Source organism: Pan troglodytes, chromosome 4, assembly GCF_028858775.2.
Source record: "Pan troglodytes isolate AG18354 chromosome 4, NHGRI_mPanTro3-v2.0_pri, whole genome shotgun sequence".
Classification (NCBI taxonomy): domain Eukaryota; kingdom Metazoa; phylum Chordata; class Mammalia; order Primates; family Hominidae; genus Pan; species Pan troglodytes.
This window is the reverse complement of record NC_072402.2, coordinates 78,519,505-78,663,683: the sequence shown is the minus strand read 5'-3', so window position 1 is coordinate 78,663,683 and position 144,179 is coordinate 78,519,505. Positions and strand designations below refer to the sequence as shown.

Genomic DNA, 144,179 nt, shown 5'->3' with positions numbered 1-144,179 from the left:
ACTCTTGGCATTATGCACTGTCCCTCCTATCTAGCAACATTTTTTAAAATTTTATTTTTGTTATTTGAGATGGAGTCTTGCTTTGTCACCTAGGCTGGAGTGCAGAGATGCTATCTCGGCTCACTGCAACCTCCGTCTCCCAGGTTGAAGCGATTCTCCTGCTTTAGCCTCCTGAGTAGCTGGGATTACAGGCGCCTGACACCACGCCCAGCTAATTTTTTGTATTTTTAGTACAGATGAGGTTTCACCATGTTGGCCGGGCTGGTTTGAACTCCTGACTTCAAATGATCTGCCTGCCTTCACCTCCCAAAGTTCTGGGATTACAGGCATGAACCACTGTGCCCGGCCTTTCTAGCAACATTTTTAAAGTTTCACTCCAGGTCTCACGATTGCTTTTTGTACCGTCTATCCTTTCATCCTTTTATTGTAAATACATTTTTATTTCTGATTCTGAAGTACCTCCCTTGTAAAATTATAGCTGGATATTGATTTTATTCATTGAAACTCATAATCTTTGACTTTTAATTATATTGTTTAATCTATTCACATTTAATGTTGTAACTGATATGTGGGAGTGATATCTAATATATCATCCATATTTCTATCTCTTTCTATATCCTTCATGTGTCTTTGCACTTCTGTTTCCTTTTAACTATTTCATATTAAGTGGCTATATTCTAGTATAATCCTTAATTCTTTTAGTGATTTTTAATAATATTGCTTAGATATTTTCTTAGTGATGGTTTCAGGGTGTTAAATATGAATATTAACTTCCATACAATTTAGATTATACTGACTTAGGTCCAGTGTAACACAGCAGTTTTATTTCTGTAGAGCTTAATTCCTCCCCTCCTTTTTGTGTGTTATCATCTCATACATAGTGGGCCCATAGGTGTTACAACCCCAACAAACATTATTAGTTACCATTTCTATTTCTCTTCATTTCTCTCTGGAGATCTGATACAAGGGCCAGGCGTGGTGTCTCACGCCTATAATCCCAGCAATTCAAGAGGCCGAGGTGGGCGGATCACTTGAGGTCAGGAGTTGGAGACCAGCCTGACCATCATGTTGAAACCCTGTCTCTACTAAAAATACAAAAATTAGCTGGGCATGGTGGCAGGCGCCTGTAATCCGAGCTACTCAGGAGGCTAAGGCAGGAGGCTGCAGTGAGCCTAGATCATGCCACTGCACTCCAGACTAGGCGACAGAGTGAGACTCCATCTCAAAATAAAAATAATAATAAAAAAAAAGGATCTGATACAAGTTCTTCACTCCAATGTAGTATGCTTTGTTTCCATCCACATTCTTTGTGCTGTTATTGTCAAATACATTGCATTTTTATGTTGATGGCTCAATAAATACAAATATGTAAATGTTATTTCATACAATTGCTTTTAAAATCAACTATGAAAAAAGAGTAGAAGAAATATCAATTATACTTCATCTTATATTTTTTGTAGTGATCTGTGTAACTATATAATTATATTTTATAGTGATCTGCATAATTATCTTTACCAGTATTCTGCTTTTTATCATGTGATTCTTTTTTTCTTTAGACAGAGTCTCACTCTGTTGCCCAGGCTGGAGTGCAGGGGCATGGTTTTGGCTCACTGCAACCTCTGCCTCCTGAGTTCAAGTGATTCTCTTGCCTCATCCGCTCGAGTAGCTGGAATTACGGGTGCACACCACCACGCCTGTTAATTTTTGTATTTTTGGTAGAGAAAGAGTTTCTGCATGTTGGTCAGGCTACTTTAGAACTCCTGACCTCAAATGATCCACCCGCCTCAGCCTCCCAAAGTGCTGGGATTACAGGTGTGAGCCACCATGTCCGGCCTATCATGTGAATTTGAATTGCTGTCTACCTATCACTAGCTCTCAGCCTGAAAACCTGCTTCCATATTTTGTATTAGCTGGGATTGACAACAACACATTCACTCAGCTTTTGTTTATCTGGGAATGTCTTTCTTTTGTCTTCGGTTTTGAAAATCATTTTGTTGTACATAAGATCTTTGCTGACAGATTTTTTTTTTGGCTGGTTTTAATTTTAACATTTAACATAATATTCCATTGCCTTCTGACATGTATTTTTTTTCTAGTTGGAAATTCACTGTTAACTTGGGCTTTTATTACAAATGATAAATAGTTTTCTTCTTGCTATTTTCAAGATTTTCTCTCTCTCTTTGGCTTTCAACATTTTACTTGATGTGTCTGATTTGGATCTCTTTGTTTTCCTCCTATTGTACTGTGTTGAGCTTCTGGGTTTGTAATTCCTGTTTTTCATCACATTGAAAAGGTTACAATCGCTTTATCATTAAATATTGCTTCTTTTCCTTTCTTAGTCTTCACTATCTCTCTATCTAAACTTATATGTGTGTATACATATATATATATATTTACATATATGTGTATGTGTGTGTGTTGGTGTATACATTACAAACACATATTTGTATGCAGACAATGAACCTCACTGACTCATATGTGTCCAAAATTCAGAGCAACAAAAAACAAAACACAGCAGAAAAAGTGTGTTTTTATTGCTATTATTGTCTCTTATTTTAAAAATTGAAATGCCAGCTCTTAATCTTCTACATTAAATGCCATCGAAATGGTATAACTCAGAATATTCTTTTAAAAAAACAACAATTCAAGCTCTTAGAATCTGATCAATATCTCTGAGTGTTACTATCCTAAGGGAGAAATCTTAATCTACCTCATAGTGCTAAAATGTCATAGCTCTTTGACATTAAAAGCTTCCCGTTTTCTAAAGAGAATTATCCCAATGATAGGGCAAGGTTCTCTTATTTGTCAGATCCTGTACAACTTTAAAGATTAGATGTCAGGGACATAGTGCCATAGAGATTCCTCCATGCCTCTCTGCCACCCCTCACAAGCAACCGTCTCTCTATTATACTCTGCTTAGGGAATCTCCCTTTTATAAACAACGGTATTGTTTTCTATTGCAGCTATAAGCACTTACAACAAACTTTCTGGCATAAAACAACACAAACTTATGACCTTACAGATCTGGAAGCCAAAGGTCCAAAATATGTCTCACTGTGCTAAAATCAAGGTGTCCACAGGGATGCATTCATTTTTGGAAACTCTAGGGAAGAATCTGTTTTCTTGCCTTTTCCAACTTTGAGAGGCTGCCCAGATTCTTTGGGTCATGATCCCATTTTATCCTGAAAACCAGCTACGGACAGTTGAGTCTTTCTCACATTGCATCACTGTGATACTAACTCCCCTAACTCCCTCTTCCATATTTTAGGGATCCTTGTGATACATTATGCCTACCCAGATAATCCAGTATAATCTTCATTTTTAAATGCCAAATTCCATCTGAACCCTTAACTCCCTTAAGCGATGTAACATAATAACATATTCACAGACTCCAGAGATTAAGAGCTGGATATCTTTGGGGGCCTCTTATTTTGCTTACTGCAGTACTTTTCACTTTCTCCCACACATTTTTCTAAACAGAAACATCGGTATTTGATTAAACTTGAGGAATGGATTGTTCCTAATTTTAATACTACCTCAAGTGAAAGTCCTGTTTAAGTCACCTAATGCTTTTACAATAAATAACATTTGGTCTAATGGTCCAGATTTAGAAATTCAGTAGATTTCTAATCAGACCTAGACATTCACTTTGGCATTCATGCATGTTTCAGAACTATGATATTCAGGAACTCAAATATTTCTACTCTTGATTTGTATTCCCTGAATTGACGTTTTTTGTTTTAGATCATATCAGTTTCAGTTTTTTATATTCTTACTTTAAGTATAGCCATCTATAGTCTTGTGAAATTTTCATAAATCACATTTTTTTTTTCAGAGTGGGAAAGCAAACTGTATGTTTGAAAAGAGGATTTGAAAAAAAGGCAAATGGAAATTTGACAGTAAATGCATTTAATGGGAAAAGAACAATATGCCATATTTACTTAATACCTGGTATGATTTGGTTGTGTCTCCACTCAAATCTCATCTTGAACTATAGCTCCCACAGTTCCCACGTGTTGTGGGAGGGAACTCTCAGGAGGTAATTGAATCATAGGGGTGGGTCTTTCCCATGCTGTTCTCATGATAGTGAATAAGTCTCATAAGATCTGATGGTTTTATAAAGAGGTGTTTCCCTGAACAAGTTCTCTTCTTTTGTCTAACGCCATATGAGACATGCCTTTCACCTTCCACCATGATTGTGAGGCCTCCCCAGCCACGTGGAGCCGTGAGTCCATGAAACCTCTTTCTTTTGTAAATTGCCCAGTTTCAGACATGTCTTTATCAGCAGCAGCATGAAAACAGACTAATACGATACCTATCCCCCTTTATTTAGGTTATGTGATATAGTAATAGCAATGAATGAGCATGTGATTCCTCATTTACTTCCTGCATTGAGAAATTTTATTAACCATTAAATCCTTGTCTCCCCTCAATTTTTACTAAAACCAATAATTTTATAAATGTTTAAAAATATCTCAGGCAGAGATCATTAGAACATCTTCTGTATTTTCTTTAATGATTACTTTTATTCAGATAAATGTCACTGCTTTAGGAAGGCTTTGAAAATTCCCATAATGTGTGTAGGTATATTCACATATTTTTTAAAGGAGGCAAATTCATGAGATTAATTAAACATTTCACTTCATTTTATATTTCATTATTAACATGTTTTGTCAAAGGAGCTAAAAGTTGGGCAACTGTTATAATAACAAAGTCCTATTTGTTTTTGTTGTTGTTGTTAACAAATAACTCATCATATTAGTCCATTTTCATGCTGCTTATAAAGACATACCTGAGACTGGGAAGAAAAGGAGGTTTAATTGGAGGTACAGTTCCACATGGCTAGGGAGGCCTCAGAATCATGGCAGGATATGAAAGGCACTTCTTACATGGCGGCGGCAAGAGAAAATGAGGATGGAAAAGCAGAAACTCCTGATAAAACCATCAGATCTCAGAAGACTTATTCACTATCATGAGAACACTATGAAGAAAACCATCCCCATGATTCAAATGATCTCCCACCAGCTCCCTCCCACAACACTTGGGAATTATGGGAGTATAATTCAAGATAAGATTTGGGTGGGAACTCAAGAGCCAAACCATGTCATTTGGCATTTGTAAATATTTGCACAGGGAGAATTAGAAAAATGATATTTTACCTGTTATGGTCTGAACATTTGTACCTTTCCAAAATTCACGTGTTGAAACCCTAATCCCCAAAATGATGGTGTTAGGAGGTGGGGCTTTTGGGAAATGATTAGGTCATCGGAGTAAAGCCCTCATGAATGAAATGAGTGACTTTATAAAATAAGTCTGAGAGAGACCTCCCCCTGAGCTGTTCCGCCATTTGAATTTATAGCAAAAAAACAGATGTTTATGGACCAGCAAGTAGGCTGACCCTCACCAGATACCTAATCTGCTGGTGCCTTGATCTTAAACTTCCCTGCCTCTAAAACTATGAAAAATAAATGTCTGTCATTTATAAGCTACATAGTATGTATCAATTTATTACAGCAATTCAAACAGACTAAGAGAAAATTAGTACTAAAGAGTGGGGGTGCTCTATGCTATAACATATACCTAAACATATGAAAGTGGGGATGTTTTGGGATTGGGTAGTGGGTAGAGGCTAAAAGAGTTTCAAAGTGCATGGTAGAAAAAGCCAACACAGCTCTGAAAGGATCTTTAGAATGTGAGTCTGGTGTGAGTTCTGAAGGAGAGGAGAAAAGCTGTAGAGAAAGCTGGAATTTTCTTAGAGACTAAGTAGTCAAGAATATAATGCTGGCAGAAATAAGCTTGGTAAAGGTCACACTGATGAAGTTTCAGGTTGAAATGAGGAACATGTCATTGGAAAATGGAGAAAAGGTCACTCTCTTAATAAAGGAGTAAAGAATTTGGCTGAATTTTCCTCGTGTTTTCAGGAAACTAGAAATTGTAAGCACTGAAATAGAATATTTGGCTGAGGAAATTTCTGAGCAAAGTATTGGAAGAGTGGCCTGGTTCCTCTTGCCTGCTGATAGTAAAATATGCAAAGAGAAAAATGATTTAAAATTGATTGTAACCAAAGGGAAGCAGAACTTCAAAATCTTGAAGCAGATTCAGCCTATCTACATTGGAAAGCATGAGGAAACCTGTTTGGGAGAGAACAAGTGTGGGCCAACCAACTGTCAGATAAGTAGATTAGTATGGATAGGCCACCTCAATGGAAGGTAGGTGCTATTCATCAAAAACAATGAAAGGGTTATTCTGCCATCTAAACAGAAGCCAGGGCTTATTGTAAAAGGCAATGGAAGAATGACCCTGAAGGCATTTTAGAGATTGTCTATGCTGCCATTCCCATCACGAGCCCAGAATTCCAGGGTCTGGGGGGCAGAAGTTTATCAAAAGAGAGACCACCACTGATTATAACAGCCTCCTCACATTGCAGTCTCCACTCCCCGCACTCTGCAGTTCTTCTCCTTAGTCACCCCACCAGTGAAATCAGCAGCCTTAGCGAAGTGTGTATTTCACCCAGGAAAGCAGAGGAGATGTGACTAGATTTCAAAGGATGCCCTGAGAGAGCTAGAAGGTCCAGGCAGAGAACCCATAGGGATGGGCCCACCTCAGAGAACTGCCATGGGGACAGGCTATCACAGAGAGCACCAACTAAGGTAATGCCAGCAGAGCCATGGGGGCAAGGCTGCCTCCATGAACCCAGATTTCAGCACTGGAGAGCTGCAGCCCTTACAATTTGATATATTTTGCCCTGTTGGTGTTGGACTTGATCTGGGCCTGTGTGTATATGAATGCACATACATACATGCATGCATCCATATCTACATCTACATAAACATATATACATATAAATAATATCAGATTTTCAGCAAACATGAGGTGTGTGTATTTTAGTTCCTTGCATGTCATCTCAGAAATTGAGGTCACAGGAATAGATTAAAACGGGCTCTTTTTTGTCTTCAATATTTTATTCTCAGAAAAATCTTTCTTAACTACTCTACACCCTGATCTATATTCTCTTCATGTTGTCAATGATTATGTTGTACTCCCAATTTCCAGGACAGCAGAACAGATATGCTTTTTTTTTCTTTGTGCTTTAAATGCTACAAATGAAAATTACTGGTTTAAGACACAGTTTAATTTGTAATCACATTTGGCTTTGCCAAATTAATGAGTATATTCTAATTGATAAATGCTGCAATTTTTTTCATACTAAACACTTGTCTCCTTCTATCCACAATTTTATTTCTAAAATGTTATGTTTTAAAGCAAAGCTTCAAAAAATAGGTGTTTGTGTATGAGTGGTATACGTATGCGAGTGTATGTGTTTAATTTTTTTCCAAAGGAAAAATTAAGTGTTCTTAATTTTGTGCTTGAAATACAGAAATACATTTTTTTTTTTTGCACACAGATGTCTACTTCTAAAACTGATAAGCCCATGTGTCTTTTTTTTAACCTAAATCAGCTTATAATATCGTTGATCATACCACATTGCTAAAGGTCAAAGCACTTTTTAACAGATGTATAGGTACTTTAATGTCAAGTCAGAAAGAAACATGATCCCTTATTATAAAATATTTACTAACAGATAAAATATAACACCCACACAGATACTGAAATGTTGTTCTAATGATTAGCCATCCTTTTATTAATTAGTTTATTTTTGAAGCCCTTTGTATAAAGATGGCTAGATCCCTGGAAAGCTGGTAAACTTTTTAGATTTATTTTTATCTATAATCACATCCAAAAACATTGCCAGATGTATTAGGCTGTTGTTGCACTGCTATAAAGAAATACCTGAGACTAGGTAACTTATAAGAAGAGATGTTTAATTGGCTCACGGTTCTGCAGGCTGTGTAGGAAGCATAGTGATACCTGCTTCTGGAGAGGCCTCAGGGAGCTCTTAGTCATGGCAGAAAGTGAGGCAGGACCAGGCCCGTCACGATGAGACCAGGAGCAAGAGAGATGGGCGGAGGCACTACTCACCTGTAAACAATGAGATCTTGTGAGAATTCACTCACTATCACAAGAACAGCACTAAGGGGATGGTATTCATGAGGGATCCACCCCCATGATCCAATCACCTCCCACCACACTCCACCTCCAACATTGGGGATTACAGTTCAACATGAGATTTGGGTGAGGTCACATATCCAAATTATATCACCAGATTAGGATTTTTGTTTTGTCTTAAGCAGTCTTTATATTCAAGGACAAGTGAGGAAGACTTCCTCAAATAGTTTTTGTTTTAAGTAATCTGACCTATTTTGGGGAAAGAAATGAGAAGTTCTTCTACAAAAGTGATTGATTCTCCACTAAATTGTTATAGTTTCATGAATCCTAAAAATGGGTTTATGCTATAGAGATTTGATATCTCCTATACGCCACTCTCAGGTTGGCCCTCTCCATTACAAGGCAAGGAAGGGGAGGAAATGGACTCAAATCTCTCAGCCTCACCTCTATCCTTTCTGACTCCAAGAGGTGATGGAGAGAGGAAAGAAAGGAAAGAGAAGGCAAGCATGACAAAACTTCTCTACCTTTGAGTCATTTTTAAAGCCACAAAAGGTGGAATTCAGCTATCTTCATCAGCAAAATGAGATGGGTGATGAGTGGGTTGGCCAGATGACAAATTGCTAAGCATCTCTCACTAAATGTTGTATACGTAACCTCCACAGCTCCAGCAAGCTCTCAGGAATATAACCCAAGGGTCCATGCATATAAGCTAAGGAAATTTTATGATATTTCTCCATTTACTTCTCATATCTTCAACAATAAGTTATATGAGGTACCTGCCAAAAGCAGAGGTAACTTCTATTTTTTAGTATTTTAAAATAATTAACAAAGTATACATTTTATAAAACTAAGAGATCAAACATTGAATTATTACAATGCTTATCTATTTCCTATTCAAAACATTGCATCATATTATATCTTAACACACTGAGTTTCACACTTTTCTGGGGAAATTTTCTTATGTAGAGCTGTGAGGAGTTTCAGAACCTCACTGTTGGAGGGCAAGTGACCACTGGTTTTGCATGTGACCTACTGTGTTCTGCAAAAGTACAGCACATTGTCTGCACATTTCTAAACATTCATGAATCAAAACGAAGGAACAGTGATTACATCCTTTTATATATTTTTAAAAGGTTTCACTTCTATTAATGACATGAAATATTCAACAGAAAAATTTAAAAATTATTTCACACGAGAGATATATGCATTTCATATTTCTTATATTGTAATAAATAAAATAGGTTTTGTTGAGAATGGTAAACACAATATTTGTTGTGACTTTCTTGACTTTAATAGTCAATACTAAATTTATTTAGCTTTTATTATAGGCTTTTTCCACAAAAAGAGGAAAGAATTATTATGTGACTATTTGAGTGTCAAGGGGCTTGCTTCAGGTGTATAAGAGGGAATTGTCTAAGCTTAATTTCTCTTTAATTTTTCTGAAAATATTTTACACAGGATCAAGAACATCTTGATAAAGAAAAGATAGTGTTCTTTTGCAAATGCAAATAACGACATAAAAATCATCTCCCTTGTCAGCGAGAAATGTTCTACTCAGACAGAAAGTAAATGTTTGCCTATAATATCTCATACTTAGAAATGGATTGGATATACATACATCAAATTTACATTCTATAAATTATCCACATGAAGTCCTAATATTTACCTCCATTATGCATTGCTGGAGTAATAGGAAGTACACACAGCCAAAGTTATGTTTATTGAAACCTCTTTTGTTACTTCTGCAATCTACCTTATCAAGAAGAGTCTTGCATAAGAACCTTGGTGGCAATAGCTCTGAAGTGATCATCTGATCCAAATATATATTTACTGCATTAAATACATTTTATTTAACTCAGAAAATTAAAAATATACAAAATGCAGATTACAAGTATTAGGGAGGATGTGGAGAAAAGGGAAAGCTTGTATTTTGTGTGTGAAACTGTAAAATAGTACAACCACTACAGAAAACTGCATGGAGTTTCCTCAAGAAGCCAAAAATTAAATTACCATATGATCCAGCAATCTGATTTCTGAGTGTATGTCTAAAATACATGAAATCAGCATGATGAAGAGATATCTGCACTTCAGATATTGAAGTATCATTCATAACAGCCAAGTTACGGAATCAACCAAGTGTCCATCAGAGATGAATGAATAAAGAAAAGGTGGTATATATATACAATGGAATATTATTCAGCATTAAGAGAGGGAAATTCTGTCATCTGCAACAAAATGAATAAACCTGGAAGACCAATATGCTTTGGCCCTGTGTCCCCATGCAAATCTCATCTAGAATTGTAATCCCCACATTTCAGGGGTGGAGCCTGATGGGAGGTGATTGAATCATGGGGGCGGACATCCCCCTGGCTGTTAGCATGATAGTGATAGAGTTCTCATGAGATCTGATTATTTGAATGTGTGTGGCACTTCCCGTTTTGTGCTCTCTCCTGTCACTATGTACCTTGCTTTCTCTTTGCCTTCCGCCATGATTGTAACCTTCCTGAGTCCTCTACAGCCATGAACTATGAGTCAATTAAAACTTTTTTTTATAAGTTACCCAGTCTCAGGTAGTTCTTCATAGCAATGTGAAAATGGACTAATACAGAAAACTGGTACCAGGAAAGTGTGGCACTGCTACAAAGATACCTGAAAATGTGGAAGTGACTTTGGAACTGGGTAACGGGCAGAGGTTGGGAGAGTTTGGAGGGCTCAGAAGAAGACGGGAAGATATGGGAAAGTTTGGAACTTCCTAGAGACTTGTTGAATAGTTTTGATCAAAATGTTGATAGTGATATGGACAATAAAGTCCCGGCTGAGGTAGTCTCAGATAGAGATGAGGAACTTATTGTGAACTGTAGTAAAGGTCACTCTTTGTATGCTTTAGCAAAGAGACTGGTGACATTTTGCCCCTCTCCTAGAGATCTGTTAAACTTTGAACTTGAGAGAGAGAAGTTAGGGCATCTGGCAGAAGAAATTTGTAAGCAGAAAGGCATTCAAGATTTGACCTGGTGGTTTCTTTTTCTTTTCCTTTTTTTTTTTTTTTTTTTGAGACGGAGTCTCGCTCTGTCGCCCAAACTGGAGTGCAGTGGTGTGATTTTGGCTCACTGCAACCTCTACCTCCCAGGTTCAAGCGATTCTCCTGCCTCAGCCTCTCAAGTAGCTGGGATTACAGGCATGCACCACCATGCCCTGACCTGGCAGTTTCTAAAAGTGTACAGTCACATGCATTCACAAAGAGATGGTTTGAAATTGGAATTTATGTTTAAAAGGAAAGAAGACATTAAAAGTTTGGAAAATTTGCAACTTGACCATGTGGTTAAAAAAATAAAAACCCATTTTCTGGGGAGAAATTCAGGCTGGCTGCATAAATTTGCATAAATCAAGAGGATCCTGATGTTAATCTCCAAGAAAATGAGGAAAAAGCCCTCAGGGCATTTCAGAGATCTTCACGGCAGCAACTCCCATCACAGTCCTGAAGGCCTAGAAGGGAAAAATTGTTTCTTGGGTTGGGCCCAGGTCCTCGGTCCTCTGTGCAGCCTTGGGACGTGAAGACCTGTGTCCCAGCAGCTCCAGCTCCAGCCATGGCTCATGCCACTGCTTCAGAGGGTGCAAGCCCCAAGCCTTGGCAACTTCCACATACTGCTGGGCCTGCAGGTGCGCAGAAGACAAGAATTGAGGTTTAGGAACCTCCACCTAGATTTCAGATAATATATGGAAGTGCCTGGATATCCAGGCAGAAGTGTGCTGCAGGAATGGAGCTGTCATGGAAACCTCTATGAGGGCAGTGCACAGGAGAAATGTGGGGTTGGAGCCCTCACACAGAGTTCCTACTGGGGCACTGCCTAGTGGAGCTGTGAGAAGAGGGCCACAGTCCTAAAGAACCCAGAATGATAAATTCACCAATAGCTCGCCCTGGCTGCCTGGAAAAGCTGTCGGCACTCAATGCCAATCCATGAAAGCAATCCAAGGGGCTGTATCTTGCAGAGACACAAGAGTAGAATTGCCTAAGGCCTTGAGAGCCCACTTGTTGCATCAGCATTCCCTGGATGTGAGACATGGAGTCAAAGGAGATTATTTCAGAGCTTTGAGACTTAATGACTGTCCTGCTGGGTTTTGGATTTGGATGGGGCCCATAGCCCCTTTGTTTTGACCAATTTCTCCCTTTTGGAACAGGAGTTATCTACCCAATGCCTGTAACCCCATTGTAACTAATCTGTTTTTGATTTTACAGGCTCATAGGTGGAAAGGACTTGTTTGTCTCAGAAAGACTTTGGACTGGACTTTTGGTTTAATGCTGGAATGAGTTAAGACTTTGGGGAACTCTTGGGAAGGCATGATTGGCTTTGAAAAGTGAGAAGAACATGATATTTTAAAGGGGCCAGGGGCAGAACAATATGGTTTGGCTCTGTGTCCCTGCCCAAATCTTATCTCAAATTGTAATTCTAACATGTTGGGGGAGGGGCCTGGTGGGAGGTAGTTGAATCATGGGGGCACACTTCCCCTTTTCTGTTCTTGTGATAGTGAGTGAGTTCTCATAAGATCTGGTGGCACTTCCCCCTTCACACTCTTTCTCTCCTGCCACCATATAAGATGTCTTGCTTCCCCTTTGTCTTTTGCCATGATTGTACATTTCCTGAGGCCTCTCCAGCCTCAGGAACTGTGTGCCAATTAAACCTCTTTTCTTTACAAATTACCCAGTCTCAGGTAGTTCTTTACAGCAGTGTGTAAAAGGACTAATACAAAGACATTATGCTAAGTGAAATAAGCCAGGCACAGAAAGACAAATACCATATGTTCTCACTTTTATGTGGACTCTATAATAGCTGAATTCTAGAAGTAGAGAACAGAATAGTTACCAGAGATTTAGGAGTGAGAGGAATGAAGAGATATTGTTGAAAGAGTGCAATATTTCTGTGAGACAGGAGAAATAAATGGTAATTATTAGAGGCGATGGGTATGAACTTGATTTAGTCATTCCAAATCGGATGCATATATTAAAGCATAACTCTATACCCTATAAATGTAAGTGATTATAATCTGTCAATATTCAATATAATACACACATATATGTAATTATATACAGATACCTATAATATATAGAAAATGCATCTACTGAGACTGAATGAACCTTTATTTAAACTGGAAGCTGTAAAATTGATCAATATAATTATATATAATGATATATAAAGGTTATAGTGGGCCTATTGGGTCTTCTAATAACAACCTCTATATTTCTCCCCACTAAATAATGAGTATTAATCAGAGTGCCTAATGGAATAATTTTAGTCCAATCAATTATTTTCTTCAGCATCTAATTTTCTCATATCCCATGATGTCTTGTTTTCATGCATAACATTTTTTTCCTTCAGGACCATTATACTAAATTTTAGTTATTTTATGTGCACTTGTTCCAAGCACATTTTCTTAAGTATCTGTTCCTTATCTATTGATTTCTATGGAAATTTTTATTTTCCTCCAAAATGGCATCTGGGAGTTCATATGTTTGGACCATTTTTATCCTCATTGCTGTTTGTCTTCATTTGTCTTTTTCTCTGATCACTATTATATATATATACACACACACACATAGATACATACATATATAAATATATATGTGCATATATATTTCCCAGCATTTAATACATTTAATATCCCTTAGTGGATAGGGATGACAACTTACAAATTTAAATACTTTTTTTTATAAAGGAGTCATTTTTTTCTATTGAATTTAAGCTAAAACGTGATCCCTCAGTTCTGTAGGCCATTGCACTTTCAATATAGCATTATTAAATCCAAATCATTACATAGCAATAAGCAAATAACTACACCCATAAGAAGAATGCCCATATAATTGAGCAAAAGAACACTTTGCCCTGGAGCCTGTGCTTTCAAGGGCTCCACTATGGTCCTCTCTCTGGCCACATTCCTCCCCAAAGTACAAGGAGTTTACCAGGTCCAAGGGGATGAGGTTAGTTGGAGGTGATGCTGCTCACCCCCACCTACCACCTTTTAGATCATGCTGTAGAACATAAAGACTTAGAATTCTGTCTTCAAAGGGTTTTGAGACTGCTTCCAGCATCCATGTTCCTCTCCACCAGTTCTGTCTTTCATGGTGAACCACGTATACAGAGTGCACAACTAGAGGCCCTGTGGGCCAATGGGAAGCTTTTTGCTAGAGCTACAGTGGTAGACTGAGTTTCAACATATCAACAGAGGTACCCAAAATGTATACACACGAGGCCTCTCATGGTGTGAGACCAGGTCAGGGCACTGGCTCTCTCTATGTCCTCATATTCTGTGCTGGATGTTGACGGCCCAAGAATTCTAGTTCCAAACCTGAATTTCATTGAGAAGGTATATGTGTCAAAGTGAGAGAACGCAGCATACTTTATTTAACAGTTTGTTAACTTGATTTATAACTTTTAAATATGCAAACATACACTATATAGGTTTTGATTATTATTCTTGCCCTAGGCCTTAAGAATGTTAAGTTTAAGACAATTGAATATTTTATTACATATAAGAATGCAACCACATATACTCAAAAACATTAATGTCAAACTAGTAGTCCCTACTTCTAAAATATAATGAAATATTCCATTTAACATTATATTTAGAGTGGCTCCCTTATGGAATCAGGACATATTTGCTGATTTAGTTACAGTTGAACTAAGTATTTTGCCTGAAATCAACACTTTATTTTTCAAAACTCCCAAGATATAGTGTGTGACAGATATGTCTTCCACTTATTTTTTTAACCTAGGCTTTATTAATAAGACAAATTATTAGTCACAAATAAAACCTTAAAAATACAGTTCAGCCTTATTTACAACTATTTAGTTGTTTACCTAAAATATCCTACATTATACACACACAGGCGCACACACACATATTTCTAATAGAAACTATAAGAAGCAGCCTCGACAAATCAAGAGGACATTATGTTACATAAAATAAGCTAAGAACAGAAAGTTAAACACTGCATGTTCTCACTCATATGTGGAAACTAAAAAAAAGTTGATCTCAGAGGAGGAAAAATAGAATGGAATATACTAGAGACAGGGAAGGGTGGGATGAGAGAAGGATAAAGAGAGATTTGTCAAGGGATACAAAATTACAGCTAGAGACAAATAAGTTCTAGTGTTCTACAGCATTGTGGGATGACCGTAGTTGATAATAATATATAGTTTCAAATTGCTAGAAGGGGTATACTGAATGTTCCCATCACAAAGAAATGATAAATTTTGACATGATGGATATGTGAATTACACGAATCTGTTAACTATTCATTTTATGTATCAAAATATCACTACATACCCCACAAATATGTACAATTATCACATGTCAATTTAAAAAATATAATAATTAAGAAAAAATACAAAACATTAAATAACGGTGATAGTAGATTTGTCCTCTCAAATATTAAAACATTCGATAAATTTACATAGTTAAAATAGAGGGTAAATATAGAAAAATAATAAAAATTGTGATGACTTGTGTGATAACTTGACAGTGCTACTTTGAATATTAAGAATAGTGTAGCTGGCTGGGTGCAGTGGCTCATGCCTGTAATCCCAGCACTTTGGGAGGCTGAGGTGGGTGGATCACCTGAGGTCAGGAGTTGAAGACCAGCCTGACCAACATGGAGAAACCCGTCTCTACTAAAAGTACAAAATTAGCCAGGCATGTTGACAGATGCCTGTAATCCAAGCTACTTGAGAGGCTGAGGCAGGAGAATCACTTGAACCCAGGAGGCGGAGGTTACGGTGAGCTGAGATTGTGCCACTGCACTCCAGCCTGGGCAACAGAGGGAGACTCCATTTCAACAACAACAACAACAACAACAACAACAACAAAAATATATATATATATGTATGTGTATATATATATATATATGGTGTAGCAGAACCAAAATTTAACAGGTGCAAACCTTTAAATAAGTGTATCCTCTCTAAATGATTTGAACTTGCTGATGGATAATCAAGGTCATAATGTTTGGGACATAAATGCCTGTATACTTATACCAAAATATATCAGCAGTTACAGTTAAAATGATCTTACATATTATTTGTCATATCAGGACTATTACTATTACTATAATTACTATTTTCATTATGCTGAAGGTATATGATAAATTTTGAGATGTGATTGAAGGATGCTTAGGTTTGAAGAAGCAAAATTAGAGAAAGAGCTTAAAGGTGTCTCTGATATCTTCCTTTCTCCCTGGATATGGGCTCTGTAACTACTACATTCAAATATAATCTGGAATATCTAAGGTCCTTTCTTCACAATCTTCCACAAGGGGCTGAGAATCATAATGAGACACATTAATGAAGCCTAGTTATCATCTGATAATACTGTCATTAACATTTATTATCACATAATTAGATTGTGCATTAGCCATTTCTCAGAGCCACTTTAAAAGGAAAAAAAAATACGAAGACATATATGAGAACAAACACTGTAAGGAGTGCCTGTATAGTGATAATGTTTCGGAGTGAATGAGACATTTTATCACCTGGCATATTAACAGTGTGAAAGGACAGGGATCATATCAACCTCTCCCCTTCTTCTCTCTATCATTTACATATTAGTTACTTGTTAAATCTTCTACCTTCTCAAACTGGGGCAATAATCTTAGCAATGACAGTTTTAGTGATGGGAGGAAATCATAATAGCTGTGGGTAATTGTTAGAAAGAATCAACACAGCTCTGAACTTTATAGGTCATGATATCTCTGTAGCTTGTGGGTTTAGCTGCATTTTGAAAAAGATAACTGTGTCTCCCTTAGCATCTTCCTTTTTCCTATTTTTTCTTGTAAGTTTACAAAGGTCAGATGCCAGTATGATCTAGAATAAGAGGTTTTGTGGCTGACTTTGAAAGGTTACTTTAGAGAAAAATCTCATGAAGCAGCAGTACCCCAAAGTGCTGCGGGGAATGTGGCTAAAATCTTGTTACATCCTAATGGAGCTTCTAACACATTAGACATATAGAGCATTGGATTCCAGAATGTGTCTGAGAGATTTAGTCTCTAGTTACTAAAAGGAAACGAAGAGGCATCTCAAGGTTAGAGTTACACTGACGAGGTCATGTTCATGGGACATCAAAGCAATGTGGAAATCAATTCTACCATCATAGCAAAGCCTGAAGTGCCTGTTTAATGATTAATTAGAATAATAATTGAAATGCAACATAATTATGATAAAGAAGGAAATGCCAGGGGCTTCTTTTCTCTATGGACTACAATACCATAGTGAATTGGGCCTTTCAAAATCCAGAAACTTTTTATTGGCTGTTCGTTTCACGAAAGCAGAAATACTCCAGGATGTGTTTTCAGTAATTAAGGTAATCTTTATAATATATATTTTTCTTTAGCCCAGCTGACTATCCAAATGAGTGAGTGTTTGGTGACTAATGTAAATATCTGTATGAACCAATTCCAGATATTTTAGCTGTGAATGACTTGATGATAATTATAACAGAAGCAAAATGAGTGTTCCTCATTTTAATGTGACCTAATAACACCATATCATTTAAGACAATATTTGTTTTTTAGTATAATATGAACTGGTCCTAATTCCGAGGTATGCTCATACCTTAGAGTATCAACACTAAAGAGTTATTACAATTAATGACTGGCTTTCTATTGTGTTAGAGCCAATTAAATTTTTTTTTCAAAATTCTCTTCTGCAAGTCATTTCTGAGGTCTCCTTGCAAACCATTTGCACAGTCATAACATCTATACAAGTATTTGCTTATCACCTTGGCCAGAAAAATCTCTTTTCAAGGCTGCTTCACAGGGTTTCTTGAGTATGCATGAGTCAACACACATGTTCATAGAGAAGACTGTGCTGATTTGCTCTACACCAACGTTCTGTTAAAGGTGGACCCAAGTCACTTCTGTCACTGATCAGAACACCGCTTATAACCAAATAAAATAAAAATAAAAAATTTAAAATACTTAGCCTAGACCTGACTGCAATATCTAACAAAACTTTCCTGGAGGCTTAAGTATTAAGCGAAGTACAATACAGAAAGTGACTTCCTTGAAGAGATCCTTCACATCCCTTGTAAGTTGGATTCCTAGGTATTTTACTCTCTTCGTAGCAATTGTGAATGGGAGTTCACTCATGATTTGGCTCTCTGTTTGTCTGTTATTGGTGTATAGGAATGCTTGTGATTTTTGCATATTGATTTTGTATCCTGAGACTTTGCTGAAGTTGCTTATCAACTTAAGGAGATTTTGGGCTGAGACGATGAGGTTTTCTAAATATACAACCATGTCATCTGCAAACAGGGACAATTTGCTTCCTCTTTTCCTAATTGAATACCCTTTATTTCTTTCTCTTGCCTGATTGCCCTGGCCAGAACTTCCAACACTATGTTAAATAGGAGTGGTGAGAGAGGGCATCCTTGTCTTGTGCCAGTTTTCAAAGGGAATGCTTCCAGTTTTTGCCCATTCAGTGTGATATAGGCTGTGGGTTTGTCACAAATAGCTCTTACTATTTTGAGTTACGTTCTATCAATAACCTAGTTTATTGAATGTTTTTAGCATGAAGGGCTATTGAATTTTGTTGAAGGTCTTTTCCACATCTGTTGAGATAATCGTGGTTTTTGTCATTGGTTCTGTTTATGTGATGGATTATGTTTATTGATTTGTGTATGTTGAACCAGCCTTGCATCCCAGGGATGAAGCCAATCTTATTGTGGTGGATAAGCTTTTTGATGTGCTGCTGGATTCAGTTTGCCAGTATTTCATTGAGGATTTTCGCATTGATGTTCATCAGGGACATTGGTCTAAAATTCTCTTTTTTGTTGTTGTGTCTCTGCCAGGCTTTGGTATCAGGATGAGGTTGGCCTCATAAAATGAGCTAGGGAGGATTCCCTCTTTTTCTATTGATTGGAATAGTTTCAGAAGGAATGGTAACAGCTCCTCTTTGTACCTCTGGTAGAATTCAGCTGTGAATCTGTCTGGTCCTGGACTTTTTTTGGTTGGTAAGCTCAAAATACCAATGACTTTCTTCACAGGATTGGAAAAAACTACTTTAAAGTTCATATGAAACCAAAAAGGAGCCTGCATTGCCAAGACAATCCTAAGCAAAAACAAAACAAAACAAACAAACAAAAAACAAAGCTGGAGGCATCATGCTACCCAACTTTAAACTATACTACAAGGCTGCGGTAAACAAAACAGCATGGTACTGGTTCCAAAACAGAGATATAGATCAATGGAACAGAACAGAGCCCTCAGAAATCATACTACACATCTACAACCATCTGATCTTTGACAAATCTGACAAAAACAAGAAATAGGGAAAGGATTCCCTATTTAATAAATGGTGCTGGGAAAACTAGCAACCCATGTGTAGAAAGCTGAAACTGGATCCCTTCGTTACACCTTATACAAAAATTAATTCAAGATGGATTAAAGACTTAAATGTTAGATCTAAAACCATAAAAACTCTAGAAGAAAACCTAGGCAATACCATTCAGGACATAGGCATGGGCAAGGACTTCATGGAAGTCCTTGAAGTGAAAACACCAAAAGCAATGGCAACAAAAGCCAAAATTGACAAATGGGATCTAATTAAACTAAAGAGCTTCTGCATGGCAAAAGAAACTACCATCAGAGTGAACAGGTAACCTACAGAATGGGAGAACATTTTTGCAATCTACCCATCTGACAAAGGGCTAATATACAGAATCTACAATGAACACAAACCAATTTACAAGAAAAAAACAAACAACCCCATCCAAAAGTGGGCAAAGGAAACGAACAGACACTTCCCAAAAGAAGACATTTATGCAGCCAACGGACACATGAAAAAATGCTCATCGTCACTAGTCATCAGAGAAATGCAAATCAAAACCACAATGAGATACCATCTCACGCCAGTAAGAATGGCAATCATTAATAAGTCAGGAAACAACAGATGCTGGAAAGGATGTGGAGAAATAGGAACAATTTTACACTGTTGGTGGGAGGGTAAATTAGTTCAACCATGTGGAAGAGAGTGTGGTGATGCCTCAAGAGTCTAGAACTAGAAATACCATTTGACTCAGCAATCACATTACTGGGTATATACTCAAAAGATTATAAATCATGCTACTATAAAGACACGTGCACACATGTGTTTATTGCAACACTATTCACAATAGCAAAGACTTGGAACCAATCCAGATGTCCATCAATGATAGACTGGATTAAGAAAATGTGGCACATAGACACCATGGAATACTATGCAGCCATAAAAAAGGATGAGTTCATGTCCTTTGCAGGGACATGGATGAAGCTGAAGCCATGATTCTCAGCAAAGTATCACAAGGACAGAAAACCAAACACTGCATGTTCTCTCATAGGTGGGAATTGAACAAGGAGATCACTTGGACACAGGGTGGGGAACATCATACACCAGGTCCTGTTGGGGGGTGGGGGCCTGGGGGAGGGATAGCATTAGGAGAAATACCCAATGTAAATGACGAGTTGATGGGTGCAGCAAACCAACACGGCACAGGTATACCTATTTATCAAACTTCCACGTTGTGCACATGTACCCTAGAACTTAAAGTATAATTAAAAAAAAAAAAAAGTGACTTCCCCTAGTAACAAAGGTGATTACTTTCAGGGCCCAAAGGTCCAAGACAAATATCAGGATCCCTGAAAGTTTTCATATGTTCAAGGTCTACTTAATCACAATCTCTCAAAATTTTCTGGTTTTATTTTAACCTTAATGCCTTAGTTCACCAGATTCTTCATTTCTACGTCCTGATTCCAAAAGCTTCAATAGTCATGAAAATGTCATCTTCCTTCAAATTCAAGGATTGTTACCACTCAAAAGTTAGACACAGCACACATATCCATTTATTTATGTGTGAAGTCCTCTCTCCTATCTGCTGTGGATCATTCAATCTCCAGGTCTCCCAGAGAATATCACAGTATTTTTTCAAAGTCTGAAATAATTCATCACAAAATACAAAACACTATATGTGGGCAACCAGCAGTCTAGTCTAACTCCATTTGAAAACTTAAAATGATTTTCTAAGTCTTTGGAAGACAATCCTCTTAAAAGTACACTAAAATTCATGTGTTCAGATATATAGTGACTTTATGACTTTTGTTTTCACATGCACACACCTATGAGTGCTCTCATACAGGAAGAAGTAAATTAATTTACATTTGTATAAACATAGTACTGTTCTGCTGGTTTTCTATTAAGTAAAGGAAGACTCCTAATAGAATGGATGCTTTCTTTGCTAGAAAAAGAATTCATGTGATATTGGTTGATTTGTGATCCCCCCAATTCATATATTGAATCCCTAAATCTGAGTACCACAGAATGCAACCCATTTGGAGACAAGATATTTAAAGAAGCAATTAAGTAAAAATTAGGTCAATAAGATGAGTTCTAATCCAATATATCTGGTGTCCTTTTAAAAAGAGATTAAGACAGACAGAGACACCAGACAAATGCACACACTAAGAGACAATCATGTGAACATACAGCAAGAAGGCGGCCATCTGCAAGCCAAGGAGAGGCCTCAGCAAAAACCAAACCCACTGACACCTTGATGTCAGATTTCCCAACTCCAGAACTGTGGGAAAATACATTGCTGTTGTTTAAGCCATCCAGTCTCTTGTATTTTGTTGTGGCAGCCCTGGTAAAATAATATGTGGTGCTTAATAGATTTTGAATTAAAATTATCTTAACAAGCATAGTAATACTAACGTGAACACTATTTTTTTTCCACCTGGTACCTATTACCTTATATACAGATAATAATATATACAACATATAAAATAATTACTCCATAAATTACAGAAAAATATCACTATCATTGACTCATGTACTTTAACATACGACTATATTGTAACTTTTTCTTACAGCTTAGATAGAAACTTGAAACCTAGAAAGGTTTGAGTATTTGTTTTTTTTTATAAATTTAAATTTAATTGACTTTCTGAAGTTCAAAGTGATGCTTTATATATGACATAATTAATCTCTCACTTGAATTCTATGATGTTGGCAGGGACAATTTTACTTTTCCTGTCATGAATTTTTTTGGTGTGAATTTAAAATAAATAAAATCACCAAAAGAAAAACTGAGAAATAATTACCCACACAGCTGAATCTTTGAGGTACATTAATCAATTTGATTTTATTTTATAGAGTGCCTTTTGTATTGAATAGTCACATTACATAATTTTTGAAAAAAATACTTTTTTTGAGCACTTCCTGTGTATAAAGTCTTATGCTAGTTACAACACAAGCATCATTGTTTTAAGCATCACAACACACGCATCATACCTGTGTCTTCCTAATTTACAGACAAAAGGTTCAGAAAATTAAATAATTTGCCTAAGATTGCAAAACTAGTAATCAACAAAACCAATGCTAGGGATTATTCAAATTCTAAACCAAGGCTTCTAAGTGTCACACAATATTTTTAAGAAGGGTTAGCCTGAAGGAGGATTCCCAAATGATGAAGCTTAGACATATTGTATGTATCTAAGTATGTTTGTATATACATATTGTACACATTTCTATATATGAAGGTATTCATAATATATAAGCATATGTATACATATATTTGAATGTAAATATGTGTATATATATACACATATGCATACATATATGTGTGCTTATATATACTTACACATACACACACGGACTTATTTTTCTATGTAATCATGATACATTTTGGAGAAGTGTGATAAGTTAAAAGTAAAATATTATAGAATATTAAAAAATAATTAAAAGTAAATTTAAGTATTTTACCCAACTTCTTTAAGCACATTAAAGTATACTTCATAAAAAACATAGCAAAATTTCATCACCCTATCCTCCCTTCTCAAAATTAGTAGAATCCCTAAATTACTCTTGAGATCTTCATAGATAGAGTAGGAAATAATGAACTTAACCACTTTAACCAATTAAAAGGAAAAATACAATCAATTCAACTATCATAGAAAATATCCTTTGATAAAGTTCTATACAGATCTTGGTATAAAATGTTTGGATTACTAGAAACAATATTTTTTTTTTTACTTGACAAACTGCATCAACTAAAACTTAACATCGCTTCAGAAATAAAATGATAGAACTAATCTCATTAAGTTAAAGAGTACGATAAACTGACCTAGAATCACTATTTCTCTCTGCATCATCTAGGAGATCCTAGGCACCCAAAATTAAAAGAAATTAGCAAGATCTGATTATCCAGTGATGTATTGGAGTCTGTTGAAATGGGTTAACATTAATAAATGAAAAGAATATGATTATCTGAAGTACCGTCTTATTTCTGGTCAGAAAATGAGCAAATCACGTAGGTGCTTACACTTGCTAAACTGGACACCACAGACCAAAGCTGGGACATAAATCTAGTAGAACAAAATGTCAATATTCATTATTGGTTATAGCTTAATATAGAAGTACAGACACCTGCTGATTTTACTCTCTGCACCAGCACATCCTCAACAAAGAATTCAGGGCACACTGTCACAATGGAGGCTATAGCCATTGAAGTTGTGAGCAATACCTATGACTCAGCGGAGAGTTGAAGATTTGAGGAGCTTTCTTTTGGGAGAACCAGAGCTATATGAAATGAAAGGAGAAATAAAAATGTCACTGCAGAAGGAAGAATTAGAATCTTTATTCTAGGATTGGCAGACTGTATCAGTAATTCACGAATATTGTTTGGGAGATGCGTGTGCTTCCAGTCTGAGCCAGCTGGGAAATCATCTGGGTTTTTCTAAAGAATACTGTCCCATTGTCCTCAGAGTGAATCATGAGGACTCTGAGTTCTTAGAGAGGAAAGGAGATTAAACAGCATTAGGATGACATAAATTTTGTTTGAGAATATAGAAATATTATTAATTCCAAAGTTATTAACACTGTCCAATACATTAAGAATAAAACTTGTTAAAGATGATAAATTATTGATAAATATTCGTATGAGAAATAAGTCAGACAACTAGAGATGATATATGTAGGTGGTTATGTTTGTTGGTCAAAATTGTGAACACTTGTTAGGATGGATAACTTTATTTGGTGTTCTCAGGACATCCCTATGGGGATTAGAAAGTCTGCATTTTGAAGAGGTGGTAAAATTTAAAAAATTCTTCTTTCATGATAGATTTCTCACCCGCAGGGTATTAGCGAATGTGCTTTAGATTGGAAAGATGATACACACATGCATACACACACATGCTTTCAACTTCATAGACTCAAATGATTTCACAAACTGAAAATTTGTAGCACTCTAATAATGTTTTAGGAAAACTGTATTCTAAAGAAAACAAAACAAATAAATCAATATGTTGCTTGGGTCATAATTACAATGCTTGTCAATTATAAATTCCTGACCTCCATAAATGTCCATTTTTGGTTAATGGACATAGACTCATAAAGGAATTATGTCACTTGTGTGCTGACTTGCTAGGACTGGCATGACAAAGTGAGTGGACTTAATAACAGAAATTTATTGTCTTTTAGTTCTAGAGGATAGAAGTCTAAGATGAATGTGTTGGCAGGGTTGACTCCTTCTTCTTCTTTTTTTTTTAAATTGAGTCCCACTCTGTCGCCCAGGCTGGAGTGCAGTGGCGCAATCTTGGCTCACTGCAACTTCGCCTCCCAGGTTTAAGTGATTCTCCTGCCTCAGCCCCCCGAGTAGCTGGGACTTCAGGCGCCTGCCACCAGGCCTGGCTAATTTTTTGTATTTTTAATAAAGATGGGGTTTCACCGTGTTAGCCAGGATAGTCTCAATCTCCTGACCTCGTGATCTGTCTGCCTCAGCCTCCCAAAGTGCCAGGATTACAGGAGTGAGCCACCGCGCTGGGCCCGGGGTTGGCTCCTTCTAAGGGCTGTGAGGAAGAACCTGTTTCATGCTTTTCCCATTGTTTCTAGTGGTTTTCTGGCAATCTTTGCTGTTTCTCCACATATTTGCCAACACTTGTGCTATCTCTTATCTTTTTTGATAGTAGCCATCATCTCAGGTATGAAGTGTTATCTCATTGTGGTTTTGATTTGCATTACCCTGATGAGGAGTCAGACAAAAAAGACTAATATTGCAGAATCTCATTTATATGTGGAATCTTAAAAAGTTAAACTTACAGAAGTAGACAGCGGAATGGTGGTTACTAGGGGCATGGACATATAACAAAGAGATGGTGTCAGTCAAATGGTATAAATTGCAGTTATAACACCAAAAGCTCAGAGTGTCTGGGTGCTTTCTTGCATTTGAGTACTTTCCTGGTGGCCTGAGAGCATTTCAGATCTCCTAGGGCACCCAGAAGCCAACCCAAGGATCTGGAGAATGGAGCCACAAGCCAGTCTTGTTGTCCCAGGAATTCAGCATGCAGCTTGGGAGTGCCGAGCCAAGATCTGTGGCCATTACTCAAGCAGGGGAGGAGCCTACACTCAGAATAGGTGGGGATTGATGGGGTGGCACAGGAACCGGTTATGTCCCCCTTGACAGGGCCAGTTCAAAAAGTGTGTGGCTTATCCCCATAATACAGCATCTGCCCAAAGGAGCCCCATGGTCCAGAACATCTAATAAAAGAAACAGAGGCAGCTGGGCGCACTGGCTCATGCCTGTAATCCCAGCACTTTGGGAGGCCGAGGTGGGCAGATCACCTGAGGTCAGGAGTTCGATACCAGTCTAGCCAACATGTGAAACCCTGTCTCTACTAAAACCACAAAAAATTAGCTGAGCATAGTGGTGCGTGCCTGTAGTCCCAGCTACTTGGGAGGCTGAGGCAGGAGCATCGCTTGAACCTGGGAGGCAGAGGTTGCAGTGAGCCGAGATTGTGCCACTGCACTCCAGCCTGGGTGACAGAGGGAGACTCCATCTCAAAAAAAAAAAAATAGAAAAGAAAAGACACAGAGGCACAGTGCCAATGATGAGAGGAGCTCCCCCAAGGACCAGAAGTTGACCTGCTGAGGGGGTCACTTCTCTCCCTCTCACACTGCAGAGCATGGCTGCAAATGCAAGAAAAGACAAAGGAGCTGTGTGACTGAGTAAAGAGCCTATCTACTGTCATTACTCTTACGTGTCATTTAGTGGATCACAGCCCAAACTAAAACATCAAATATCTTTTGCTAATATACTTCCCCGTGAAACCAAGAGCAAGAACTCAGCCACAAATAAAGACCTTGTACGGAGGTCTGGCCCTCTGAAAACACCCAAAAAGAAAAGCCAACTGACCATACTCAACTTAGCCACCTTTAAAAGAACACCAGCCCTCTCAGAGGAGAAAGAATCAGCACAAGTACTCTGGCAATTTAAAAAGCCAGAGTGTGTACTTACTTCCAAAGGAGTCCACTAGCTCCCTGGTAATGGTTCTTAACCAGTCTGAAATGACTGAGATGATGGACATAGAATTCAGAATTTGTATAGCAAGAAAGCACATCAAGACTTAGGATAAAATTAAAACCCAATCCAAGGAATGCAAGGAATAGAGTAAAATGATGGAAGGACTGAAAGATTAGTAACTTTTTAAAGAAAGAACCACACTGAACTTCTAGAGCTCAAAAATTCACTACAAGATATATAATCAGAAGTATTAACAGCAAAATGGACCAAGGTGAGGAAAGAATCTCAGAGCTCAGTAACTGGTCCTTTAAACCAGGCTTAATTAGACAAAAAATAAATACAAAATAAGTTTAAAATGAACAAAACCTTAGAGAAATATGGGATTCTATAAGGAGATCAAATATATGACTCATTGCAATTCCTGGGAGAAAAGGAGAAAGAATGAAAGACTTGTAAAATACACTTGAGGACATAGGCCATGAAAATTTTCTTAATCTTGCTAGCGAAATTGACTTGCAAATTCAAGAAATAGAGAGCATTCTGGCCAGATGCTGTAAAAGTCAACCATCCCCAAGGCTCAAAATTAGATTCACCAAGGTCAACACAAAAGGAAAAATCTTAAAGGCTGCCAGAAAGAAGAGTCAGGTCATATATATTATATACAGACAGAACCCCATCAGGCTGGCAATGGACCTCTCAGTAGAAGTCTTACAACCCAAAAGAGATTGGGCTTAGTTTCAGCAACTCAAAAAAAGGAAATTCCAATGAAGACTTTCATATCCCACCAAACTAAACTTCATCAATGAAGAAATAAAATTCTTCTCAGAAAAGCAAATACTGAGGAAATTTGTTTCCATTAGACCAGCCTTACAAGAGGTCCTTAAGGAAATGCTGAACGTGAAATTGAAAAATGACACCTGCTACTCCAAAAACACACTTAAGCACATAGCCCGCAGACGCTGTAAAGCAACTACATGTTCAAGTCTACATCACACTCAGCTAACAACATGATGAAAGGATCAAAATCTCACATATCAATACTAACCTTGAGTTTAAATGGATTAAACACCCCACTTAAAAGACACAGAGTGGCAGGCGGGATAAAAAGACAAGAATTAACTGCCTTCTGTCTTCAAGAGACCTATAATAAAATCCACGAGCTCAAAGCAAAATGATAGAGAATGATCTACCAAGCAAAAGGACGACAAAAAAAAAAGAGCAAGAATCACTATTCTTGTATCAGATAAAACAGACTTAAAACCAATAATAATTAAGAAAGGCATTACGTAATGATAAAGGATACAATCCAACAAGAAGACATAACTAACTGTCTTAAATATATATGCACCCAACATTGGAGCAACCAGATTGAGAAAACAAGTTCCTCTTTAACTACCAAAAGACTTATTTAGCCACATATTAATAGTGGAAGACATCAACACCCCAGTGACAGCATTAGACAGATTATCAAAGCAGAACTCTAACAAAGAAACTTAACTTTGACACTTGACTTAAACTTGACACTAGACCAAATGTATCTAATAGACATCCAAAGAACACTCCACCCAGCAACCACAGAATATACATTCTTCTGACCTTCACACAGAACATTTTCTAATATTAACCACATGGTCAGTCATAAAGCAAGTCTCAATAAATTCAAAGAATCAGACATCATACAAACCACACTTTCAGAACAGAATGCAATAAAAAAAAGAAGTGAATATGAATAAAATCTCTCAAAATTACACAAATACATTAAAATTAAACAATTTACTCCTGAATAACTCTTCAGAGAACATTAAAATTAAGGCAGAAATAAAAAATCATTGGAATTAATGAAAATAAGGACAAATCTTATCAAAATCTCTGGGATGTAGCTAAAGCAGTGGTAAGAGAAAAGCTTATAGGCCTAAACACCTTCATCAAGAAGTTAGAAAGATCTCAAATATCAGTAAAAATAACTAGGCTCATGCCTGTAACCCCAGCACTTTGGGAGGCTGAGGCAGGTGGATCACGAGGTCAGGAGTTTGATACCAGCCTGGCCAACATGGTGTAACCCCGTCTCTACTAAAAACACAAACAATTAGCCAGGCGTGATGGTGCGTGCCTGTAATCCAAGCTACTCGGGAGGCTGAGGCAGGAAAATTGCTTGAACCCGGGAGGCAGAAGTTGCAGTGAGCCAAGATTGTGCCACTGCACTCCAGCCTGGGTGACAGGGTGAGACTCCATCTCAAAAAATAAAATAAAATAAAATAAAAATAAACTAGAGAAGAACTATATGTAATGGAGGTGCAAAAATCCATACAACAGATACATGAAACCAAGAGCTGGTTATTCAAACAAATAAGATTGATAGAGCACTATCTGAATTAACAACAACAGCACAAGAAGAAAATCCCATCAGAAATTAGAAAGAAAATATTACAAATGATTTTTCAGAAATACAAAACATCTCAGACTACTATGAACAACTCTATGCACAAAAATCTGGAGACAATAGATATATTCCTGGAAACAGATAATACCTCAGCATTGAACTAGGAAAAAAATAAAATCCTGAATAGACCAATATCAAGTTCTGAAATTGTATCAGTAACAAAAAACCTACCAACCAAAAAAAGCCCTGGACCAGATGGATTTACAGTCAAATTCTCTCATATGTATAAAAAAGAACTGACATCAATCCTACTGAAACTATTCCAAAAAATTGAGGGAGACTCCTTCCTAACTAATTTTATGAAACCAGCATCAACCTGATACCACAATCTGGCAGAGACACAGCGAAAAAAAAAAAAAATCAAAAACAAAATTTCCCGCCAGTATCCCTGATGAACATAGCCATAAAAGTACTCAACAAAATACTAGCATACTGTATCCAGCAGCACATCAAAAAATTAATTCACCATGATCAAGAAGGTTTTATTCCTGTGATGCAAAGTTGTTTCAACCCGTACAAATCTATAAATATGATTCACCACATAAACAGAATTAGACAGTAAAACCATATGATTATTTCAACAGATATAAAAAAAAGACTTTTGATAAACTCCAACAGCCCTCCATGATAAAAAACTCCCAACAGAGTTGGCATCACAAAACATAGGTCAAAATAATAAAAGCCATCTATGGTAAACTCACAGCCAACATCATACCAAATAGGCCAAAGCTGGAACCATTCCCCTTAAGAACTGCAAGACAAAGGTGCCCACTCTCACCACTCCTATTCAACATATACTAGAAGTCCTAGTCAGAGTAATAAAGTGAAAGAAAGAAATGAAAGGCATCCATATAGAAAAAGAAGATGACACTAATAAATGGAAAAGCATTACATGCTCATGGATAGGAAGAATCAATATCATAAAAATAGCCACAATGCCCAAAGCAATTTAAAGATGCGGCACTATTCCTAGCAAACTACCAATGTCATATGGAACCTAAAAAGATCCTAAATAACCAATGCAATTCTAACTAAATAGAACAAATCCAGGGACATTGTACTACCAAAGTTCAAACTATACTGTAAGGCCACAGTCACAAAAATAGCATGATACTTGTACAAAAACACACATGTAGATCAATGGTACAGAACAAAAAACCCGGAAATAAAGACTCACACTTACAATCACCTGATCTTCAACAAGGTGGACAATAATAAGCAATTGGGATAGGACTACTTATTTAATAAGTAGTGCTGGGAGAGTTGGCTAGTCACATGCAGAAGAATGAATCTGGACCCCTAACTTTCACCGTATACAAAGCTAACTCAAAATCGATTAAAGCTTTTTAAAATAAGTCCTCAAACTAAAATCCTAGAAGAAAACCTAGAAAATACCCTTCTTGATGGTGGCCATGGCCAATAATTTTTGGCTAAGTCCCCAAAAGCAATTTCAACAAAAACAGTAATTGACAGGTGTGATGTAATTAAACTAAATTGCTTCTGCACAGAAAAATAAACTATTTACAAAGTAGACAACCTATAGAGTGGGAGAAAATATTCGCAAATATATACCAATCACCTTGTATCTGACAAAAGTCTGATATCCAGAATCTATAATGAACTTAAACAAATCAAGAAACAAAAAAGAATCTCAATAAATAGGCAATAGACGTTAACAGATACTTCTGAATAGAAGACATACAAGTGGCCAAAAAGTTCAACATCACTAATCATCAAAGAAATGCAAATCTATACCACAATGAGATACTATCTCATGCCACTCACAATGGCTATTACTAAAAAGTAAAAAAAATAATAATAATAACAGATGCCGGCAAGGCTGTGGAGAATAGGGAATGCGCATACACTGTTGCCAGGTATATGAATTAGTTCAGCCACTGTGGAAAGTAGTTTGGAGATTTCTCAAAGAAGTTATCATAGAGCTACAATTTGTCCCAGCAATCCTATCATTGCATATATGCCCAAAGGAAACACAGATCATTCTACCAAATGGGCACATGTACCTAAATGTTCATCATCATGCTGTTCACAACAGCAAAGACATGGAATCAACTAAGGTGCTCATTAGTGGTGGTGGATCGGGTAAAGAAAATGTGGTATAAATACATTATGGAGTACTACAGAGCCATAGAAAAAAGAACGAAATCACGTCCTTTGCAGAAACATGGTTGCAGTTGGTGGTCATAATACTAAGCAAATTAGTGCAGGAACACAAAACCAAATATGGCATGTCCTCACTTATAAGTGGGAAATAAATACTGAGCACACATGGACATAAACATGGGAAAAAAAGACACTGTGGACTACTAGATGGGGTAGAAAAAAAGGGTGGTGTGAATTGAAAAACTACTTATCATGTACTATGCTTACTACCTGGGTGATGTGATGCATACCCCAAACCTCAGCATCACACAACAGACTCGTGTAACAGACTTGTATATGTACCCTCATATCTAAACTAAAAGTTGAAATTAAAAACAAAAACGAAAGCAAAACAAAGCAAACTAGGTGAGATTATAGATGTGTTAACTGACTTGATTGTTGTTATCATTTCACATAATATACACATACCAAATAATTAGATAGTATAGATTAATCACATAATTTTTGAATTATACTTTATTAAACCTGCAAAATAAAAAAAAGAAAATGTCATTTGGTATAAATAATGCAAGGTCTATCTATCTAATACCAATGAGAGTTGTTTCCTATTAAGTATAGAGTTTTTGTGAATTATTATGGAATTTTTCCTGCATTTATTGTGAAGTAGTAGTAATCATCGGAAATTGAAATTTGTTAATATTTTTACTTTTGAACATATTTTGGAAATGGAAAGTATAACGAGTTTTTTTCTTTTTATAATTCATCGCAATGTACTGAATCTGGGATGTACAAAATCAAATGTGTATTTATTTATTCAATCACTCAAATATGTTTGTAAAGCTTTCAAAATAGGCATTAGTCCTTTTTTAATGAGGATCACAATCTAGTGGGTAATACCCATTTATTTCTTGCTGTTAATCAGATTGATTAAATGTTACCCTGTGTCCTTGTCTCAAAATGCAAACTCTGTCTACATCTTTAGTGGAAAATCTGTTGAAATGCTGAGAACTAGTTTTCAGTCAAGTCAGTCAGCCAATGGCTTACATCTTTAGAGGAAAATCTGTTAAAATGCTGAGAACTAGTTTTCAGTCAAATCAATTGAATAAATAAATACACATTTGAAATGACTTTGTGGGCATTAATAATTCACTTAATCTTTCTGCTTGGTGCATTCTCATCTAGATCAGCGTTTCTCAGCCTTAGCTGCAAATTTGTATCATCTGGAAGTAGGACATGATAAAGAGAGAGAGAGCTAGAGATACACTTAGAGAAAGTGAACTATCTCTGGGCATGAACAATCTCTGGGCATCAGGTAGAGACAGATAGAAAATGAGAACCATCTCTGGGCATGAACCTGAGTATCTAAACTATTAACAATCTTGCCAGCTTAGTCTGATGGACAGTTGAGAACCACTGGTGTATGCATGAAGCAATGCTAATCAATTTAAATAAAAATCCCGTAAATATGTGTCTCCTAACACACTGCTATGGTCACATACTTCTTAGTTATCATTTATGGCTGTTAGTGACTATTTTCACCTACCTACCACAGACATCATGAGAATAATTAAAATGGCTTGTGGAAGTACATTTAGGGGATTTCTTTAAAATTACAAAATAGAGCTTGGCTATAATCATCAAGATTATGACTAAAAAGGAGAAAAGAAATGCAAATTATGTTTTGGTCCTATCATTGGCTGTGTAATAACAATGGATTGACTCTGCATGTACACAGCATAAAGGGACAGAAAATGAGAATCTTAAGCCTGTGTTATTTGCCCGAGGCAGTTTCTAACGAATAATGCACTTTATACACAGACATTACTTCTTAAGGATAAATAACCTACAAGTAATCCCGATTCCAAACGATGTTGCCAAGTACCTTCTGACCTTCATATCAGCTCTGAAGTGACTAGCAAATTGGATTACCCCACTGGGCATATTTATAGCAGTATTTAATTTTAACTACACAGAATGTACCTGTTTACTCAGACCTGATTTTAATATCAGAGTATCTGTGGAAGGCTTAATACAAATCCTTTTAAGAACTCTATTGACAGATAGAATTTTCCAGCAGAAAAGTTAGTTTAAAAAAGTCAGCAGAGCAGGAAATACATCAGTTTGCCTTGATTGGAAGAGACAAAGAGATTTTGAATTGTTCTTAGGAAGATTTTTAAAAATCTAAAAATATTTGCTAAATATATGGAAGTGGTAGGTTTTCATTTAATCAACAAATTATTCAAGAAACTACAAATCTTGACTGTTGTTTTACGTGAATATGGTACAGTACGCCAATATATTAAACCATTATTATTAACAAATATGGCTCCTAAGTGACATTGAGATAAAAGAAGGGATGAGCAAACCTGTGTACTAAAATACTTTTAAATATGATAATAAAGTCAAACTAATTTAGCTTACTTTTTGCTTTTTGATATTGCAATAGACTTTTAATTTCTCTGACATTTGAATTCACGCACAAAGTCATCATGTCTCTCCATCTCCATGTTGTGATGTCTCAACTATACCATGAGGAGTTTGATTTCTCCAAATTTTTAAAAATTATTTATTTATTTATTTTGCAACAGAATCTCGCTGTGCCACCTAGGCTGGAGTGCAGTGGCATGATCTCGGCTCACTGTGGCCTCTGCTTCCCAGGTTCAAGAGATTCTCCTGCCTCTGCCTCCCCAGTGGCTGGGATTACAGGCGCCCACCACCAAGCCCAGGTAATTTGTGTATTTTTAGTAGAGATGGGGTTTCGCCATGTTAGCCAGGCTGGTCTCAAGCTCCTGACCTCAGGTGATCCACCCGCCTCGGCCTCCCAAAGTGCTGGGATTACAGGCATGAGCCACTACGCCCGGCTTCCAAATCTTATATAACAGTCTTTCATAAAAAATCTGAAGAATAAATCATAGTATTTATACTGTGATTATTCTTTCTAATTGCTCTGTAATTTCAAATGCAGAAAAACTGGTCAGTTAATGCAATAGCATGTCTAATACTATGTGGTTAACTAATTACTCTCCCAATATGTAATTATATTATGAGAAATAAATCTATTTATGGGAGTGACAGAAACCTAAATGGACATTTCCCTACTTTATTTGCACAGTTAGAATTTGTGAAATTCTAACTACTAATATAGATTTAAGACATATGTCTTCACACATAGATGTTACTAGATATTATATGTTGTGGGGGAAAATTATTGACAATAAACCCAAACAAAAGCAAAACATTTAATAAAACTCATTGTGGAAGAAATTGAAGATGAGAAAAAATATGGAATATATACGTGGTCTTAGTCACTTTTTATATCACTTTTTTCTAATTGTTTGAATGAGATAGTCATGTCTGGCCTAGGAAACTCATTCTGTGAGTAAACTCTGAAATAGAATTGCTAAATTACTTGTTCCTAGTCACAATTTCAGAAAGTGGTAATAGTGAAATTATGTTACAGTTGTTGATTTCCTCTCCAAACTTCTTTTTGCTACAATTGGTTAGCATTATTCAAATCAAAACTTTAGAGTTTAGCTGTATAAATATATAATTTTTATGACTATTGGAGTAATTTTGATTGATAACAGATAATTACTTAATCGCTGGGAATAGGACTTTCGGCAAATTTCATATGAATGTCTTCTGTTTTCAATTACTGAAACATATTTGTAGAATTTACTCAGATTACTCACGGCCAAGACATGCACGCTCCCAATGGCTGCTGCTGAGCTTCCTATTTCACAGTAGCCACAACTGTATAAAATATGGCTACTGTGTTATATACCAAACTTTCCTAATCATGATTAAATAATCAAGTTTTATGACTCTCCTCTTTTAAAAGATGCAGTATGAACAAAATCATTATTGAGAAAGACCCTACTATGAATCTGTAGCTCTATTACTGAAATCACACATTGTAGTAAGCTGAATGATGGCCCCCAAAGATGTTTGCATTGTTGTCCCCAAAATATGTGAATATGCTACCTGCCATGTTGAATGAGATTTTGTAGATGTGATTAAGTACCTTGAGATGAAATTATCCTCGTTATTCTGTTTGGCATATAGTCCATGGGTTCTTAAAAGCAGAGAATCATTCCTGGCTGTGGTCAGAAAGAGAGATGTGACTATAGAAGAATGATCAGAGAGATAAAACTTTGTTGGCTTTGATGCAGGATGGGGACCAAGGGTTAAGGAATGTCGATAGCCTCTAGAAGCTGAAAAAGTCAAGGAAATAAATTATTTCTTCTAGCCTCTAAAGAGGAACACTGCAGCCCTTTCAACATTGGGATTTTAGTTCAGTGAGACCCATATTGGACTCCTAACTTATAGATCTGTAAGATGATGAACTTTTCTCGTTGTAAGCTGCCAAGTTTGTGGTAATTCAATACTTCAGCAATATAAAAATAATACACAGCTCAAAAGCCTCAGCTATTCAAAAATCTACATTTCAATGTATTATTACCTTTCAGGATCCAGATTGTGAATGGACCTTACCACCAATATCCTCTCCATCTACTCATATATTGTTCAGATAAAACAAAGTATGGGAACTAAACAATCTAAGAGCATACTAAATCTGGGCAAAGGCTGCTTTTCTTTCTTTTTTTTTTTTTTTTGAGACAGAGTCTCCCTCTGTCGCACAGGCTGGAGTACAGTGGTGTGATCTCAGCTCACTGCAACCTCCCCCTCCCGGGTTCAAGCAATTCTCCTGCCTCAGCCTCCCGAGTAGCTGGGATTACAGGTGCATGCCACCATGCCCGGCTAATTTTTGTTTTTTTAGTAGAGTCGGGGTTTCACCATGTTGGCTGGGCTGGTCTTCAGCTCCTGACCTCAAGTGATCCACCCGCCTCGGCCTCCCAAAGTGCTGGGATTACAGGTCTGAGCCATTGTGCCAAGCCAAGCCTGCTCTTTTTCAGGTGGCCAAGGCAATTTTCAAACGTGATGTGATTTCTCTTATTTTTTACAAACATACAAACCTTGCCTATATGGAATTAGTGTCTATATTTCAGAAAAATTAAGTTTCTTGTAAAGTGATTTTACTTACCAGGTGGTCATTTATGCATAAATTTACATCTTTTCATATAATAATTATGTAGTTTCCTAGAGCCAATTTAATTTCTCTTAAAATAATTTATTTTGAGATGACCGTTATCTGATTTCATATGTGGAAATTCATAGAATGCAGAAATTCCAAACCTGAATTTCCTAAATATTTTTCATAAGACCTTCTATATAAATAATTCTGACCCATTTAGGGAATAATCTAATTTATTTGAATATTTTTTCTGTTAATCTACTAAAAAACAAAGAAATAATATATGGATTAATTACAATCAGAGATTTTGGTTACAACCATGGATATATTACGAATGTTCACCTCTTGACACTAGATTATAGAAGAAATAAGACTGAAGTGAGGGATTTAGGAGAAATATACTTACAGACACAAACAATTATATATATATATTTATAAACATACGTATGTGTGTAACACATACACAGTGTATAAATAATAATTTTATCAGTCGCATTTTCACATTTGTTCTTAAAAACACCAAATAAGTCAGTGCCTTCTGTATCTCTTTAGAATTTTTGTAGGTTTGATTTTAAATAACTATATATTTCAGTTTAAATTTATCAAATCAATGTCTACTATCTGATCATATTTATTTCAGGAAAAACTCTGTGTATTTGAAATTAATAAACCTATAATGTTGTTTACTATGTATTAATCACGATTTAAAAAACATACAATAATAGCAAACAAACTTGAACAAAGACATGCAACTCATTCCAGAGGAATGAGAGATGTTTTTTCCAAGAAACTAATTTTCATCTCCTCATTATTTATTTTAATGTCTCCTTTTTACCAAATTATACAAATAATATGCAAATAAGTGATTAAAATAACGTGACAAAATCATAATGACCTCTAAAAATTATGACGAGCTGCAAAAAAGAATACTCATTAACAAGGTTGTACAATTAATTCTGTAAAAATGTTCCAAATGCAATTTGGCAAAAGAAAGATGCACAGGTTCCAGAAACAATTTATAGTGTTTATTGAAACATGCATATTTCCCAATTAAAATCCACTGATGAAATTTTTAAAATTTAACTTTTGAATGTCTTTATTCTATTTTATTAGATAGTTCTTTATCTTCAAATATAATACTGATAAATCTGAGGACTTGCCAAGTAATATGCTGTGATAAGTAAGAATATTGGAATTTGTCCCTGTACTATTCCAGGTAAACATTGATGAGAATAAAAGATATATACAAAAGTAAATAATTCAGATACTAAAAATTCAGATAATTAAAGAATTTTTAAAAAAACCAGAAGTATAAACATAGAAACATGCCAAAGTTCTGTGAGAAAGATTCCAAGTAACACATTTGAGAATACATTAAGGAGCAATATTATGAGTACATAAATAATTCTAAACAAAAGATCATTAACGCAAGTGAAAATAAATATTAGGAAGTTTAAGTTCCTATCTTTAGACCAAAGAAGCTAACATAAATTGAGAAAAAATATACAAATGCAGATATAGGGTATAGAGTTCATTAGGTAGCCCCTACCATCAGACTTGTGTTTATTATTCAGTACTGAGGGCATTAGAATCCACAATAGATGAGAGAAAAACATAAACAAAGGACCAGGGCAGTGTAGTCCTAAAGAAAACCTACTATAGATTTGCAAAGTTGCATTAAGTTAGTAGGTAGGCGAAGGACAGAATACCTGTCTAACAGAACTCCTACCATCCCGTTTTTCTTTTGCTTTCTGTTTGAAATCATTAGTTTATTTCCACAATGCCTCACAAGGATATTGCCCCAAATGAACATACCTGGATGAATTTCTTTAAATCATATGGATGTGTAAAGCATATTCATATACATTCTCTCTACATATATAATTATAATTTGCCCAATTCTCTGTGCCTGAATATTTGAAAAGGATGTTTGATCAGCATCTAATTGGACTATGAGGGAGCTGGTGATAGGTCCTACCGTTCACCAACACTGGGCTCCCTAAATTATAAGGGGATGCAGTGCGGCGTAGCAGTTAAGAGTTCCGTTACTCTAGAGTCAGACAGACCAGATTGCAATCTCAACTCCACCACTTACTAAATGTGTGACCTTGGCCAATATTTATATTATCCAATTTACAGCTACTCCAACTGTTGTCAAAACAAAACCAGTTATGATAATGCTCCCTATCTGCTAAAACCACTGTGAAGGTTAAATCAAATAATCCCTGACCGATGACAGACTGATAATAATCCCTGACCGCTGACAGAGAGACTAAGAGAGAGGGAGCGAAAGAGAGAGAGAAAGAATGCTATGTGAAACAAAATCTGCAATACTAGCAAAAGAAAAAAAAACCTTTTATATTGGGGAAAAAAAGAAAGAATCAGAATTTCAGAAAAATACTGCTTATTTTTCTTAATAAGAGTCTCATAGTTTGGATTTTCTAGAAGTAGAGTTTAAGACAGTGATTCATATGCATACATTTTATTGGGCATACTTCTGTCAGACAAGGCCAATTCTCTGGAGTGAGCTGACATCACTTGGCAGCTGGAGATCGCTCACTGACCCAGTAAAGAATATCTAGGTAGGGCACTGTCCAACCCTTGCAAGCCTCAGATGAATATGGCTCTCACATTAAGTTCACCATATCCATGGTTACAAACGCTGCCCATTCATAGCTCAATGTGGGCAACTGTGCAATTGGCATTATGCTTCAGAGCCGAACTTGATGAAACACATTTTATGTAGCCAAACCTTCCACTAGGAGCTTTAAAAAAACATAAAAATAAAAAGGTTTAAGAGGAAATTTTAATACACTAACAGGCCACTTAGAGAATATTTCAGTGTTCAAATGCAAATTCTTAGCATGGTATGGTTTTTCAATTGTTAAAAAAAATTGAATTCAAAAACTGTATATATAAAATGTTACATTTTTCTCTAAATTAAGAGTCTCAAACTCCAGTGAAATTAATTTTAAAATTCTTAATATCAAATATGTATATTAGCAGTTTTTTAAGATTAAACATAGTCTATTTATTTATGAAGCTGTTTGGACATTTTACTATTTTTCAGGTGAACTATCTGGATTCTGCTTACCTAGACAATGTCCATTGGACTTTTGACAGGAATTATTACACTCTTTATCTTTCATAGTGAAATAGTTATTACATTAGACTACTGGTTTAAATTTTAAAAATATTGTAAATGTATGAAAAAACAACATATATGGAGAGTTCTATAAATTATATACAATGACAAAGCTTGGGAGATAATTACTGACAATGTTACTGATGCTATACATTAGTTGAATTGCTAATTAAAAATAAATGTCATGGTCAGTGAGGTTTCCCACTTAAACCATGCATTGTGTCTCCTTTGGGTACAACCATTTAATTTTTTTAACGATTTTTTTTTCTAATCCATGCATCAATTTTCATTAATTTGATTTCTTCCTTTTATCCTTCATTACATAAAGTTAGTTTTACCCTGGACTGATTCTCTCTACACTGGATAGTGAAAGGTAGTCTGAGAGATTAATCTTGTATTCATTTTTTCATATTGCACATTAGGGACTTAGTTCATTTTATACTCATAACAGACTCTCACAGACTTGTTAATTTATAATGAACCATGGTTCATGGTTCTGGAGACTGGAAATTCAAATGCATAGCAATGGCAGGTGAGTGCCTACATTCTCTGTCATCCCATGGCAGAAAGCAGAAGGTCAAGAGTAGGCAAAAGCAAGCTAGCAAGAATGGGCCAAACTTGTTTTTATAACAAACCCATTCTCATAATAACTAACCCACTCCAAGGAAAATGATATTAGTCCATTCATGAGGGCAGAACTCTCATAATCTAATCACCTCTTATTAGGCCCTAACTCCCAACACCATTACATTGAGAATTAGGTTTCCAACACATAAACTTTGGGGGACACATTCAAACCATAGCAGGTATATAATTAAATTAATGGTTTTGTCTAGCTCTGAATTACTAGATATGGCAGAAAATCATTTCTACAGTTGAGATTTTAAATGTATAGCATCTTGAATTCCTCTAGTGTTTTTATATGCAAGTTCTCTTTATGTATCAGTGAAGAGGGGCTAAAATATTACAGAAAATTGTTTTAGATTGATGATTAGTAAATTGCAAAGCTTGTAATGGTTTATCTGAGCAGGGTAAGCTATTCTAAGCTCACTACCTCTTATTAAATAATGTGAAGAGTTCAACAAAACAGAATTTTAATCAAATTATAAATACTTATGGGTAGTTGGCTCTCTTTCTCCCCTTAGTATTCATTTGGATTTTAAAATTGTTTTAATTGAGAAAAATTGACATTGCCCTGACTTGCCTACCCTTTTCTTTGCAGCTGAAATTTCAATGCTACAGAGAAGAGAGAACAAGATAAACATGTTTCTTCATCTTAATGTACCTCTGTATAACTTCTTGCATTCAATTACACATAATCAATGTATAGAATGTTCCTCATACAATGGGCATTCCACCTTGTATGTGCACACACGGATTAAAAATATAACTTCTGTACAAATTACATTGGCAGCTTCTGTGTCTTACCTTTAAAGACATGTACACGCTTGCATTTCCATTTTTGGAGGATGGACATTTAATTACAATTTTAGATTTATGGTCCAACATAAGGGAAATAATATAGCTAAAAATGAAAGAAAAAGATTCTGAGCTTAATTTCTGAGTGATGTTATGTACAACAGCCCCCCCATGACATGTGTTTATCTATATAACAAACCTTCGCATGTACCCGTAAACCTAAAATATAAACTTTTTAAAAAGATTGATTCCGGCCGGGCGCGGTGGCTCATGCCTGTAATCCCAGCACTTCGGGAGGCCGAGGCGGGCGGATCATGAGGTCAGGAGATCGAGACCATCCTGGCTAACACGGTGAAACCCCGTCTCTACTAAAAATACAAAAAATTAGCCGGGCGAGGTGGCGGGCGCCTGTACTCCCAGCTACTCGGGAGGCTGAGGCAGGAGAATGGCCTGAACCCGGGGGGCGGAGCCTGCAGTGAGCCGAGATCGCGCCACTGCACTCCAGCCTGGGCGACAGCGAGACTCTGTCTCAAAAAAACAAACAAAAACAAACAAACAAACAAACAAACAAAAAAAGATTGATTCCAACATTAGGAAGTCAATGTTTCTTTAAATTGCAATCTAGACAAAGATGCTACTATAGTTTTGCCTTATTATATTTGTATTTTAATATTTTACTATAAAATGTATTTTATTATGATTATGATAATTTTATTTTAATTAAAAATCTCAATAACAAAGTCCTCACAATTTCATATATGTCCGTGATATACTAAAGTTTCTGCAAGTATTGAAAAGTGCTTAAAATGAGAAGCAACATATATGTTGTTGATTATCATCCAAAGGCTATGGGTAAAAAGGAGTGCTCTAGAAGGGCAAAAAACCAGACTGGACATAGAAAGACTCTCACCACATTGATAAAAGGTCCCTATTATATTTTCAAATTGAAAATAACAATAATTATTATATGCATTCATTCTTAAATACTACCTAGTAAACACACATTTTCAATCAGTGATTGGATTCCATCATTTTCAACCCTTCTGTAACCTTTAAAAACTTAAGACATGTTTATCTTGCCTATCCAAACAACGAGATGGTATCAATGGAGCATACAGAATACTTTGGTTTGTGTTGATATGTTAAAAACAAGAAAACAAACAAAAAACCAATTGATTTTTATTTTAGGACAGACAGTGGAACAAAGATATAAAATAATATCTACCATAAACCTTTGCACAGCAGTGCTGACGTGATCTTAACATCTGCCTATATTACAAAAGGGAAGTTAAGCTTGAATATGAAATGTGAAAAAAATAGCCTATTCAATTAAAAAGACTGATTTGGGAGGCGAACATTAAACACTAAGCAAATGCCCTTAGTGAGTTGGCAGGTGGTTAAAGAAATTACAGCAAAACGGTGGACTCCAGAGTCCTGAAGGAGTAATCAGCACAGTGCCTGAGATGAAATGGTTAGGAAGCAGACTGTGATGTCTATTGCCAGAAAAATGATCAATGGTACGAGATATTTTGCACTTGAATTAGACAATAATGTGGCTCTTCCTATTAAAGCAGTAGAATAAAACATCATCTTTCACCTCAGCTCCTGGAGAAGATGATAATGTTTTTAGCAGAGTTCAAAAGGAATAGTGACTCAGGTTTTAGAGAGAGCTGCCAGGTGAAGCAAACAAGCAAAACAATTGCATGTTTAAAAAATTAAACAAGTAGCCAACATTTGGAAAATTATATTATGGAAAAGAAAAACCTTTCCAAATTTGCAGGGTAAAGTCTCTGAAAGTGTCGAAAGGGACTTAAAATGAGAAGCTACAAATATGTTCATTATCGAACAATGGCCATGGGTGAAAAAGCAAGGAGTGCTCAAGAAGGGAAGAAAAACAAAATGGAAGAGACAGACTAACACCACATGGATAAAGAGACTTTATTATATTTTAAAATTATATACAGTAATTATTATTATATATATTCATTCATAAATTCTATATAAGTAAACATACATTCTAATCACAGTGTTTCAATTCCATTTTTCTCAAAACACACACACACACACACACACACACACACACACGAAAAGCCTGTAACCACTGAAAGCCTAAAATGTAGGAGTTCCTCCAGGTACTCACTTCATAGTTCAGATGGATCCTACCAGATTATTAGCGACGAGAATTCAGTGCCTATATCACAGTTAAAATTATAGTTAAAATATTTAATAGAGGGACACCCACCCTTAATGCGGGTGGGCACCATCCAATTGGTCAGGGGTATGGATAAAACAAAAATGCATAGGAAAGCTCGCTCTCTCCTGGACCTAAGACACCCTCCTTCTGGTGCTTTTGGACATCCAAACTCCAGGCTGTCTGGCCTTGGGATTCCAGGAGTTGCAAAGTGGCTGTCTGAGTTCTCAGGCCTTTGGCCTCTGCCTGAGAGTTATACCATCAGTTTCCCTAGTTCTGAAGCTTCAGGACTTGGAGAAAGCTACTCTACTCTCTTCCCTGGTTCTCCAGCTTGCAGACAACCTATCCTGGAACTTCTCGGCCCCCATAATCGCATGATCCAATTCCTATAATAAATGTACATCTCTCTCTCTCTCTCTCTATGTGTAGGTATATGCATGTGTGTATATATATATGTATACGTGTAGGTTCTGTCTGAGAGAACCCAGCCTAATATATCATGCAGCATATTATCAGAATAAAATTTGATAATGTATGTACAATGCTGAACACAGCATCTGGTATTTAAAAACATATTCAGCATCGAGTTACTGTAACTGCTGTCATTGATGTCTCTTCTTCTAAAATGAGATGCCATCACTTGTAAAATTATTTTTAAAAGATATATTTTTAAATGAAGAAGTCTTTTTATATGTCAAATAATTTACTTTAGATGTTTAAAATAGTATAGCTCACAAAACATGTTGGCTTATAACAACTTCTACTGAGTATGTAAGAAAATGGTTTTGAAGTTCAATCTTTTTTTAAAAAAAAAAGATGTATGAATGTATTCAAAATTTACATGAACACTCAGCTATGTATACTATAAATATTTTCCAAACTCCATGAGCTGATTAATTAAAACAGATCCTCTAGCCAGGAAGACAAGCATATGAATACAACAGTCTTTCTTTTATCAATTCTCCTGAAATATCTAGTATAGCACATAATAATTTTTATATATGAGTGAAGGTGGTTTCTATGTCCAATTAGCAATAATTGTGCCTCAGGTCATCTTCATTGACTATGATACTGCCACTCTGAAAAGCTGTCTACATCCAAATATTGATTTAATTTGGCAAAAAAACAGGCAGGCTTAGAAAGTGTTTTAGAACAGGACAATTAAATAATATAATATTTTCTATAATATTTCATTTTCTTATTTCTTCTCAAGATCTCACGACAATGGATATAGTTGCCTTTTTATCTTAAGAAGTATAAATTTTACAAACATAAAAGGTATGTCTCCCTTCAATATTTCCTCTTAATGCTGGGTGCAAAATTGGTTCAGAAAGAAAATTGCTGACATTAAGCTAGGATGTGACTTGGCAACTGATTGCAACATATTTCTATAGGATGCTGTGGGATGTACCAAAAAAAGGATGTTTTAGACCCAGAGAGACTGTTGCTCTGTTCCCAGGGAAATGGAAATAAAACCAAAAAACAAAAAACTTAATCTTGAGCTCTAGTTCTTGACTTATATAGAACATGGAATAAAGAAAAAGGTTTCTGTTCATCTCTATACTTCAGTAAGTGGAGCAATATTATTGGCTTTGCATCATTTCATCAATTAAGGAAGGTCTTATAATAGCATACTTCAACTCTTTTAAATATTAGACAATGGGTTTATTCACAAAGTATTTTTTTTATAAACATGTTTTAGGCATAAAGTTTATTCATCCAAAATAAAGATTCCCATATTTCCATCTACTATGATTTTTCAATCATGCTTAGTATTAACCAATAATTTATACTCTACTACTGATACGTGCTAATTGAATTACACTTCTGATGATCATTTTTTTTTTTCAAATGACATAGTGAGAGTTATGATCGGTTACTTGGGTTGTAAGGATTGAAAACATACCTAGATCATATAAATTTGTGAAGGTTTTGCCATCACAAGCATTATAGGGAATAATGAACATCAACTATCCTACAGCTAAACCTAATGAAGACCAAATTGCCTCCAAGGTCAAAACAATAGTTCTTTGTGCTCAAAAGTGGTTCACATAATTGATGCTGCATTGATGCTGTCTATAGAGATTCTAGTTTTCTCCACATTTTCTCTATTTTTCAATTTCCTTTCTTTTCACTGGGGTCTATTGGTCTTTAACAGAAGTAATGGCCTTTTGTAAATATATAATTTTCACGTTGTAAGCATTCTTTCCAAGCTAGCGGCCCATCATCACGTTTTGGCTAGTCCCAGTCTCTGCTCATAGAACGCTTGTCCACACTCTAAATTCTCTCCGTTCTCCATAGCCCCCACTCATCTAATTCCTATAGTCTTTTAACTCAAAGCCTTCAACTTATGTACAGCTTTCTCTGCCTCACGTTTAAAGCTTAATGCATCATCTTAATTCATCTTTCGACATCTATTTCTACTACATGCTGCTCTCTTTCTCTATCTTATATCTCCCAGAATATGTTTTATTTCAACAAATTGCTAATCTGTGCCAGGCATTGTTATTAGCAAAATGATAAGCCCTGCATGTAGCAAAGTTCCTGCCTTCACTGCATATGCATTAACAGCTCTGATTAGTCCACTTAAAAACCATTGTTCCTGTCATGCAGAACTCCATTGCCAAGCCACACAACACCCAGCCAGTAGGTTAGCAGCTCCGTGGAACAAGGTAAACATGTTGATTCAATTGACTTTGGGCAGAAGGGTAAGATTTTGTCTTCAGCTTTTCTCATGAGGAACATATACAACCCAAATGGAAAAACCCTGTATCCTCCTGCCAAAGCAAATAATTCGATAATAAATAATAGCTTCCACTAAAATACAATGAAGTGGTTACTTTGATAGGTAATCAAGTGTGTGTTGTTTTCCTTTAGTTTTCTTTTAAAAATGTATGTTAACCTTGTTTCAGTTTGGTTTTCCAGAGTATCCTGCATAAATGGACACAAACCACATTCACTTTGCTATGTGGATGGGGGAGATGCAAAAGGTGTCTTCAGTGCATGCCCAGATATTCCCACATGTTCAACCTTCCACTTAGCTCCCAATAAAACATGTTTCTTTCTTCACAACTAGGAGAGCTCTCCTTTTCATACCTCTGCAGTGACATGATGGCATACTAAATAGAGAAGTAAAAGGTTCATATGAAACTGTAATGTAAATATTATTCACATATTGAAATTCTGTAAACAGTATTAATATTTTTCCTGTGATGCTTTTAAATTTTAATATTCTGTAAAGTATATTTTAAGCATTCACAATTTGGATTTATTCGTGATAAGAGTATATTTTACCTATAATAGATTGGGAAATATATACATGTGTGTGTGTGCATGCGTGTGTGTGTGTGTGTGTGTATTAATATATTTTCCTTGAGACTAGTAGTGAAGGCAAAGTTCTGAAACTGAATTTGCCAAAATGGGATTAGATGTGTGAGGGATTTATTTGGATAAACACTTTTGCAAGGTGAGGTGGAGGAAGCAGGAATAGACACAGCCTTCAGCCACAATACTTGTAAACCTTATGAAGGAGGAAAGAAAATAAAAAAGGTTAGGCAAAATGAGTTTCAGATAGTAGCACAATACTTAACATATTTTGGCAGGCCAATGGAGAGTTATCAAGCCAAAGTTTTCCTCCATATTGAGCAGGAACAGCACCTCACTATGCTTTGTCATTGGCTGACAACAGCTGTGAGATGGGGATTTTGGACTATAGGTAGTGATGGATACAAAGATGAACCCCAGGAGCTGTCAGTCAACTGTGATAGTCACTAGGGGAGATATACATGAAGCAGTCTCATGACAGTTACAAGCCTTGACCTTTTATTTTATACTAAAGTAAAATATAACTTTATTATGAAGCCCATTGGGCCACCTAGTTACTATATACCAGTTGCTATGGTTTGAATGTGTCCCTCAAAATTCATGTGTTGGAAAATTAATCCCCAATGCAATAGTGGGAGGAGGTGAAAGCCTTTGGGAAATGATTATGTCATGATGGTGGCATCCTCATAAATGAATTAATGTCACTACAAAAAGGCTTGAAAGAGGGAGTTTGGTCCCTATTCCCACCTTCGGTTCCTTCCTTCATGAGAAGATACAGTATTTCTTTCCTCTGGCGGGTGCAGCAACAAAGTGCTCTCTTAGACGCAGACACTGAACTACAGGTGACTTCATCTTGGATTTCCAGCCTGCAGAACTGTGAAAAATCAATTTCTGTTCTTTATAAATGACCAGGTAGTAAATATTTTGTAATAGTAGCACAAACGAATTAACACAATTGTGAGGAAATTATTTCTGTAACATTTTACATAACAAAATTCAGCATTTTATAGGTTAGTCTGTGAAGTAGAGTTATTTCTTTATTTACTTGAAAGTTCTACTAATCTGCATGTCCCTGATAATTAAAGATGTTGAGCATATTTTTTAATGTACCTGTTGGCCATTTGCATATCTTCTTTGAAGAAATGTCTGTTCAAATCCTTTGCCCATTTTTTAATCAGATTATGCATGTTTTGCTATTAAATTGTAGGAATTTCTTATATATTTTGAAAATTAATCCGTTATCAGATATATGGATTGCAAATATTTTCTCTCATTTTATAGATTGCCTTTTCGTTCCGTTGATTGTATCCTTAGCTGTGTAGAAGTTTGCTTGGTTTTTGTTTTTCTTGTTTGTTTTTAGTTTGATATAGTCCAACTTGCCTATTTTTTGTTTCTGTTTCCTGTGCTTTTGATGTCATATTCAAAAAGTCATTGCAAATAGTAATATCAAAATGATATTACCTCACTCTTGTTAGGATGTTGATTTTCAAAAAACCAAAAGATAAATGGTGAGGATGTAGGGAACTTGGAACCCCTGTACACTGTACATTGAGAATGTACAATGATACAGCAACTATGAAAACAGTATGGAGGTTCCTCCAAAAGCTAAAAATAATAGAATTACCATGCGATCCAGCACTCTTATTTCTAGATACATATCCAAAACAATTAAAATCAGGATCTTGTAGAGATATCAGCACTCCCACATTTATAGCATCATTTTTCACAATAGCCAATATATGGAAATGACCCATGTCTATGCCCATTGGCAGATGAATGGATAAAGAAATTGAGGTATATACATACAACAGAATATTTTTCAGTCTTAAGAAGAAAATCCTGCCATTGGTGACAATATTGATGAACCTAAGGGATCTTATGCTAAGTGAAATAAGCCAGTCACAAGAGGACAAATACTGCAGAATTCCACTTATACGAGGTATCTGTAATAGTCAAACTCACAGAGGCAGAGAAGACCACAGTAGTTTCCAAAGGCTCTGTTGTGGGGTAATGGGAAGTTTTTCAAGGAATATGAACTTTGTTGTGCAAGATAAATACATTTTAGAGAGCGGCTGTTCAATATAGTGCCGATAGTTTATACTATATTGTGCATGTCAAAATTTGTTGAGGCTGGGTCTCAAATTCAGTCTTCTCACCACACACATACACACATAAGGGGTTTAAAATAAATTTCGGGGCGTCTTGGATATGTTTATGTGAATCATATCCAAGTGAGTGTGGTGACAGTATCGGGGGTGTTTGCATATGTTTAAACTCATTAAAGTATACAAGTTAAATATGTGCAGTTCTCTGTATATAAATTACCCTTCAAATAGCTGTTAATAAAGTGCTCTTTAATATCACTGAAAGTGCATTAACTGAAAATTCAAACTTCAGAAAATATATTAATGGTATGCAGTCATTAGTTGGTATAATTTCCTACGGTGATAACATCTCTCTCCTTAAATTCAGTACATAAGAATTGATACCAACTGCAGTTAAACAGTGTCCACCTTATTTTGTTATATTTTACACATCAATGTGTTCAAAAACCCAGAATTAAAATTTAAAGAATCTTAGAATATTTTCTCACTTATTGACAGAATTACAGATTCAATTTTTCTGATAGTTTATATTCAGCCATTGCTCCAACTATCCCAGAGATCGAGGGAGGTCTCAATAACTTATGAAGCATCATTATGTATTAGACATATGATGGTTAAAATGCCAGCTCTTCAATTTTTCCTTTATTTAAAATGGGTTCCAGGCACACACTGCTGTGACAGCCCTTCCTTTGTAAAGAATAGAATCTGCCAACCTTATTCTCAAATTTTAAACCTAGAGCTGTATCCAAAAGCTACCTATAAAGTCATTTATTATGGGTTTTGCTTGACTCATTCTGAATACCACAGGGTAGTTTTAGAGTTTAGGGTTTCCACCAAGATATTTTCATTAAGCATATACTAAAATAGAGTTTTCTTACTAAATTTTTTTCAGCAAGTTTATAAATCTCAAGTGCAGAGCTTTCTGTAAGTTATTAATCAAAAATTAACGTTGTGAATATATCTACAGTATAATATATATACATAAATATATTATATACTATAAATTCTGAATTCCTGAAATTAAATACTAGTTTTATTATTAAGTGAATTGTCTAATTTCCCCTGGTAGGGACATTTGTATATTTCTAAACCAAACATTCCATTTTGTTATGTGTATCAGTTAAGATGACCTATACTATACTTCAGTAATAAATAACTTTCACATCTAAAACCAATTCAGTCTCTATAATAAGTTTACAAGGAGACAGTCATTTAGGAAGACAGCTGATAAAAACTCTGTCACAACTCATGCTAATACAGCTCATAAGGGACCATGGGAAGGCCTTGTAAAAATTCCTTCTATTCAAATGACATTGGTCAAAACAAGTAAAGTGGTTTCATTTACCTTCAAGCAGGATAAAATACTGACATCTTATTATTTGTATAGTATGAGAAAAACTAAAGTATTTGTGAGCAGCCTAATAGTTACATGATTGATAACATTTGCATTCACAATAGTGCCAGTAATAGAACCCAGAAGTATATTATTTTTCCTTTCAAACTACCCATAAATGTACCCATTGATTAATCATTGTGGGTATATTTATTCAACCAAGTATATAGCACATAATACTTCCATCTGGTTTCATATTTTCTATGTGTGCATCAGAATTTCATGAGATGTTGTCAAATGTTATAATAAAATTAATAAGCTCAAAGCCCATGCATGACATTTAATCTATTCCAAAAGAATGCCATTATGAAACTTAGTAAATATAGTAATCCCTCTTATCCATAGAGGATACATTCCAAGACCCCCAGTGGTTGCCTGAAACTGTAGGTAGTTCAAATCCTATATATACTGTACTATGTATTTTTTTTCTATACATACATAGCTATGGTAAAGTTTAATTTATAAATTAGGCATAGTAAGAAACTAACAACAATAAAAATGATAAAATAGAACATTTATAATGTACTGTAATAAAAGTAGATGAATGTGGTCTCTTACTCTCTCTCAAAATATCTTGTTGTTACACACTCACCTATTTTTAGACCTTAGTTGAATGCTGGTTAACTGAAACCAGGGAAAACAGCCATGTACCCGGGGTTGGGGGGGGCGCGGGGGGAACTAAACATGCTTTCTTTATTCTGAAGTTCTCAAAATCCTAATAATTGAGTAACTTTATTCTTTCCCTGTGTAACTCCAGGCAATTTATTGAACCTCTATGCACCTAAGATTCAGGGATGCAATGAGAATGATAAAACTGCTCTATCAGCTGATTTATGTGAGAATTAAATCAGCCAAAGCATGTAAATTCCTTAACTTGGTCCCACACAGAAAATTCTTTAATGTGTTAACCAATACTCTGTATGAAGTGAATGATATCATGTATATTATTTTGCAAACTCCTATTTTGCATATAGGTGCAGACATAGCTTCAGGTAAATACATGCAAACTAACTTATCTTTTAATATTTTAAAATTTTTCCATTATAAGGATACAAAAACTATTCTACCAATTACCTGTTGAAGAAACTCATGTTTAATTCCGGTTTATTTTGCCATCATAAACAATGCTGTGAAAGCATTCTTGTATATCGAGGATCACATATATGCCTTTACTTCTGTAGGATAGATTCTTTTTAAAAATATTTTAACTTTTATTTTAGGTTCAAGGGTGGACTTCTAATCTAGATGCTCAGACTAGCACATATGTATACTTTTGCACTATGAAAATATCAAGAATTTTTTTCTCCAAGTGTAGTAACTTACAGTTGCACTAAAGTATATAAGATTTTCCAGGTTCATTGAAATTCCCTAAGAAATACTATACACTCTTATGATAAAAAATATATGTATAAAACTTATATTAGATTTCCGCATGTATGAATTTAGTAAAGCAACTTTATAATTTTGCCAGAAGCCCAGCACAGTGCCTAGAATGTACAATTTCACAGTATATTTTAGTTAAAATATTATAATTATGCCAATTGAGGGATGTATAATATTAGTAATAAACACTGAAATTACAAATATACTACTTCTGATATTATCAGGCCTAACAAAAACAAACTTGGTTGAATGTTATAAAATCAGTTACACATAAAAACATTATTATTAGCTATTACCCACTACATATTTTTCAAAATTCTGTTGTTGATTTAACTCATTTGCTAGATTAATATAATCGTCTCATTCAAGACCATAAAATCAATTTCTCATTTGTTTTATTTTATCTATGACAAACACTTTAAACCAAAATTTGAAGTGAATGTATTATAAAATAACTAGTATAAAATAAAAGCTATTCAAAAGACATATACTTCTATTGTATGGATATGGAAAATGAGTAAGAATGAGTAAAATGAGTAAGAAAAACTTTTTGTGTTAGCCACTGGGATTTTTGGTTTGTGTATTACTTTAGCATATTATCTCATTTTGAATGCTATAGTTTAGGACACTAGTTTAAACTACTGAAGTTAAAATGTTCTCCTTATTTCAGAGGATAGAAGGATCTTACAGTGACAGACATCCATTAGTAAGAATTAATTTCTAGAGATAAAGTGAATTCAGTAACCAAAGTGTCAGTAGAGTCAGCATGGTCAAAATAGTCTACATGGGAAATGCTTGGTGGCTCTTAGTTGATCATGGAGTCTCTAGAACCAAAAGTTATGAATGCCAATTAAGTTTCGATTTGGCTTATATGATCTCAAATCTTCAGGTTTACAAAACATATCTTGAGCCACCACCCAGCTCTGTCACCCAGGCTGAAGTGCAGTGGCACCATCTCAGCTCACTGCAGCCTCCGCCTCCGAGGTTTAAGCGATTCTCATGCCTCAGCCTCCTGAGTAACTGGGACTACAGGTGCTCACCACCACCCAGGGATTTTTTTTCTATTTTTTTGTAGAGACACGGTTTCACCATGTTGGCCAGGCTGCTCTCGAACTCCTGACCTCATAATCCGCCCACCTCGGCCTCCCAAAGTGCTGGGATTACAGGCGTGAGCCACTGCACCCGGCCCATTTTTTCTTTTCACCCACCTCGGCCTCCCGAAGTGCTGGGATTACAGGCGTGAGCCACTGCACTGAGCCTACAGCTCATTTCTTACCACATAAAGCCTTGCACCTCTCCACAAAACTGCCATCAGGGATGTCCCCAGAAACCATTCATCCCAGGTGCCACGCAGAGAAGAGTTTCTTGTTCTCCTTTTCCCTTTACCTCTTCCCTCTCACCTCATCATGTTCATTCATTCATCCCTTTTCCATTCTCATTTTTAAGCTTTAACCTTTCAAAAGCCTATCTTCCCCTATAAGTAATGTATTGTAACTCCCGCCATCACCATATCCTTCTCCAACCAACCAAACTGCCATCCTGAGTTTATGGAAAGTCCATAAACTAAGAAGAAATGGGAAACATTCATTGCTAACTTGGCAGCCCCTCATCCACCCTACGTGAGAGCACAGATCTTATTGTCTTTGAAGACCCTTTTTTTTTTTTTTTTCTGAGAAGCAGTCTCACTGTCGCCTAGGCTGGAGTGCGGTGGCACAATCTCGGCTCACTGCAAGCTCCAACTCCTGGGTTCACGCCATTTTCCTGCCTCAGCCTCCCGAGCAGCAGCTGGGACTACAGGCGCCCACCACCACGCCCAGCTGATTTTTTTTGTATTTTCAGTAGAGACAGGGTTTCACTGTTAGCCAGGATGGTCTCGATCTCCTGACCTCATGATCTGCCTGCCTCGGCCTCCCAAAGTGCTGGGATTACAGGCATGAGCCACCGTGCCCAGCTCCTTTTTTTTTTTTTAAAGACAGGTCTCACTCTGTTGCCCAGGCTCAAGTGCAGTGGTGTAATCACAGCTTACTGCAGCCTCCAACTCCTGTGCTCAGGCTATCCGCCTGCCTCAGCCTCCCAAGCAGCTAGGACTACAGGCACACACCACCACACCTAGCTAATCTCTTTAGTTTTTGTAGAGATGGGGGTCCTGCTATGCTGAACAGGCTGGTCTCGAACTCCTGGCCTCAAGCAATCCTCCCACCTTGGCCTCCCAAAGTGCTGGGATGACAGGCATGAGCCACCATGCCTGGTCTGAAGACTTTTAAATGCTGCCATATTCAAGACGCGTTGAAACTCACCTGTATTCGATGAGCCTGCTTTTCGCAAATGAGTAACATAAAACAGACTGAAATACCTTAAGCTTCTCAGCCTTTTACCCTCCTCTGGAATAATGAGTGTATCCCAAAAGTAAATCCATAATGAGGTCCAGTTTTTCCTTCATCCTTGGCTATGAAATAGACAAGAAAAAGGCAAGCTAGCCATTTCCATCTCACTATAGCAGACTCTCATGTTTGCGTTTTGACCGTATGTGGGAAGCGGGGGCCTGACTCCTTTCCTACTTCCTAAGCACAACTTACTTTTCCTAGGAAATTCTCAACACAACCTACATGGATTAAACCAGCTTCCCCCCTTTGTTTCCAATATTCTTACAGCCAAAATGTCCAGAATGGGCAAGGCAACCTGAAAAAATGAGGACGGGTACATTATCCCATGCGCTAAACTGCCACTTACACTGGTTAGTCATGAAATCAGCAAAATTCCAGATGAGCTCTCCAACCACGTATTTTCTGCGTTTTTCATCCAGACCCAGATGGTACTGCTCTAGCAGACTTTTCTGGTACTCTTCACTGAACATCAGAGGTGGATCCTGGGATCAAGGCAAAGAGAATTAAGAGTAAGAACTGGCAGAATTGTAAATGTTAGATAAAAATAAAGATCCACTTGATGGTGACCAAAATATCTGTCCTCACTGGGGGCTGTAGTGACTGCAGGACTCACTGATGCTAGGGTAAAGACAGTCAGGGAGAAATTGGAAATCATCATTCTCAGTAAACTATCGCAAGAACAAAAAACCAAACACCGCATATTCTCACTCATAGGTGGGAATTGAACAATGAGATCACATGGACACAGGAAGGGGAACATCACACTCTGGGGACTGTTGTGGGGTGGGGGGAGGGGGGAGGGATAGCAATGGGAGATATACCTAATGCTAGATGACGAGTTAGTGGGTGCAGCGCACCAGCATGGCACATGTATACGTATGTAACTAACCTGCACAATGTGCACACGTACCCTAAAACTTAAAGTATAATAATAAAAAAAAAAAATTCCAAAAAAAAAAAAAGACAGCCAGGGAATGATGTAACCCAGAATTAAAAAGGAGGTTTTAAAAAAAAACATCAATTAGTAACTGCTTTATTTATAAATATAATCTGATACTCAATTTTTCTTACTTTTCCGTCTCTATCTGCTGACAGTCTTAAGGCTGAACTACACTAGAAGGAAAAATATGTCTTTAGGTCAGGCGTGCTGGCTCATGTCTGTCATCCAAGCACTTTGGGAGATGGAGGTGGGAGGACTGCTTGAGCCTAGGAGTTCAAGACTAGCCTACAAAAAGTACAAAAGTTAGCCAAGCACGGAGGCACACACCTGTGGTCCCAGCTACTTGGGAGGCTGAGGTGGGAGGACTGCTTCAGTCCCGGAGGTCAAAGCTGTGGTGAGCTGTGTTTGCACCACTACACTCCAGCCTGGGTGACAGAACAAGACCCTATCTCATGAATGAATGAATGAATGAATGAATGAATGAAAAATGAAATTAAACTAAACCAGGCTGGGCATGGTAGCTCAGGTCTGTAATCCCAGCACTTTGGGAGGTCGAGGCAGGAGGATCACTTGAGCTCAGGAATTCAAGATCAGCCTAGGCAACACAGTGAAACCCAGTCTCTATAAAAAGGCTAAATATTCGCTAGGTGTAGTGGCACATGCCTGTGGCTCCAGCTACTTGGGGGGCCGAGGAGGAAGGATCACTTGAGCCCAGGAGGTTGAGCAGTGAGCTGTGATTATGCCACTGCACTCCAGCCTGGGCAACAGAGTGAGGCTGTCTCAAAAAAAAATTTTTTTTAATTAAACCAAATAAATTCAGTTAACCTAGTCATATATCAAGACCTCAATAGCCACATGTAGCTAGTGGCTACCATTTCAGACAGTGCAGACATGGGGCATTTCCATCATTGCAAAGGTTTTTTTTTGAAACAAGGTCTCACTCTGTCACCCAAGTGGGAGTACAGTGGTGCAATTATGGCAGACTGCAGCCTTGACCTAGGGCTCAAACAATCCTCCTACCTCAGCCTCCCAAGTAGCTGGGACTAGAGGCAAGCACGACCATACCCAACTTTTTCTTTCTTTTTTTTTTTTTTTTGAGACGGAGTCTTGCTCTGTCGCCCAGGCTGGAGTGCAGTGGCACAATCTCGGCTCACTGCAACCTCCACCTCCCCAGTTCAAGCGATTCTCCTGCTTTAGCCTCCTGAGTAGCTGGGATTACAGGTACATGCCACCACACCCAGCTAATTTCTGTGTTTTCTTAGTAGAGACGGGGTTTCACCATGTTGGTCAAGCTGGACTTGAACTCTTGGCCTCGTGATCCACCCACCTCAGCCTCCCAAAGTGTTGGGATTACAGGCGTCAGCCACTGCAACCAGCCACAACTCATCTTAAATATTTTGTAGAGATGGGGTCCATGTTGTGCAGACTGGTCTCAAACTCCTGGGCTCAAGAGATCCTCTGACCTCGGTCTCCCAAAGGGCTAGCATTCCAGGTGTGAGCCACCACACCCAGCACTGCAGAGGTTCTATCAATGCTCACCTAGACCCTCTCGAGTTTCTTAAGAATTCAGAACTGGGGCTGGGCATGGTGGCTCATGCCTGTAATTCCAGCACTTTGGGAGGCCAAGGCAGGTGGATCGCTTGAGGTCAAAAGTTCAAGACCAGCCTGACCAACATGGTGAATCCTCATCTCTACTAAAAAAAAAAAAAAAAAAAAAAAATTAGGTGAGCATGGTGGTGCATGCCTCTAATCCAAGCTATTTGGGAGGCTGATGCAGGAGAATTGCTTGAACCTGGGAGGCGGAGGTAGCAGTGAGTCAAGATTGCACCACTACACTCCAGCCCGGGCGACAATTGAAACTCCTCCTCAAAGGAGAAAGAATTCAGAGCTGGTTACCTTTTCAAAGAGAATGAACAAGGGTGCATATCCACAAACCATTTCCCCCTACTTGACTAGTTTGCAGAAGTGTCATTCTGTAAGCACGATAAATTTAAGGGTGCAAACAGAACAGTGCAGTCCACTGTGGGTGGCTGTTCCCTGTGTGTCAACGGGAGTCCCAGGAGCTGTGACAAAAGAGTGTGAGCTGGCTGAGGAGGGGACAAGGGGCTGGATGGGGTTCAGGAATCCACATGAAAAAAAACCCACAAGACAAAGCAACATATCTTTGGTGAGAAGGACAAAAAATGAGATGGATAAACAAATGAGGACAGGCCAGGCATGGTGGCTCAGGCCTGTAATCCCAGGATTTTGGGACGCCGAAGCAGGCAAATCACTTAACGTCAGGAGCTCGAGACCAACCTGGCCAACATGGCAAAACCCTACCTCTACAAAAATACAAAAATTAGCTGGGCATGGTGGCGGGTGCCTGTAATCCCAGCTACTTGGGAGGTTGAGGCAGGACAATCGCTTGAGCCAAGGACGTGGAGGTTGCAGTGAGCTAAGATCACACCATTGCACTTCAGCCTGGGTGACAGAGTGAGACTCCATCTCAAAAACAAAAAAAAAAAGACAAAGTGAGTGATTAAACATGGCTCTAAGATCTCACCCATGCCCTCAATAGGTATTATTTAGCATGTGCTGTGTCAGCTATTGCAGAGTACCTGGGAAACAACGATAAATAGGACTCCTGTCTCCTGAGCCCACAGTCCGATCAAAGAGAAAGCCAAAGAAATAACAACGGTGTCTGGCGAGAATGTTGGGAGAGCCAGGTTCCGGCTGCAACAGGGCAGAGCATGGGGAAGGTTCCCTCCGCCTGGGGCAGGCGGGGTAAACCTCCCCACAGAGGGGACAGCTATGAGGAGACTCAGACGCCAAATAGGAATCTTTTCAGCCACGTGTCGTGACTCATGCCTGTATTCCCAGTACTTTGGGAGTCCAAGACAGGAGATGAAGACCAGCCTCATAGCGAGACTGCATCTCTACAAAATACTTTTAAAACTAGGCTGCACATGGTGGTGCACGCCTGTAGTCCCAGCTACTCAGGAGGCTGAGGCAGGGGAATTGCTTCAGCCCAGGAGTTCGAGGCTGCAGTGAGCTATGATGACACCACCACACTCCAGCCTGGGCAACAGAACAAGACCCTGTCAGGAAAAAAATAAAAAATAAAAAAAAGGCTAGCACAGTGGATCACACCTGTTAATCCCAGCACTTTGGGAGGCCAAGGCAAAAAGATCAATTGAGTCCAGGAGTTTGAGACCAGCCTGGGCAACACAGCAAGACCCTATCTCTAAAAAAATAAAAAGAAAAGGATCTTTTAGTTGGTGATTATGGTGCCAACATGGGCATTCCAGGCAGAAAGAACAGCTCAAGCAAGAGCAGGAGAGCAAATGAGGGCAGTGGAAACAGATCAGTGGCCAGGAGTGAGAAGAGAAGAGGATGAAAACCCAGGAGAGAGCAGAGGACACTGAGTGTACTGACTAGGGGATAGGACTTTGTCCTATGGGCCTGGGGGAGCCAATGATAGGACTCAAAAATTTTGATTTGTGGCCGGGCCCAGTGGCTTACACCTGTAATCCCAGCGCTTTGTGAGCCTGAGGCAGGAGGATCACTTGATCCCAGGAATTCAAGACCAGCCCGGGGAACACAACAAGGCCCCATCTCTACAAAACTAAAAAAATTAGCCAGGCATGTTGGCCTGTGCCTATGGTCCCACCTACTCAGGAGGCTGAGGTGGGAAGATCACTTGGGCCCAGGAGGTTAAGGCTGCAGTGAGCAGTGATCGCACCACCGCACTCCAGCTTGGGTGACATAGAGAGAGGCGGTCTCAAAAAGAAACAAAAATTGGGATTCGTTAGAAAGACCACTTGGGCACGGGTGATAGGAGGCGGTCTGGAAACAAGGCCAGTAAGGAGTCCACCTTTGAGGACCAAGCGAGTGGGGCAGAGGCCTGCCTGCTGGTGAGAAGTGAACATGGACAGGGTAGCGGGAGGTGGGCCCAAAGCTGAAGCGAGGGGAGAACTGCAGTGGGCGCAGGGCAGGGTGGGGGAGGCAAGTGGCATCTCTGCCCAGAGAGAATACACAAGCAGAAAGTTCAACACCGCTTACCTGGTGAAACCCTACAAGCGTTTCCACTCCATACTCGCTCTGAATAATGGGATTGTGATGTCTTACACCAATTCTCAAACTGGGCGGCCAGCTGCAGCTGAATCAACTCCAGGTGCCCATAGTTGTGATACCAAGAGTAGTAGCTGTTCACACGGGTCACATCCACATACAGAGCCTAGGACCAGAGCAGCAGAGCCCGTTCAGCAACCACAAGACCGCATGACTCAGTACTCACATGCTGTGGGGGCTCCTCTGACAGAGAAGGTAAGAAGGGGATGTAATCCCAGCACTCTGGGAGGCTGAGGCAGGAGGGTGGCTTGTGGCCAGGAGTTCGAGACCAGCCTGGGCAACACAGCAAGACCCCAGCTCTACAAAAAATAGTATCAAGAAAATTAGCACGGCACAGTGGCTCATGCCTGTAATCCCAGCACATTGGGAGGCCAAGGTGGGAGGATCACTTGAGCCCAGGAGTTTGAGACCAGCCTGGGCAACATCGTAGGACTCCATTTCTACAAAACAAAAGCCTAGAACGGGAAGAGCTGCCTCTCGGGGCTGAGAACATCCAACTGCACCAATTTAGATCCTGAAATTACCCTGCCCCACAAGCAAAAAACATGGTCACAAAGTGGCCCAAAGGAGGCAGGCCTGTGATTGCACACTGACGCTCACGACGTGTGCAGCTGGGAAGGGCTGTGAGAGGCAGAGCAGCTGCCAACACGCAGTCCTCAGCCAAAACCCAGGGCCCCCGCCACTGGAACTGACTCCTCTCCAGGCAGCACTCCCAGCACTGGGCATCCCCTCACCTTGCCCTGGAGAAGCCCTCCCACCCAAGGGGCCAATGCAGTCATTCTCGCAGATAATCTTTTTCGCTTTGTTTGGAAGACAGAGTCTCGCTCTGTTGCCCAGGCTAGAATGGAGTGGCACAATAGTGCAACCTCTGCCTCCCACGATCAAGCGCAGGCGTGGTGGCATGTGCCTGTTATCCCAGCTACTTGGAAGGCTGAGGCAGGAGAATTGCTTGAACCTGGGAGGCGGAGGTTGCAGTGAGCTGAGACTGTGCCACTGTACTCCAGCCTGGGCAACACAGCAAGACTCTATCTTTAAAAAAAAAAAAAAAAAAAAGAATGCTAGTATCAGCCAGGCACAGTGGCTCATGCCTGTAATCCCAGCACTTTAGGAGGCTAAGGCAGGACGATCACTTGAGCTCAAGAGTTTGAGACTGGCCTGGGCAACATAGTGAGATCCCATCTCTACAAAAACATTTAAAATTAGCCGGGCGCAGTGGTGTACACCCGGAGTCCCAGCTACTTGGAAGGCTGAGGCAAGAGGGTTGCTTAGGCCCAGGAATTCAAGGCTGCAGTGAGCTGTGATCACACCACTGCACTCCAGCCAGAGCAACAGAGTAAGACCTTGCCTTCACAAAAAAAAAAAAAAAAAAAAAAAACTCAGGTTCCAACCCTGGAGTTACTAAATCAGGATCTCAGAATGCAGAGATCTGGCATTTCAATAAAACTTCCCCTGGAGATTCTGATCAGCCAGGTTTGGGCCAGATGAACTCTAAGCTCACTTAAACCTTTGACATTTTATGAGTCTATTAAATCGAGTACAAAAAATGCTGAGTCCAAACTGGGCAAACAAATCCCATCTCCCTATGCCCAGCCTCCTTGGATTCAGAAAGCCACACTGCCTGGAGAGTAAGCAGAGAGAGAATTGTCATTAACCCAAAGACCATCTTTGAAAACAGACTGGCTGCGGCTGAGTGCGGTGGCACACGCCTGTAACCCCAGCCCTTTGGAAGGCCGAGGCGGGAGGATCACTCGAGCCCAGGAGTTCGAGACCAGCCTGGGCAACATGGCAAGACCCTGTCTCTATCTTTCTAAGTAAAACAAAATAAAAAGCTCAGACTGGCAGCACATGGTTCTTTCCAGCTGTTCCCATGAGCAGGCTTCAGGACAAGCCCAGGCAAAGGCAGGGAGAAATGGGGTGGGGACCCCCAGGCTCACCCCCTTGTCTGCTGCGTAGGTGGAGTTGGTCACAAAGGTCACAGGCTGGGAGGGGTCCAAGGCTTTGGTGTGAGCAATCACCATCCTGTCCACAAAAGAGAGAAGACACAGGTTCCGTCAGTCCGGGAAAGGCTCAGACACCCTCCCATCCTCTCTGTCCCATCTTCCCCTGCCAGAACACAACTGGGGGCCAGGCATGATGGCTCACATCTGTAATCCCAGCACTTCAGGAGGCTGATGCAGGCAGATCACTGAGGTCAGGAGTTCAAGAACAGCCTGGCCAACGTGGCAAAACCCCATTTCTACTAAGTATACAAAAATTAGCCAGGCATAGTGGCACGCATCTGTAACTCCAGCTACTCGGGAGGCTGAGGCACAAGAATTGCTTGAACCCGGGAGGTGGAGGTTGCAGTGAGCCGAAATCACGCTACTGCACTCCAGCCTGGGCCACAGAGCAAGACCCTGCCCCAAAACAAACAAACAAACAAACAAAAAAAAAAAAAAAAAGAAAGAAAAGAAAAAAAAACAAAAACAAAGCACAGAGCCGCTGCTTTCTTCCCTAACTTGAGATGTATTTTACATAAGGGCACGTTCCTCTAGTCCTAGACCGAGCTCTCTAACAACACTCTTTCTCCCCCACCCCTGAATCCAATTCCCCCAGAGGCGTAGCCACCCTGCCAGGTACACAGAGCTGAGCTCACTGGACTGAACACTGCCAAAAATGAGGTTCACTTCCTGAAATAGCTCTTGAACACAGGAGTGAATGGACTGTGGATTCAGGTGGAATATTTATTAATGCATCAAGCAAACAGGTAGTGCGAGGTGGGAGGTAGGCATGAGGCTGGGTGCTAGGTGCTCAGTAATGACTCAAATCTAAGTCCACAGGTCCTGGGCAGTGGGAGTGGAGATGCATGCACAGAAAAACGGTGCAAGTGCCAGGCGAGGTGGCTCACGCCTAGAACCCCAGCACTTTGGGAGGCTTACTTGAGACCAGGCGCTTGAGACCAGCCTGGGCAACATAGCAAGACCTTGTTTCTACAACAAATTTAAAAATTAGGGCCGGGCATGGTGGCTCAAGCCTGTGAGCACTTTGGGAGGCCAAGGCAGGTGGATCACGAGCTCAAGAGTTCGAGACCAGCCTGGCCAACATGGTGAAACCCCATCTCAACAAAAAATAAAGAAGAAAACTAGCTGGGCATGGTGGCGTGAGCCTGTAATCCCAGCTACTCGGGAGGGTGAGGCAGGAGAACTGTTTGTACCCAGGAGGTAGAGGATGCAGTGAGCCAAGATCGCAACACTGCTCTCCAGCCTGGGAGACAGAGCAAGACTCTGACTCGTGGGGAAAAAAAATATTAAAATTTAGCCTGGCAAGGCAGCGCACGTCTGTGGTCCCAGCTATTTGGGAGGCTGAGTGGGGAGGATCGCTTAAGCCCAGGAGGTCGAGATGGCAACGAGCTATGATTGCACCACTGCACTCCAGCCTGGGCAAGAGTGAGACCCTGACTCTGAAAAACAAACAATGAAAGAAATGTTGCAAATGGAAATGACAAGTGGTGGCAGGAATTGGGCACTCTATGAGACAACAGACACATCCCCGATTGGAGAGTCAGGGACAGGCTCTTAGAAGAAATGGCCTTTACGCTGAGTCAAGTTAACCAGGAGGGATGAAGGGAAGAGGCTCCCAACAGAGGGACCAGTCCGTGCTCAGAGCTCCCAGCATCTGCCCAAGGCCTCCACAGAACAGACTGTTGTGTTTTTGTTTTGTTTTGTTTTTTTGAGATACAGAGTCTCATTCTGTAGCCCAGGCTGGAATGCAGTGGCATTATCTCAGCTCACTGCAATCTCTGCCTCCTGGTTCACCTGAGGCGATTCTCCTGCCTCAGCCTACCTAGTAGCTGGGATTACAGACGTCCACCACCATGCCCAGCTAATTTTTGTATTTTTAGTAGAGACAGGATTCACTACCTGTTGACCAGGCTGGTCTCGAACTCCTGACCTCGGGTGATCCACCCACCTCAGCCTCGCAAACTGCTGGGATTACAGGCGTGACCCACCGCATCCGGCCTAGACCGTTGTTGAAGCTGGTTTTCTTCTTCTTTCCTCAGTTATTTTCTTTTACATCTTCCCCCCATCATTGCTCTGCCCATCCGAAGGCTGTGGCTGGCACAGGACAGAATAGAACCTCCCAGCCTCAAGTTCCAAACCCACGCTCTCCAATAGCCAGGCTCTCAGATGGGAAGCTTCAAAGCCTTGTGACAGCCTGGCTGAACCTCTCCAGCCTGGGCCCTCCCTCCATTTCCTGCCCCGGAAACAGGCATCTCCTCTGGCCACCTCCCAAAGCCTGTCTGGAAGCCTCAGGCACCCGCTCCTGGAAGCCTGTACGATTCACAACAAAGGGCCTGTCCACCCAGTCGTGCTGAGCACACCCCTATTCCCCCGAGCTCTGAATTGTCCTTTGCCCAGGCTAGGACAACATCTCAGAGCCTTCTGCCTGCTGCAGACTCGGCTCAGCCCAAATCACTCCATGAAATTGGGGTGTGGCATCTGCCTCAAGGAGCATTTCTACAACCTCTGCTGCCTCTACCGCAAATGAAACTGGCTCTCACCCACTGGCTCTCGGTGACGGGCACAGTGCGGAGCCCCACAGGGAGTGTGTAGAAGTCAAAGGCCCCAGTGACTTCTGTGCAGTCAGCTGCACCTATGACAGCCAAAGCGCCAGGTGTGAGCGCCCCGACAGCCTGAGCCCCATCTGGCCTGCCCTACAGCAGGAAGACTCCTCGTGCATGCACCCCAGAAGTCGCCTCTGGGCCTGCAGAGAAGCAGCAACCAGAGGCTCTGCCCTTCACTGGCTGACCCTGGGACCTGCCCTTCAAAATCAGGCCTTCTCCTTGACCAGACGAGGTGGCTCATGCCTGGAATCCCTACACTTTGGGAGGCTAAGGCAGGAGGATCACCTGAGTCCAGGAGTTCAAGACCAGCCTGGGCAACCTAGTAAGACCCCAACTCTATAAAAAGGAGTTTTTTTTTGAGACAGTCTCACTCTGTCACCCAGGATAGAGTGCAGCGGCATGATCTCAATTCACCGCAGCCCCTGCCTCCTGGGTTCAAGCAATTCCCCTGCCTCAGCCTCCCGAGTAGCTGGGATTACAGATGTGCACCATCATGCCCTGCAAATTTTCATATTTTAGTAGAGACGGGGTTTCACCATGTTGGCCAGGCTGGTCTCCAACTCCTGGCCTAAAGTGATCCGCTCGCGTCAGCCTCCCGAAGTGCTGGGATTACAGGCGTGAGCCACCATGCCCGGCATACAAAAAAATGTTTTTTAATTAGCCAGGCATGGTGGCATGTGCCTGTAGTCCCAGCTACTCAGGAGGCCAAGGTAGGAGGATTGCAGCTCAAAGCTGCAGTGAGCTGTGATCAGGCCATGGCATTCCAGCCTGGGTGACAGAGTGAGACCATCACAAAAAAATAAATAAATAAATAAATAAAAAATCTGGGCCTCCCACCAAGGGTGGGAAACATCAGAAAGCTCAGAGGACCACACCTGCCCGTTCACCTGTCCTGGGCTCCTGCTGAAGCCAGGGCTACCAGATGGGGGCAAAAGACCTCCCTTAAGCAAGTCCCAAACCACCATTACCTCCCACGAGTACAGGTAGGCGGGGTGTTCGTGCATCAGGTACGGCCACCAGAGGTTGGCACCCAGCACCTTCAGCTGGCCCTGGGTCCCAGCCTGGTTGTCCACGACTTTGTTTTCTGCATTCAAAAGACACACTTCCAACTTGAACTGGTTGCTGCACTTGACGGAGATCTGGTAATTCACCAGCCCTGCAGGAGGCAAGAGAGACCAGGGCTTAGGGAGGGACATGACCTGGGTCACACAAACGGGAAGGCCCCACAATGACCACTCCCAGGCACTCTCATTTGCTTCTGCTGCTTTTTTTTTTTTTTTGAGATAGAATCTCGCTCTGTCGCCCAGGCTGGAGTGCAGTGGCATGATCTGGACTCACTGAAACCTCTGCCTCCCAGGTTCAAGTGATTCTCCTGCCTCAGCCTCTGGAATAGCTGGGATTACAGGCACCTGCCACCACATCCAGCTAACTTTTGTATTGTTAGTAGAGACGGGGTTTCACCACATTAGCCAGGATGGTCTTGATCTCCTGACCTCGTGATCCGCCTGCCTCGGCCTCCCAAAGTGCTGGGATTACAGGCTTGAGCCACCGTGCCCGGCCCTGAACCAATGCGCCCAGCCCGCTTTTTTTTAATTTAATTTTTTAATTTTTTTTTTTTTGAGATGGAGTCTCACTCTGTCACCCAGGCCGGAGTGTAGTGCTGTGATCCTGACTCACTGCAACCTCCACCTCTGGAGTTCAGGTGATTCTCCTGCCTCAGCCTTCCGAGTACCTGGGAATACAGGAATGCACCACCATGCCCGGCGAATTTTTATATTTTTAGTAAAGACGGAGTTTTGCCATGTTGGCCAGGCTGGTCTCCAACTCCTGAACTCAGGTGATCCACCCGCCTCAGTCTCCCAATAGATTAGATATATTATTAATGAATTGCTTCCTTTAACACCCCATTCATTGAATTTTCCAGTAAACCACAATTACTAATTACTCCTGAAATCACAAAAGAGGTTAAAAAGATTTTATAACAGTATCCTATGAAATCTACTACTTTCAAGTAATAGTGGTTGAATTACCAAAACCCGTCACTCAAGCCAATGACTACAATTAAGATATCAGTAACATGTCCTAGATAAATAAAGTCAATTAATTATATTTGCATCTGGGAAATAGAGAAAGTACATATAAGCCATGATTTTGAAGTCAAAAGAGAGAGAATATTTGGCAAGGAGGGGTGAGTTATAGTATGTAATTATAACATATAGAAGTTTTTTGTATGCTGGTAACTAATTTTAATTTCCTACATTTTTATGTAGATTTCTGCTATTCTTGTCCTATTTTCCTAATCATCTTTCTATATGAATGACTACATAATTCTGAGACTACCAAAAGAGACAGACACAGAACCAATCGGATTCCTTTCTTCTTGAAGCTTCTGCACAGCAAAAGAAACTATCAACAGAGTGAACAGACAACCTACAGAATGGGAGAAAATTTTTGCAACAATGCATGTGACAAAGATCTAATGTCCAACACTGATAAGGAACTTAAAACAAATTTACAAGAAAAAGAAATCTCATTAGAAAGTGGGCAAAGGACATAAACAGACACTTCAAAAGAAGACACACATGCGGCCAACAAGCATATGAAAAAAAGCTCAATATCACTGATCATTAGAGAAATGCAAATCAAAACCACAATGGCATACCATCTCACACCAGTCAGAATGGTTATTATTAAAAAGTCAACGCCGGGAATGGTGGCTCACGCCTATAATCCCAGCACTTCAGGAGGCCAAGGCAGGCAGATCGCATGAGGTCAGGAGTTCCAGACCAGCCTGGACAACCTGGCGAAACCCCGTCTCTACTAAAAATACAAAAATTAGCCCAGCGTGGTGGCGGGTGCCTGTAATCCCAGCTACTCAGGATGCTGAGGCAGGAGAATCGCTTGAACCCGGGAGGCAGAGGTTGTAGTGAGCCGAGATCATGCCACTGCACTCTCCAGCTTAGGTGACAGAGCGAGACTCTGTCTCAAAAAAAAAAAAAATTTTTGAATTTTGTTTAAATCGCTAACACATACTGGGCATTTAATAACAAAAAAAAGGACATGAGATTGTGATCCTTATGAAGGTTTGAGAGGCATTTCACTAGGGTTCAACATAGAGCAGTCTGAAACATACTGTAATAATTTAATCCAATGGCTCATCTACAGCACCTAAAAAGATTACAGCAGATTCTCATTATTCAGTGTAGTTACGGTCTAGAAAGTTCCATGAACAAATAAAAAGTTAGGTTTCAGCAAGCTACTGGTCACACTTTTGTAAGCTTACCAACACCTACTTTTGTTGTATGTGTGCTTATTTAATATATATTGTTGGCCAGGCACAGTGGCTAACGCCTGTAATCCCAGCACTTTGGGAAGCCAAGGCGGGCAGATCATTTGAGGCCGGGAGTTCGAGACCAGCCTGGCCAACGTGGTGAAACCCCGTCTCTACTAAAACTACAAAAAAAAAAAAAAAATTAGCCAGGCATGGTGGCGCATGCCTATAGTCTTAGCTACTTGGGAGGCTAAGGCAGGGGAATCGCTTGAACCCAGGAGGCAGAGGTTGCAGTGAGCCAAGACTGCACCACTGCACTCCAGCCTGAGCAACAGAGTGAGACTCTATCTCAAAAAATAATAATAATAATTAATTAAATGAAGAATAAATAAATAATGTACATTGTTCATTCATTAACATTGAACTCACAGCCAATGGCACTACAGCACTCACGCCTGAATGGAGTTTATTTAATGCATGTATTTTCTCTGTAAGACACATCACAGACTTCTTGGACTTGTGAATGCTAAGCAGCACTTCAGCACTATGCTTGGGGGTTAATTTAAATGGCAAAACAACCAACAAACAGTACAAAAACAGGAAAAGCATGGCATTAAATAGACCACAAAAAGGATACCTGACTATTGTATGACAGCTGAAAAAGAAGGCAGAATATCATCCTGTTCAAACTCAAATTCTTTGACACTCTGCGCAAACACATGACTATGAAAGTGCTGTGAGTACTGATTTGGGGGTTACAAAAAATAGTAGGTGAGTTCACAAATACAAAAGCTGAAAACAAGGAGGATCGACTGTATTTTTGTAGACAATCTAATCTCAGAAGATTTCAATTCAGACAAAAATCATGAGAATTACTGTATTACAAAAGGGCACTAGATAGGGGGAAAAGAGTAAAAATCACAATTAAAACAAAGGTTCAAAATTCTGCAGCAACCATATCCAGTTACATTTTAATATGTTTGTGGCAGACTACATTATTGTTCCCAACTCATCACCCCTCCCTATATCTAAAACCTTTCCCCAAGACAATGCAGTTCCTCCTGCTAGAGATCAGGTATATTTATCTATACTATCAATGTTAGCCATGGACAAGGTATGTGCTTTGGCTGACTGAATGTTAGTGGACATGATAGAAGCAATGGCTTAAAATGTACTTCCAGAACTGGAGTTTCCTTGTGATTCTATCACTGTGACAAAAACACATTCTCAGGTAGTCCACTGATCCAAGGGGGAACAAACACACAGAAAACATACCTAGACTCTATCTGCAGCTTGCAGCCTCACCAAGCCAAGAACAGTCAACTCACAGATATGTTAGCAAAAATAAATGTTTTTCGTACCTTAAGTTTTATATAATTATTGACCTATAGTTAACTGATATACAATATACATTAATCTTAAAATATCATTATCCCATTAAAAATATTTACATTAAAAACTGAGACCACTTTCTTTCCTCCTTTTTTTTTTTTTTTTTTTAAATTAAGAGACAGGGTGTCTCAATGTTGCCCAAGCTGGAGTTCAGTGGCTAGTGGCTATTCACAAGAACGATCATCGCACACTACCTCAAACTCCTGGGATCAAGCAATCCTCCTGCCTCAGCTTTCCAAGTCGCTGGGACTATAAGTGTGTACCACAGCATGTCAGCTCTCTCTCTCCTTCTTGACCTAAAGCCTAGCATAAAATTAGCTAAGTAGAATGTTTTCAAAGATGCCTGCATCAGTTTCTCCCATCCCACATAATTTCTGTTTGATTTTGCCATTCACCCATAAAACGGTGGGATCTACCTCCCCTCCTTGCAAATTTGAGCTGGCCCTCTGATCCTGTCTAAGATCTGAAGCCAGATATTAAGGTACTTCATTAATTTCCATGTTTGTCCTCTATGCAACCTAGCAATCAAGCAAGAAGTCAAAACATACTGACATAGTTTGGATGGGTCCCCACCCAAATCTCACCTTGCATTGTAATAATTCCCACGTGTCAAGGGTGGGGCCAGGTGCAGATAACTGAATCATGGGGATGGTTCCCCCCATACTGTTCTCGTGGTAGTGACTAAGTCTCATGAGATCTGATGGTTTTATAAATGGGAGCTCCCCTGCACATGCTCTCTCCTGCCTGCCACTATGTGAGACACGCTTTTGCACCTCCTTGCCTTCCACCATGATTGTGAGGCTTCCCCAGCCATGCAGAACTGTGAGTCAATTCAACCTCTTTCCTTTATAAATTACCCAGTCTCAGGTATGTCTTTATTTGCAGTGTGAGAACAGACTAATACAATAAGTTGATACCAGTAGAGTGGGGTGCTGCTGTAAAGATACCCGAAAATGTGGAAGCAACTTTGGAAATGGGTAACAGGGAGAGGATGCAACAGTTTGGAAGGCTCAGAAGAGGATAGGAAAATGTGGGAAAGTTTGGAACTTCCTAGAGACTTGTTGAATGGCTTTGACCAAAATGTTAATAGTGATATGGACAATAAGGTCCAGGCGGAGGTGGTCTCAGAGGGAGATGAGGAATTTGTTGGGAAATGGAGTAAAGTCACTCTTACTATGCAAAGACACTGCAGGCATTGTGCACCTGTATTAGAAACGGGCATAAGATAGGCGGGAAAGAGTGAAAATAAGAATTTTTTTCTAGAGTTCCCTAGAGATCTGTGGAACTTTGAACTTGAGAGAGATGATTTAAAGTATCTGACAGAAGAAATTTCTAAGCAGCAAAGCATTCGAGAAGAAGCAGAGCATAAAAGTTCAGAAAATTTGTAGCCTGATGATGCAACAGAAAAGAAAAATCTATTTTCTCAGGAGACTGGGTTGTAGAAATTTGCATAAGTAATGAGGAGCCAAATGTTAACCACCAAGACAATGGGGCAAATGTCTCCAGGGCATGTTAGAGACCCTCACAGCAGACCCTCCCATCACAGGCCAGGAGGCTTAGAAGGAAAAATGGTTTTGTGGGTCCAGAACCCCCTGCTGTGTGCAGCCTAGGAACTTGGTGCCCTGCATCCCAGCTGCTCCTGCCATAGGTAAAAGGGGCCAAGGTACACCTCAGGCCATGGCTTCAGAGGGTGCAAGTTCCAAGCCTTTCAGGTTCTAGGTGGTGTTAAGCCTGCAGATGCACCGAAGTCAAGAATTAACGTTCATGAACCTCCGCCTAGATTTCAGAAGATGTATGAAAATGCCTGGAAATCCAGGCAAAAGTTTGCTGTGGGGGGGAGGGGGGCCCTCATGGATAACCTCTGCTAGGGCAGTGTCAAAGGGAAATATGGGGTTGGAGCCCCCACACACAGTCCCCACTGGGGTACTGCCAAGCAGAGCTGTGAGAAAAGGGCCACCATCCTCCAGACCCCAGAATGGTAGATCCACTGACAGCTTGCACTGTGTGCCTGGAAAAGCTGCAGACACTCAATGCAGCCAGAAGGGGGGCTGTACCCTGCAAAGCCACAGGGGCGGGGCTGCCCAAGACCCTGGGAACCCACTTCTTGCATCACCTAGATGTGACACATGGAGTCAAAGGGGTCATTTTGGAGCTTTAAGATTTGCCTGCTGGGTTTTGGACTTGCATGGGGCCTGTAGCTCTTTCGCTTTGGCCAATTTCTCCCATTTGAAACGAGTGTATTTACCCAATGCCTGTATCCCTGTGTATCTAGAAAATAACTAACTTGCTTTTGATTTTACAGGCTCATAGGTGGAAGGGACTTGCCTTGTCTCAGATGAGACTTTGGACTATGGAATTTTGAGTTAATGCTGAAATAAGAGTTTGGGGGACTTAGGGGAAGGCATGATTGCTTTTGAAATATGAGGACATGAGATTTGGGAGGGGCCGGGGAAGAATTATATGGTTTGGCTCTGTCCCCGCCCAAATCTCATCTTGAATTGTAACAATTCCCATGTGTCAAGGGTGGGGCCAGGTGGAGATAACTGAATCATGGAGGCAGTTTCCCCCATGCTGTTCTCATGGTAGTGAATAAGTCTCATGAGGTCTGATGGTTTTATAAATGGATGTTCCCCTGCACATGCTCTCTCCTGCCCACCATGTCTGACTAAATTTTGTATTTTTACTAGAGACGGGGTTTCACTATGTTGGCCAGGCTGGCCTCCAACTCCTGATCTCGTGATCCATCCACCCCGACCTCCCAAAGTGCTAGGATTATAGGCATAAGCCACCACACCCGGCCTCTTTTTTTTCTTTTTCTTTTTTTTATCTGGAGACATGAGTTTTGCACTCGTTGCCCAGGCTGGAGTGCAATGGTGCGATCTCAGCTCACTGCAGTCTCCACCTCAGCAGGAGAGCAGGAATCTTCAGTGATCCACGGGCAGATCTGCAGCCATTGTGGGCGCCTGTTCCTCCCGCGACCTTTGTGCCCACGTCTCTCCCTCCAGTACCTATTGCACGACCCCCCACGTCCGCCTCCTGCCATTGCCAGCAAGTGCCTTGCGCGGGTACCTGGCTGCGCTTATTAATCCATTATGGTCGCTCTGTCACTGGTGCCATTATGTGCTCACGTGCCCACTCCCTCAGGTTTAGGAGGTGCGTTGCCCGGCAACAGAACAATCTGCTGGCTTAGCCTTTGGCCAAGTTGGCAGCTGGACGAGGACGCTCAGAGCCCAGCTCTTGAGAGTTCAAGTATCCGACAGTTCCCCACTGCTCCCAGGAGCGGTTACCCGGGCACTCTGTGCCCCTCATTCCTGTTTGGGCCAAGGCCGAGGACCTGCGAGTAGGGCTCAGTTGCCTGGAGCCCCTTCAGCCCATCCCCCAGTTCACTTTGCTTGTGGGATCTCCCCGTTGCTCCTGCCCCTGGACTGAGTGGCAGGCCATCCTACAAACACCCGGACACTCGACATCAGTGCTGTCAAGACAACTCTAAGAAGGTTTTCCGTCATCCTGCAAGACCTGTGTTCCATCCTGGTGATTCTGTCTTCAATTTCACTGCACAGGTACCACAGTAAGCCAGTGCTGTGTGCTCAGAGTTCCAGGGCATCCCCCAGCTCAGCCACTACACTGAGCACAAGGACTCTGTGGGGCCCAGGAGCAGGTAGTCACCCCTTTGGGGTCCACAACACCCGGCTGTCCCCAGACTTGTGTTCAGGGAAGATAGTGTTGAGGGCCCTCAAGGAGAGCAGGGCAGGGATGCCTGAGCAGGACAAGGACCCCAGAGTCCAAGAAAATCCTGATGATCAGAGAACGGTCCCCGAGGTCACCGGGGATGCACGGTCTGCATTTTGGCCCCTGCGGGACAATGGAGGCCTCTCTCCCTTTGTGCCCAGGCCCGGGCCTCTGCAGACAGACCTCCATGCCCAGAGCTCAGAAATCAGATATAACCAGACATCTCAGACATCCGGGACGAGCTCGAGCACCAAACGAAATGCCATCTCCAGCTCCTACAGCTCCACGGGAGCCTTGCCGGGGCTAAAGCAGAGGAGGGGGCCAGCCTCATCCCGCTGCCAGCTGACCCTCAGTTACTCAAAGACAGTGAGTGAGAACAGGCCACAGGCTGTCTCTTCGGGTCACGCACGGTGTGAAAAGGCAGCAGATACAGTACCAGGGCAGACAATCGCCCCAAGGGGTGGCTCCCCCAGATCCCAGGCCTCTAGACCCCGTAGACGCAAGATTCCCTTGCTGCCACGCAGGCGAGGGGAGCCTTTGATGCTGACACCTCCCTTAGAGCTGGGGTACCGGGTCACGGCTGAAGACCTGCACCTGGAAAAAGAGGAGGCATTCCAGCGCATCAACCGTGCACTGCACGTTGAGGACAAGGCCATCTCGGACTGCAGACCCTCACGGCCTTCCCACACTTTGTCCTCACTTGCAACAGGGGCTTCGGGTGGGCCTCCCCTTTCTAAAGCACCCACTATGGATGCACAGCAGGACAGACCCAAGTCCCAAGACTGCCTGGGCCTAGTGGCCCCCCTAGCATCTGCTGCAGAGGTCTCCTCTACAGCTCCCGTGTCTGGGAAGAAGCACAGACCACCAGGACCCCTGTTCTCCTCCTCAGATCCCCTTCCTGCCACCTCTTCCCACTCCCGGGACTCAGCCCAGGTCACCTCGATGATTCCTGCCCCCTTCGCAGCTGCAAGCAGGGATGCCGGCATGAGAAAAACAAGGCCTGGCACCTCGACTCCAGCAGCTGCAGCAGCAGCCCCTCCCCCCTCCACATTGAACCCCACGTCGGGGTCACTACTCAATGCAGCGGATGGAGGCCCCTCACATTTCTTGGCCTCAGCCACAGCTGCAGCACGTGCCCAGAGATCAGAAGTGAGATATAACCAGAGATCCCAGACCTCCCGGACCAGATCGTGCCTCCAAGGAAATGCCAGCTCCAGCTCCCACAGCTCTACGGAAGGCCTCCAGGAACTAAAGCGGAAGAGGGGGCCAGCCTCATCCCACTGCCAGCTGGCCCTCAGTTCCTCAAACACAGTGAGTGAGGACGGACCTCAGGCTGTCTCTTCGGGTCACACCCGCTGGGAAAAGGCAGATACAGCACCAGGGCAGACACTCGCCCCCAGGGGTGGCTCCCCCAGATCCCAGGCCTCTAGGCCCCGCATCAACAGTGCACTGCACGTTGAGGACAAGGCCATCTCGGACTGCAGACCCTCACGGCCTTCCCACACTTTGTCCTCACTTGCAACAGGGGCTTCGGGTGGGCCTCCCCTTTCTAAAGCACCCACTATGGATGCACAGCAGGACAGACCCAAGTCCCAAGACTGCCTGGGCCTAGTGGCCCCCCTAGCATCTGCTGCAGAGGTCTCCTCTACAGCTCCCGTGTCTGGGAAGAAGCACAGACCACCAGGACCCCTGTTCTCCTCCTCAGATCCCCTTCCTGCCACCTCTTCCCACTCCCGGGACTCAGCCCAGGTCACCTCGATGATTCCTGCCCCCTTCACAGCTGCAAGCAGGGATGCCGGCATGAGAAGAACAAGGCCTGGCACCTCGGCTCCTGCAGCTGCAGCAGCAGCCCCTCCCACCTCCACATTGAACCCCACGTCGGGGTCACTACTCAATGCAGTGGATGGAGGCCCCTCACATTTCTTGGCCTCAGCCACAGCTGCAGCACGTGCCCAGAGGTCAGAAGTGAGATATAACCAGAGATCCCAGACCTCCTGGACCAGATCGTGCCTCCAAGGAAATGCCAGCTCCAGCTCCCACAGCTCTACGGAAGGCCTCCAGGAACTAAAGCGGAAGAGGGGGCCAGCCTCATCCCACTGCCAGCTGGCCCTCAGTTCCTCAAACACAGTGAGTGAGGACAGACCTCAGGCTGTCTCTTCGGGTCACACCCGCTGGGAAAAGGCAGATACAGCACCAGGGCAGACACTCGCCCCCAGGGGTGGCTCCCCCAGATCCCAGGCCTCTAGGCCCCGCATCAACAGTGCACTGCACGTTGAGGACAAGGCCATCTCGGACTGCAGACCCTCACGGCCTTCCCACACTTTGTCCTCACTTGCAACAGGGGCTTCGGGTGGGCCTCCCCTTTCTAAAGCACCCACTATGGATGCACAGCAGGACAGACCCAAGTCCCAAGACTGCCTGGGCCTAGTGGCCCCCCTAGCATCTGCTGCAGAGGTCTCCTCTACAGCTCCCGTGTCTGGGAAGAAGCACAGACCACCAGGACTCCTGTTCTCCTCCTCAGATCCCCTTCCTGCCACCTCTTCCCACTCCGGGGACTCAGCCCAGGACACCTCGCTGATTCCTGCCCCCTTCACACCTGCAAGCAGGGATGCCGGCATGAGAAGAATGTTTTGTGTTCGAAATTGTTTGAGGGGTTTGGGTTTATTTTTGTTGGTGTTTTCTTTTTTTTTGTTGCTTACATGGGCTTCCTTCAGCTTTTAATAATCTGAAAAATTCTATTTACTCATTGTCAATGTGTATAAATTAATCTGAGTCAATTTTATACAACAAAAGGTGAACTTTTTTATGCATGAAACAATAATTTAACAAAAAATGTACCGGAAGAAGAATGTTCATTACAAATATAGGAAACGTAAATATTACCAAATATTGGCAAGCACTAAAATGTTCAGAAATATAAGTCTATTACAGTTATAGCTCTCTCAAGCAAAAAAATAGCAGAGAAAAACTTAGTTTACCTTAGGGGCTATTTGTTTACTTAGGGATTTGTTAAAAGGTCAAATGGGGTCACACAGAATACTAAGAAGAGCTGTTCACCCAGGCCTCACTAAGAACTCTTCTTCATTCAGTAGCTATATAGTAATATGACAACTGCTCCTACGACCCAAAGAGGAACTACAGCAACTACTCTTTAGCATCTGTTGCTCCCAACTCTGCTTTGCAATTATATGACTCAAGCATTCTGGCTCCGTTAACTATTACTGCTGTTACTCTCAATTAAATTCCCTCTAAAAAATAAAAAATTTTTAAAGCTGTAATTTAAGCTCTCTGCTGCCTCATGACTTCAATTCCATCAGAGTTATGCATTGTTTCCTCTGTACATCTTTGCTCTGCTTCCGTTGCTAATTCCCTAGTAAAGTGTTGTATATTCAAAGTTCCAAAGAAACAGAATATCCAAGACATCACCAATCATCCAAAACACAGTGTAGGAGGCCACAGTTAAGAGAAGCAAGACCATTAGCTCTTTTTATAGGCTCGAGAACAACAGGATGCTTTGGTCCTGTATCAGCAGGACGCTTTTCGGGTAGATCCTACTGCCACCCTACTATCGGGTAGATCCTACTGCCACCCTAGCTATGGGCACATGTCAGAGTCCCATGTAATAAAGGAGACAAAAGGAAACCACCATGAGTATAAACTAAGAAAAGTACTCCAAGGTTTCTAAGAATGGAGCTGTATAACTCACTTTGCCCCTTTGTTACTTCTCCACGGTACTTACCACCACCTATTACATATATTTTGTTTATAGTCAGTCTTCCCTCATTAGAATGAAAGTGCCGTGAGGATAGGACTATACAGTCAGCCCTCAGTATCCATGGGGGACTAGTTTCAGGATCTCCCGAGGATAACAAAGGATACTCAAGTCCCTGATATAAAATGACATAGTATTTGCACATCACCTTTGCACATCCTCCCATATACTTCATATCAACTCTAGATCACTCATAATATGCGATGTAAATGTCATGCAAATAGTTATTGTACTATATTGTGTAAGGAATAAGGACAAGAAAAAAGTCTGTACATGTTCAGTACAGACGGAATTTTTTTTCCCAATATTTCCAATCCTTGGTTGGCTTAACAGATGTAGAACCCAGGAATAAGTTCTGGTGTCCTATTGCATAGTAGGATGAGTATAGTTAACAGTAACATATTATATATTTGAAAATAGCCAGAAGAGTAGATTTTGAATTTTCTCCCTACAGAAAAATCATTATGCAAATTACCCTGATTTGATCATTACACATTGAGTACATGTATTAAAACATCACATTGTACCCCATATATATGTACAATTATTATGTGTCAATAAAAATTTAATGTCAATATGTGAAATAAAATGAAAAAATAAAAATTTTTAAAGCTGTAATTATCTCCATCTGGTAGGAATATATATAATCTGAAATAAAAAATATATTTGTAATTGTTAGGACAAAATAGATTATACATTAAGTCTGCAAATTATAAATTATAAAATTCTCACAGAACCTGAAAAATTATTGATACTGTTAAATATTTAAAAAGCTGTCCTTGGAGAGAAAGAAACCTATCAGATTTACATCAACAAGTGTAATATATCAGCCTATTACCATCTGCTACAGACTGCATGTTTGTGTTCCCTCAAAATTCATATGATAGGCCGGGCGCGGTGGCTCATGCCTGTAATCCCAGCACTTTGGGAGGCCGAGGCGGGTGGATCACGAGGTCAGGAGATCGAGATCATCCTGGCTAACATGGTAAAACCCCGTCTCTACTAAAAATACAAAAAATTAGCCGGGCGCAGTGGCGGGCGCCTTAGTCCCAGCTACTGAGGAGGCTGACGCAGGAGAATGGCGTGAACCCAGGAGGCGGAGCTTGTAGAGAGCCGAGATTGTGCCACTCCAGCCTGGGTGACAGACAGAGCGAGACTCTGTCTCAAAAAAAAAAAAAAAAAAAACATTCATATGATAAAGCCCTAACCCCCAAGGTGAGGATACTGGGAGGCGTGGCCTTTAGGAGAGAATTAGGTTTAGATGAGGTCATGAGAATAGAGCCCCTATGGTGGCATTACTTCCTTTATAAGAAGAGACACTAGAGCTGCTTTTCTCCCTACCATGTGAGGATACTGAGAGAAGATGGCCATTTCCAATCTAGGAAGCAGGCCCTCTTTAAGAAACGTAATTTGCCAACACTTTGATCTTGCACTTCCAGTCTCCAGAAATGTGAGAAATATCCGTTTCTTTGTTTGTTTTTTTTTTTTTTTGTTTGAGACAGAGTCTCATTCTGTCACCCAGGCTGGAGTACAGTGGTGCGATCATGGCTCACTGCAACCTCCGCCTCCCAGGTTCAAGCAATTCTCCCACCTCAGCCTCCCAAGTAGCTCAGACTACAGGCGTGCACCACCATGCCCAGCTAATTTTCATAGAGACAAGGTTTTGCCATGCTGCCCAGGCTAGTCTCAAACTCCTGAGCTCAAGTTATCCACCTGCCTCGGCCTCCCAAAGTGTTAGGAATACAGGCATAAGCCACCACGCCTGGTCAAAATATCTACTGTTTAAGCTACCTAATTTACGGTATTCTGTTTTAGCAGCTGAAGCAGACTAAGATACCATCCTATAAGCTACAGACCAGCACTATCCAATAGAACTTTATATGACGAGGAAATGTTTTATATCTGTGCTATCCCTTATGTTAGCCACTAGCCACATGTATCCATCAAGTATTTGAAATATGGCTAGTGCAACTAAAGAACTTAATTTTTATTTTATTTTTATTTTTTTTTTTTGAGATGGAGTCTCGCTCTGTCCCCCAGGCTGGAGTGCAGTGGCGCCATCTCGGCTCACTGCAAACTCTGCCTCCCAGGTTCACGCCATTCTCCTGCCTCAGCCTCCTGAGTAGCTGGGACTGCAGGCGCCCGCCACCACGCCCGGCTAATTTTTTGCATTTTTAATAGAGATGGGGTTTCACCGTCTTAGTAAGGATGGTCTCGATCTCCTGACCTAATGATCTGCCCGCCTCGGCCTCCCAAAGTGCTGGGATTACAGGCGTGAGCCACCACGCCCGGCCAATTTTTATTTTATCTTATTTAAATAACCACATGTGGCTAGTGGCTAATGCATTGAACACTACAGCTGTAGACAATATGAAATAAATATAAAGCAGTCTCAACTTTGGAAAAACAGAAGACTCTTACTGCCTCATAATATAGATGAAAAATGAAATACTAAGTTAAGTAAAATGTTCTTTAAAGAACAAAAACAAAAGAAAACCTAATGAAAGCTATAAAAGTCCATTGGATAATAATGCTACCAGTACTAAGGAAGTACAGCCCCTAAAAGTGACTTGCAGTCACAAATATAAAAATGACTATTCAAGTGAACTCCTAAGGTAAAAATTTCTTATTCACCATGCTCCAAAATGGTCTGTAATATTCTTCAGAGATGGCATGGTAAAGTACGATACAAGGGTAATATTAACAGTATGCTGTCACAGGTGCCATTCTCTTAAAAAAGAAATCCCAAAATAAATATAAATGGAAAGCAAATAATTAATGGAGTTTTTACAGTCAATCAATGGTAAATATTATTGGCATTAGATTTTTCTATTAATTATAGTTTTACCTATGATCATGTATTTTTTCCATTTAAAAATTACCCTAAAACTTAATGGCTTAAAATAACAAATATGTATGACACAATTTATAGAAGTCAGGGAAATGATGGATTTGGGTAGGTGGTTCTGAGTCGAAGTCTCACATGAGTAAAGGTTGCTGTCATGTTGTTGACCCAGGCAGCATCCCCTGAAGCCTTTAACTTGTGTTGGAAGGTCCATGTCTTAGTTTGTTTGCACTGTCGCTACACAATACCATAGACAGGGTAGCTTATAAACAACAGAAATGTTTCTAATGGTACCGGAGGCTGGATGGTGCAAAATCAAGGTGCTTGCAGATTTGGTGTCTGGTCAGAGCCCATTTTTTAGTTCATAGATTACTGTCCTCTAGTTCACATGGCAGAAGGGGCAAGGACGCTTTTTGGGGTCTCTTTTATAAGGGCACTAATCCCCGGCTGGGCACCGTGGCTCTCATCTGTAATCCCAGTACTTTGGGAGGCTGAGGCAGGCAGATCACGAGGTCAGGAGTTCCAGACCAGCCTGGCCAGTATGGTGAAACCCCGTCTCTACTAAAAATACAAAAATTAGCCAGGTGTGGTGGTGCGTACCTGTAGTCTCAGCTCCTCAGCTACTCAGGAGGCTGAGGCAGAAGAAACACTTGAACCCAGGAGGCAGACGTTGCAGTGAGCTGACATGGCGCCACTGCACTCCAGCCTGGGTAACAGAGCAAAACTCTGTCTCAAAAATAAATAAATAAATAAAAATAAAAATAAAAATAAAAAATAATGATCAAGGCACTAATCCCCTACATGAAGACAGACTATCATCTACCAAAAGCTCCACCTCCTACTATCATTACATTGGGGGTTAGGATTTCACAAATTCAGTGCATCATAGTCTGCTTCTAGAATGTTTAATCATTTGGCTGGATATCAGATAGGATGCCTCGGTTCTTCATGTGAGCTTTCTAGAAAAGATAGTTTGGAATTATTTGCACGGTGGCTGGGCTCGTAAAGAGTTGAAGGAGAGAAAGAGAGAGAAACACCAGTAAGGAGCAAATTAGTTCACTCAAAATTAAAACCCTAGCCTTTGTGACCTTGTCTCAGAAGGTAACATTCCAATCCTGTGGTGTTTTATTTCTTAGATGGGAGTCACTCAGCTTAGCCTGCCTTCAAGGGGAGGAGTATGAAGCTCCACTTCTTAAACTGAGAAGAATCAACAAATATGTAGATATATATTTTTTTAACAGTATTACAGCTCATGAACCCATTTAAACCCATTTTAGAACTTTAAAGAAATATTTTAAAACGGAATTTTCAATTAAGCAGAAGAAATTGCCAGCTGTGGAACAGTGAACTTTATCGCTGAAATCACACACATATATACACACACACAGTGCAAACTCATACATGATCAAATCTATAATCTTATTACACAAAGTTTTGTGAGAGGAAAAATGCTTGACTTTTCAAAAGGGCTCATTTATTAAAAATAAAATTACCATTGTGTTCATTTTAGCTGCAACCTTTAAGCAATCAATGACTATATACTTGCTGTAATCATCCTTTAAAATTAGAATTATTGAAAAGCTTTATCACTGATGAATGAAAGAAAGTAATATTGATTTGTGGCCAAGAGAGATAATCTCAGGCAATAAACAGGTGCAGTCTTTGAAGGAATCATTTTATTTTATTACTTTCTGACATTATTGAAGCCAATTTTAAATAAATTCATCATGTTTTTAAATTTAATCACTTATTATTTTATCATACATTAGGTAAAGTTTCAATCTAAGTAACTCCTGGATAAAAAATGAAGTATATCAATTTACAATTACAAATACCCAAATTGTACAGGCATGCATTTTTCAATGACATTTATAAATTGTGTTTTGTTGTTTGTGCCTTGTGTTTGTTTTATTAATCAAATTAATTTATATAGATATATGTATGGAAATGAGACAGATATAACCAGTTCTCTATAAGTAAGCATTATTTAATGGAGTCTTTCCTTTCACTAATGATCATCAGGACAGCTAGGGAAGTGAGTTGAAATTTTCAGGCCATTAGGTTAATAGTTCTAGTAATTCTAGTAATGTTTCGACAGTCATAATATAAATGATACTATGTGGCTTGAATTAATGCATTTTCTTATGTAACAAATAATAAGACAATTTTTAAAAGTGGTAATTACTATTTTTAAATATCACAATTAAAAATAATGAAAGAAAAGAGGTTGTACATTGAGTAGCCATTACATTATCTTTAAACATATTTATTCTTCATTTCCTCTTTTCCCACCTTTTGGCTAAATCGTATGTCATTTCTCTAACCTCACTTCTGTTTTATTACTCTCTGGGAAAGATTTTTATATAAAACATCTAAGCAATCAAACCTAACACAGGATGAATTTCTACACATTACTATACCCTCTGGTCACTATTTTTTTCTTCTCTTTATTGCCCATTTCCCTGTTCTTGAAACATTCCAATTATTTGCCTTCCATGACATTCTACTCTTACTTTTACTTTTCTGTCTCTGATTACTCATTTCCAGTTCCTTTTGTCATCTCCTTGTCTTCCTACACCTGCCAATTAAATTTGAATTTCCTCTGCATTTCATCTTATGTCTCCTTTTCTTCTGCCAAATTCTCTCCTTAGACAAATACAGTCATTCCCATGGTTTTATATCCCACTTATATTCAGGGGCTCTAGAATGTATAGCGCCAGGCCAAATCTATCTTAAGAACTTACTTTACTTAACCAATTACATCTGCATCTGCTCAGGATCATGTAACCCAGATCAGCATTTGGCTCTTTTGTAGACCCATTTTTTCTTTTCCTGGAAGTCTATTTTGACACCTACTTTCTGTCACTACCCACGTTTTAGCATTTAGCCTTGTCAATTTACTCTCATCCATATGTAACTCTATCCATTTTCTTCTCTCTATTATGAACAGCAGTTTGAGCCATCATGACCAATTTTGCAGTATCCCTTCTTAAATTAGCCTCCTGTTTCGCATTGGACATTTTCACCCCCCAGCAATTCCACGGATTTCATTCTCGGAAAAATATAAATGAAGAGTTACATTTTTCAATAGCCATAATCATTAAATTTCCATGCGTAAGAAAATGTTCAGAACAGTATCAGTGCATTTATAATAAAATTAAAAAACTTGACCCACAAATCTCTACTTGTCCTTCTAGTTTTATTTCATTTGTCTCTCGTCAATCTCTACATTCTGATCACCACAATCTTTTAATTCATCTGAAAGCTAAGCTCTCTCTTAATTTAGATTCTCTATACTTGCAATTTTGTCTACCTAGAAGTGTTTTCTTCCATCTTTGGATTGTTATTGCAAATCCATTGAATAGTTCTCATCTGAATTGTTTCTTCCTTGGGATGACTTATAAACACTTCATCCTACAGCCAAATCAGAAGACCAATATCAAAATCTTTCATCACATCCTAAATTTGCTTATATGTAATTATATGGCAAGAATCTCTTTGTCTTTATAATCATTATTCACTTATCTATGTTTTTTAAAAACTCTTCTATGTGGTGATGCTAAGCTCCATAATGTTGGACTTGTTACCTGTCTCAACTATCTTCCACACCTACCACAGTACCTGCTACATAGATGTATTCAATATATATTTTTAGAATTAGTAAATGATGAGCAAGCGTGTACTTTTGTTCTCTTTCATTACAGTGTTAGAAATGCTATTACAGCATTAGAAAAGATAATCAGAAAGAAAATTTAATAGATCATCAGAAAAAATCCCAAGACTTTGAGGCAAATGAGCCTACAAACACAGGTGGAATGGACTTGCAATTTACCAAGAAATAGGTTTGTCATACTTAGAAACCAACTGTATAAACATGTTTTTATCTATTAATAACTTCATTTTCCAAAACGCTCTACTTTATATGAGACAATTCTTGATGGAAATACCATTTGCTTCTAGGCTCGTTGCTTAAACATAAAGTTAAAAATCTTTGTATAGACACATAAAATTGTGGTGACTGCTTAACTTTGCAACTATAGTGCTCCTGAAATGCTCATTTAACCAGTCTGTGTTCCAGACCTACAAAACTTAGATGGTGCTAAAATTGCGCAAAAATTGTGTATTTCTTCTACAACTAACTTCTGATAAAAAGGGGGCAGAGAAGGTTAACTCTCTCCCCCTTTAGCTTTATTTGCTTAGTGAATTTCTACAAAACATAATTTAAGTGCTATATTTTTCCAAGGTTTTAATAAGGAAATAAAAACCGCAATAGGTATCTTAAGCAGAAAGTGCATTTCATACATATACAATAGGAAGAGCTAAAATAACTAAAGTAGCTGTGGCATGGAGGAAGGTTTTGAGTTCTTGAATTCAAAGGCATGCAATCATTTCTGCAATCCTGGGTCAAAAAGATGCTCCTACTATTAAAACTTTAAGCTTCTTATGCCCATGAAACTGGGGATTAGGCACGAGGATATTGAATCCTACCACTTCCACTACTTCTGAACTATTGTCTCCATGATTTCACTTGCCAGAATCAACAATAGCAAGACAGGCTTTGATCTCTTCCATTTTTCTAAGTCTGATTCTTATGCAAACAATGGGTAAGTGGTCTAAGCTGCATTCATAAAACTGGCTCAAGGGAAGCTGCATTGCTTGTTTTGTTTTGTTTTAATTTTCTAACCTCTTCAAAGAGTGGAACGAAAGTTGACGAAACCTGTCCAACAGTCTACCACACACCTTCCATGAAAGGTTCCCCAACACCTCCAACAGAATAATGTAAACACACGCTGGAACCTGTATTACTCTCGCACCATAACACTTCCCACACTTCCCACAATACTTTTTCTCTTCATGGGAATATCCTTCCAAAACATGCTGATATCTCCTAAGCATTATTCATCTGTCGAATTTTCCCACCTATTGTAAGGTCTTCCAATTGTTAGGTTCTTAATAAATATATTTTAAATTATTAAAATTCTGAACTAATGGGTAATCAACTGTACAACCCGAATTGCTGATTCGCATACAGCTGAAGTCCCTCCTCAAAACTTCTGTAATACATGAAACTTAGGCAACTGGTTGGGTCATTACCATATATTACTTTATATTTTTATTTATCAGTATATGTGATTACAGTTATGCTTATGTTAATTGATATGTATATGTTAACTTTTATACATATGTACATTGTATTATTTTGTTACATAGCACAGCATTTTGTACTCAAAAAGTGACCAATAATAATAAGCTGCATACTTTGGGAAGCATTGCAGGCTAGTCATACAGTTTTTGTTTCTTTTTTTTCCCTGCAGCCTGACAACCTTTTTAGTCATTCACTAAACCTCTCTCAGCTTCAGTTTCTTCATCTGCAACATATAGCAAATAATAAAACTTAACTCAGATGGTTCTAGTGTGAAATAATACAGAGTAAATGTGCCACCAAATACAAACCAATGGCTTGATTGACATAACTCACTGCTCATTTTCTTGAAATGATTCAAAGTATTTTCCAGACAAGCACACACTGAGGGAATTCGTCACCACTAAACGAGTCCTATGAGAAATACTCAAAGGTGTCCCAAACACAAAAATGAAAGGTCAACATTCATCATCATCAAAACACATGAAAGTAGCAAACTCATAGGTCTTGTAAAACAGTCACACAAAGTAGGAAGAGAAATCAAATAGCAACACAACAGATTTCCACCAAACCACAAAGACAAAGAGACAGACAGAAAGAAAAACAAAAAACAACAACAAAATAACCCCAAAGAACTTATAAAACAAGTAGAAAACAAATAGCAATATGGCAGAAAGAAAACCTCATGTATTAATATTAACCTTGAATGTAAATGAATTAAACATTCCACTTAAAATATATAGATTGATAGATATTGGGCCAGGTGCAGTTGCTCACACCTGTAATCCCAGCACTTTGGGAGGCCGAGGTGGGTGGATCACGAGGGTCAGGAGTTCGAGGCCAGGCTGGCCAACATAGTGAAACCCTATCTCCATTAAAAATACAAAAATTAGCCAGGCGTGGTGGCCGGCACCTGTAATCCCATCTACTTGGGAGGCTGAAGCAGGAGAATCGCTTGAACCTGCAAGATGGAGTTTGCAGTGAGCCAAGATTGCGCCACTGCACTCCAATCTGGATGACAGAGTGAAACTCCATCTAAAAGTAAAAAAAAAAAAAGAAAGGTAGATTGATGGAATGAACTAAAAAATGATCCAAAAATATTATGCTTACAAGAAACATATAGACACATACAGACTGAAAAGTAAAGACACATACAGATTTAAAGTAAATGGGTGAAAAAAGATACTCCATGTAATGGAGACTAAAAGCAAGCAGGAATAGCTATACTTATATCAAGTAAAACAGAACTTAAATCTAAAACAGTATAACAATGACAAAGGAAGTCATTACATAATGATAAAGGGATCAATTCAGCAAGAGGATATAACAATTCTAAACACGTATGCATCCAACACTAGACCACCAAGATTCATAAAATAAATATTACTAGACATAAAAAAGGAATAGACAGCAATACGATAATACTGGGGGACTTTACCATCTCACTCACAGCATTAAATGTTATCATCAAGACAGAAAACAAATAAACCTAAGACTTAAATTCAACCTTAGATGAAATAGACCTAACTGACATTTACAGAAAATTCTACCCAGCAACTACAGAATATACATTCTTAATAAAACCGCAATTTCACCCAACAATCCCACTACTGGAGATCTACCCAAAGGAGAACAGATAATTATATGAAAAAGGTATCTGCACCCATATGTTTATCACAGCACTATTCACAATAGCAATGTGTCCCTCAGTGGATGATTAGATTAATAAATCTGGCATATATGCGCTATAGAATACTATTCAGCTATACAAAAGAATAAAATCATGTCTTTTGTAACAACATGGATGTAACTGGTCATTATTTTAAGTGAAACAAATCAGACACAGAAAGACAAATACTGCATGTTCTCACTTATAACTGGAAGCTAAATAATGTATACACATGGACATAGAATGTGGAATGATAGACAACAGAGACTTGGAAATTTCAGGAGGGTGGGAGGAGGGGATGATGAGAAATTATGTAATGAGTACAATGTACATTTTTCAGGTGATGTATATTCTAAAACCCTTACTTCAACACTATGTACTTTATGGAGGTAATAAGATTATATTTGTATCCCATAAATTTACATAAATAAAAAATTGCCTTCTGTACTTACTTTAGCCCAGTTATTGTTAGGTTCAACATTCAGCACTTTACTTAAATTTTCTGTAGCTTTCTGGACCTTTTTTTGATATTTATATATAGTAGTGTGGCACAGAAGTGCTAATATTTACCAAAATAAAAGTTATATTTTTAATTAAAAATTAATTAAAAGGTTGTAGAATCTCAGGATGGAATGCAGACTGTTACAAATTTATTTATCTAGCTCTATTATGAACCATACAAAATAACTTCAGTGAGGGACTTAAGGGAAAGGGTGCTAGTCAAAGTGATATTGAAAGTGAGTGCAGTCTCTTAAGATGAAAGGCAAAAGAAACTTGTACGAAGGCATTTAATTTAGTTGATAAAGATGTTCTTCTACTAAGGGCAGGTTATCAATTCTGGTACAGCTATATACATATACTGGAAGTGAACAATTAACTAAATAGATGTCACAAAATAAGAGTCAGGATTTTTATTGTTGGAGTGGGGGTTTAGAGATACAGGAAGGCATTGATGCTTGCGGGACTAGGTTAGAGGTAGTGACATCAGTAAGAACCCATGTTTAGCTTAATATAGACATAGATGGTGATATGGTTTACATTTTGTCCCCTCTCAAACCTCTTGTCCAATTGTAATCGCCAGTGTTGAAAGAGGGGTCTAGTGGGAGGGGATTGGATTATGGGGGCAGATTTCCTCCTTGCTGTTCTTGTGATAATGAGTTAGTTCTCACACAATCTGGTTGTTTAAAAGTGTGTAGCATCTCCCCCTTAGTTCTCTTCCTCCTCCTCCAGCCATGTAAGATGTGCCTGCTTCCTCTTTGCCTTCTGCTATGACTGTACGTTTTCTGAGGCTTCCCCATCCTTGCTTCCTGTACAGCCTGTGGAACTGTGAGGCAATTAAAGCTCTTTTCTTTATAAATTACCTAGGATCAGGTAGTTCTTTATAACAATGGGATAATGGACTAATATAGATGTTTACATATAGAAATATTTAAACATATGTGTCTACATATGTGTAAGAATATACACATTGTTTCTTTGCTCTCTCATCTTAGAGAGCTATGAAAAAATTGATACTCCCTTAGCTATAGGCACAGCTAGCACTTAAATATTGATTTCATATATAGAAAGCAGGGCGTCTTTGAAAGTGGCTGATTCTAAGAATGGGGAAGAAAATACACAAGATGAGCCTGGGACATCCTCTAGTGCCAGAAATTATGAAAATACTAACAAAAATCTATTTGTGAGATATGTCAAACAAGCACAGGGGCCAAGTGAAAGGTCTTTCAATTTCTAGAATAATTTTAGCAACACAATACATTAATTGGTATTATATTTGGATTATACCCAAAAATGTAATTTTCCTTAGTCCATATTGATATCAATAAATGACTGAATAAACAAATGAATGAGATAAAAGAGGTAAATCTCCTCTGCAAATAATTTACATATGTATTCCAACTAAAGGAAGTCAGCTCTTAAAGACATCTTAAGCAATACTGCAACTGAATTAGCTTTCCAAAGATACTGTCACAATTCATCTATTCCAAGACCTATACATTTCATATTTTAATATCTCCTGAAAATATAATGCATTTATATTTTATTTATAGTTTAAAGTAAATAGTGGTAAGGTGGGAAATGGACAAAGCTATGTAGCTAGAATCAGAAGTCTTTGAAATCAAAACATCAAGATTCAAACTATTTAGGGGCAGTGGGGCTGACGTGGTGACCGTGGGCCTGATCAGATAAAATCTTTACAAAGAAACAGTAGCTCTCAGACTCACCTCCTGAGACAGAGTTGTTCTGAGGGGAAAATGGGTAAGTTTCTACAGTAACATACAGTACTTAAACATACAGTAAGATACAGTACTTAAAGCCCTGACCTGTCCAGTTCCCAACACATCTTTCTTGATGGGGATCTAAATGTCACCTTTTGGTTTTATTTTTGTGTTTTTCTCATCTAAGCTCTGAGAGCAAAGCCTGACAGGGTGAGCCCCCGAAGTGTGTTCATGTCTTAAGAGTGTCCAGAAGCCACATAGGGAGTGTGCAAGTTTTTCATTTTCATGCCAGGGACAATGTCTCTCTTTATTGAGCTAATGGCAAGGTATGCGCCTCAGAATATGTACAGTTTGAACATATTTGCATCTTCCCTTTAATTAACTGTGAAATCTGTGAGGCTAATGAGAAGAAAATTGATGGGTAGTCGGTGGAAGAATTTTTTTTTCATTGTCATATCTTCAACTTTCCTGGGGTATAATAAGAGATGCACAGTCAATTCAGTATACTTGAAATGTGTGATGTGGTCAAATTTGAGATATATATATATATATATGTATATACTTTTAGAAATATCACTACATTCACAACCATCATTATGAAAAGTTTTCTTGTGCACCTCAGTAATCAGTCTCTCCCTCCATGCTGTCTCCAGGCAGCCATTTGATTTTCCATCAGGTAACATGAGTGAGAAGAAAATGTTTGTTGCAAGCTATTGAAATTTTGTGGTTGTTCACTTTTTAGAAACTCTTTGGAATTTTCTTTCTCATATCTTTATTAACATATAAAGTGTCTGTTTGGCATACTTTCAGATAATGTAAATAATATACTCAGCAATTGTTTTGTGCTGGGCTTCCATTTAATCTTTCAAGATCATATGGATTTTTATAGCTTTATATGTTGTGTTTGGCATCTTAAGCTCACTATCTACCTACTGACTCTTAAATCCCAAACTCTAAAGAGGTTCTGAAGATTCCAAACAATGGCTTGATAGCTTAAAGTAAAAAAAGCTCAGGATAACTCAAATTTTGTGACTTAGCATGCTTGAGAAAGTTTTTTTTTTTTTTAAGACAGAGTCTCACTCAGTCACCCAGGCTGGAGTGCAGTGGCGGGATCTCGGCTTACTGCAAACTCCGCCTCCCGGGTTCACGCCATTGTCCTGCCTCAGCCTCCTGAGTAGATGGGACTAAGGCGCCCGCCACCATGCCCGGCTAATTTTTTTTTTGTATTTTTTAGCAGAGACGGGGTTTCACCGTGTTATCCACGATGGTCTCGATCACCTGACCTCGTGATCTGCCCACCTTGGCCTCCCAAAGTGCTGGGATTACAGGCGTGAGCCACCTCGCCCGGCCTTGAGAAAGTGCGTTTAAGCTCCTTCCTAAATGAATGATTATTTAGTCTTGCAGTGTCCATAATTTCTTTAGGTCACTTACGGAAGTCTCAAACTTGTCTGTAACACCTGATAATAACTTCCAGTACTATTCTAAAATGTAGATTTACTTTATCACATTTTCTTCTAACTTCTACTTGCCCCTGTTATAACAATCTTCATTCTTCTTTTGTACTTATATTTTCTCCTTTTAAAACTCAATATCTAGGTCCTCTCTTATAATTGTGCTTAAAATTCATCCTGCAGTAGTGTCAGAGCAGGGTTTCTCAAAGTCATTGTGGGGAACTATCGTGTACACTGTAAGATGATTAGCAACATCCCTAGCCTCGACCACCAGATGCCAGTAGCACACCCTCTCTTTCACAGTTTTTTTTTTTTTAATCAGAAATATCTGCACACATTGACAAATGTCCACCGGATGGGAAGAAGAATGTGGGGTGTAAAATTCCCATTTTTGAGACCCACTTGCTTAGAATGTATTAAAGACCTATAATTGAAAATACCTTGGCAAAATCTCCCAAAATTGTCTCTCAAAATAACAGTATATACAGTGTAACATACACAACATCCTGTTATACTAATGAAAAAATCTAAGAAAAACTCTATATGATGATATTTAGATATTACAGTCACTATATTAACTATTAGGATAATGTGCCACTAATTCCCAATCGTCACTGCTTTCATGTAGTGCTTGCTCCATATTGTCTTAATGTTAATCCTTAACATACACGGCCTAACATATTTATTGATGTGAAAGTTTTTGTTTTATTTTCAACAACACGGTCTCAACCAGGGGTGATTTTCACTACCAGGGACAATTTGTCAATGTTTAGAGACAATTTTAGTTTTTACTGCTGTAGGTAGTGGAGTGTGCTATTCACATCCGGTAAGTTTAGGGCAGGAAAACTGGTAAACCTCCTATAATACGAGGCTAGAGCCCATAACAAAATTATCAGGTCCAAAAATGTCAATAGTATTGAAGGTGAGACAATTTCTAGGGAGATATTACACCTTGATATTCTCATTTAATATGCTGGTAATGTAATCCAGCATTTTTCCAAAAATGAGAATAGCCTGGTGGCCTTAAATGTCATTGCTTTACTCTTACTTACATTGGACTAAAGAATGAGATCAAATGCAGCTGAATAATTTGGATATTTAAAGCAATAACATTTTTCACTAACACGCATAGGCTTAATGCCTGGGTGACAAAATAATCTGTATACCTATTTACCTATAGGTTTACCTATATAACAAACCTGCACATATACCCCTGAACTGAAAATAAAAGTTAATAAATAAAGTAATTACATTTGTTTAGAAATAAAACAAATTTAGAAATGGAAAATATTGTTGAAAATATTCTAAGAATTTTAAATTTATACATTAAAATAAAAATAATCTGAATATTATTACTAATAGAAAATCTTTGTCTTGATCTCAAATTCCAAGTAGAATATCTTTAGACTATCTCTAGCAATAGCTAACAGAATAAGATTTACAAACCTTGACAGATCATTTTTCATGCCTGTGTCATTTTAAAATGAATTGATGGCTGTTAAAACTTAATTTAGTTTGAGTCTCTTCCGGATCATATATATAGTTTTACAGACAGCCATGTTCAATGAAATTATAATATGTAACACAAGAAATATGCCAGATGTAAAGTAAGAATCTCTTTTAAACGCTCTGATATTCAAAAATCTTTATCAGATTTCCTAAACTAACGATTTTAAACAAAACCTTTTAGTTAAGAAAGCATTGGTCTCAATAGTAAATCTGCCAATATGAATTGCTGCATTTTATTTTTGAATTCTCTAAAGGACATCTGCCAGAGTAATTAGATATAAAATCCTGCATGCAGTCTAATATTAGATGAAAAGTTTAAACTACCAATGATACAATATTGATGCACAGAGGAATGAATTGATTTTTTATGTTATTCTCAAATTGAAAGTCAATCTTTTTATAAAATAAATTAAATTTATAAATAAATCCAAATAGTGATATTTTAGCTCACTTTTGACAGTAGGTTTTCAGTTTCTGATGTTAACAATGGCGTAATTATGATTTGTTGAATGACTTTAAAGTGATCGGATAAGGAAATAATTACGGTTTGCAGTAGCTGGAGAAAGAAAAAAAAGAAATATTTTGATATTGCATACTCAATATGGCACATACTACGTCATAGGCTTTAATATCAGTTGACTACTCTCTTTAGAAGGAGTACGGTTTGACCTAGACCAGTTTATTTATTCATTTTTGTAATAATTTTTCCTCATTCTCTTTGACACATTGGTTAACCTAAAATTACTGTGTTGCTTAGGACATTGACTAAAAATCGTAGTCTTTCAGTTTGTGGCTGCTCACAGGATTTTTTTTTTTTGCTTTGGCTTACTAAATAATCTTTCATTGGAGTTAAAACAACAAAGCTAGTAAAGATATATAAATCAATGCCAAAAAAAAGGAGACAGGCCTACTTATATGCCATTATCTTCTGTTATTGCCATTGGATAGAAGACAGACATTATCATTTTTAATCAATTGTATACTTCATAAATATGATACAACAGATATTTTTACTTCCAAGATTATACATAGAGGTTTTATGATTCCTTTGTGAGTGTGAACTATATAGCTGTCCCTAAAACATAATTCAGAACAGAAAGGTTTTATTTTTAATTATATAATTTTCTTGCCCAAGTTATATGGATTCATAGGTTACAGAATGTATAACAATATACATTTTTTGCATTTTTTAATTTACTATATAATTTATTTGTGAAACCAAATTTGATATACAACTATGTAAACCATTAAATATGATTTGGATTAAAATAATCTTAACAGACAAATCCAAAAACACTGCATTTTATTATTTCTATTTCTAATGTTACCTCCAGGTTTAAACTCCCCTAAGTAATTGACTCTACCTATTATGTTTGTGTTTTGAAACATCACTCTATATTGTAACAAAAAGAAAAATGACACAATTAGTTTCATATATGTACACAAAAATTTTCAGTTTTAAATAAGGAAGTATAGTTTTGAAATTTAAAAAAGTAAATGTTATAATATTTTCTCAAATAATTTACTACTCATATTCCCATTGCTTAGTTTCATTAATTTTTACACTCACATTTTACATATCCAAGATATATTTCTAGCTTTATTTTCTGAATGAACTGCTAGGATCTTACATGAGTTTATTATTTTGCACGAGGTGCCACTGCTTGATACCTGATTGTGTGTATACCCCCTTTTTTTTAATACTTTTAAGTTTTAGGGTACATGTGCACAATGTGCAGGTTAGTTACATATGTATACATGTGCCATGCTGGTGTGCTGCACCAATTAACTCCTCATTTAGCATTAGGTATATCTCCTAATGCTATCCCTCCCCCCTCCCCCCACCCCATAACAGTCTCCAGAGTGTGATGTTCCCCTTCCTTTGTCCATGTGTTCTCATTGTTCAATTCCCACCTATGAGTGAGAACATCGGGTGTTTGGTTTTTTGTCCTTGCGATAGTTTACTGAGAATGATGATTTCCAATTTCATCCATGTCCCTACAAAGGACATGCACTCATCATTTTTTATGGCTGCATAGTATTGCATGGCGTATATGTGCCACATTTTCTTAATCCAGTCTATCACTGTTGGACATTTGGATTGGTTCCAAGTCTTTGCTGCCCAAGGTAATTTATAGATCCAATGCCATCCCCATCAAGCTACCAATGACTTTCTTCACAGAATTGGAAATAACTACTTTAAAGTTCGTATGGAACCAAAAAAGAGCCCGCATCGCCAAGTCAATCCTAAGCCAAAAGAACAAAGCTGGAGGCATCATGCTACCTGACTTCAAACTATACTACAAGGCTACAGTAACCAAAACAGCACGGTACTGGTACCAAAACAGAGATATAGATCAATGGAACAGAACAGAGCCCTCAGAAATAACGCTGCATATCTACAACTATCTCATCTTTGACAAACCTGAGAAAAATAAGCAATGGGGAAAGGATTCCCTATTTAATAAATGGTGCTGGGAAAACTGGCTAGCCATATGGAGAAAGCTGAAACTGGATCCCTTCCTTACACCTTACACAAAAATTAATTCAAGATGGATTAAAGACTTAAACATTAGACCTAAAACCATAAAAACCCTAGAAGAAAACCTAGGCATTACCATTCAGGACATAGGCATGGGCAAGGACTTCATGTCTAAAACACCAAAAGCAATGGCAACAAAAGCCAAAATTGACAAATGGGATCTAATTAAACTAAAGAGCTTCTGCACAGCAAAAGAAACTACCATCACAGTGAACAGGCAACCTACAGAATGGGAGAAAATTTTCGCAACCTACTCATCTGACAAAGGGCTAATATCCAGAATCTACAATGAACTCAAACAAATTTACAAGAAAAAAACAAACAACCCCATCAAAAAGTGGGCAAAGGACATGAACAGACACTTCTCAAAAGAAGACATTTATGCAGCCAAAAAACACATGAAAAAATGCTCACAATCACTGGCCATCAGAGAAATGCAAATCAAAACCACAATGAGATACCATCTCACACCAGTTAGAATGGCAATCATTAAAAAGTCAGGAAACAACAGGTGCTGGAGAGGATGTGGAGAAATAGGAACACTTTTATACTGTTGGTGGGACTGTAAACTAGTTCAACCATTGTCGAAGTCAGTGTGGCGATTCCTCAGGGATCTAGAACTAGAAATACTATTTGACCCAGCCATCCCATTACTGGGTATATACCCAAAGGATTATAAATCATGCTGCTATAAAGACACATGCACACGTATGTTTATTGCGGCACTATTCACAATACCCCATTCTTTAGACTTTTAAAATCAATACCCACTCTTCCCCAAGAACAAGAGAAAGTAAAAACAACTAAGAGTGGATTTCTATATCACGATGACTCATTTTCAATAGAACACTACCATAGGTCAAATGGATGAATGCACAAATAATGAATGGATTAATATCTTTTATATAATCATGTGCCACATAACAACGCTTACATCAATAAGAGACAGCATGTAAAACAATGGCTCATTAAGAGTATAATAGGGTTGAAAAATTGCTATCACCATTATAGATTGATCACTCTATGAAGTTTGCACAGTAAGATAATCACCTAGCCACACACTTCTCAGAACATATCCTCATTGCTAAGTGACACAAGGCTATATTTCATTTAATGATTGCATAAATATTTGTTGAGAAAAATCTGCACTCTAAGTACCAGGATAAAAGAGATTAATAATAAATTAATGATTAAATGCACCATGATCAATCTTATCATTGAGGTCTATATGCTACATTTGGATTACATCATAAAGGCAGAGGTTAATCATCGCAACTTACACAACAGGATACAGAGTGGATCAGCAGATAATTACATAATAGAATACAGTTTGTAACCTGCAAGATGCATTAGAATTAATTAGAATCAAACCATATGTGTGACTTTGGTTTAAATGTGCAAAACCTATTAATATAGATATAGCCAGGACATTTCTATTGTGTGTGTGTATATATATATGTGTGTATATATATATGTATATATACATATATATGTGTGTGTATATATATGTATATATACATATATATAGTGTGTGTGTGTATATATATATATATTTTGTGTGTGTGTGTGTGTGTGTGTGTGTGTGTGATGGAGTTTCGCTCTTGCTGCCCAGGCTGGAGTGCAATGGCATGGTTTCAGCTCACTGCAACCTCCGCTTCCAAGGTTCAAGCAATTCTCCTGCCTCAGCCTCCCAAGTGGCTGGAATTACAGGGTGCTTTCACCATGTTGGCCAGGCTGGTCTCGAACTCCTGACCTCAAGTGATCTACCCCCTCGGCCTCCCAAAGTGCTGGGATTACAGGTGTGAGTCAGTGTACCCAGTTTGTCTTTATAAATCTTATAGAAATATTTAACTTTTAAAATCAACCACACACAATTAAGACTTTGATAAAAGTAATTAAGAAGTAAAGCAATGGAAAAAGCAATTTTTAAAAACATATATGAATGATTGAAAGCCAGGAGTAAAATTAAGAATTGTATTAAAATATCAGTATTAAAATTAGCTATATAAATATTTAATTAATGCAGCTAAATTGTTAACAAACAAAATTTACAGAAGAAAAGTATGTTAACATTACTGAATCATCTTAAAATCTTATTAAAATTTAAAGTTCTTCTAAACTGAAATTATATCACAGAAAAAAAATGTCACCTTAAAAAGTTTAGGATTAGAAATACATAATTATTTTTAAATATAGTCTTTATATATTAATTATATTTCATTAATGTCTTATTTCTTGAATAAACATTTTTCATGATACTATTTAAGTGCCACATTCTACAATAATATGGAAAACAATTCTACAAAATGTGGCATACAGTAATTTATAGGTAGTATAGCACACCTTTTATCTCTTTATAGCAAAAACATAATGTGTAAATTAATATAACACTAAGTCCCATATTGTCATTTTTTGTCAAAGAGCTATCTCCTTGAAAACCATCATCCTCAGATGCACCTCTAACTTAAAAAGACCTTAGAAACTGTAACAATTGTAAATGCATTATAACTTAAAGAGATATTATCTTCACATTAGAGGCTAACAGGCTTATACCTACTGATAGCTGACAAGTATTATAGGAATCCTGGCAGGCAAATTGTTGCATAAAAATTATGTAATTTACTAACTGTAAAATAACCTTTAGAGTTTAGAATCAGTCAAATAAGTAGAACAGACAATTGTTATCAAAGCCATATAAATGGCTATTAAAATTATTTTTTGCTACCCTCATTTTATCTCTGAAGAGACATCTTGTTAAAAAATGAATAATAGACACATATAAATACCTAATTACAAGCAGAGTTAAGATTAAAATTCAGCCTCATTAGGGGTGGGATAGAAATCAGTACACTAAAGAATATTTTGGTGCAGGTAGTTTGTTTCAAATGATTCAACCTTCAACATTACTTCACTTAAATTTTAGCAAACTTTCTGCTATAATTTAAGCATACAGACCTATGACACTAGACATATGTCCTGTGTAAGCCTGGGCTAGGGGAGCTCTATTAAATACTTACATAAACCCCAAAGATGTCCTAAGAAATAAAATTTGGAAAAACTTTGATGTGCTACAGCACGGATTTTCTCATACAGCAACAGAGCAGACACTTGAATGTAGTTATACTCCTGCTTTCCACCTCCCTGTCAAAACAATAAAAAAGGCCACAGGCCTGTGGTTCTGGCCTCCAGGGAACTGGTGGCTTCTTTAACCCACACTGCTGCTGCTGAATCCCATTTAGGTTTAGGGTTTATTTTGTATATACCTTTGTACAGGCTAAATGCTGGTCTAGTTGAAAATCAACATAAAACAACCTTAATAGCATCTCATTTTATTGTGACTTTACTTTTTGTGTTGTTTTGTGTTTTACTTTTGGAGACAGAGTCTTACTCTGTCACCAAGGCTGGAGTGCAGTGGCATGATTATGGCTCAACCTCCAGGCTCAAGTGACCCTCCCACTTCAGCCACCTGAGTAGCTGATACCACAGGAACATGCCACCACATAAGGCTAACTTAAAGAACATTTTTTTAGATGGGATCTCACTATGTTGCCCAGGCTGATCTTGAGCTCTTTGCCCCAAGCAATCCTCCCACCTTGGCCTCCCAAAGTGCAGGGATTATAGGTGTGAGCCACTATGCCAGGCCTCTCTCATGACTTTAAACTTGAACATGCTTTTGTGCTGTGGCCGAGTTTAGGATCCCAACCAGCCTGTGATTACTGTGGTCACCACACGGATTCCCTCTTGTTCCATCTTTTATATTCCATCTTCTCACTCTCATAACTGTGTGGATAGTAAAACAATTATCCATACAGGTAGATATTGGCAGAGAAAATCACAAAATGTTTTAATGAGCAAACACTTTGGGGATGGTAATAATCTTTCTACCACCTTCATTGTCTTGTTTAAGTATCTCTACATTCTTCTTTAAAAATTAGGAATATATCTTTCTTGCTCTTTCGTTGTTGTTGAACACTAGAAGGGGATATTCCTTAATTCTCCATAGCTAAGGACAGTACAGCACAATATTCCATTCAGCAGGTGAAGTCAGAATGAATGAATGCATTTCAATCAGCAAATTGCTGGTTGTGTTGCAACTCCTAGCTATGATGTTTTGTGTACTTTGAAGGGCTCCCATTAATTAAGGTATTTCTTATAAGCATTTAGAAAGATTTTTTTTCTTGGCATGCGACTTGAAAATTTGTCCTGATGTTTTCCCTGTGACAATGTTTTGTGAATTGTAACTCAGCCACTTAAGTGGCTCCTCATAATAAAGCCACATGGTACCCATGTACACATATTTAACAAATCAAAGAAGTGGTTCTCAACCTAATCTCTAGAGGAGGTCCTTCTTGTTCATTTTCAATAACTATGTTGAAGAATAGATTCTAAAAAGCTATCACTAAATTTTCGAATAGGTTTTGAAATTTGTGTCCACAAAATCTATAAATCAATAAATGTACAGAATAGAGCATAATAATCCAATTAACGAATTTAAGATGTCATCTAAGCAGGAATGAATGCAATAAATAGGCCTTCTTACTTCAAAATCAACTGCAGAGGTAATGCATTGCCACTAGAATTGTGTGCTGTGTTGGTAATAAATTAACAAAAACTTTGGGGACAAGAAAAATCTGCAAATAAAATGGTGTGTCATTTGTGAAATATAATCACAAAAATGTTCAGATTTTTATAATTAACAGAAAAATTATTGTTTTTATTATCTCCAGTGTTTAACAGACACTATTCATGTATACATACAACATTCTTATAATAACTCTTGTGTCCATGTAAATAGCAGTCTTGCCAAAAAGAATTGATTATCATGTAGTAGTCTGTAAGTGTTTTCATGCATAGGCTGCAACCTTTTAGAGTGCTATTCTAATAAATTATTAATATTAACTTGATGAATACAATTCTAAGACATTTCATTTGAGGATATGTTTATTAACTATTAGGTTGGTACAAAAGGCATTGTGTTTTTTGCCACTACTTTCAATAAAAAATAGAACCAGCATTTAGAAATCTACTTTCAGAAACTTAATAAAATGAGAATTTGTCCTCTTTTACATATAGGAAGCCTGCATAATAAGCATTCTGTTGCTAGTACATAAGCTTCCCATTTTCATCAGGAACCTATACACTTACATTTCTCTTTTACTAACTTCAATGCATGACTTCTATCTTCAAGGTGATTTCATGCTTCTAGCCACCATGTCTGTACTCCAGGACAGCAGCAGAAAGTGTAGAAAAATAAAAAAGACATACCTCCCTAATGAGTCAACTGCACTTAAGGAGCCATCCCAGAAGTTTCACACGGCTTATTTTAATACAGCTATATCCAGATGCAAGGAATGCTGGGAAATGTGGTATTGTGCGCAGCTAAAGTTGGGATTATGTTAATGAAAATGAAAACATGAACACTGGAAGGTTAAAAGCAATCTCTCATGACATATACAATACAGAAATTAAATTAAATCTTTAAGCAATGTGATAAACCTATGGAATGTTAACAGGCAAAAATAGCAACATTAAAAATTGCAGTGAGGGAATAAGGTATGATTCGTTTGTAGATGGTTTGTGTGTCATTAATCTAGGCAAAAAGTGATAAACTCCTCTAACAGTGACCAAATGTATAAAAGAAATAGTAATACACACTATGGCTAACAACATTCCATTTTGGCTTATTTACTGTTGTTAAGTCTCTATGGTTAGCATCAGAAATGTACAGTTTTGATAGCCTATGACCTCAACATGTTCAGTTTGATAGTAGAAAGGACAACATAAAGACAAACCAATCAACAAATAAGAATAAAAACTGTTAAAAAAGGACAATATTATCATAAGAACATAAGGATGTGATAATGTATTTGATATATCATTTATTTATTGTTTTATAGTTTGATAATACATATAAATTTACTGCTCCTTCAATGTTAGAATCAATAGAATCATAGCAGAAGTAATTAAGCAGATAAAGATCAAAATGTCACCTTTATTACTTACTGTTTGAAAAACAGTCTAAGGCTGGTTTTACAGGGTTGCTCCTATCCATCACCTGATGTGAAGTTTCTTAGGAAGCTTCAGGACTACACCAAAGAAGCAGAACCTGCTCTTTCACTCTGTTGCATTGTGTGGAGTGCAGGCCATCATGACTGCTCTCTACAAGAAAAAGAAAGGAAACAATTAAGAAACGCACAAAAGTTTGTGAATTGAGAATCGCAAAATAGGTATGAAACTGGTTAGCTTTCTAAATTCACCAATCTCATAACTAACACCTGTCCCCATGCAGTGAATGAGTAAAGGATGGACAGACTCCATAATGATTATTCTAGGGAAAGCCTTCTGAGTAGAAAGAGGAGAGTTTTGCAAACAGTTTTGTATAGTTTACTCTTGTTTATGCACTGATAATAAATAAGAGTTCCTAAAATTCTCTCTAGAACTCTAGGTAAATGATATTTCACTGCCCATGCTGTGTGACCTTCATGTCCCATCTGCCTAGACTGTAAATATGCTTTCTGAATTTTAAAAGAATTAGTATACTATGCTTACATTAAGCAAAAAAGTACCCTTATTATGCAGGATCAAGTAACACTCTAAAGATTCATGTTTATGAAAAAACACTGATGATTCTATTTTATTATGTGTCTTCTAAAGAGAAAAATACTTGTGCTCTGCAGCATAATTTTACAATGTGCTATTCTAAATACTTTCATTTAAACAAGATCATTATGAAGATGTTTTGCATACAGAAATATATTTTGAATACTTTTTTTAAAAGATCACAAAGTATATGGTCTCTGTACGTGTTCAATTATTTTAATGCTTTCACTATAACAGGAATTCTTAAAGAGGATATGTATTTGCATAATGCTGATAATCCTTTCTCATTTCTGTTTGTGCTTTGGCTGTTGTTACAACCACTGAAAGTAGTAATTACATGAGTGTATTATCCATGATTATCTTTAGATATATGTGCATTTTCTTTAATTAAACTATAAACTCTAAATGAAAAATAAAAAAGAAGTCACCTCTTGTCTCTTTGTACAATATTAAAATTTTTTTCTTGTATCCAGAGTTTCCCAAATTCCTGTTGCAAAATTTTACTTAGGGAGTAGAAAGTGGAGAATCAATATGGTAAAAAAAAAAACTGTGTTACAGGGAAGGAGACACAGGGTAAGCATTTTCCTTATCTTCTCTCCTGTATCTACGTGCTGCACAAGCATAAATGATAGCAGTCACATGAACTACTTTTCAAGAACGTAGAATATTGTGATGGAAAAAAAAAACCACTTTGAAACATCGAATAATATAAAAGCCAGAACTACTACAACTGTTTTTTACATCCAAAGAAGGTAAACTATTTTTAGATATAAAATTCCTTCTAACAGTGGTTCTGATCATTTAACCAATATTTTGATAAAAGAAGGGAAAAATGGACATTCAGTCCAAAGATGGGCATGTATTCCCATGCCCAGTCAGGCAAAACTTGTGGATGTTCTTTAAAATAACAATTCATTCAACAAATAATTTTTAAATGGCTACTGAATACCTGGAAAGGTTCTAGACACAGGGCTATACTAATAAACAAGAAGGAACTAATTGACAAGAATGTGCTCACTGACAATGAAACATCTCCTCACGGAGCTTGAGTTCTATTTGAAAAGACAGAGAACAAACAAATATTATTGCACAGAGTGTTAGTTATGTGTGAATTAAAAGACTGGTCAGTACTTGAAGGAGAAGGAGTGACAACAAATCTCACTTCCAGTTCTATTTACCTGAACAGATTAATTCTATTTTGTTTCAATGCAACAGTAGTCCTACGGTTAACAAGATGCACCACACAAAGCAAACAACTTATAAAATGCATTTTTTCCTTACATTGCAAATCAATTTTAAGTGGATCTACAAATATACAATAAATAATATAAATTAGGGATCGTTTGTTTCTAAGGTAATAAGTAGATTTGTTAATTTCACATAAATAATTTCAGAAGGAGAGCAAATGTAAAAATGTGTTTTAGACAGTGGAGATGCCATTTTATTGTAAGACTATTTATACTCAAAGGTCAAAGTAATGAGCTTTCTATGTCAATGAAAGCTTCTCTATTTCACCCAATTCCAGACAAACCCAAGTCTTCCAAGTCTCTTCATATATCTGATCCAATAAAATCTATAATGAGTTCAGTTAGCATACACACACACACACACACACACACACCACACACGCACAAGCACACACACACACACGACTGCATTGAAATACTTGCTCTAGGGAAGGAACATAGTGTTTATGCAACTTGTGTACTTTCTAAGTATGGGAAGACTAATCCTTTAACAACTGCATTTACTTTCTTTCACTTCTATCGTTGCTATCTACTCCTCAGAAATCTACTTAAACAACCAATAAATATATATGATGTTGTTATGAGAGTTTTGGAAATAATTCCTAAAAATTTGCATGGCTGCCTCTTTATATTTGGCAGCTTCTATCACCCATGGGAACAACCCCTACAGAATGATCAGAATATAAAGCATGTGAGCCCTGGGTTTCTCAGGCACTGGAAGGACCTGTCAGAATCCTCTCAGGTGGGTCAAAATGGCCGGGCTTTATACCTCATCTCCATTCATGTTTGCATGTCCAGTGCTCCAGGATGACCTAACATTGAGTCAGACAATGGTTACAGCTGAGGCAAACTTTGAAGGAGCTGAGAGCTGAAGGCTGCTTTGTAATATCGCTCCTAGCAGCCAAGGGGGAAAGAAATCTTTTCTTGAAGAGCGATCTGTGTCCATAGCAAAATGTTTTTTTCTTAGCTCTTGTAAAATCGAAATTGTTTGCTTTTGAATTTTTTTAAATGATTCCTTTAAGATTCTTAATACCAAGATATCACAAGGTCAAGGAATTTTATAAAGAAGTATTTCTATTTATGTAATTTCCTAAATTTATCTATACATAAATCAGCACTAAAACATGCCTTTGATACTAACAACTTGATTGGTTTGTGAACCACATCTGTCATGCAAATACATATGGCTGTTTTTAGATAAATTCTAAAGGTATTACCAAATCATTTAATTTTATTGTGTATCTCAATATTCTGGTTGATGTATAAGTTTAAATAGAACAAACTATTTGACATTGAAATGTTCTTTATCAAAGGAGAAGGAATACAATTTTAAAGCCACAACGAGTGACACATAGTTCTGAATGATTTATTGGCTGTCTGCCATTCTGAAATGGCTGCCAGTCAATGTTACATGTGACATCTTTCAGATAGTGTGAACTCTTTTATGCAAGTACCTTTCACTATAAAATTACAGCTGAAGATCATGAAGAGAAAACTGTGGTGTTTATCTTAATGGGCTGAAAGACCTATTTCAACAGTTACAATAATTCAGAAAAATAGTCTGAAGTCTAGTATTTCAATAATGTTATTTTCATAGATTTTAATCTCTAAAGACAATGCTTCAGTTTTGTAGAAAATGACTTTTCTAATCATCCTGGATTTCAACATTCTTTCCATTACTTAATATTTAAATCACTGGCAGAACTTGGCATGAGGACTAGAGAGCTGTCACCAAGCAGCCAGTCATTTTTCTTGGCTTCCCATATGCCATGCCCAGCAATAGAGCATTTCTTAGGGGCTGAGGAATAGCAGCAGTGCTAAACACAGAGATGACATTAACAGGAATGAGAGGGTCCAAGCTGTTTTCCTAGACTAATTCTCATTCAGCCTGAATCAAAGCATTTTCCTATCATTATTATAGATATTTCGCTTGTGGTATTATCTATCTTTTGGCAATGTTGATTTTTTTGTGATTATCCAAATAAGTAATGTTAATGGAAAAAATCAGATATTAGGGGAAAAAAAACTCTAGAAATAATTGTTAACCCAAGACAATAACAATTCAATTAATTTATATGATACCTTAGGGATTGTGTCAATTATTTTTTAAATGAAATTCTAAAAATTCAACACCTGTGTTTTCTCCTATGATTACATATTCAACTAGGGCACAATTGTAAATGGTTGTATTTGGTTGAATTTTTAGATTGTTTATAAGTTTTACTCTTGCAGACAATAATAATGGAGTTTCTTTGAAAATAAATTTAGTTGTTCTATAACCAAGGCATAAATATTCAATTCAATAAAATTAGCAAAAATATTAAATGAAAAGTATATTATATATAAAATGCATAAATAAAATAAAATATCCTGCACTGATCATTTTATGTCTATGGTTACCCTATTGATTCTGTGCACATTTGCATATGGGTATATATGCAATTTCATAAAATGAAGTATTCATAGTGTACATAAATTTAGTAATTATTTTACCCCTTAAAAGTATACGCAATGAGTGTCACTTATATATAAATTCTGTTAACGTGGAAGAAGAATGTTAGTCAAAAAAACTACGAATTTAACAATTTTCTGGTTAATTCAAAGGGCTTTCCAAAAATGTCTTTTAAAATTCAATTTCATATATTTTCTCATAGCAGAATATGAGAATGAATCTTTTTTGCTGCAAATTGGCTAGCAATAAATTTTTATTTTTATTATTTTAATTCTGTGAATTTCGGGAATGGAGTCTCATTCAGTATAAATATTATAATACTAATGAGATTGACTCCCTCCTTCTTATTAACAGTGTGCATTTTTACCCTCAGTGATTCAGTGCATGGTGTAGTGCTATAATTAAAAACGAACTTTTTTTTTTAATTTTATTTTATTATTACTATATTTCAAGTTTTAGGGTACATGTGCACAATGTGCAGGTTAGTTACATATGTATACATGTGCCATGCTGGTGTGCTGCACCCATTAACTCGTCATTTAGCATTAGATATATCTCTTAATGCTATCCCTCCCCCCTCCCCCCACCCCACAATAGTCCCCAGCGTGTGGTGTTCCCCTTCCTGTGTCCATGTGTTCTCATTGTTCAATTCCCACCTATGAGTGAGAACATGCGGTCTTAGGTTTTTTGTCCTTGTGATAGTTTACTGAGAATGATGATTTCCAATTTCATCCATGTCCCTACAAAGGACATGAACTCATCATTTTTTATGGCTGCATAGTATTCCATGGTGTATATGTGCCACATTTTCTTAATCCAGTCTATCATTATTGGACATTTGGGTTGGTTCCAAGTCTTTGCTATTGTGAATAGTGCTGCAATAAACATACGTGTGCATGTGTCTTTATAGCAGCATGATTTATAGTCCTTTGCGTATATACCCAGTAATGGGATGGCTGGGTCAAATGGTATTTCTAGTTCTAGATCCCTGAGGAATCGCCACACTGACTTCCACAATGGTTGAACTAATTTACATTCCCACCAACAGTGTAAAAGTGTTCCTATTTCTCCACATCCTCTCCAGCACCTGTTGTTTCCTGACTTTTTAATGATTGCCATTCTAACTGGTGTGAGATGGTATCTCATTGTGGTTTTGATTTGTCCTCTCTCACCACTCCTATTCAACATAGTGTTGGAAGTTCTGGCCAGGGCAATTAGGCAGGAGAAGGAAATAAAGGGTATTCAATTAGGAAAAGAGGAAGTCAAATTGTCCCTCTTTGCAGAAGACATGATTGTATATCTAGAAAACCCCATTGTCTCAGCCCAAAATCTCCTTAAGCTGATAAGCAACTTCAGCAAAGTCTCAGGATACAAAATCAATGTACAAAAATCACAAGCATTCTTATACACCAGCAACAGACAAACAGAGAGCCAAATCATGAGTGAACTCCCATTCACAATTGCTTCAAAGAGAATAAAATACCTAGGAATCCAACTTACAAGGGATGTGAAGGACCTCTTCAAGGAGAACTACAAACCACTGCTCAAGGAAATAAAAGAGGATACAAACAAATGGAAGAACATTCCATGCTCATGGGTAGGAAGAATCAATATCGTGAAAATGGCCATACTGCCCAAATATCAAATGACTTTTATTATTTTCAGAATGTAGTCAAAATCAACATAAAGTTACATTAACACTTGGTTTACTGTATTATAATGCTAGCTTTGTGTCATATCTATCTAGAGAGTACACTGAATAGCTTAAACCAAGTAGAAGGTGATTTCTTGCTTACATATCAGTTTACCATAAGTAATTTTGGCTAAAGACGCATCTTTCCTGCAAAAAATAATTCAAGTTAATGAAGGATCTACTATTACCAAATTGTATCTTCCCAGATTACTTTGTATATATCACCATTCCAGAAGACAAAAGACTACTCATGAAATACAATTTGCACACTTCTTTATATATGAAAAATTCACTTCTCTTCACTCTGTAAACAACTTAAAGTTTTGCCCAGTTACTGCCTACAACCTAGAGTTCAGGATGTTTCATGACGTGCAGATCTCTCCCTTAGGCCACTATATGACTTAACGAGGACTAGTGTCCTATAAAGTCAAAAGACAAATTATCTGTAAAATCTAAGTTACCATGGTGAAGCTCCTATCAGAAGACAAAGAAGTCTGCAGAGCACTGACAAAAATATTTCTGAGCAGTACAAATATTTATTTGATGAAACCATAAACAGGTCCTGTGGAAATAACTTTAAGGTCCATTGTCCCTGTGGCTCATAGATTTACTTTCTGAGGTAATTTACATTTTCTCTTATTCTCCATGCCTCCATCTTAAATTAGAACAATGAGTGTTTTCTCAGCATGACTAATCAATTGCACTGATTAGTGCAATTTGGGATGCTTGAGGATATTTTAAGCCTTAATTTTTTTCTCACAATAGACTTATTATACCTTTGCCAAGTAGTTATGTGGAAACCATTTATTTATTTATTGGATCTAGTTTATAACCAAACATACAGTTCTTTCCTAGGTATAATTCTAAAGTCTGCCTCATTTCCTTGTTTTCTCTCCTCCCCAACACACATATGCTTCTCTGACTGTAAAGATGACCACTTTAAGGTCATTTGAAATCACAGACTTGAAAGAGAAAACAACTTCCCTGATTAGTTCTTTGCTTCAGGGCTGGGTTCCTTGTTTTTTATGAACACAGTAGGATTTAATTTCTGAGCAGCTTTTTCAACCTAATCAGAAAAACCTGAGCTTGTCTGTCACTGTATAATTCCACCATTACTAGACTTTTTGTTTACAAGTGGTTTCCAACAAGGAATGATTCTGTTTCCATAGAACACTTGTCAGTGTCTGGAGACATTTTGAATTATAATGATTAGGTGGTGATGCTACTGGTATGTGGTGATATAGCCTAGAGATACTATTAATATCCTACAATGCAAAGAATAACCTCCCACAGAATGCAGGAATATCAGGCATAAAATGTCAATAATGCTAAGGTTTAGCAACTCAACTCTATCCACTTTCTTTCCACTCTAAAGACAGGATATTTCTTTTTTTTTTTTTTTTTTTTTGCCTGTGTTTATCTATTTCTTGGATTATGGAACAGAACAAACATGAACACATTACCTTTTGCCTTTCCTCATTTCCCACACTCTTTCCTAGAGGTAATATTAAGCTTCCAATTAATTTTAGATGGTAGTTTCAATAATTTTTTTTCACTGGGTATTACAAGTCTTCATTTCAACCCTCTGAGTTTGGTTTACTTGTCCATTTAATACTAATTTAGTGGATATGTTTTAGGTGCTGTTATAGCAGACCCAACTCAAGCTGGTGATTTCTATATTACTTGGAATAGTGCTAGTTGCTTTGACAACTACACTCAACAACATATAATATCTTAAACAGAACAGAAGTTTCATTCATATAAACTGTTTTTTTAAGATAGGAAAAGCATTGCTCCTTTATGTCCGCATTCGAGAACATAGGCTACTAAGGTATTTAATCCGCAGTATGTTGCTTCCAAGACTACTGTAGAATTGGCCATTCCAGTCAAGCATACTGAAAAACATATACAGAAGAGTGCATGTTGGGATTTTGGAGACTAAATTGGATATAAAATATGTTATTTCTACTAATTTTCCACTATTTTGACTTTAATCCCATGCCCTAATATAAAGTATATAAGAATGAGAAATATAGTTTATGTATCTATCAAAATAGAACATAAATGTTTGTGAACATTTGAATCTGTCAGCTTCTCTTGCTCACGTGCCTGTAGTGCCTGTACTCGGGATGCTGAGGCAGGAGAATCGCTTGAACCCAGGAGGTGGAGGTTGCAGTGAGCTGAGGTCACATCACTGCACTCCAGCCTGGGCAACAGAGCGAGACTCCATTTCAAAAAAAAAAGAAGAAGAAAAAGAAGTGACTCAACTGATTGATGTGTAAAACCTCATTGTAAAATAATGTTCTATAAATGAGACATTAATACAGTTAAATTTTTGGATTAAAAAAGTCTGCCACTTTGTGAATATGTTTTATTTAGGCTTGATTTAGTTAATTTTCTTTTTTCTTTTTCTTTTTCCTTTTTTTTTTTTTTTTTTTTTGAGGAGTTTCACTGTTGCTGCCCAGGCTGTAGTGCAGTGGTGGGATCTCGGTTCACTGCATCCTCCACCCCGCCAGGTTCAAGTGATTCTCCTGCCTTAGCCTCCTGAGTAGCTGGGATTACAGGCACCCACCACCATACCCAGCCAATTTTTTGTGTTTTTAGTACACATGGGGTTTCACCATGTTGGCCAGGATGGTCTCGAACTTCAGACCTCAGGTGATCCGCCCACCTTGGCCTCCCAAAGTGCTGGGATTACAGGCATGAGCCACCGCACCCAGTCAGTTAATTTTTCTATTAACTAAGACCTAATTAAGATTGAGGCAGAAGAAATGGGTCCTTGGGATTTGAAAATTAGTATTCAATTTGGAAGTTTAATTTGCAACATAGATTGTTTGTTATTAAATTACTAGATATAGTATCACAAAGGCGGAAAGAAAGGTTGCTTAGTTAAAGATCTAAGTTACTAGTCATGGTGTCAGATATAGAGAATGATTGAAGGTTATTAGAGTCACACACCAGATGAGTAAATTGTTGTTTTCAAGGAAGAGGTTACATAAAGGTAAGCGGAGTAATATTTTAGCATTTTTGTTAATTAAAAATCTGTAAAGTTATTTCCATTTCAAGGAAATTACTCTCAGTAATTTTACGGGTAAAATAACAAATTCCAAGTTTAATTTTCACATGTAACACCCTCCTTGAGCACTTATTTTTATAAAGCTATTAGTCTATTTTGGTCTCAATTTACCTTTCTTTAAAGAGATTTTAAAATTTTCTGAAAGAAGTTGAGATCTGGAAGTGTAGCTGTTCTATTTTTCAATTTTTAATTACATATTTAATTATCCTTTAATTACTTAAGGTTATTCTCAAAAGTGAAGAGATAGCTGGGATCACACTGCATAAGATTTTACTCCTGAATGTAATATTCAAAAATGTTACAAAGTCTATCACAGAGGTTTTCATTCTGGGACAATAGATGGTCAATTTGACATGGTCAGGAAGCACCACCCCCACTGAGAGATACCAAATTATGGAGTAAACCACCGTAATTTAGGCAGATCTTGAGAGAGAAAATGCTGAGTGGATGGAGAGGCAGCAATGAAGCTGAGTTGAAGAGGGAGGAAGCCTGTGCAGGGAACCCAAACACTACAGCTAGTTCCCCAGAATGGCTCCTAGGAAAGGGCCTCTGCCTGAGAGAGACCTGTGGCCTAGAACACCTAACACAAGAAACACAGTGATTGCAGGAGACTCCCCCAGGGCCCAGGAGCAGATCTGGTGATGGAGGCATCTCTCCCACCCCCACTATAGAGCACACCTGCAAACAAAAGGAAGTATAAAACAGCCATGCCACTGGGTATTAGGCTAGCCACTGGCCATCACTCTTAAGCACCATGCATTGGATCACATCCCAAACTACAACATCAAAATTTATCCTGCTACATATATACCTGTGAAACCAAACACAAGAATTACTCATACATAAAAATCCTGGACAGAGAAAGCCCTGACCCTTTGAAAGCATCCAGAAACAAAACCAATTGCCTATACTCAACATACACTACAGTTAAAGGAACACTAACCCTGCCAGAAGAGAAAAAATCAGTGCAAGAACTCTGGCAATTCAAAAAGCTAGAGTGTCCTCTTACCTCAAAATTAGCCCACTAGCTACCAAGCAATGGTTCTTAATCAGTCTAAAATAATTGCAACAGACATAGAATACAGAACCTCGATGGCAGGGAAGCTCATGAACATTAAGGAGAAAGCTGAAACCCAATCCAAGTAATCCAGTAAAGCAATCTAAGTAAGTGCTGAAAGATGAAATTGCCATTTTAAAAAACAGCCACACTGAATTTCTAGAGCACAAAAAATTCAGTATAAGAATTTTATAATACAATAAGAAATATTAACAGAAGGTAGGCCAAGCTAAGGAAAGAATCTCAGAGCTCAAAGACTGGTTCGTTGAATCAACTGAGTCAAAAGAAAATTTTAAAAAAGAATTAAAAAAAGAAAATGAACCAAAGCTTTAAGAAATATGGAATTATATAAAGAGACCAAATCTACGACTCATTGTCATTCCTAGAAGAGAAAGAAAGAGAAAAGGCAACTTGGAAAATAGATTTGAGAATAGAGTCTATGAAAATTTTCCTAACCTCACTAGAGAGAGTGACATGTAAATCCAAAAAATACAGCAAACCCAGCTAGGTACTATAAAAGGTGACTATCCCTAAGGCACATAGTCATCATATTCACCAAAGTAAATACAAAAGAAAAAAAAATCTTAAAGGCAGCTAGAGAGAAAGGTCATGTTTTCATAAAGCAAGAACTCCACTAGGCTAGTAGTAAGTATCTCAGCAAAAACCTTACAAGCCAGAAGAGATTAAGGGCCTATGTCCAACATCATTAATGAAAATAAATTCCAGGCAATAATTTTATATTTCACTAAACTAAACTTCCTAAGTGAAGAAGAAACAAATTTCTTCTCAGATAAGCAAATACTGAGGGAATCAATTTCAACTTGACCAGCCTTATGAAAGGTCCTTAAGGGAGTGCTATACATTGAGTAAAAAGAATGACACCTGCTACCACAAAAACCCACTTAAGTACATAGCTCACAGGCACTATAAAGTATCTACACAATCAAGTCTACCTAAAAACCAGCTACAAACGTGATGATAGGATCAAAATCTCATGTATCAACATTAACCATAAATGTAAATAGGCTAAACACCCCACTTAAATGACATACAATGGCAAACTGGATAAAAATGCAAGGCTCACCATCTGTAGTCTTCAAGAGACTCATCTCATATGTAATGACAGCCACTGGCCCAAAATAAGGGGATGGAGAAAATCTGCCATGCAAATGATAACAAAAAAGCAGGAGTAACTATTCTTATATCAGATAAAACAGACTTTAATCAAAATTAAAAAGAACAATTGAAGAATGAAGAGCATTACGTCATGAGAAAGTATATGATCAAACAAGAATACTTAAGTACCCTAAATATAAATGCACCCAACATGGAGCACCCAGATGCATAAAACAAGTTCTTTTTGGACTACAAAAAGACAGACGACCACCCAATAACTGTAGGAGACTTCAACACCCCCGCTGGCAGCACTGGATCATCAAAGCAGATAACTAAGAAAGAAACTGTGTACTTAAACTTCACACTTGACCATTTGGACCCAATAAGACATCTACAGAACACTCCACTCAATAACCACAGAATATACATTCTTCTCATCTGCACAGGGAACATATTCTAACATTGACCACATGCTTGGTCATAAAGCAAGTCTGGATAAATTTTAAAAAATGAAATCATATCAAGCACACTCTTAGATCTCAATGTAATCAAAATATAAATAAATATCAACATCTCTCAACACTACACAAATAGATGAAAATTAAACAACTTTCTCCTGAATAACTTCTGTGTGAAAATCAAAATTAAGGGAGAAATTTTAAGCAAGTGAAATTAATGAAAATGGGAACACAAATTACCAAAATCTCTGGGATGCAGCTAAATCAGTGTTAAGAGGAACGTTTAAATGCCTTTATCATAAAGTTAGAAATATTTCAAATTAACAATCTAACACTACACCTAAAGGAACTAGGGAAAAAAAAAAAGAACAACCCTACATCAACGCTAGGAATGAAAAGAAACAACTAAAATAGAGAAGATCTGAATGAAATTGAGATGCAAAAATCCATACAAAAGATTAATGAAACCAAGAGTTGATTTAAAAAAAAGAGATTGATAGACCTTTAGCTAGATAAACAAAGAAAAAAAAGAGAAGATCTAAATATATAAATCAGAATGACAAAAACGACATTAAAAATGGTCCCACAGACATACAAAATAATCCTCAGAGAATACTAGGAATAACGCTAGACACAAAAATTAGAAAATCTAGAGGAAATGGATAAATTTCTGAAAACAGGCAATCTTCCAAGATTGAATCAGGAAGATACTGAAATACTGAAGAGACCAATATGAAGCTCTGAAATTGAATAAGTAATAAAAAATCTACCAAGCCAAAAAGCCCTGGACTATATGGATTCACAGCAAAATTCTACCGGAAGTATAAAGAAGAACTAGTACAATTCTACTGAAACTATTCCAGAAAAGTTGAAGAGAACGTACTCCTTCCTAACTCATGCTGTGAAGCCAGAATCAGCTTAATACCAAAACCTGGCAGAGACGCAAAAAAAAAGAACATTCAGGTGACCACTGTTGACGAACATAGACTCAAAAATTCTCAACAAAGTACTAGCAAACTGAATCCATCAGCAGCATATCAAAAAATTAATCTACTATGACAATACAGGCTTTATTCCTGGGATGCATGGCTGGTTCAACATATGCAAATCAATAAATGTGATTCACCAGACAAACAGAATTAAATCAAAAACCATATGATCATCTCAATGGATGCCGGAAAAGCTTTCAATTAAATCCAGTGTCCCTTCATGAAAAAACAAAACAAAAAAAACCCTCAACAGTTGAGGCTTCAAATAAGCATACTTCAAAATAAAAAAGAGCTATCTACAACAAACCCACAGCCAATATAATACTCAATGGGCAAAAGCTGAAAGCATTCTCCTTTAGAAATGAAACAAGCCAAGGACATCCACTCTTACCACTCCTATTCAACATAGTACCAGAAATCCTAGTCAGAGCAATCTCGCAACAGAAAAAGAGAAAAGCACCCAAATAGGAAGTAAAGATTAAGGCAAACTATCTGTCTTCACCCAACAATATCATTCTATACCTAAAAAACCTTAAAGACTTCAACAAAAGTCTACTAGAAATGATAAAGGATTTTAGCAAGGTTTCAGGATACAAAATCAATGTACAACAATTAGTAGCATTTCTATACAACAACAACATCCAGGTTGAGAGTTAAATTAAGAACACAATCATATTTACAACACCTAGGATGAAAATAAAATCCCTGCAAATACAACTAACCTAAGATGTGAACGATCTCCACAAGGAGAATTACAAAACACAGCTGAAATCTGAAGCTGGATGCAGTGGTTCATGCCTTTGGGAGGCCGAGGCAGGTATATCGCTTGGACCCAGGAGTTTGAGACCAACCTGGGCAACATAGTGGAACCTCATCTATACAAATTTTTTTTTTTTTTAAATAGTGAGGCATGGTGGCACATGCCTGTAGTCCTAACTACCCTGACGGCTTGAGGCCAGGAGTTCAAGCCTGCAGTGAGCTATAATAACTCCACTGCATTCCAGCCTGGGTGAAAGGGTGAGACCCTGTCTCAAAAAAGGAAGGAAATAAGAAAAGGAAGGAAGGATGGAAGGAAGGGAGGAAGGGAGGGAGGGAGGGAGGGAAGGAGGGAAGGAAGGAAGGAAGGAAGGAAGGAAGGAAGGAAGGAAATTTTGATAACACAAATAAATGGAATAACATTCCATGTTTACAGATTAAAATAATCAATATTGTTAAAATGGCCATACTGCCCAAAGCAATTTGTAGATTCAAGGCTATCTCCATGAAACTACCAACATCATTCTTCACAGAATTAGAAAAAACTATTCTAAATTTATATGGAACACCCCCAAAAGCCAGAATGGCCAAAGCAATTCTGAGCAAAAATAATAAAGCCAGAGAGGCATCATACTACCCAATTTCCAGCTATACTATAAGTGTACACTAACCATGATACTGTTACAAAAGCAGACACTCAAGCCAATGGAACAGAATAGAACACTCAAAAATAAAGCTGCACACTTACCACCATCTGGATCGTGGACAAGGCCAACAAAAACAAACAATGGGGAAAAGGCACCCTATTCAATAAATGGTGCTGGGATAATTCGCTAGCCATAGGCAGAAGAGTGAAACTGGATGCTTACCTTCCACCATACACACAAATTAATTCAAGATGGATTAAAGGTTAAAATGTAAGACTTCAAATTATGAAAACTCTAAAACAAAACCTAGGAAATATTTTTCTCGACATTGGCCTTGGCAAATAATTTTTGGCTAAGTTTCTAAAAACAATTGCAACAAAAACGAAATTGACAAGTGAAAGTCAATCAAACTAAAAAGCTTCTGCACAGCAATAGAAACTATCCACAGAGTAAACAGACAACTTACAGAATGGGAGAAAATATTTGCAAACTATGCATCTGATAAAGATCTAATATAACAAATCCATAAGGAAGAAAAAACGACAAGCATAAAACAACCCCAGTTAAAAAGGGCAAAGCTAATACAGGAGCAGAAAATCAAACTCCGCATCTTCTCACTTATAAGTGGGAGCTGAACAATGGGAACACATGGACACAGGGAGGGGAACAACACACAGTGGGGAACAACACACAACACACACTATAATTTTCTGTAGGGGGTTGAGGAGAGGGAGAGCATCAGGAAAAATAGCTAATGCATGCTGGGCTTAATACCTAGGTGATGGGTTGATAGGTGCAGCAAACCACCACCACACACGTTTATCTATGTAACAAAACTGCGCTTCCTGCACATGTACCCCAGAACTTAAAATTTAAATCAAGAAAAGGCAAAGGACATGAACAGATATTTTCTCAAAAGAAGACACTCAAGTATATGAAAAAACACTCATCCTTACTAATCATCAAATAAATAAATGCAAGCAAAAACCACAGTAAGATGCCATCTCACATCGGTCACAATAGCTATAATTAAAAAGTAAAAAAATTAGATGTTGGCCAGGCTGCAGAGTAAAGGTAATGCTTATACACTACTGTTGGTGGAAATGTAAACTGGTTCAGGTACTGTGGAAAGTATTTTGGAGATTTCTCTAAGAACTTAAAACAGAGATACCCTTCGACCCAGCATTCCCATTACTGGATATATATTCAAAGGAAAATAAATTATTCTACCAGAAAAATATATATGCACTCGTATGTTCATCACCATGTTATTCACAATAGCACAGACATGGAATGAACCTAGGTGCCCATCAACGGTGGATTGGATAAAGAAAATGTGGTACATATACACTATGGAATACTATGCCTCCATAAAAAAGAATGAAATTATGTCCTTTGCAGCAACATGGATGGAGCTAAGGACATAATCCTAAGCAAATTAGTGCTGGAAAAGAAAACCAGATACCACACACTCTCACTTATAAGTGGAACCTAAACATTGAGCACACAGGAACATTTAACATGGGAACAAGACATGCTGCAGGCTATGGGGGTGGGGGAGAGAGGGGAGCATGGGCTGAATAACTACCTACTGGGTACTATGCTCACTACCAGGGTGCACTGTACAAAAGTAACAAATCTGCATATGCACTATCTGTGTCTGAAAAAAACTGAAATTATAAAAACCAAGAGAATATGTTTCTAATGAATGTAGACTTTATTTGATGGACTGGATTAGAATATAATATTTTTCTAAGGGGAAAGGCATTGGGGGATGCACAATGTCTACAGGTTTCTAAATCTCTCTGGTTTCTCACCTAATTCATAGTCTCTTATGTCATTTTCATAGTTTTCATATTCTGCCTTTCCACCTCTTCTTTTTAACAAGTAAAATTCCTCATAGCATACAAAAAACCAATTTTATAAAAAACCCATATTATAGATCAGGGACCTGTGGATTATATGCTATTAGAACTATACAAAATGTCTCTATATAGTTTTCTGTATCTTTCGAATATCTTTGGGTGAAGCTGCAGACCTTCTTGGTGAGTGTTACAGCTCTGCGCTGAGCCAAACAGTGAGCAGCAGCAAGATTGCAAAGAGCAAAAGAACAAAGCCTCCACACTGTGGAAAGGGACCCTAGCACGTTGCTGTTGCTGGCTCTGGCAGGTGCTTTTATTCCCTTATCTCACCCAACCCACATCCTGATGATTGGTCCATTTCATAGACAGCTGATGGGTTCATTTTACAGAGAGCTGCTTGGTCTGTTTACAATCCTTTAGCTAGACACAAAAGTTCTCCAAGTCCCCACCAGATTAGCTAGACACAGAGCACTGATTAGTGCGTTCACATACCTTGAGCTAGACACAGCATGCTGATTGGTGCATTTACAATCCTCCAGCTAGACGTAGTAAGTTCTCCAAGTACCCACCGGACTCAGGAGCCCAGCTGGCTTTGCCTAGTGCATCCCGGCCGCGGGCGGAGCTGCCCGCCAGTCTCTGGCGCGCTGCCGCACTCCTCAGCCGTTGGGCGGTTGACGGGACCGGATGCCGCGTAGCAGGAGGTGGCGCCCGTCCCCTCGGGGTGGCGCGCGGGAGCCCGCGGTTGGGGGGCGGGGGGCAGGGGACGGGGGCGGGGAGCAGGGTGAGGGCTCCAGCATGGCAGGCTGCAGGTTCCGAGCCCTGCCCCCTTGCCCCGCGGGGAGGTGGCTGAGGCCCAGCGAAAATTCGAGCGCGGCGCCGGCGGGCCATCACTGTTGGAGGACCCAGTGCACCCTCCGCAGCTGCTGGCCCGGGTGCTAAGCCTCTCACTGCCCAGGGCCGGCGGCGCCAGCCGACCGCTCAGAGTGCGGGGCGCGCCGAGCCCGCGCCCACCCGGAAGTCGCGCTGGACCTGCGAGCACCGCAGGCAGCCCAGGTTCCGGCCCGCGCCTCTCCCTCCACACCTCCCCGCCAGCAGAGGGAGCCCGCTCAGGCCTCAGCCAGCACAGAGAGGGGCTCCCACGGTGCAGCTGCGGGCTGAAGGGCTCCTCAAGCGCAGCCAAAGTGGGCTGAGGCCGAGGAGGCGCCGAGAGCCAGCGAGGGATGCCAGCAAGCTGTCACCTCTCAGAAATACAGGAAGAACATCAATAATGTTCGAAGTTATAAAGTAGGTTTCTATCAAGAATAAAACATAAACGATCAAAGAATTCCTTATAAAAACATTTTTTATTTCTAGGAATCAAAACATAAATATAAAATTTGAGAGTCCACCAAAAAAAATTAGATGCCAGATTTCACTATAATTACCAGGGAAGCGCCCAAACGGGTTGTTTACGGCGCCTCGGGGAAACTTTCTGTTTCGTGTTAAGGGTCTTGAACCATGATGTTTAGAAAACCATGGGCTGATGCTTTCAGAACCTCTGTGATTGTTGCCTCTGACACTGCATCCAGTAGACTAGCATGTTGATTAGGGAAAGCTAAATTCAATAAAATACGACTGTAAGTGGGGTCACCACCTTGAGGGGTTATGTTAGAAAAGTAGATGATAAGGTGGTATTGATAGAGTATTGAAGTCTGGGCTCAAATGGTTGCCTGGGGCCTTTCAAGACCAATGCCTGATAAGAATAGGTAATGTTCAGGACATAGAGTTTAGGATTGGGGGACACTGTGAGTTAAGGGCCATGACAGAAGTCTTCATAAGTAAACTGTTATTTACACAAGCTGCTACCTGCCCAGGTGAGCAATCTGTTGGCCCAGAGGAGAGTTGCTTACTGACATAAATTGATTTGCAGAAATTTCCTGAAGCAAACAATAAGTTATTTATTGGTTTGCAGCCTTACTTTCCTGAAAAATACTTTTCTGGAATGAATTGTGAAATCATGTTGACATAGATGGCCTCAGGTTTCAGTTCGGATAATTAAGCTGTGTAAATATAGAAAGTCTAAGGTTTCTGTGTGCTGTTGATTCACAGTATGCAACAATGATCATATTACTTTTATTTACTATGAGCTTCAGCTGAAAGTCCAAAAGAAACTTTAATTTCAGATACTTAATGAAGTCATTATAGCTGTGGTAATTTCCTTTAGCTGGGTGTGAGTGTGTGATGTGAGCGTGTGATGTGTGTGTGTGTGTGTGTGTGTGTACTCTGGCAGCATATTCCAAATAATTTCTGTAAAATTTCAGTTTGAAATTAATAGAAGACATATTAAATTGTTTAAACTCTTTGTTATTTAAATTCTATATTACTTTAGTTGATTACTCTGTATTATTACGGCAAAGCTTTGATATGTTGCCCTGAATTAAAATGAAAAGGCTGTTCGGCATAAAAACAGGAATATTTTATTACCAAAAAGAATTAACTACCATATGTCATTTACAGAAAAGAGTAAATTCTTCAGGGCATAGAAAATACACATTTCCTTCTGTTTGTGTGGAAATAAGCAAAATACCTATTATAATAGATTCCTCACAGAATTTTGTGAAGCTTCAGGTAAACTTGAAAGAGAAAAATTAAAATGCTAGAGTTTCATAATTACAAATTGGGATATAAAAATAGAATAATTATTTGAATTTTGTATTTCTCTCCAGGGGATCAAAAGTAATATATAAACTTTTAATAAATATTGATATAGCTTCACGTTGACTCCATATGTGAGCAATTTGCTTTCTGTTAAATTCACAATTGCATAATTTTTTTCAGGCTGGAATGCACTTGGATGCCAGAGATTTTGATTTCTTAATGTGAAATAAGGTGATAATACATTCCAAAGTATATATGTTTTCAACTTTGAATATATCTGGTGTATTTGGAGTAATATCTGAGTAAATACACTTATATGTAAGAGAATCAAAGGAACAAGATATTATTTTATATCCAAGGAAATTAAAACACTTAGAACATAAATACGTATTGCATTACTTCATATTAAAGAAATGTTTTACAAAAGAAAATAAAGGAGCTTATTTTATAGCCCCATTTCCACAAATAATAGCAAAGGTACATACACATATCTAATGTTTTACACACTCATTATTGTTTCTCTTAAAATTTGTTGCTTATACTATTTTAAAAAGCAAGCCTATAGATTGTTGTGTGTATACACATATACACACAACATATATATATGTGTATATATATATATATATATATATCAGCAAGCAAGAGAATGGGCCTCTTCCTACTGAGGTTTAACATTTGCATGTATATGTATATTTTGATTCACATAGACTTATTGTTCTTTAATTACGTGAACAGTGATTCCTGGTTACATTATTGGAAAATGGAAGCAGTGCTCAAAGAGCATCACCTAAATTTCCATCATATTTTGCTCTCAATATATTTTGTACATCCAAATATATTGTGATTAATCTGCATACATTTTTGCTGTTCTAGGTGACGCTGATATGAGGCTAGGTAATACACGACCTTAGTCTGCATGTTATACTTGTGTAACACACATAATTTTACAGTGCTAACAGGTGCTATAATAACTAACTATAGTTAATGATGAATGAAAGAAGGAAGATGTTAAGATGTTAGGGAAGGACTCAAAAGATGCAGTGCTTGAGTTAGAATTTTAAGGGAGATTATGCAAAAGCAGTCACTTAAGGTGGGTTGGGATAATCTAGAATGTGGGAATGATGTATGCAAAGTCACACAGGAGAGATACAGCATGCATGTTTAGAAAATTGTTGATTACATATGGAAAGTTTGCAGGACTTGCATCCTAGAATGTCAGGATTTTAAGCTAAGTAGGGTTCAAATTAAATTTTTCACATACTTCGCTGCATTATAATAACTAGTTTATGTTTAACTCATCCACTAAACTAAGTTATTTGAAAAGAGATGCCAGTGTTCACTCAATCTAGTTGTCTGTCATTAATAATATAAAAATAATTGAGATTTTAATTTTGGTCTGCTAAGCCTGTTTAATTAAAATTTGACATTAAATAAGATTTTACAGGCCTCTAATTTTTTTTTCAGTCATCACAGTTTGAATATTAAACATTACTACTTTTATCTCCCTCAGTCAGCATAAAACATACTACTTATGGTTTTAATAATCAAATTCAATGAGCACCAACAAAATTTGATGTAACTATTAACTTTGAAATTTTATTGAAATAGAACTATGCCTTGGGTATCATTCAAAGCATTTAATTGTTGCAATAAAAAACTGAGATAAATTGAAATGATGGACAATATGGGTCGAAAGCAACATTGGCTTGAGGGAATAGGCTAATGTTTGAGAACGGAATTGTTAAGGACAAGATTGGATGTTTATATTATTTTAGGAAAGATACACTCTAATGGAGTTTAATTCTAAAATGTTTAATATTATGAAAATATTATATATTATATGATCATTATAGAAAATTAAAAATATAAGAACATCAGAAGCAAAATAGTCAAAGTCTACCTAAACCCAATTAGCAGTGAATACTATTAATCTTGATTTGCATGTTTCTAATCTTATTATTATCAAATTAATAAACAGCTTTCAGATATTCTGCTTCTCCCTGTTACTAGATCAGGATAATGTCATTTATGTACAGGCATCTCCTGCTTACTCAGTTCAGCATTGATCAATAAATATTTTAGACTTCCATTCAAAACACTTCCATTTTTCTTTTGCCCATATTCTTTTTATTCAGTGCTACCTATTTTCAAATACACAACACTTTGTCAAACAAATTCCAACATTAGATTGGATATAGTTGGTATCAAAGTAGTAATACACATTGCCATTCCTAATCCTCAATGCATTGATCCTGAAAATTATTTGTAAGAATAGAAAAATACTGGATATTTCAAAATAAGTCTCATTTTGTTGCTTACACATGAAAGACTGGAATTAACCAACATAACCATTACAAGGTGATTGAGCAAATGAATAGATGGAAAATATTATAGAAACTTTACTGCAGTTCATCAACCATTGTGGTCGTTAGGCCATAGGAAAATACAGTGTGATAGTACCCCTGTCTTCTTTTCCATTTGTTAAGTCTCATATCCAAATAACAGTGGATAGACCTTATGAGAATACAAAGTGAGATAAAAATAATTTTTGGCTTTTCAATGTATCTTATTTGATCTAAGAGGTATTTCCCCGACTTTGATGCAATAATTATTGTCACAAAATTTGACTTCATTAAAGACCATTTTAAGGATCTTTGCAGCTGACAGCAGTGACTTTTTTACCTCCTACAGAGTTTCAACTGACAGTCTTATTGTCTCTGACTTTCCCAAATTAATGACATAATTAGTCACCAGGGCTTTGGCTGCTCAATAGGGATTTAGTAAGCAATGAGTCATATGTTGGGGAACACTTCAACAAACAAAATGTTGGCAGAGAAAGATGTATGAATCAGCTAGGAAGAAACACTATTCTATCATTGAGGATCTTTCTAATATTGGATATCACAGAAAAATTTTCATATAGATTACCATATGAGTGAGCCAAAATCTCTAGGAACAAAAAAGCTTAGTGTAATTATAACTCCTTGCCATGATTTAACTTAAAATTTCTTTACTTATTTAGCAATTCTATAAACAAGAATCATTTCTGTTAAGGATACTAAGGAGAGTGTTCCTATTGAATCAGAACATTTAAAAGAAATAATTGAGGAACTCACACATGTAAAACGTCATTAACCAAACTAAAATAAAATGTGAGGGCATAAACTTAACCAGAAATGTTTAAAACCTATATATAAAAAAACCTAGAAAACACTTCTGAATGGCACAAATTTGGACTTGAGCACAGGGAAAGAAATTCCATGCTCTTGAAAAAGCCTTATAATCATAAATGTGCCAGTTCTTTAAATAAACTTATATCTTCTATGTCATAACAAAACAATATTTTCTAGAATTTCTTTTTCCAGATTTAGAAAAATAGACAAATTTACTTGGAGGAATAAAGAAGCAAGAATAGCTAGAAATATCCTATAAAATCAATGGAATTTGGAGTCAATACAAAATGTTAAGCAATTCTTAAAGCTTCTATGATTAAAATGAGTTATAAATACAGATAGATGAAGATCATATAGAAAATCAAGACATTGACAGATATGGAAAGGTGGTATATAATGAAAACATTTCAGATCAATGAGGGGGAAATGTTAACTGGAAAAGAATATTAAAAAGGCAATGAACTCAATAAGACAACAAGAAGCAAACCACAGAAAAATAACTGGACTGGATTAAAAAGAAAATATTTTAGACACTTCAAAAATAAAATACTCAAATAACCAATGAACTTATTAAAAGGTTTTTATTTATATTGGTTATCTGAAAAAAAAATTCAAACCACAATGAGATGTAAGTACTTGTCATTCAGAATCCTGAATTTGAAAGGAATATTTTAGAATTCTAAGTTGAAGAGAAAATGCAAAGTATTGATGAGAATGTTGACTGATTAGAACACTCAAATTGATGTTATTGGCATAGCTTAGTTCAAATAATTTGGATAAAGATATGTATTAGGCCCCAAAATTCTACTTGTAAAGATGGTTTCTCCAGAAATGCATGCATATATATAGCTAAAAAAAAATGTGTACTCATGAAAACACTTTTCAGAATAACACCAAAATAACCCCAAACTGTGGGCCAAAAGTGGACTAAAATACTTATAAAGAGTACAGTAAACAAATAAGTTGTAATATGATCACCTAATAAAATATTAGAGAAATAAATGTAAATAGTTTCATTTGCAGGTCATATAATCAATTAGTCTCACAAATAAAATATTAAGCAAAAAAATGTGGTTCAAAACACTACACACACTATTTGATTCCTTACTGGTAAAAGTTAGAATAGTGTTATGTTAAGAGGGATGGGTGGAAATCAGGTGTGTGACTATTACATTTTCTTATTCTGGATGATCATAGTATTTTAAAACTCACTAAGCTTTAAACTTATGTGCATTTACCCATGTGTATACAATACTTTAATAGAAGCTTCAAATCAATGAGAAAACATAAAACTGTCTGATGGAAAAATAGCTTGAGGAAATGAACAGGTATAGCAGAAAAGAAGGGCTGCATATAGTTTAAAAACTTGAAGAGATGTTTAATCTCTTTGCAAATAGAAAAACTACGCATTTAAACTGAAATACCATTTTCATGTTCCAAAATTAAAATTATTAGAAATATGATGGTATACAGTGATGGTAATATGGGAGAAAGGAAACGTCCTAGGCAATTTGGCTAAGCTTTTCTGAGAAAGATTTAGGCAATATGCCATTAAGATTTAATGTGAACAAATGGGAAATTTGCCCACATAAATTTCCCATTTGGAAATATTTGGAAAGATATTCTATTTTTCAAAATTTAATCTGAAAATACCTAAGCCCCTGATATTTTTCTAAAAACTGGAATGTCCCTGTGGTCATTGGGTTTTAGAGACATAATTTTCACTGTGATGGTCATAATTTTAAAAGGTTGCATCATCCATTTTTAGTTAACATATATTGTACTAACATCACATATCTATGTAATAGAAAAATAGAGTCAATTCATTTAGGGACAGACATGAAAATGACAAATACATATAGACATAGAAAGGTATCTTGTGCATTATACTGAGAAAGACAATAGAAATAAACAATTTACATGGGTTGATTTATTTTGATTAAGATATATAAGTGGTTAGATAAATGTTAAATAGGTCAGTATGTAATTACAGAAAATGACAAATTGTTATGTATGGTACATTTGCAGGCATAACACAGACATTACATTTTGGAAAATTGTGTTCTATGCAACAGTGCCAAGTCTAATGAAAGTAAGAGGAAGAGGAATTCAGCCAAAGTACCAACCCCTGTTATCCATTCCTTAAGAAAGGAACTTCTTTATACACTCAAAAGAGGGGATTCTTTTTAAATCTGTTTCCAGAGGGGCATCTGCATACACATACACATACACACACAAACACACATTTACATTATATTTAAATGTGTGTGCATGATATATACATGTATTTATTTATTTAATATATATGTGTTATCCGGGTCCTATATAGGAACACACACACACACACATTTTGAATCAAACACTCTTTCGTATAATTTTGGTGACAAATGTATGCAATAAATGAGAATACTTTAACTTTCCAAAAAGCTATTCAAAAGTATAATTTTCAAATAAAATATATGTTTGTATGACAACAAATGATTTTTTATAAATAATATATTCTGCATTATCAATCTGCCACTGGTTTTTATTAAGTAAAAAAACCCGTAAGTTTGTATGCTCTTAAAATACATATAACATTTGTAAGAATAGTTTTTATGTAAAAATAATTATAGTTCACTATAACTATGTTAAAAATAGACATAGCCAGGCAAGTCGCTCATGCCTGTAACCCAGCACTTTGGTAGGCTGAGGCGGGCAGATCACTTGAGGCCAGGAGTTCAAGACCAGTCTGGCCAACATAGCGAAACCCCATCTCTAATAAAAATACAAAAATTAGCCGGGCATGGTGGCCCATACCTTGTAATCCCAGCTACTCAGGAAGCTGTGGCAGGAAGATTGCTGGAACCCGGGAGGCGGAGTCTGCAGTGAGACAAGATCATGCCACTGCACTCCAACCTGGGTAACAGAATGAGACTCTGTCTCAAAAAAAAAAAAAAAAAAAGAAAGAAAGAAAAGAAAAAAATAGACACAGATGAAGGGTGTCTTTGATTATGCAAATAGATTACCCATCTTGTACTCACTGTGTTTATTTCAATAAATGATCCACAGAATATGCTACTTTTGATTTATAGTTTTCTTCTCCTTCACCGCTGTGGACTGGGAAAATATTTCTTATTATTTCTGCTGCAGAGTAGCAAAAAATTATGAGCCAGAAGGAAGACCACTACAACAAGCAAAATCTCTGAGTAATCATAAAATGAAGAACTATTTCCTGTTGGGATTCATTGTGACGAATTTGATTTTAAATTCTTGGTGTTGGCATTTTATTTTTAAAATTTAGCTTTCTTGCCTATTCTGAAATTGTCAAAAATTCAGAAAAACAATCATGATCATTTGCTTGCTGATCAATGGAGACCTAATGATTTTTAGGCTGTGAGACTACAGTAATAAATAAATAAATAAATAAAGTTGATACTTCCTTCTATCGAGGGAAATTGAGCATTTTTCTCATAGTCCTAAATCACCAGATCAAGGGATATATGTAATACTTGAGTGTTGACATTTTATTAATTTTTATATTTAACTAGAGCTGTAAAGTTGAAACAAATGGATCAATGCAATAGCCCATAAAATATTTTTAAAACACATAAAAGAAATATCACTAAAATTTAAACATAAAAAAAATACAAAAAAACCCTGAGCTATAGGAAGGGAAGTATCCTCTAAATGCCCAAGTTGAAGGTAGTCCTCTTAGAAAGGCACAGTAAGAGGCAGTGTTTGATGGGAACGTGATTTTTCAAGTATTTTGAATTTTCAAACTCACCACATTAACTGAGTAAAATGAAAAAAATATATAAACTTCCTCTGAGGCAGAAAAAACATTTGGCATTTTCAAGATAGAATTATAATAAAAATATCTCGCCCCAATAGAATACAAAGAAGCATCCTTAAGCAAATAGAAGGTATCTACGGAAATATCACACTGAAGTTTGAACTAATAAATTATTCATTTAAGATCCAGAAGAAGACAAAGTGTCCTCTTTCACTATTGTTCTCTCTACTGTATGGGAGGAATTAACCAGTGAGACAAATCAAATAAATAAGTAAAACATACACAGTTAAGAAATGAAAAATACAATTCTAAATTTTTAAACAACTCCATTACCTATACATAAACTTCTAGTGACTGTAAAAATCAGCTGCTGGAATAAACTAGTAATTTTAGCCACATCATAGAAAAAATAAGTCAACCCATTAACTTATTTCTATATATTTCCAATGAGCAATTAATGATAAAAATCAAATTCGTGTAAAATACTAATAAAAATAAAATATGTATATATGATTTTAACAAATTACATGCAAGATCTCTCTAAATAGGAAACTAGCAAAAGTGTTGGGAGATGTAGGAAAGTTCTAAATAAATGGAGTCACATACAATAATTGATGGTTTTGATGTGTGTCCCTGCCTAAATTTGATACGATGTAATCTCCAATGTTAGAGGTGAGGCCTGGTGGGAGGTGATTGGATCATGGGGTGGATTTCTCATGAGTGGTTCAGCATCATCCCTCTTGATATTGTTCTCATAATAGTGAGTGAGTGAGTTTTCATGAGATCTGGTCATTTAAAAGTGTGTAGCACCTTCCCCTTTCACTCTCTTGCTGTTCTGGCCATGTGACGTGCCTGTCCCCCTTTGCTTTCTGCCATGATTGTATGTTTCCTGAGTCTTTCCAGAAGCTAAGTAGATGCCAGCATCATCCTTCCTGTATAGCCTGCAGAACAGTGGGGCAATTAAACCTCTTTTCTTCATAAATTGTTGAATCTTCTGTATTTCTCTATAGCAATGCCAGAACAAACTAATACAATAATCATGGCTTGAAAGTTCAGTGAATTTTAGTGTGTAAAAGGTTTTGGTTTTTCCAAATTAATCATTCTAGAAATCCTCACCATAATCACAAAAGATATTTTTATATAAATTGACACACTGATTTAAAAATGTACATCAAGAGAGCAAAAACAAATGATAAAAAGCTGAAAAAAAAGTTGGAATACTCACACTTCCTAACACCATGCAATAACTTAAAGCTATAGTCATCAAGAGAATGTGTTATTAGTATATGGATAAACAATTAGAGTAATGGAATGGAATAGAGTTCACAAATAGATCCATGCTTATATGAATAATATAATATCAAAAATACTGCAGTTATTCAAAGGGGAAAGATAATTTTATTTAACAAAGTGTGCAGAACTACGAGATAAATGTGAAGAAAACAAACCTCAAGTCCTTCCTCACAACAAAAGCATGAATGAGCTCAAAATTAAATGAGTCCAAAATATATTATGGAACAATGTGTAAAAGTGAAAGCATAGGCTTCAAATATAAAGCACAGAAAATGTCTTAGTAAACTACATGAAAGCATTTCTTTTTGTCCAAACTGTGGAGAAATTTCTTTTTATTCAGAAAGCAATAATTATATAATGATAAACTACAGAAATGTATAAATATATTTATACTTTAATGTTTATTTTTAATTACACAATTATATATACTATTTATTATGAATAAGAGCAAGAATATATAAATATAATGTACAACATAGAAACAAGAGAACTATAAAAACTAACAGATGCTACACAAAAATGATATAATAGCAAATAAGCAAATGAAAAATTTCTTAATATCGTTAGTAATAAAAAATAAAATGAGATAATTATACACATCTACTAGAAAAGCTACTGTTTTAAAAATTGTGTTACCAATATTTGGCATAGATGTCAAGAAACCAGAATCTAGAGTTTGCATACATTGACGGTGGGAGTGTAACACAGTACAGCTACTTTGGATAACTAAATCTACCTTACATGTACCAATTCTACCCCTAGGCATTTATCCTAGGGGGGAGAAAAGCATAAGTCTACAAAAAGGCTTGCACAAGTACCTTTATTCATTATTGTCAAAAACAGACACCATGCAACTGTCCACCAAGAGCGGCGTTCTCAAGTTCAGCACTATTAGCTGTTGAAGTGGCTTAATTCTTTGTTGTGGGGAGCTACAAAACTCAACCATAAAAAAAGCAAATAATTTGATGCAAAAGTGGGTCAAAGACCTTAACAGACACTTCACCAAAGAAGATACGCAGATGGAAAACAACATATGAAAAGATGTTTTATATCTTATGTCATCAGGGAAATGCAAATTAAAACAATGTGAGACTACTACACACATATTAGAACTGTCCAATTTCAGAACACTGACAATACCAAAAGCTGTTAAGGATGTGGAAATACCAAATGCTGTCAAGTATGTGGAAATACAGGAAACTATGTTCATTACTGGTGGGAATGAAAAATGGTACAGCAATTTAGGAAGACATTTTGTTTGGCAATTTCTTACAAAACTAAACATCCTTTGTCTTAGTCTGTTTTGTGTTGCTATAAAGAAATACCGAAGGCTAGGTAATTTACCAAGATCAAGTTTATTTGCATTATGTTTCTGATGTCTGAAAAAGTTCAAGATTAGGTATCTTGTAAGAGCCTCCAGCTGCTTCCACTCATGGTAGAAGGCAAAGAGGAACTGGAATGTGCAGAGATTACACGGTGAGAAAGGAAGCAAGAGAGAGAAAGAGGATAAGGTGCCAGTTTCTTGTTTATCAGCTCTCCTGGGAACTAAGAGTAAGAACTCACGCCTGAAGGAGGGCATTAATCTATTCATGAGGAATCTGCCACTGTCACTCAAATGCTGCCCATTTAGCCGACCTCTAACATTGGAATCAAATTTTAGCATGAGATTTGGTGGGTACAAACAGTATATTCAAACTATAGCACTTACCATATGGTTCTGCAATCGTGCTACTTGGTATTTACCCAAAGGAGCTAAAAACTTATGTCCACATAAAAAGCTGCAAAAGGATGTTTATAGCAGTTTTATTCATAATGACCAAAACTTGGAAGCAACCAAGATGTTCTTCAGTAGGTGAATGGATACATAAACTGAGGAATATCCAAACAATGGAATATTATATAGAGCTAAAAAGAAATGAGCTATAAAGACATGGCAGAAACTTAAATGCTTGTTACTAAGTGAACAGAAAATCCACTGTATGATTCCAACCATATGACATTCTCGAAAAGGCCATATGATGGGGCAGTAAAAAGATGAATGGTTGCCAAATGTTAGAGAGAGGGAGGGATAAATAGGCAGAGCACAGAGGATTTTTAGCGCAGTGAATCTACTCCGCATGAAACTAAAATGAGAGCTACATTTGTTTAAATGCAGTTTGGAAACGTGAAATTTGTCTGATAATTATGAGTAAATGCAAGTTCAAAAATTGTAACAAAATGTACCACTCTAGTGGGAGATGGAAAAGGCTATGTATTTGTCTAGGCAGGGTAATTTATGGGTATTTTACACAGCTTTGGGTAAATTTTGTTGTGAACTAAAACCAGTCTAAAAAAAATCTATTAATAAAAAAAGCCAAGCCTGCACTATGTCATGAGGCAAAACACTGGATATTATGATGGTAAATAAAAATTATTACATATACATACAACGAATTAGTATTGCAGATATTTTTATTGTCTCTATAACAAAATTATAATGTCTTGAATCATTTCTTATATTTAAGCCAGGGATATTGGAATTTAAATTACAATGAGTTTAAGAATGAATATCAACATAGGTTCTATCCAAAAAATTAGAGTAAGGAAAAGTTAAATGTTAAAATACACTGCCTTCTATTTAATTACAGAGTAAGCTTCATCAGCTGTCTTCAAGAAAAAATTAGTGATAGATTCCATTTCTCTAAAGTAGGTACATTTCTATGGTCAAGTCTCTTTATTCACGATAACACTGATAAAAGAGAATGTCTATTGAGCCTTTTCTCATCATTAAAGACATAAGCAAATTTGGAGACTATTTCTCAGCCAATATCATGTGATTGATAATAAGTTGTAAAAGTGTTCCTATTTCTCCACTTCCTCTCCAGCAGCATGTACCCTAAAACTTAAAGTATAATAAAAAAAAAAAGAAAAAAAAAATAAGTTGTATGGCTGAAGTTTGAACATGGGTCTATCTAAATTTAATTAACACTCTGAAGCACTATATCACCCTAAACAAAGTGGAGTATTTTACATATATCCTGATTGCATGATGAAATAATGCCCGGAAAACAAGAAATGTGCATACACACACACCCACATTAATAAAATGTTAACTAGAATTTTTTTTCTCATTCCTTTGTTCATGCATTCAACTACTTATTCATTCATTTATGCTATTATGCATCTACTTTACAATAGTAGCTGCTATATAAATTCTGGGGATAGAAAGGCAAACAAAACAAGTTTCCTGCCTTTGTGGATTATTATTCTAATGATTAATAAAAAACAAATAATAAAATAGTGTATAATGTCTGATCTTAAAAATGTCATAAAGAAAAATAAACTCAGGTAAGTAGATAGAGAATAACAAGAGAATATTTTAAATAGGTGCAGTAAAGGCAGTAATTGAGGCCTACACTGAAGGGAAAGATGAGGCATATGACTATGGCTGGGCTATTCCAGGAAAAGACTTATAAAGCCTTGAGTCAGGAGTAGTGCATTTGGCATGTGGCAGAATAGAAAAAACCAAGGTAAGGAAGGACAGGACACAGCTTCTCCTGACCATGCAGAGGAATTTGAATTATGTGATCCATAAATTCCCAATGGTTTAATTATTAAACAAAAATATATAATTATATAAGTTGTGACTTGCATTTATTTACATGAAAACATCTCTATATTTTCTGTAAAATAATGCTTTATTTGGGGCAATGTATTTAAGATATATATTGATGATCTCAGTGAAAACACATCTATCACCATTATCTAAATGTTTGAAAAACACATGTAAATATAACTTCATTCTTTAAAATTAATATTGTAACAGCAAATATGTGGAGGGGCTTCACTAAATGAATACAGGTGGACCTTGTCCCAGAACTGAATGATTGTTTTAATACGTGAGTTTGTGGAGATGAACTGAGAATGTAGGAATCCTATTCTCTTTTGCTGAACCTGCTCGATTGCTGGAGACACACTTTCTGTGTCTCAAAAGCTATTACAGTCTCTGCCTCAGGGAAGGTGGCCTGCTGTGGGGTTGGTAAGTGATGCCAATGGCTGTGGTTGGATTTATATTCAATATTGACGTGCTGTCATGGGAACTTCATTATTGTCGTATTACACACTATCTCCTTTATCAACATTAGAATGTTAATTTAATCTTCCTTTTGCTTAACTCCTGTTTTTTTCTTGTGATGTTCTGAATCAGGCAGTGAAAGACATGCTATTGATTGGATTCCAGCCTAGAAACAAAATATAATCAGAAGTAAAAACATCAATAATTCCATAACAAATTCTAGCATATTCATTCTTTTAAAAATGAACATCCATTTGAATTATTTTGCACAATAATCAGTCAGGCATCTACACAGATTAATGAATTCACACTGTATTTATTTATATTAATTTATTTGATCTTGTGCTTGAACACAAATGTTGGAATATGGAGCTTACTAACCACACATATATCAAACTTTCATGTGAACCAAGCAAAACATTTTTGGTTACTTGCAAAAATGATAAAAATAATAAAATCTCACATTAGAAGATCAGTCACTCAGTAGTGGTGTATTCAGTTTACTCCTCTGATCTACAAACGTATTTAAGAAGAAGTCTGCACTATTAGCCCTCCTTTCCCCATTAGTAGACATTTCTTCTATTCTCTTCATCCAAGTCTCATATTATACATATGTATGATAACACTAGGGGATCTTGTTTTAAACGTGTTCATCTTTTTATAATTTCATTGCACTCATTTTTTTTCTCCTTATTTACCTCCTTATTCATGACAATCTGCTGTTTTACTTAGACTTTTTCTTTCTGTAATAGTTTTATGGATATCTTCTATTTCTTCCTTGATGTTGCCATTTCACATTTTTAACACCACTTTCACATCATTTTTTATTCTATGTTTAAAAAGCCAAAATGTTCCTTTATTTCTTTGATAGCTTGCAGAAATGTATGTTAATATTTATAGTTTGTGGTATAATTAACCTCTTTTGAACATTTTCATCTTTGTTATCCAAATTTTTCTTCATATCATTTTCAAGCTATGAATTCACCTAGGTTCTCTGCAGATAATTTTCTAGTGATCACACTGAGAATTAATTATGGACCAAAGCTTCTCCACCAACACCCTACCTCAGCCTATATAATCTGGTTTTGCTCTGGATAAGAAGTCTTTTTTCTTCCAGCAAATACATATTTCAGCATTACTTTTGTGAATTAACAGTAAATTTAGTTCAGTTGACTAAGTTTAGTTGGTGCAGCACTGTTGACCATAATCTCTGTATCCTCTCTTTATCATAGCTGTATCTATAAAGAATGTTTGTTTGCCTGTTGCTCTCATTCAGTGCTGCTTATGTTAGCAAAAGTCTTTAATAGACATCTACCTGGCATAGGAAGGAAGAGATTTTTTAAATTTGACTCCTCATAATGCATAGCCTACCTTTGGAGAGCACTTGCACTGCTGTAGGTCTGTACAAGTATGAGACCATGCTTTACTTCAACACTTAATTTTCACTGCACTAGTGAGTCTTTCTTCATAGTTTGTGGCTAGTGGTCATGGTTGACTTCTAAAGAACATTTTATTGATGATTGAGATGTATTTGCTTGTTTGATTGTTTTTCTTCTTACTCAAAAAAGGAGGCTGATGCAAAATCTTTACTCTAGTATGTTTAGCTATGAGCATTGATAGAAGAACTCTAATTTGTGTTAGTGTTTTGAAGATTTTATGTTTATATATGAAGTTAAAATACTGACATTTGCAAAAATATTTATAGTCATCATGCATATGAGAATCAAACCTAAGACATATTTTGTCATACCTGGCTGACAAGCCTGAGACACCCCTGTTTCACCCACAGAAACCCTTCCACTGCTGTCTCAAGCTTAGAGTTGGCCTGTGTCAGAATCAGTAAAAGCCACTTGGGGAAACCCTGCCTCTACTAAAAATACAAAATTAGCTGGGCGTGGTGACGCATGCCTGTAATCCCAGGTACCTGGGAGGCTGAGGCAGGAGAATCACTTGGACCCAGGAGGCAGAGGTTTCAGGGAGCTGAGATAGTGCCATTGCACTCCAGCATGGACAAAAAGAGCGAAACTCCATCTCAGAAAAAAAAAAAAGAAGAATGCATAATGACTAAATGAGGTTCATTGAGGGATACAAGAATAATTAAAAATTAAAAAGTGAAAACCAGATATAATCAGAGGAGAATTATAGTCATATACAAACTTCAAATAACAGTGGTTTCACTATAAATATAAGGGGAAATTATAAATTATTCAATAAAGTATTTTTAGAGAAATAAAAAATTAGTTATTTTATACATTAACTTCATAGGGGCTAATGAATTTAAATACATAAAATGAGGTGATGCAAAAAGTAACATATAGCAATGAAAGGAATACAGTACCTGTATATATTTATCCTTATGGATTGATCTCAAGCATGCTGTGTATGGCCAGTGTGGTACTCTATTTTTATGTCCATACTTATTTATGTAAGCTTAAATTGTTAAGGCAAATAAATCAACATTTTTTTTTCTGAATATTTCTTCTCACAATTTTCAACTCTTCCTCTAGAAAATTGAAGGTTTTTTTATCTGGCACACACATATTCGAGATAATTAGAGCATTATTTGAAATTACTATGAAAGTAACTCTTTGGAATTGTTCAATTATTTATTGTGTCCTTGATAACTCATGCAAAGACTTAATTTGATTGAAATTGTGTTCTAATTAAATTCACTTTTTCTCTTTACCATCTATACCCAGACTAAATTCATTTTGAATTGTTCCATGTAGAATTAATATGGTTCAATTTCATTTTGACTAATTATGAAACTCTTCATTATATTGAGTGAGTAGGTATATAGTTATGTGTAATGGAACAGTCAGTGTCTCTAATTTTTCCCTTTGGACTAATTGTCCCTGTCCATGCTCGCATTTCATGATCGGTGACTTTCTTTCAGGCTCAACATGAGAAAAATAAAAATTGCCAGGGATGTAAACACCCTAGAGCAGTTCCCAGCCAATGACAGAATAGAGATTCCCTTTATTTTCCATGGGACAAGTCTTGAGACATGGTTTCAAAAACTATCAGAATTTCCACCAGTATTGGGTGGTTGGGAAATCTAAACCTCAGAATATGGGTTTAACAAAGATCACACAGAGATATAGGTAGATAGAACATATGAAAGAGATTAAAGAGCTATTGATAGCAAAATAAAAATTGTAATCTTTAGAATAACATGAAAATATTTGTCTAGCATATCTTGGGTAAAAATGGAAACTAAAGGCAAATGTGTAGACCAGCATATTAACAATTTGATTATATTAAAATATGTATATTTATAAAATCATTACAAATCAAACCTTTGCTATTTACATAAGATGGTCTTAAAACAATGATCTACAATTTTAATCATAAAATATTTGAAAACTGGAAGAAGTAAATGATAAACATCAATACAGAAATTAATAAAATATCAAATATAATACCTAAACATATTTAAACAGAAAAAATCTAGTGAATAAAAGCGTAACTCACTATTTTAGAAAATGGATATATAAGAAGAAATATAAAGAAAATTAAAAGAATATTATGTGTACAGCCTATATAAATTATTTGAACATATACATTCACAGGGTAAATACATTGCTTTATTAGTCTTCTTTTGATGCAGTAAAAAACAGCCACAAAATATCAGTTGTTTTATAGATTTCATTGCATTATGTTCAGAAAAGTAGTTGGTATGATTGGTACTTATTTTATGACATTTAGGTATAAGAATTTCGGGGAGTTTATGCTTAATTTTTCAATGTGTTATATGAACACTTGAAAATCATATGTTATTTTTTAATCATGTCACAATTCAAAATACGTATATTTGCTTACAGGCATTAAACATAGTACTTACTTCAGTTTTTCTCCAGTCATTATTTTATTTTAATTGTTCTGATTCTAGATAAAGATCACCTACTGAGTCTTGTTTTTATTCTGTGTTGCTTTCCTTTTTCTTACAGTTCTAATTTGCTTAATGTATTTTACTGTTACTTAGTGTGTCAACATTCATGGGAGTTATATCTGCACTTTAGAATTTATTATAGAACATTAGAAAGTGTAAGTTTTTAATATTCAGATATCAAATTACAAAATAAATAATGTGACTCTATTTTCTTATGTTAGCATTTGCCTGACTTATTTTATCTGTCTCTTTACTTTCATTGGTATATACATAAGGAATATCTGCACATTGAATTTATTTTTCTTTCTACCTATGTGAATGTATCTCATTAAAATTAGTCCTTTAACATATATATTTAGTATTACTATCATCTTATTTTCCTCAAGGTGTTTTCTTGGATTTTCATCTTTGATATTGTTCTTATTCTATCTGAGGGCATATGTTCCGGGCCCTGTTTCTCTTATCTCGCATCTGACTCATTATGGTCTATTCTGTTTCTTTCCCTCAGTCCTTCACATTTTTTTTTTTTTTTTTTTTGAGACAGTCTCGCTCTGTCGCCCAGGCTGGAGTGCAGTGGCACCATCTCGGCTCACTGCAACCTCTGCCTCCCGGGTTCAAGTGATTCTGCTGCCTCAGCCTCCTGAGTCCTTCACTTTTTAGGGCAGTTACTGATGCCTGTTTTTCCGCTTTTCTGCTTTTCTGTTTTCCAATGGATTTAGAAAGTTGGACTCAGCTGGCTGTTGGTAATACAAATTGTTGAATTTGCTGTCTGCATTTTTTCAGTTATTGAGTTGAAAGTACTGTGCAAGGATTTATTTCCATTCTAAACAGGGTACTGGATAATCCCTCAATTTAGGATGGACTCTTAAGCCTTTGCCAGTGCTTAAGGCAATTTGATATTTATATCCTCCTGTTGCCAACATGTAACCAGGAACTGCTCTTCTATTCTCACTCATCAAAGCAGGGACAACTGATGGGGGGTGAAATACCACTTTGATTATAGTGACAGACAAGAACAATTACCTGGAGATTTTTGTATTTTTCTTTTAGTGACATATTCTCACTAAAACTTTCTGTCCTTTTGCTTTCTTTCTTTTTTCTTTTTATCGATATTCCAGATCATTAGTTTCTTAGAAAAGTTAAGCATAGACTATGTTATTATAATAAACATGCTTCCCAGTATCAGTTGATTAGCACAGCAATTTTTATTTCCTCATCATATCACAGTCTGATTAAGGTTGGCTTCTTTCTCTGAAAACTTGCGAATCAGACCCATTCCATTTTGTAGATGTAGGTTGGGAAAACCTAGGTTCCAAATTTCCTGCTGAAAGGCAAAATAAGGCTGTGAGATGGTGTGTAATGAGTCAAGACTCAGAGGGCCAAACCTGGAAGTCTTTTTTATATTACATAGGCTTATATTCTGCCAATCAGAATTCATTCCTTTGGTCTACAATCTGTGAGAAAGATTTAGAAGTTCAACTTTTGTTCCCAAGAAAATAGCCAGTGTTTTGAACATCTCATATTATCTTTAATAGAGGCTTTTGGTCACCAGACCATTTTATTCTATGTTCACACATTGAACACTCTCACCCTTCCCTGACAGAGATAATATAAAGTCACACCTGGTCACTGATTGTCGCTCAGAGTCCAAGTTCTGTAGGTGCCATCAGATCCAGATGTGACCCTCTGTAGTTAGGAGACCTATAAATTTAAAAGGTAGATTATCTGCCTCTCTCTAGCACGAGGACTGAATATGCAATGATGGAGAAGGCATAGAATACACATAATGAATGCCCCCATTCATTATATTGTATAATTCTGGACAGCAATTTAAATCTCAATAGGAAGGAATTTTAATAAAGTTCCCAAGCACATGCTGGGAGTGCAGTAAGCACCTTCGCTGGATGAATTCTGCCCACTAGACAGAACCCTTTGTCCATGGTTCTTTAGGAACTCTGGCTCTTAACTCTGAGAAGTTTTTGTTGCATTACTCTCCTTGGCCATTTATAAACTGAGGGATGAAGACGACCATATGCTCCTTGAGGGTTCCGCAATGAGCCTCTGCTTTCCTGAAAGAAAGATAAGAACCAAGGCTTTTTTTTTTTTTTTTTTGGTCTTGAATATTTAAAGGCTTGTATAGATAAGCCTTGGACTTACCCAGTTCTCCCTGCTTATTTGATTATAGTTCTCAAGAATAACTGTAGAATGTACTGGGAATGCAACATCCTGAAATAGAAAGGGACTGGCTAGAACAGACCAGGCTCTGTTCCAGTGCCCCCCGGAAACAGGATGCACTTCAATGCTTTAGTCCAGCAAATCACGTTCCTCTGGAGTATAAAACCCAGGGCAGGCTGCTTTACCGGATCCTTCAACTGCAGGACCAGTGGGGCACACACAGAGAAGACTCCATCTACTTTAGGCAGCTTTCCGGAGCCTTGGGAAAAAGTTCACCATAGATCATCAGCTTCTGTTGGTCCTTGCTGCTTATCTGTAAGTATCAAACCCACTTCATGAAACTTGTGTGTGAGCGTTCAATCTTACTAGACTCAGACAAGTTGGTCACAGAACTTTCTCCACCAATGGTTTCTTTGGTAATCTTGCAAAAATATAAGCAGCTTCTGATCCATTTGCTTCTGCCTCCTAAAATTTCTTTCCGAATGTAGATGTCAAGTGTATTTTACTTCCCTGATTTCTGGCTCTGTGTCTCTTACTAGCTGTTCCTTTGATGCTATCTGGAAAAAAAAAAAAAAGATAGGAGGGCCATCATTAACTTGATCTTTCATTGGGGGTCACTTTACTAGACCAAGATTCTTTTACTGGCCTATTTTGTATAAAATCTTATGTCAGACATATTCTCTCTTACTCTTGGAAGGCCTTGAATTTCTGGAGTCTCTCTAATATTTCTTCTCATATATTTAAAAATTCACCAATGGCTACAAATACATACTATCATTTTTCTTAATTCTCTGTTTTGTAAGTATGTCATCTGCCTCCCGATTTACAGTAGGTTGTCTTTATATTTGTCAGTCTCTTACATGTCTTGACTTGCAGTCCCTTTTATAATTGCTGCCTTCCTATATAAGACATGAAAATAATGTTTTGCAATGTAAGTTAGATTTTTCATGGTGTAGCACCTCACTCCTGTATAAAGTTATTTCATGATCAGAATATTCTAAACTATCCTGTGGCAATAAACTGCTAAATCCCTGTGTCTTTGCTCATTAATGTTTTATTTGTTGATCACTTCACAGCTTTCCACAGCTTTCTCCATTAAATGATGATTCTGTGACTTCTTCCTTCTTGTAACTTTACCATCTAACTCAGTGCTTCCAAGGAAGCTTTGAAGGGGGAAAGGGAACGGAGGTAGCACACAGAATTTTCTAAAGGCCCAACTGGAAGTGACTTGCTTCACTTTTCTTTATATTCCATTGTCCAGAACTTGGTTGCATGGCCTGCAAACTGACTTCAAAGAAGTGTTGGGAATGTGGTTTTTCTGTGTTTCTAAGCACAAAAAGAGTGGAATGAATTTCCTGATATACAAGCTTATTATTAACAGTCAATTAGCATCAGAAGGTTATCATAATTTTTGTTCTCTTTTCTTCTGTATATCAAGCCAAGAAAAAAAAATCCTGCACCTTTTTAAAAACTCATATGGCGGTCACTATACATCATGCATGGGAAAGTGAATTTTTTAATATTGAAATAAATTACATGTCTGTGTCCCTAGACCAAATACCCATATTCCTTTACTTAGTATTTTTCTTAAATGTGTTTGAGGTTTTATAATTTCCATACTTTTCACTTTCCATTGATTTTCCATCCACACTCCTGTTCTTTACCTCACAGTGCCTTTGGGTGAGTAGGCAAGATCAGGGCACAGGTTTCTTCTTAAGGAGAATTCATAAAGCTACCACTTTTCAAGTTCCGAATCATTGGATCATTTATCTCTGTTAGAAAAGACATATGAAATACAAATTAAAACAAAAAGTGAAGATGATAATTAAATCGTTTATTTCTGTATATATTCAACAATTTTACATTTGCCCTCTTGTAACAAATTCACATTATAACTGCATTATCCTGCTATCCCTCAGTAATAAAACCTACAAAATTTATGCAATTTTACTTTTACTAGATGCTTTGTTTAACTATTGTAAAAAATATTCTTATGTGCCATAGGGTCCTAACTCAATGATATTTTTTCTGTAAAAGTTAACATAGCGGGTTGAAAAATATGCTTTCCATAACTAATTAAGCGTGGTCAGTTTAGAAGTGTGGTCACTTTGATTAGCTATCTCAGATAATGACTTCCTCTTCTCATTGTTAGTTTCAAGATATTCCACTACTTGCACAGCTTGTTAGCTAGTTAAAAAAATCTACTATATCTTCAATAATTGCTTCTTTTCTTCTTATCTTTGAGATTCTACGTGAAGATACTCATACAATAGAAGACAGCCAGGAAGAGTCTTTGAAAGTCAATACCTGTTTTTCTTAAAACTTTACTCTGCCAGAAAATCTTATCACTGGTCAACAGTCTTATCACATAAGAAAACACATTAAACTTTAAAACAAAATTGATTTCAATAGACTTAATGGAAACATCTTTATGCAGACTTTTACTGTCTATTTGGTACCAAGGTGAGAAGAAAAGATTGTCTTCCTCTGTAAATCTCGAATAGGTCTCTTACTTTGATTTTTCTTTATCTAGGACATGAGAAAATTGTATATCTTTTGGGTAAAATTCAAAAACAATATCAAGGTATCTTATTTCCTTACCTTGGCAATGAAGTCTTAGTATGTGAACAATACTCTATGTTACTATCTTAATTGAGGTGATATGAACCACATCTATTAATTTGATTTGATTGTTACAACTGGGATACTAATATAAGATTGCTTATTCATTTTATTACCAATTGTTGACAAAAGCATAAATAAATGAACAAATTTATATGAATATATTCAAATAATCCTCTAGATTCCATGTATAACATTCTGCTAAAGCAATTGATGTATTTCAAGTTCTTTTTAGAAAGAGATTAATGAAATATAATGTAAAGTGGGGGATTTTTGCTGCTTGAAAGAATGGCAATTTTTAAAAGTACAGGTAAATATACCACTGCAATTTTATTACCTCTGTGTTTTCTAGGTAATTCTTACAAAAGTTCTATCCTAAGCCATTATATTATAATTTCATAGGAAAATCAATTCCCTTGGTTTTGCTGAAATATGGTTTCTCTGTTTGCTGAAATAAAGTTTTTGTTAATTAGAAATATATATTTCATATTTGGACTATATTAGTCAGGGTTTTTCAGAGAAACCAAACCAAAAATCTGTATTGTCACTGTCCATTAGAAAAACAGAAAACACACACAGCACACACACACACACGCACAAATAGTTTATCATATATAACATTATATATAATACCTATACATATACATTATTGATGTACAGTTGGCCCTTGAATAACATGAGTTTAACAGCATGGGTCCACTTATATGCAATTTTTTTTCTACCTCTGCCACCCCTAGTACAGCAAGAGAAATCCTTCCTCTTTATCCTCGTCCTCGGCCTACTCAATGTGAAAAATATGAGGATGAAGGCCTTTATGATGATCCACTTCCACTTAATAAATAGTAAATATCTTTTCTCTTTTTCATAGTTTTTAATAACATTTCCTTTTCTCTAGCTCACTTCATTGTAAGAATATGGTATATAATAGATATATAACATGCAAAATATGAGTTAGTTGTTTATGTTATCAGTAAGGCTTCTGGTAATCAGTAGGATATTAGTAGTTAAGTTTTGGGGGAGTCAAAATTATTATGCAGATTTTTTACTGTGCTGGGGGTCAGTGCTCCTAACTCCTGAATGGTTCAAAGGTCAACTGTATTATGAAGAATTGACTCACATGATTGATTATGGTGCCTGAGAAGTCCTAAGATCTGCTGTCTGTAAGCTTCAAGACCTAGAAAAGCTGGTGGTATAATTCAGTATAAGCTCAAAGGCCTGAGAAACAAAGGAACAAATGATGTAAATCTTAGATGAGGTAACTCAGTTCAAGCAATTACGCAGGAGAAAAGTGCAAAGTTTTCCTTCCTCTGTCTTTTGTTATATTCAGATCCTTAAAAATAACCACTGACTGGGCATGGTGGCTCATGACTGTAATCCCAGCACTTTGGGAGGTCGAGGCGGGAGGATCACTTGAGGTCAGGAGGTCAAGACAAGCCTGGCCAACATGGTGAAACCCTGTCTCTATTAAAAATACAAAAATTAGCCAGGCATGGTGGCGAGTGCCTGTAATCATGGCTACTTGGGAGGCTGAGGCAGGAGAATTGCTTGAACCTGGGAGGCGGAAGTTGCAGTGAGCCAAGACTGCACCATTGCACTCCAGCCTGGGCAACAAAAGCTAAACTCCGTCTCAAAAAAAAAAAAATACCCACCAACAACAGGGAGGCCACCTTTATTTAGTCCACTGATTCAAATGCTACTCTCACCGGGAAACTCCCTTATGGACACATCCGGAAATAATGTTTACTCTGAAGTTACTTGACTCAATCCAATTGGCACAAAAAATTAAAGATCAAAAAGACAAATATTTTTCTCATCTTTTAAAATACACATTCATGTGACACTAAGTTCATTATACAATTTGGAGGGACCAAAGCTAACTAAAAATTGAGATCTCTTTAAAAAGCTAGAAAAGCAGAAAAAGTACATTAAATATACTAAAATATAAAACCTTTAAATGTATATCCTGGTCTCTCTTTCTTAACCTTATAATGGTAATTTTTTAGCTATTTAATATAATTGTAAGTAAAGAAAATTTAAATTAGAATTATTACCAAGGATTTTATCATTCATTTGTATCATGCAATATCAGATCCAATGAGCTAACTACAAGAACAGTGGGGATGCTGCAACTATCTCAACTGTTTTTATTTCATTTCTTGACATATGCACATTCTAATAGTATCTTCTACATTTGATTTACTGATGAACAAGGAAAGATTAAAATAAACAAAAACTTTTAATTCCCCATCTGCCTTTTTTTCTATGTCATCCTCTTCAGCATAAGTGGTTGGCTATATCTGTATTTTGTAGAAGTTTATTATCTTCTTTCTCTGTCTGGAGTAGGTTGTAGTTCCAATGAAAAGCATGGCTTCTCAAAGATTTTATCACCCAACTTACTAAACTATAGACCACAGTTAGCTGGTACAGCCATACCTCGTTTTATTGTGCTTCATTTATTGCACCATGGAGTTATTTAATTTTTTCCAAAGTGAATGTTTATGGCAACCCCACATTGAGTGAGTTTATCATTGCCACTTTTCCAACTGTATGTGCTCACTTGGTGTCCCAGTGCCACAGTTTAGTAATTCTCACATTATTTCAAACTTCTGTATTATTATTATATATTTTGTGGGAATCTATGATTAGTGTCTTTGATGTTACTATTGTTATTGTTTGGGGGCAGTATGAATCATACTCATATAAGGTGGTGAACTTAATTGAAAAAAGAGTGTGTGTATTCTGACTGCTCCACTGACTAGCAATTCCCCTATATCTTCCTCTCTTCAAAACTTCCTATTCACTGAGACACAAAAAAATTAAAATTATGCTGAATAATAACCCTGCGATGGCCTCTAAGTGTTCAAGTGAAACAAAGAACATCTCTCATTTTTTAAATTAAAACATCTCTCATTTTTAAATCAAAAGGTAGAAATAATTAAGCTTAGTGAGGAAGGCATGTAGAAGGCTAAAACAGATTCTCTTAGATTCTCTGAATGCTGAGGGAGGTGATGAATCTGCAAACACAAAGTTGAAGCTAGCAAAGATTGGTAAATAAAATTCAAGGAAAAAAACATTTCATAATATAAAAGTTCAAGGCAAAGTAGCAGATGCTGATGTAGAAGCTACAACAAGTTATCCTGAAAGTCTATCTGGCTAAGATAAGTGATGAAAGTAGTTACACTAGCAACAGATTTTCAACGTAGACAAAACGGCCTTTTATTGGAAGAAGATGCCATCTAGAACTTTCATAGCTAGAGAAGTGAATACCTAACTTCAAACTTCAAAGGATAAGCTAACTCTCTTGTTAGGGGCTAATGCAGCTTTTGACTAATACGGATGAAAGACTTACAAATGGATTTAACTCAAAAAGTTCCTCTGTGAGGCACATTATAATCAATCTTTCAAAGTCAAAGAGAATTCTAAAGACAGCAAAGAACAAAGTATCAAATCACATATAAGGGAATCTCCATTAGACTAACAGCCTTTATCAGCAAAATCCTTGCAGGCCAGGCAAGAATGGCATAATGTATTTGTGGAAAAAAGAAAAAAAAAAACCCTCTGTCAACTAAAAATACTATACACCGCAAAGATTAACTTCAGAAATAAAGAAGAAATAAAGTTTTTCTCAGACTAACAAGAACAAAGAATTCATCACCATTATCATGACCTACAAAACAATGCTTATGGGAATCCTACATCTCAAAGCAAAAGGACAATATCTATCACTATGTAAACATGACAGTGTAAAACTTAGAGCAGATACACAAATAAAAAACAGGAAGGAATCATGTTATCACTATAAGTACCACCAAATTACAACACTAAACAATAAGAGAGGAAGAAAAAATAAAGGATATAAAAGAAAATCAGAAACCAACTAACACAATGATGAAAGTAAGTCTTCACCTACAAATAACAATTAAAAATTTAAATGATTGACATTCCCAATTAAAATATATAGATTGGCTCAGTGGATGAAAAACACCGAACCAACTATAAGCTGCTTACAGGACACTTATTTCTCTCTATGTAAGGACAGACAGAGCAACAGTAAAGAATGGAAAAAGATACTCCACACAAACAGAAAACAGCAGCATAAAGTAGGAGCTCTACTTATATTGGACAAAATAGACTTTAAGGCAAAAACCACAATAAAGAGACAAAGAAGGTTATTATGCAATGATAAAGGGCATGACTCAGGAAGAAGATATAACAACTGTAATTTATGCACCCAAGACTGAAGCATCCAGATATATGAAGTAAATATTTTTAGAGCAAACGAGAGAGATAGACCAAACTACAAAATAGTAGGGAACTGCAACACCCCGTTTTCAGCATTGGACAGATCATGTTTACAGAAAATCAATGAAGAAACATTGGATTTCAACTGCACTACAGGCCAAATTAACCTAACAAGTACAGAACATTTCATCCAATAGCTGCAGAACACACATTCTTCTCATAAACACACATAGACCATATGTTAGACCACAAAAGAAATCTCAATTACATTAAAAACTTAAATTAATAAAATGTATATTCTCAAACCACAATTTTAAAAAACTAGAAATTAATAACATAACAAGAACAACTCTGGAAACTGTATAAACACATGAAAGTTTCAATAATATGTCCCTAAATGTTCAGTGTTTCAATGATGAAATCAAAAAAGAATAAAAAAATTGATTGAAATCAATGAAAGTAGAAACAAAACATTTCAAAACTTACGGGATACAGCAAAAGCAGTGCTAAGGGGGAAGTTTGTAGCAATAAAAATGTACATCAAAAAAGCAGAAATAATTCAAATAAGTGAACAATGCACCTTAAGAAGCTAGAAAAGGAAGAATAAACCAAACTCAAAATTAGTACAAGGAAAGAAACAATAAAGATTAGAGCAGAACTAAACAAAATGTAGACTAACATATAATGTGAACAAATCAATGTAACAAAAAGTTGGTTTTTGAAATATATAAAAAAAAGACAAACCGCTATTTTGACTAAGAAAAAAGGAGAGAAGACCCAAATAAATAAAATCAGAAGTGAAAAAAGGGACATTACAATTGATACTTCAGAAATTCAAAGGATCATTAGACACTAGTGAGAACAACTATATGCCAAAAAATTAAAAACCCAAGAGAAAATTATTTTCTGTACACGTGAAACCTATCAAGATTAAATCAGAAAGAAATAGAAAACATGAACAGAACAATAACCAGTAACTAGATTGAATTCATAATAAAAAGTTTCCCCAAAAGGAAAATGCCAGGACCACAGGGGTTTACTGCTAAATTAAACCCAACTTTTAAAGTAGAACTTGCACCAATTCTTCTGAAACTATTTTTAAAAAATTATCCATATCTCATTTTATGAGGCTGCCATTGCTAAGATCAGACAAAGACAGAACAACAACAACAAAAACTGAAGGCTAATATCCCTGAAGAACATAACTGCAAAATCCTCAACAAAATATTAACAAACTAAGTCCAATAACACATCAAAAAGGTAATACACCATGATCAAGTAGGATTTATTTCAAGAATGGAAGAATGGTTTAACATATAAATATCAGATGTAATTCATCACAATACAATAAAGGACACAAAGCATATGATCATTTCAATAGATGCAAAAAATCATTTGATTAAATTCAATACCACTTCATGATAAAAACTCTCAATATATTTGGTATAGAAGGAATATACCTCAACATAATAAAGGCTACATATAACCAACTTAAGCTAACATCATACTGAATGGGGAAAAACTGAAAGCCTTTTCTTCAAGAGCTGCAACAAAACGAAGATGTTCAATTTTACCACTGTTATTCAAAATAGTACTGGAAGTGCTAGCCAGAGCAACTAGGCAAAAGTAAGAAATAAAAAAGCATCCAAATTAGAAAAGAAGAATTCAAATTTTCCCTCTTCATACATCATACGTTTACATAGAACCTAAAGACCAGCAAAAAACTCTTAGAACTGATAAACAAATTCAGTAAATTTGCCTGAAACAGAATCACATACAAAATTTATTTGCATTTTTGTAAACCAATAATGAAAATCATCAAGAAAGCAATCACATTTACAATATCTACAAAACAAAATGAAATACTGGAAATAAATTTAACCAAGGAGATGAAAGATCT

At 37.3% G+C, this 144,179-nt stretch overlaps 1 protein-coding gene and 1 pseudogene across 1 annotated transcript; one reads left to right on the top strand and one right to left on the bottom strand.

The window, feature by feature from the left end:
- Positions 1 to 52,556: 52,556 nt before the first annotated feature.
- LOC112207399 (beta-glucuronidase-like) lies at positions 52,557 to 115,072 on the bottom strand (annotated as a pseudogene).
- LOC112207400 (putative POM121-like protein 1-like) lies at positions 67,700 to 74,591 on the top strand. Its single transcript, XM_054684417.2, has one exon. It carries the CDS (start codon positions 71,338 to 71,340, stop codon positions 74,032 to 74,034), a length of 2,697 nt encoding a protein of 898 aa, XP_054540392.2. The 5' UTR covers positions 67,700 to 71,337; the 3' UTR covers positions 74,035 to 74,591.
- Positions 115,073 to 144,179: the final 29,107 nt, after the last annotated feature.

Bases quoted from the DNA above. Each gene is read 5' to 3' on its own strand.
- LOC112207400 (XM_054684417.2), top strand. From the start codon at position 71,338: ATGCCTGAGCAGGACAAGGACCCCAGAGTCCAAGAAAATCCTGATGAT.